The 144,179-nt window shown below is 44.2% G+C and overlaps 2 protein-coding genes across 11 annotated transcripts; one reads left to right on the forward strand and one right to left on the reverse strand.

Moving 5' to 3' along the window:
* Positions 1-11,324: 11,324 nt before the first annotated feature.
* On the reverse strand, positions 11,325-91,814 carry NAALADL1 (N-acetylated alpha-linked acidic dipeptidase like 1). 4 transcript variants are annotated; one of them, XM_056528477.1, is made up of 19 exons: positions 91,603-91,814; positions 79,903-80,075; positions 56,755-56,876; positions 54,900-55,019; positions 48,510-48,699; positions 48,252-48,345; positions 39,125-39,226; positions 38,591-38,676; positions 37,687-37,806; positions 34,829-34,914; positions 25,672-25,735; positions 23,903-23,970; positions 23,303-23,397; positions 21,879-21,969; positions 19,185-19,266; positions 16,365-16,538; positions 15,070-15,154; positions 12,184-12,276; positions 11,325-11,536 (listed from the first exon to the last, which is right to left on the reverse strand). In XM_056528477.1, the coding sequence occupies exons 1-19, from the start codon at positions 91,797-91,799 to the stop codon at positions 11,353-11,355; spliced, it is 2,226 nt and encodes a 741-aa protein (XP_056384452.1). In that variant the 5' UTR covers positions 91,800-91,814; the 3' UTR covers positions 11,325-11,352. The 4 variants fall into 4 exon arrangements, with proteins under 4 accessions (XP_056384452.1, XP_056384455.1, XP_056384453.1 ...); XM_056528480.1 differs by lacking the exon at positions 91,603-91,814 and having other exon boundaries at positions 79,907-80,043; XM_056528478.1 differs by lacking the exons at positions 79,903-80,075; positions 91,603-91,814 and adding an exon at positions 78,841-78,960.
* Positions 91,815-101,621: 9,807 nt separating this feature from the next.
* On the forward strand, positions 101,622-142,527 carry SAC3D1 (SAC3 domain containing 1). Of its 7 annotated transcripts, none has more exons than XM_056527072.1 (3): positions 101,622-101,640; positions 138,932-139,555; positions 140,947-142,527. In XM_056527072.1, the coding sequence occupies exons 2-3, from the start codon at positions 138,958-138,960 to the stop codon at positions 141,438-141,440; spliced, it is 1,092 nt and encodes a 363-aa protein (XP_056383047.1). In that variant the 5' UTR covers positions 101,622-101,640; positions 138,932-138,957; the 3' UTR covers positions 141,441-142,527. The 7 variants fall into 7 exon arrangements, with proteins under 7 accessions (XP_056383047.1, XP_056383048.1, XP_056383046.1 ...); XM_056527073.1 differs by lacking the exon at positions 101,622-101,640 and adding an exon at positions 103,201-103,216; XM_056527071.1 differs by lacking the exon at positions 101,622-101,640 and adding an exon at positions 136,348-136,391.
* The last annotated feature ends 1,652 nt before the right edge of the window (positions 142,528-144,179 follow it).

The raw sequence follows: 144,179 nt of genomic DNA on the forward strand, positions 1-144,179 counted from the left end.
TTTTTAAATAAAATGTATTAAAAAAGTAGTAATTTTGGACTTTTTTTTTTTTCGTTCACGCCGTTCACCGTACGGGATCATTAACATTTAATTTTAATAGATCGGACATTTACGCACGCGGCAATACCAAATATGTGTATAAAAAATTATTTTTACGCTTTTTGGGGGTAAAATAGGAAAAAACGGACGTTTTACTTTTTTATTAGGGGAGGGGATTTTTCACTTTTTTTTACTTTTACATTTTTTTACATTTTTTTTTACACTTGAATAGTCCCCATAGTAAATGTACGTCCTGGTGAGGTGGTACTTAACGCACCAGGACGTACATTTACGTCCTGTGCATAACCGCGGGCATCGGAGCGATGCTCGTGTCATGCGCGGCTGATCCCGGCTGCTGATCGCAGCCAGGGACCCGCCGGCAATGGCCGACGCCCGCGATCTCGTGGGCGTCCGCCATTAACCCCTCAGGTGCCGGGATCAATACAGATCCCGGCATCTGCGGCAGTGCGCGATTTAAATGAACGATCGGATCGCCCGCAGCGCTGCTGCGGGGATCCGATCATTCATAACGCCGGACGGAGGTCCCCTCTCCTTCCTCCGTCCGGCTCCCGGCGTCTCCTGCTCTGGTCTGTGATCGAGCAGACCAGAGCAGAAGATGACCGATAATACTGATCTGTTCTATGTCCTATACATAGAACAGATCAGTATTAGCAATCATGGTATTGCTATGAATAGTCCCCTATGGGGACTATTCAAGTGTAAAAAAAAATGTAACAAAATGTAAAAGTAAAAGTAAAAAAAAAGTGAAAAATCCCCTCCCCCAATAAAAAAAGTAAAACGTCCGTTTTTTCCTATTTTACCCCCAAAAAGCGTAAAAAACATTTTTTATAGACATATTTGGTATCGCCGCGTGTGTAAATGTCCGAACTATTAAAATAAAATGATAATGATCCCGTACGGTGAACGGCGTGAACGAAAAAAAAAATAAATTAAAAGTTTTTTATATGCAAATGTGGTATCAAAAAAAAGTACAGATCATGGCGCAAAAAATTAGCCCCCATACCGCCGCTTATACGGAAAAATAAAAAGTTAGAGGTCATCAAAATAAAGGGATTATAAACGTACTAATTTGGTTAAAAAGTTTGTGATTTTTTTTAAGCGCAACAATAATATAAAAGTATGTAATAATGGGTATCATTTTAATCGTATTGACCCTCAGAAAAAAGAACACATGTCATTTTTACCATAAATTGTACGGCGTGAAAACGAAACCTTCCAAAATTAGCAAAATTGCGTTTTTCGTTTTAATTTCCCCACAAAAATAGTGTTTTTTGGTTGCGCCATACATTTTATGATATAATGAGTGATGTCATTACAAAGGACAACTGGTCGCGCAAAAAACAAGCCCTCATACTAGTCTGTGGATGAAAATATAAAAGAGTTATGATTTTTAGAAGGCGAGGAGGAAAAAATGAAAACGTAAAAATGAAATTGTCTGAGTCCTTAACCTCTTCAGGACATAGGGCGTATGGATACGCCCTGCATCCCGAGTCCTTAAGGACCGAGGGCATATCCATACGCCCGTGGGAATTCTGGCCCCCACCGCTAGCCGGTTGGGGACCGGAGCCGGATGCCTGCTGAAATCGTTCAGCAGGCATCCCGGCATATCGCCCAGGGGGGTCATTATGCCCCCCCATGTCGGCATAATTCAGTCCAGCGATCTGCGGCGATTCCGGGTCAATCGGGTCTCCAGTGACCCGATGACCCGGAATTACTGGCTGTTCGGGGCCGTCTCTGACGGCCCCGAACAGCCAGAGCCTGACGGGGTGAGGTGGCACTGGTGCCACCTCACGATCGCCCTGATTCGTCGGCCGGATTACCGGCCGACCAATCAGGGCACCTGCTGCGGGTGTCACTCCCGCACCCGCTCCGCCCCTCTTCCGGAGGACGTGAGCGGGTGCGGGACGTGCACCCCGGGTGCTGGGGACCCCGATCCCCCGCGTTAATGTTGGGATCGGGGCCCCAGGAGCAGCGGTGGCGGCGGGACTGACCTGCAGCGTCTGGATCGTTGGAGGTGAGTGACAGCCTCCTGCTGTTGCTTAGCAACAGCTCCCAGCATGCAAAAAGGGCATGCTGGGAGCTGTAGTTATGCAACAGCAGGAGGCAGATTACCACAACTCCCAGCATTCCCTTATGGGCATGCTGGGACTTATGGTTTTGCAACAGCTGGAGGCACATTCTTTCTATGGAAAAGTGTACCTTCAGCTGTTGTATAACTACAACTCCCAGCTTGCACAAACAGCTAAAGTGCATGCTGGGAGTTGTAGTGGTGCATCTGCTGGTTGCATAACTACAACTCCCAGCATGCCCGTTGGCTGTCGGTGACTGCTGAGAGTTGTAGTTTTGCAACAGCTGAAGGCACACTGGTTGTGAAACTCAGAGTTTTTTTTTACCTAACTCAGTGTTTCACGACCGGTGTGCCTCCAGCTGTTGCAAACTACAACTCTCAGCAGTCACCGTACACCATGCACCGTACATGCTGGGAGTTGTAGTTTTGCAACAGCTGGAGGCACACTGGTTGTGAAACACTGAGTTAGGTCACAAACTCAGTGATACATAACCAGTGTGCCTACAGTTGTTGCAAAACTACAACTCTCAGCAGTCACCGACAGCCAACGGGCATGCTGGGAGTTGTAGTTATGCAACAGCTGGATGTCCCCCCCAATGTGAACGTACAGGGTACACTCACATGGGCGGAGGATTACAGTAAGTATCTGGCTGCAAGTTTGAGCTGCCGCAAACTTTCTGCTGCAGCTCAAACTGCCAGCGAGAAATTACTGTGAACCCCCGCCCGTGCGACTGTACCCTAAAAACACTACACTACACTACCACAAAAAATAAAATAAAAAGTAAAAAACACTACATATACACATACCCCTACACAGCCCCCCTCCCCTCCCCAATAAAAATGAAAAATGTCTGGTACGCCACTGTTTCCAGAACGGAGCCTCCCGCTGTTGCAAAACAACTCCCAGTATTGTCGGACAGCCGTTGACTGTCCAGGCATGCTGGGAGTTTTGCAACAGCTGGAGGCACCCTGTTTGGGAATCACTGGCGTAGAATACCCCTATGTCCACCCCTATGCAAGTCCCTAATTTAGGCCTCAAATGCGCATGGCGCTCTCACTTTGGAGCCCTGTCGTATTTCAAGGCAACAGTTTAGGGCCACATATGGGGTATCGCGGTACTCGGGAGAAATTGTGTTACAAATTTTGGGGGGTATTTTCTGCTTTTACCCTTTTTAAAAATGTAAAATTTTTGGGAAAACAAGCATTTTAGGTAAAAATTTTTTTTTTTTTTACATATGCAAAAGTCGTGAAACACCTGTGGGGTATAAAGGTTCACTTAACCCCTTGTTACGTTCCCCGAGGGGTCTAGTTTCCAAAATGGTATACCATGTGTTTTTTTTTTTGCTGTCCTGGCACCATAGGCGCTTCCTAAATGCGGCATGCCCCCAGAGCAAAATTTGCTTTCAAAAAGCCAAATGTGACTCCTTCTCTTCCGAGACCTGTAGTGCGCCAGCAGAGCACTTTTCACCCCCATATGGGGTGATTTCTGAATCGGGAGAAATTGGGCTTCAAATTTTTAGGGGTATTTTCTGCTATTACCCTTTCTAAAAATAAAAATTTTTGGGGAAAACAAGCATTTTAGTTAACATTTTTTTTTCTTTTTTACATTTGCAAAAGTCGTGAAACACCTGTGGGGTATTAAGGTTCACTTTATCCCATGTTACATTCCCCGAGGGGTCTAGTTTCCAAAATGGTATGCCATGTGTTTTTTTTTTTGCTGTTCTGGCACCATAAGGGCTTCCTAAAGGTAACATGCCCCCCAAAAACCATTTCAGAAAAACGTACTCTCCAAAATCCCCTTGTCGCTCCTTCCCTTCTGAGCCCTCTACTGCGCCCGCCGAACACTTTACATAGACATTAGTGTTGCTCGCGAATATTCGCAATTCGAATATTATTCGCGAATATCGCATATTCGCGAATTCGCGAATTTCGCGAATATAGCGCTATATATTCGTAATTACGAATATTCGTTTTTTTTTTTTCTTCACAGTACACAATTCGCATATGCGAATTTTCATCTATGCGAATTTTCGTATATGCGAATTTTACCTTATGCTAATTTTGTATATACTAATTTTCACATCTGAAAATTTTCGCATACGCGAATTTTCGCATATGCGAAAATAAAACGAGGATATAACGAATATGCGAATATTCGCGAATATATGACGAATATTCGTCCATATATTCGCGAATATTCGCGAATTCGAATATGGCCTATGCCGCTCAACACTAATAGACATATGAGGTATGTGCTTACTCGAGAGAAATTGGGCTACAAATACAAGTAAAAATTTTGTCCTTTTACCCCTTGTAAAAATTCAAAAATTGGGTCTACAAGAACATGTAAGTGTAAAAAATGAAGATTGTGAATTTTCTCCTTCCCTTTGCTGCTATTCGTGTGAAACACCTAAAGGGTTAAAACGCTAACTGAATGTCATTTTGAATACTTTGGGGGGTGTAGTTTTTATAATGGGGTCATTTATGGGTTATTTCTAATATGAAGACCCTTCAAATCCACTTCAAACCTGAACTGGTCCCTGAAAAATACTGAGTTTGAAAATTTGTGAAAAATCGGAAAATTGCTGCTGACAGTTGAAGCACTCTGGTGTCTTCCAAAAGTAAAAACTCGTCAATTTTATGATGCAAACATAAAGTAGACATATTGGAAATGTGAACCAAAAAAAAATTTATTCGTAATATCCATTTTCCCTACAAGCAGAGAGCTTCAAAGTTAGAAAAATGCAAAATTTTCAAATTTTTCATCAAATTTACAGATTTTTCACCAAGAAAGGATGCAAGTATCGACAAAAATTTACCACTATTTTAAAGTAGAATATGTCACGAAAAAACAATCACGGAATCAGAATGATAACTAAAAGCATTCCAGAGTTATTAATGTTTAAAGTGACAGTGGTCAGATGAGCAAAAAACGCTCCGGTCCTTAAGGCCAAAATGGGCTCCGTCCTGAAGGAGTTAAGGCCAAAATGGGCTGAGTCCTTAAGGGGTTAATGGGTTAAAGGGGTATTCCAGGCAAAAACTTTTTTTTATATATCAACTGGCTCCGGAAAGTTTAACAGATTTGTAAATTACTTCTACTAAAAAATCTTAATCCTTCCAATAGTTATTAGCTTCTGAAGTTGAGTCGCGGGAGCTGTCCAGCTCCTATGGGCATATTCTCCCATCATGCAAGGGATATTCTCCCATCATGCACAGCTCCCGGGACGTGACATCATCATTGAGCAGTTAGACGGAAAGCTTCAGAAGCTAATAACTAGTGGAAGGATTAAGATTTTTTAATAGAAGTAATTTACAGATCTGTTTAACTTTCCGGAGCCAGTTGATATATATAAATAAAAGTTTTTGCCTGGAATACCCCTTTAAAACTTGCATTCTCAGTATTTGAACTATATTCCAGGATCTGCTTGTCTTCAGGTGAGACTGGAGAACTTGTAAAGAGACTATTCATGAAGGTCTAAATGTTATTTCCTTTGAATACCATGTTATAAACATATTATTTATCATTATAAAAGAAAATATACTATTTTTTTTTCTTTTTTTTTTTTCTGGGTCTTCCCATTCCTGACTGGGAGGTTTGAGGGTAGAGGGAGGAGCAGTCTCTCTAATCCTAAGGAGATTTATCAAAAACTTTGCAAAGGAAAAGATGCCCATAACAACCAATCAGATCGCTTCTTACATTTTGCAGAGGCCTTGTTAAAAATGAAAAAAGTGATCTGATTGGTTGCTATGGGCAACTGGGCAATTTTTCCTCTGCATAGGTTTTGATAAATCTTCCCCCTTGTGACTTGCAAGACATAGCACAGCCTGTGAGTGACAGCAAATGCCTTGCTGCCTCTAAAAAGGTTTGTTGGGAAAAGTATTGCCCTGGACTGAGTGATGTTTTTACCTACAAGCCCCAACCCAGCTCCTTCTAGAAAAAACTTAAAAAGTTATGGCTTTTGGAGTGTTGCAACACCTTTTTTTTCCCTTTTTTTTAATGAAAGGTCATACTATTGTGCCAATGTAGTAAAACATAAGGAATAAAGTTATAATGATATTTTATAGCAGGGTGAGCTACGTCAATTTAAAACACATAATAAATAAAAACAAATTTACATTTATTTTTTCTTTTAGAAAATATGGTTTGATGACAGGTATTTTTTAAATGGAAATCTTATAGACAGTAAATAGATTAGGATCTGCGAATGTGCAATGTGTTCTATTCGCTCAGGAGAGATAGATGACCTACATTTTAGTGATTTTAAGGGGGGTTCCAGCGGTTGGACCCCCACTTATCAGCTAGTTATTACTTATCCTGTGTATAGGCTAGATGTTTTCATTTAGAGACAACCCCTTTACTGATCAGTGTAACAGGTTTCCATTGAGTGGACATGATCCCTTTATCTTGAATATGGGCACTGTTTAAAATATATATACCAGGAAATGTTCATAACATGTACAGTATATATCATGTATCCATAGACTGTACGAAGTGGCATATATGTGAGTCATATCGCCATAAGTGCTCAGCTGGAAATCGAGCAAATCGAATATGACGTATCCAAATTTGTTATGAATTTCATGAAAAATTTGATTCGCAAGGAATGCGAATATCTCCGTGATTCTATTGTGGGAATCGCTTCATTAAACTCCATTTAGTGCGGTCCAGGCTCCAGGGCATCTAAAATGGCGGATCGACATGTGAGGACATGGGGCTAGGAGTCCTGGGAAGGCGGGAACAAGGGTAGGCGGGATGACCCTGAATCACATGCAGGATGCAGCCTATCAGCAGCCAGTCACCCCTGTGATGTCACAGCCCTATATAATCGGCAGCCATATTCAGGCTAGTCATTTCAGCCTTTCACTGCAGAAAGATAGGACAGAAGGCTGTGTGGTACACAGAAAAGCTTTTTCCAGCAGCGTTTCACCTCCTAGTCACATCAGCATTCTGGTGGACAGGGAGCAGTGCGTTTTTCACTGAAAAAGGATTTTTACTGCAGCCATTAACCTTCCAGTCACTTTCTGCAGCATTGTATTACAGAGAGGGGCAGAGAGCTGTGTGTTGCCTCATACATTTCAACAAGCTATCTCAGCTGGAGAAACCTTAGCAGAGGATGGAGGAATAATTTTTCAGTGCAACTCTGTGTCTTTGTTCCACAACAAATGGTCTGCTGGTTATACTAGTCTGTAGACGGTATAATACCCAGCAGTCAATTCCTAATAGTCTTTAAGAGTGTGCAATTTTGGGTTTAGTACACAGCGACTGTGTGCTGCAGCACTGTTGTGTACTGCTGGTGTTGGGCAAAAATATGTTTTTTAAGCGTACTGTAGCGCATTTTTCTGCCCTCATAAGTGCATACTACTTACCTACATCTAAGTTGTGTACTTTTTTGCACCTGTTAAACTCTCAATGGCCTAGATACTGTGAAAGGCCAGCCAAAAGTACACACCTGCTGCTGTTCTAGACAAATACTGTTTGCGTATTGAAGCGTATTGTACTTCCCTCATATACGCACTAAGTATGTCAGGCAGAGAAGTGCGAGGAGTGGCAGAGGCCTAAACTCATCAGGCGCAGGAGTTGTGGCGAGAGGCCTGAGCTCCCAGTATCAGCTAGCGGTCGTGTCTCGACCAGCAACCCATCTACCGTCATCGATTGGTTAACACGGTCATCCACTTCATCACAAGTGACATCTGATACCCCCAGTCAACAGTTGGTAGGTTCCTCAGACACAACCCTCAGTTGGCATGGCCCGGGAACAGTCCCTGTCCTCCCATTGCCTCTGCAGTGGTAGCTCATACATGACACCTACCATTTGCTTAGGTCCTTTGAGGAAGCCACATTATTAGCCAGGATTGTGGGATGAACAACGTCATTCCACTGCTTCATTTCCTACAACACGTATTGGAAACGATGGCTGGTCAGGGCAATGGAGACGTGGTGCTTACATCTCACGACCACATGAGCCCTGTGGGGACTGAACTGGATGAGGAGGAGGAGGGGGAGGGGCACAGTGGAGCACAGTTTAGGTTTTGTGAAATGGGCGGTTTTTCGAATCATCTGACAGGAGAGGAGGAGCAGGGGCAGCCAGAGGAGCTAGAGGGTTATGAGGAAGGTGAGACAGAGGACCCAGAAACACCGTGGCAGTATGCAGTGGAGATGGAGGAAGGGAGTCCCTCCGAGTCACTTGCACAAACGGCACGATGCATGCTCTCTTGCTTGCGTAATGACCGCTGAATTGTCACCATTCGGCAGCGGGATGACTTCTGGATCTCCACCTTATTGGACCCTCGCTACCGACACAAAATGGGGGCCTTTTTCACACCCACAGAGGGAGGACAAATTGACCTACTAAAGAGACATCCTACGTAGTCAGTTGGCCGATGCCTATCCGCGCCATCGTCCATCCTCTGGCAGGTCTTACTCGGGGGGCCCTCTGTGCTCACCTTCCACTGCCATGGCTGCTGGGGAGGGGTGGGGTGGCAGGAGCAGTACCAGATCCATCAGTTGCAGCCTGAGTCTACAGTTGCTGATGAGTACCATTCTTAACCCGCATAGTGAAGCAACTCATCAGCAGCAGGTAGGCCTGGAGCAGGACCTGAACCAGCAGGTGATGACATACCTTGACATGTCCATGCAAACACACCTTGAAAATCCGCTGGACTTCTGGGCAGCCAAACTTGATTTGTGGCCGCAACTAGCAGAGTTTGCCCTGGAAAAGCTGTCCTGTCCAGCCAGTAGTGTGCCATCAGAAGGGGTGTTTAGTGTGGTGGGGGCCATAGTCACCCCAAGGAGAACTCATCTGTCCACGAAAAATGTGGAGAGACTGACCTTTGAGAAGATGAATCAGGGATGGATCAGCCAGGATTTCCAACCCCCAATGCCTGATGGATCAGAGTAGATTGACCATGCTGCTACACCAACACTTCACAAATATGTATAGTGCCAAACAGATTTAAGGTGCTGCTGCCCAGTTACAAACATTCCTCCTCATCAGACCTTCTTTCACCCACATTCATCACCGGGTACTGGTATTGCCACCCACCGCACCACTCTGTCACCAGGTCACTTTCAGGACACCTGATGCTGATGCTGTCACCTCCAGGCTGTCTCATTCTTCCACCATATACCCTATTAGAGACAGGTGCATGGAGGGTGGATTATTGAACCACTAACTTATAGATTGCACGTAGGCCTTGTTTTCCCATACACCCGAATAAAAGTGCAATCTTTATTTTTTATATATATTCGCACAAAAGAAGGTTTAAAACTTATCATATGCTAATACTGTCCTGATTTGAAAACAGTTACACTGACCTATCGGTCTAATGATATATCCACATCAGATATCTGCGGTGCCTGCAGTAACACCTGCGCTGATGCGATTTACAGGACAAGGCATATGTATTAAAATTTAAACAGCCCCCTCAACATGTTTCACTACCTAAGTAGCGTTGTCAAGAGGCAAATGGGCTTCCTCTTTTTCAATTGCAATTGAAAAAGAGGGAGAATACTCTCGAAACGAGTCTTGCTGTTTTCCATGTACTTGTTTCATGTATGATTAAAATACACAATACTTGTACCCATACTCGACTTTGCATATGAATCCACCAAGGCAGCACCATGTCAGAGATTTTTTCTGAAATCTCATGCTTAACTCCAGGCTGTGCCATTCAGCCACTATATGGTCTCCTCATGCTTCTGCCAACTCCAGGCTGTGCCATTCAGTCACTATATGTTCTACTCATGCTGGCGCCAACTCCAGGCTGTGCCATTCAGCCACTTTATGTTCTACTCATGCTGCCGCCAACTCCAGGCTGTGCCATTTAGCCACTATATGGTTTACTGATGCTGCTGGGCCTGGGACATTACCTAAACATTTTTATGGTAGCACTAGCTACCATAAATCTTCAATTTAAATTTGAAAATGAATCTTTTAATCTTAGGGTTTGTGAAGCCCTATTGTCTCCTCATCCTGCCGCCAGCTCCAGGCTATGTCATTCAGCCAATATATGGTTTACTGATGCTGCTGGGCCTGGGACATTACCTAAAAAAATGTATGGTAGCACTAGCTACCATAAATCTTCAATTTAAATTTAAAAATTCATCTGTTAATCTTAGGGATTGTGAGGCCCTATGGTCTCTTCATTCTGCCGCCAACTCCAGGCTGTGTCATTCAGCCACTATACGGTCTCCTCTTGCTGCTGCCAATTCCAGGCTGTGTCATTCTGCCAGATTATGGTCTCCTCGTGCTGCTGCCACCTCTAGGCTCTGTCATTGTGCTGCCATGTGACTCCTTGTTAGTTTTTGGTTTGTGGTTATACAGTATTAGTTCAAAGTAAACACCGGGACATTAAACTTTGGAATCTAATATAAATCTTAATTTAAAAAAATTCATGTAATCTTTTCAAGACTGAGGCCCCATGGTCGTCGACGTCATATTACCTGTGGAATTATCACAAGAATCCAATGAAACAGCTTGGAACGATAACAATGAACCATAAGTGATTAAATAAAACATTCTCACTTTCACAGTCAGTGGGGCACTGAGAGGCAGGGGCTGGAACAGGTGGTATCTCGCCTGGCAGAGGACCGCCAGCTCGCTTTTAAGATACAAGTACGAGCTTTTTCACTGCAGCCACTTCTAGCTTTATGCACCCACTTATCCAATGGCACAGAGGCTGAATGTGCTTCTGTCCAAGTTGCTGGTACTGCAGTACCTCCCTTTTCAAGTGGACACTCCCTTTTCAAGTGCGCTGAGAGGCAGGGGCTTGAACAGGGGGTAGCTCACTTCACGGCGGACTGCCAGCTTGATGCTCACCAGAATGGGTAATCAAAAAATTCAAATTAATTCAAATTAAATAAAATAAAAATTACATAAAAAATCTGCCACATCCAGACGCTCTGCGGCAGGGATTCTAATAGTGATGCCTGTAATCTGCATGTCATACTGAATAACAGTATTATTTCACTAACAAAGCACACTCTCTATGCGTGTTAGGACAAGGCAAAGTGTTCTACACCCCTATTGAGCCTCTCTGTAGGCCAGAAATAGCCATTTTATAGCGATTTGCCACAAATAAATTTTGACCGAACCAAATTTTTCCCGAAAATTCGGTGAATCAGCCAAATCGAATTTTTCAAAAATTCGCTGATCTTTAATTAGGACTTTAAGAAAAAAATACACAGCAGTTTGGTAAAGATGGTTTTAATTTTAGCCTTATTTTTAAATAGATGCAGCAGTTTGCAGAGTTGATGCAGCGTTGTCCACAGCTGTCACAACCACAGTGATATGATGGTGGACTTGGTCCCAGTCTTCTTTCAACCCGGTGGAAATTGCTCTGGCGTAGGCATCTGCAATGCCTGGGAAGGTGGCAACACTGGAACTCCGGGATGCCCAGATCACATGGCTGCAGGGATGAAGGATAGAGATGTAAACAGAGGCAACAGTAAAAGTCCCATCCAGACCTATGTCCCCCCATACACATTAGTAAGTGATCTGTACAAAGAGATGTGTCCACTAAGCTAACTGGCAAGAATGCAAAACTGCAATATTTCAGGATTATTTTATAATATAGAATGTAAAACAGAAAATTAGAAACTTGATTTAAACAAGAGGACATTTTTTGATGACGATAAAGTAAAGCAGAGCGCATCGTAGGGCATTACTGGGTACTAGGAGAATAGGGGGTTAGGTCTATTGTTATTAAAGATGAGAAAACATCCCGAGTTTTTTTTCAGGACTATTTACTGCAAATTGTCTGTAAAATAAATTCTGATTTGATGTCCGATCCAGAGCACCTGGCCCAGCAAATGTACTAGCGTGCATGGAGCATCACCACTTACCCTTGGGACTCCAGCCTTTCTACTCTTGTACTGATTCATCCAAAGCAAATCCCCCAAAAAACGGATGAACGTGATTTGTTTATTAATATAGTTTTTATTTTTTGCAAAATTCTAAACAAATTTGTTTTGAATTGATTATTTTGTCTCTTATCATTATACAATTATTTGTTCCATAAGATCTGAATCCCTATAGGTCAATGAAAATCAGTACCTGTAATAAAGTTTATTCGGGAAGGCAAAGTGATTGATGAAGGCCCGCTCCACCAGCATTAGTTGGTCATTGATCATACGAACTCTTAGTGGCCTAGACGGAGAGAGTGAAACATTGTTATAAGAAATCTGTCATCTGCAATTCACGTTACAAACTGCTGACAGTGTTGGATGCTGTTAGGACAGGGAGACACAATGTACCTTGCATATATGTGTCTGTGCTTCTATAACATAGAAAAATGTTTTATGTTCCAGCCCCTGAAGTGGCTGGAACACCTCCACGATCCCCTTCCAAATCCTATGCCCGCTTGATTTATAGCCAGCTGGAAGCCGAGCCCTGTTTTCCAAATTTGCTAATTCTGCACAGGTGTGATGCTTGGAAACAGGGTTTTGCTGCAAGCTGGCTGTCAATCAAGCAGTGACATGGATGGGAGGGGGAGTGTGGAGGTCTTCCAACCCTCAATACTTCGGAGGCTTGGAAATACCTTTTTAATGTGTTATGGAAGCACAGACATGATATATGAAAGGTACCATATGTCTCTTTGTACCAACAGCATCTAACAGTGTCAGCATTTGGTAATGTGAATTGCAGTAGACAGGTTCCCTGTAAAGAGGACCTCTGCTGATGTGAATGCATACCTGAAAGCTTATATTCCCAATTATACAATTCAGGAGAAGATTTAATAGCATTCTTTTATGTTTCATTCCTAGGAAAGTATGGTTAAATTGACATTCAGGTGTTACTTTTCCCCTTGTCCGACAGTATGGGAGGGGGTAGTGACATTTTAAAATCCTCAGCGAGCCATCAGGTCTTCTGTTATTTATGTTTGGTGGGGGATAATTTGCATTGTACTGTAGTTTTGTCTGCTGTGTGTGCACATCATGGAAACGGAATCCTGACACATTGCATCAGAGCACTACAACTAAATGGCCCTCATTTACCTAGAAAATTGGGTTGGGTTTCTGGTTGTATTTTAACCCGACACATTTCTTTCCTCACTGATTTACTATTGTGTCTCAATCACTGTCGCACGCAATTTTTTTTGTGTCGCACGCTCGTATTTGTGTCGCACATTTTTTTAACAGTTAAAAAAACAACAACCCGCGTAGTAACCCGGGAAGGCTCGGAGGTGAAAGGCAGACTCCATTTTGGCTGCTATGTCCCACCGCAGAGGCAAAATTTCGGCTGCCTTTCAGGGATTCCTGAACAGACAGTTTCCACAGGATGATGGTCCTATCATGGAATGTGTAAGTCAGCCGTCCTGCTGCTCCGAACGCATCCCTGAACCTCGTTCCAGACCTGACAGGAATGTCTGTGAGGCCGAGGTTGGACCTACACAGACTGAACATTAATTTGGACTTACTGCACTTATAGTTGTTAGAGTGCGATTGTTGTGGGGGAAGGGGGGGGGGGGCGAGTGGGGTGGTTGGAGGGAGGGCGTTTGCTGGGTGAGTGATTTTGTGTGTGGGGGGGTGGGTGTTTGATGGGTGGCCCTAATTTTTTTTTTCTTCTACTTTTCATTTTAGTTTGCTTTACTCAATTGGAGTGTTACCCGGCCTGTAGTCTGCTCCTTTTTTCCCCCCTGGACCTTATTTATTTTTTGCGCAAAATTAAAATGGTTGCTTGGAAGGCTTTCCCAGCAAAGAATGCTTTTTGGCCCTGGGTGCAGTGGTTTAGGACTATCAAAGCATGTAGTGAAATGTTTTAACTTACACTTAAAGGGGTTCTCTTGGGCTAAAACAACTTATCTCCCTGCTTCAGTATAGGGGATAAGATGGATGATCGTGGGGGTTCCGCTGCTGGCAACCCCGCGATCTCTGGCGTGGTGCCCCTCTCCTTTTCAGCACGTCACTGCAAACAGCTCTGAGGGACTGATTGGCGAGCAATTTGGCATGCGGGTGGTGACCTTATTGCTCCGCCCCCAGTGTCGTCACGCCCCGCAACTGGAATGCAAGTCTATGGGAGGGTGCGTTTCTTTGGTTAGGCTCCCCCCCATACACTTGCAGTACGGGGTAGGGGCGTGAGGTCACAGGGGGCTGAGCTAAACATGCACGATTAACGTTAAGAAATGCATCACACACACCCAAAAAAACTAAAAAATCAGCTTTCCATAGGTAGGATAGGGCTGTTTGCAACAGGTCAGAGCTGTGGGGAAAAAAAAAAAAAACATTTCGGGTGGTTTACATTGTTAAATATGTGGGAATCGGCCTTTTTTGTCGGGTCACGCCCACCCGAGTCGGATAACTCGGGAAAAACTGTTGCGCACTGGCGCATGATGTCTGCGACATGTGGCAGGAAGAAGGCGACAAAAAAACCCGACGAAAACAGTCGGGTTGAGCTTAGTAAATGAGGGCCAATGTCTTGTAACCGGGGCAGTTTTCCATCTTGGCTCAGGAGACTTAGAACTTTTACTGTACTCTGCAAACTGCTGAACTATTGCAGCACAGTGATGTGAGGGATTACATCTTCACTCGCACGTACAGGCCTGCATTATACTCCAGACTCTTTTTTGCATCCATATGGCAGCCACAAGTTCTGGCCTGACTGCAGGTCTAATGACTTGAACTAAAGGCATCTTAATTCTCCATGATGCTATCAGTTCAGGACCTGAGACTGGGCCAGGACCAAAATTATTATATTTGTCGGAAACTGTCTTTAAAAGGTTTATCAAGATTACAAGTTGTACAATATCCATAGGATAAGAAATGGCTGACCAATGCTCATCCTACCACCAATCACAAAAACTGTATGTGAACGGAGAATAACTTTTAATCTTGGGATAACTCCTTTAATGATTTACACTTCATATGAAATATTCCTGACTAAAGTCAAATAGAACATGATCCATAACTTGGATTTTGGGTGTATATTGTTAATCAAACTTACGTCTCTGTACTTTTTAGCTCTGAAATTGTCTTGCTGAGCTCCTCAGAAAATGTCTTGTATCTTGTAATTGCATCCTTCAGTGGCACTGAAACACAGAAAGACGTCTCAGAATTTAATGTACTGTATGACAAAAGAAGAGGTAAGAGGGGAAGCAGAGCGGTAGTGAGTGACAATGTATACAGAATAACCGGTAATATTGGGAAAATGTTCTACATTCGCTTGGTTAGGTACAAGAGCACCTTGTAAATGTAGTGAGTGGCAATGCCCGCAGAACAGTGTCATCAACATTCAGTGCCCAGCGCAGGGAATGCAGTTAGAGGTGATGCATGCTTGTAAAGCCAATCACATGCACTTGTCTAGATTGCGTCCGTCCTGCTCCGTCGGTGCCATGTGGAGTAAAGGGCACATTGGGATGCTGTGGTACCTAGATGTTGTAGTCATCACTGTCAACATGAGTTTAGTGGCACATTTGTATATTGGCTTTTTAAACAGAATGAGATGACTCAAGGGATATATTATAAAATTATAGGACGAAATTATAGTATTCCCGTCTGAGACTCTCAAAAAAAATTAGTGCACTTTGCTCTACACTCAAGAGTTAAAAAGACATGTTGACTGCACATGCATGTAGCTATCTCCATTGTAGTTTATGGAAGTTAGGGAAAGCTGTGTATCTCATAACTCCTATAAGCCACAATAGAGTGAGACGCATGCACTCCACCCCCCCACCCCCACCCCAGTACTGCTGGGTGTCAAACTTATTAGACATTTATAATATTTTTTCAGATATTAAGCAGACAAGCATAACTATGCCCTGTGGGGCTGCATAGAGTGACCCCAGAAATTCCTAGATAAAACAAGGTAAAGTATAAATGTTTCCTATGGGTTGTAGAGGGTTGTGGTGTATGGCACCAATAGATTTCTATGATGCCCCCTTGCATCTCTATATACTTCTGATTATATACTGAGGCATACAAATTCCATATAATTCCTTATGGCTGTGTAGTATGGAGCCACAGGAACTCTTGCACACAATTCTGCCATGTATATCAGGGAGTTAGGGGGAATTTACGTACATCTGTCTAACATCTATACCCAGGTTTAGCTTTGCAGAATGGCTAGAAGGACTTCTGGAGATTAAGAACACGGATGGCAAGACATTTCCAAGAACTTTGAGAGTTTAATATATAGTACAATGCATAGTATTGTTGCTCTCACTACTTTAGCCATTTAAGGCCTAAGTAAAATTAATAGAGATGTTAATTTTTATGTAAATAGCATTTTGCTCTTATTACCTAGAGATATGCCTTTGGCTGTAAGCTGGGCAGAAAACTCCCTTTCAGCAGTATTGTAGTAGTTTTCCAGTGTTTCTGTGTAATCTCGTGGCCCAAGTGGAAGGATGAGACTGTCTGCAAGTCGCAACAGAACATTACCCGCTGTGCGTGCCACTGTCTGATGACTGGTAAATCCTAAAAGAGAACATAGTCTGAGTCAAAGCAGAAGGCTACTTCGAAGATATTAATTTACATAATACAGAGATTAAGCCACTAAAATGAAGAAAGAAAACTTCTCTTTTTTGTCTTACTGGGTCTTTTCCAGGCAGATGTTACATCTCTCTTGTGATATACTCACTGATTTTAGGTAGCGGACTGCAGCAAATGGATTCCACAAGGTGGGAAACATCTTCCATATTCAACTCATGCCCACTGCAGCAGCTCCATCAGTCGGTGCACATTTTCCAGAGGAATGGGGGCAGATCTCACAGCCGTTTTTAATTTAGCGTTTTTAATAAGACTTTAGGAACCAAGGCATTTGGAAAATTCATTGTTATATTTCTCCAACCACCCCCTAGTGATCTGAGCCTGAAGACAGCATCTTGTCCAGTTGAAAATGGCCTTTTGATCAGGGAAGACCTCCTGGAGATATGGGTGCAGATAGCTAGCTAACAGGTCCCTATAGCACTCAACACTAAAGGATTGTAGTATGATGACCAATGGCCCTAGGTCAGGCCAGCAAAATGCTCTGCTAACAATGACACCTCCATCACAGGGCCTGTTGGCCCCTAACAGTGCACCCACAGGATAGTGCTTCATGTGGACCCGGCCATCCAAATGGTTTAGCAGAAAGCGGGAATTGTCACTTCAGTCAACCTTCTAAAATGTGGACCAAAGATACATCAATGGACTTTGGACATACAAGGCATTTTTGTGATGATGCGGGGTCATCGAGGGCACTCTTCAGCTATTTAACTACAGCTGATGCAAGGTATGCCACATGGTTATTGTAGAAACTTGTCCTACGTGCCTGCTGGTCTACTTATTGTGGTATGTCATTGCTGAGATACCAATGTGCCACCTGATGTTCACATCTGATGCTCAACCACACAGGTATTTTCCACTGAGTGATTTTTTTCTTTGATGTCTGTCCATGGTTTTTGCAGTTTTCAAACACAGTCTTGATACCATGGTTGGGGTACAACCTATAAGTGTGGCTGTTTTAGAAATACTGGCACCACACCTTGGGGCCCCAATAATATGTCTGCGATCAAATTCATAAAGTCACCACATTTAGCCATAACTAGCAAATGTCACATTCTGCTGTACAGAGGAGAGGTCAGCACATTATCTGAGAGACGATTACAACGCAGCCACCATTTTGTACTGTGTTATTGGTTACAACATGTCAGCTGTAAACTCACAGAAAGCAAAACAGCGTACAGAGATCAAATGTAAAACAAAGCTTTATTGACATAAATGCATCTGCCTTTCGTCTCCCTTAGGCTAGGATTCCACTTGTTTTTTTTCCGGCAGTTTTTGGAAAACTGCCACTGCAGTTTTTGAGCCAAAGACAGAAGTGTATTCAAAAGGAATAGGACATATAAAAGGAAGGACTTATACTTTTCCTCCCTTATGGATCCACTTCTGACTTTGGCTCAAAAACTGCAGTGGCAGTTTTCCAAAAACTGCCAGAAAAAAAAACAAGTGGAATCATAGCCTTAGATGCATATTTACAATTATCACGTGTCTGCTATCTAATGTGTGCACTGTTTACATTCACACAGGTCCCTCAGCGTCTTGTTGCCATGGACACGTGCCCCGATCTTCTCCCTCTCTGATGCATTACGCACCAGTGGTTGGAGTTAGATCGAGGACGGGCTGTGATATCATTGTTGGCTGTGTTCTGCTCCTCTCTTCCTGTGACGCGTAGCCACGCCGCTGGTGGAAGGTACCGGAATGTGCTGGCTGGCATTTTATGTTTAGCTCTCCTTTCTGTTTACGCACCAGTGCGCGTCACAGGCGGGAGGGTCCGGAGCTTCGTTGCTTACATCCTTAGCTGCTATTGCTAGCATAGAGCAGTAAGTCAACATGACGCCATCTCTGGGTAGGCATCACATGACCTATACTGATGTATAGCGCACAGACCAGCTGACTGTTAAACTGGACATGATTGGTTACTTAGACATATATATATAGTAGGGCTTTTGAGGTTATGATCACGCCCCGGAAGAAGCCTTTGAGCGAAACGCTGGGTGTTGGAGGCCTGCACCTTGCACTTTGTCCTTACCACTTGGTAATTATTGCTGTATATGTATATTTATATTGTTGCACCTTTCTCTCCCTTAGTGTTGGTTGGTCTATTTACCTACCTGGATGCACTTTGTTGCCATATTCTGCTATGCTTTTAGTACTCTTTACAAGGGAGGGTAATAGTGTTTTTCATGTCTTTTATGCATGCATTGCTTGATTACTAGTTATGTGCAGAGCGCCATTTCTGTTCAGATTTCGCCAGTAGCACTTTCCATTTTTATGTTTGATTTTACCCTTTGTCTTAGGTATTGTTTTTGCATTCATGTCAATAAAGCTTTGTTTTACATTTGATCTCTGTACGCTGTTTTGCCTTTTGCGAGTTTATATGTATTAGCGTAGATCAGTTACGCATGGGAAGTTCTTTTGTAACATGTCAGCAGTAAGAGTGTAGTATATTACCAATTTTTTTAAACATGTAAAAACAGTGGACCCATTCACAAAGTGTACATAGCCAAAATAACCATGTGAACAAGTCTTTATATGATGGTTATCTGCCTCTGTGCTGTTATATGGAAATGGCATTATTACCTGGATCAATATGTCGATCTGTATAGTCAAAGGTGTCAAAAGCAGTGTGATAAGCTGGATAGATACGGGCCGATGACTTGCTCTGTGAAGTGAGGAAAAGAGATATTACTACATATGACAATCTCGCATACAGGCTATTATTGAAATACTATGGCATACTTATTTATTTTTATTTTTACAGCATACAGCCATGAACCCTAAACTTATGTAGCCCATGTAGCAGATGTGCAGTGTACTGATACTAGTGCACCTTCAGTCCAATCTGTCCATTGTGTGTATTTAACCCATTTCAGGTAAATGTGGAATCTCAATGTGCATGCCGAATTACATTTGTAGGGCTACGTGAAGGAGACACGCGAGTAAGTAGCATTTAAGGATGACCTGTCAGCTCTCCAGATTTATCTGATTTAGCAAAAACTTGTATTTCCATATAAAGTAACAATTCCGGAGCATCTTTCCTAAAGTGTCAATGAGTTTTCAAAACAGTTTTGACATGTCTTTGAATGAGGCGAGAGAAGACTGCTAAGCATGGTACCAAAGACTGCCTTATAATTGAAATGTATGGAGCAGTCTCAAAGGGGTACTCCATGGACGAATGCAGAGAGAGCAGGGAGAAACAGGGCTCAGCTGTCCTGCTTGTTCTAGTGATCGGACAGGGTCTGAACAGACTCCAACTGATTCAAACTTTTGACATGTGCCTAGTACTAGTCCCTAGAGTTGCTAAACCACAACTCCCATCATTTCCAGACAGGCAAATTATATCTGGGAATGATGGGGGTTGTAGTTTAGTAACATAAGAGGCTTCATTTGGAATCACTGTTTTTATGGGTTTCTTTTCTTCTCGTTTTTCTTTTCTTCTCGTTTCAGATGCGTGTATGCGGAGGAATACTTCATATTCGGTGGACTACATCGATGACCAGTGTTTAAAAAAAAAAAAAAAAGTTTTAATAAAATGGTTAACCAATCGCGGGAAAAAAAGACGGGTATTGCAGTAATCTTTCTCTGCTATTCTCCTAATGGGCATCACACTGCTGTGTTATGACGGCAGTGTGAAAGTTACGGTTTGTGAGTGTAGCTTACCTCCATCGTCTTTTAGAGTCTACGGCTACTTCCACACTGCCGTTATAACACAGCAATGTGACGCCCCTTAGGAGAATAGTGGAGAAGGATTACTGCAATAGCCGTCTTTTTCTCCCGCTATTTCCTGCCAAAAATAATGGTGCCTGACGGACCCCATTATAGTCAATCGGATCCGTCGGGAACCGTTGTTACCCTTTGTGCTCCAGTCTTGCTAACGGCCTTCAAAGGCTAAAAAACAAACAAACAAAAAAACAATGCGAGCATGAAGGCCGTTAGTGACTGAGCACAACGGCAGTGTAAAAATGGCCTAACTATGATGTGATGGAGAAGAGCTGCAGTGTAAAGCAGTCGGAGGAGGCAGAACAATAGTTTGAGCTTCTGATGGGACAGCAAGTGGATTTCAGACTACACCATTGTTTCCCAACAGGGGGCCTCCAACTGTTGCAAAACTAAAACTTCCAGCATGTCCGGACAGTTTAAGGCCATCTAGGCATGCTGGGAGTTGTAGTTTTGTCACAGCTGGAGAGACAGTTTGGAAAACACTATTGCATGTTTACTACAATAAACAACGCTGGTACCGCTATGATGAAGCTGCGGGCTTCTGCGCCTGCACTCAACATATTACAGCAGTGGTTTCCAAACAGTGTACCTCCAGCCGTGGCAAAACTACAACTCCCAGCATGCCTTGACAGCCAATGTCCAATGTTCTTTATGGTAGTATAACATGTAATAGTGTTTTCAAAACTGTGAGTGTCCAGCAGTAGCAGAACTACAACTTCCAGCATGTCTGTCAGATAGTTAGTTATTTTTTTTTTTTTGTATCAGTGCTGCATCTATTTTAAAGGGGTACTCCAGTGGAATTTTTTTTTTCTATCAACTGGTGCCAGAAAGTTAAACAGATATGTAAATTACTTCTATTAAAAAAATCTTAATCCTTCCAGTACTTATTAGCTGCTGAATACTACAGAGGAAATTCTTTTCTTTTTGGAACCCAGAGCTCTCTGCTGACATCGCGAGCACAGTGCTCTCTGCTGGCATCTCTGTCCATTTTAGGAACTGTCCAGAGTAGGAGAAAATCCCCATAGCAAACTTATGCTGCCCTGGACAGTTCCTAAAATGTCAGCAGAGAGCACTGATGTCAGCAGAGAGCAAAGAGAAAAGAATTTCCTCTGTAGTATTCAGCAGCTTATAAGTACTGGAAGGATTAAGATTTTTTTAATACAAGTAATTAACAAATCTAACTTTCTGGCACCAGTTAATAAAAAAAAAAAATATGTTTTCCACCGGAGTACCCCTTTAAGGCAGCTAGGAATGCTAAGAGTTTTCAATTCTGTGGGTAAAATACACAATGTGGTGGCATTGCAGTTAGCCATATGCAGTAAGTGATACTTTGTAAGTTTTTTTTCTTTCTTTCTACAGTAAATGCTATTAATTTTTGGACAAAAATACTTTGTGTGAACATGGCCTTAGATTTATGGAATAGATATCCTCTTGTGCTGTAAATCTATTATACCCAAATACAAACTATAACTTTGGAAAGAATGTAATGCAATACATGTTCATTTTTCCATAGATTGATTTGATTGTTCTTTATAATAGGTTTATGTCAGTTACCCTGTCATAGGTGTACGCAAGATCCATGCAACTAATGCCCAAATAATGAAGGAATGGAGCATAGTCACTGCCTGCACCAAGTGTACCCAACCTGTAAGGAAAAATAGAGATAATATAATGAACACATGTAACATAGAGTAGTTCACACTAGTATTTATAGTGATCACATGACATCTATGCCACCTCCTTTTTCAAATAAATACTGAAAGTTATGATGGATTTTACCTCTCTCTCCAATGCAGCAATTTTTCTTAACAACATTTTTTTGTAGCTTTTTTATTTTTCTGTCAAAACAGATGTATAAAAGCTTGTTTTTTTTAGCTGGACAAGTATTTTTTATGTACAATATAATGTATTAAGTAACAAATCTACTGTGTGGTATAACTGACACGTTAGTTTTATTCTGTTTGTCAGTGTGATTACAGCAATACCAGATCTATATCGTTTTTTATATGGTTTTGATATGTACTACATTTAAAAAACAAAGTTTTAAGTTGCCTTGTGTCGCCATATTTAAACAGAGGTGTCAGCAGAGACTGTGGTCAGACAGAAAAAAAATCAAAAAAGACCCCCGCGATCTCCGGGCCGGCAGCTTCCGCGATCATGACGTCGTTCCACGCCCCCTCTATTCATGTCTATGGGAGGGGGCATGGAGGCTAGTACATAGCTGTCACGCCTTCTCCCATAGAAGTGAATGGAGTGGGCATGGATGCTAGTACATAGCCGTCACGCCTTCTCCCATAGAAGTGAATGGAGGGGGCATGGATGCTAGTACATAGCCGTCACGCCTTCTCCCATAGAAGTGAATGGAGGGGGCATGGATGCTAGTACATAGCCGTCATGCCTTCTCCCATAGAAGTGAATGGAGGGGGCATGGATGCTAGTACATAGCCGTCACGCCTTCTCCCATAGAAGTGAATGGAGGGGGCGTGGCGGCTTGCATCACCAGTCATTGGGCACTGAATGACAGAGATGCCGCAGCAGAGATCGCGGGGTCCCCAGTGGTGGTACCCCCGCAATCTAACATCTTATCCCCTATCCTTTGGATAGGGGATAAGATGTTTTCAATGGAATACCCCTTTAACCACTTGTCACCTTGCAATCACTGCAATGACTTTGGCAAGTAGGGAGTTAAATGGCTGGGATAAGAGTTATCTCCAATCCTGGATGCTGACAGAAACTGTCGCTGCAGCTGAAAACCAGCAACAGCCGTGTAAGGACCCTGCACCCTACTCCCTGTCCTGACACCTTGACATAATTGTATTTCAAATGTTAGGCTGGGGGTGACGGATTCGTTTGAGGTTACAGTGAAAATTCTCCACCCCTGTATGAATTTAAATCAGATTAGATTTCCGATTGTTTGTCTCTAGAAAAGAACAAAAGGATAAATAGATTTGCTGAGTAGACACATGTATCGCACTTACTGAGGTACTAATCCTCCATAGAGTGAACTGGTTCGATTGAAGTAACGGATCCAGTTATCATAGACACTAAGGGAAGCACTGACAGGTGTTTTTACCTATGAAGATGGGAAGAAAAGTTAGTTAGCATTTTAAAATCGTCCTTGTATGAAGCATCTTAAACAGCAATGGAGCAGCTGTGGTGAGTATAGTGCATCTTTTAGTCATGGCTAACTATCTGCGAAGGCATGCAGCGCTACCTAATGGCATGGAAATACCACGTACACTGGATTTCTTTTTCTATGCCGAAGCAGCAGCACCCACATCTATCCTATACCAAAAGTTGACATTATAGTTGTGCGTTACCTGAATAGGTATGTACAATCCTTACTTTATTTTTAACGATTATATATCAGCTCTCACCCTATGGTGTGCAGGTCTTTTTGATTGAGAAATGTCCTAATATTTAACAAAATGATATGCATCTCTATAGTACTGAGGGAAACATTTGTGGATTTTGCTTAATTTTCAGGAGTAATAACAGGAATGACACAAAACAGATAAAAAAAAAAGATGCTCTAGCATTTTTATTTCATAATTCTAAGACAGATTATAAAACTTTACCTGTTTTGCAGCAGTGAAAATAACATTCTGAACAACTGGTGTCCCTTGAGCTCTTAGTGTTGCATTTGCTGGGTAGAGACAAAGATGTTGTTATACTGTTAGTAATCTGAACTGAAATCCATGTTTTTCTGCAATGAATATTCCGTTTTTTTTTGTTTGTTTTGTTTTTTAAAGCTTTGGCTGCCCTGTGCACCTCTATGAAATCTATTCTAGTTTTGTGCTGGTGTAGATTTCAGATATAAGTATCATATATACTCGAGTATAAGCCGACCCGAATATAAGCCGAGGCCCCTAATTTCACCCCAAAAACCCAGGAAAAGTTATTCACTCAACTATAAGCCTAGGGTGGGAAATACATCATCCCCCCTGTCATCATCCAGACCCCTGTCATTAACACCCTCGTCATCATCACCCCCCCTTCATCATCATCACCCCCCGCTCTTCATCATCACCGCCTGTCATCATCACCCCCCGCCCTTCATCATCACCGCCTGTCAATCCCTTCATCAGTGGTCTTCAACCTGCGGACCTCCAGATGTTGCAAAACTACAACTCCCAGCATGCCATCGACTGTCCGGGCATGCTGGGAGTTGTAGTTTTGAAACATCTGGAGGTCCGCAGGTTGAAGACCACTGCGGGCCTCAGTCATCATCTAGACCCCCCCTTTAGTTTTCTACTCACCACCCCTCGGTGGGAAATAAGTGTGAGCTGTTCCGGGCTAGCTATGCTGCAGGGACCATCCGGTGGGGAGGGTTAGTCGTTCCGGGCTGTCCATCTTCACCGGGAGGCCCTCTTTTCCGGCCCCGGACTAGTGACGTTACCTTGACGACGACGCACAGGGACGTTCATGCGTTGGGACGGACGTCCCTGTGCGTCGTCGTCAAGGCAACTTCACTAGTCCAGGGCCGGCCCAGAGCGGAGAAAAGGGCCTCCCGGTGAAGATGGACAGCCCGGAATGACTAACCCTCCCTACCGGACGGTCCCTGCAGCATAGATGGCCCGGACCAGCTCACCCTTCCTTCCCACCGAGGGGAGGTGAGTAGAAAACTAAAGGGGGGTTCTGGATGATGACGAAGGCTCGAAATGGTCTTCAACCTGCGGACCTCCAGATGTTTCAAAACTACAACTCCCAGCATGCCTGGACAGCCGATGGCTGTCCGGGCATGCTGTGAGTTGTAGTTTGGCAACATCTGGAGGTCCGTGGGTTGAAGACCACTGAAGGGATTGACAGGCGGAGAGTTCACTCGAGTATAAGCCGAGGGGGGGCATTTTCAGCACGAAAAATGGTTCTGAAAAACTTGTCTTATACTTGAGTATATACGGTAATAGCTGTGTGCAGGCATAGGTTTTTAGCTAATCCAGCGGGTGTGCAAGGCACTTCCCCCATTTCATTAAGCCCTTCCTGCAGTATAAAAAAATTATAAAACTTTTCTATGCCTGAAGCCAGGTGTAAATGTATACTTATTCCCGCTATAGTGTACAGTATAATTTTTTGCCAACCTTAAGAATATAGTGACATGCATTACTATATACATACAGTAGCATGCATTGCAGCTTTCTTACAGAGGTATACGATAGGAAATGTTCTTGAACTATACCTTATACATGAACAGAACTGTCATTTTTTTATTTTTTTAATATACACCTATATATATTTTTAATGGTCAAATACAATCATATATGAAAGATACATACATACATAAGTATATTTCCCTAAACTATAGTGTAATAATGAAACTATTTATAACTGTTTCTTTATTGGATCTTACCAAACACCGAAATGTCCACATTGATATATGCTGCAGTTCTGTCTCTTAGTTTACTATAGTAGTCCTATACAGAAAAGGAGGGAAAATGATCAAATGTGCAAATTGTTTTTAACATCTGATACAATCTTAATGGATGACACACACACTGTATTCATAGTAATAACTAGACTTCCACCCACAACAAAAATTCAACAGATTCAGGTTGCTGACGAAATCCAATATCAAAGTAACCAGGCCAAGGTTTAGCGGCTTGTTGCACTCATCCCGCCCCCACATGCACATGTTCATAGCTATACAACATAAAAATGGCTATAAGGCTTTATGCATAAGGGAGTATTTTGTGCATTTTTTGGGGGCATCTTAAAACGACATAAAATAACATAAAACCACGCTGAAACACCATTGCCTTTTAAAGGACAACTGTAGTGGAACACTTTTATATATGCCCGGGCCTCAAAAATAAACAAAATAAACTCATACATACCTTCCTACGAGCCCCTGTTGGTCCGGCACAGGCCTCACGGTCCGGCAGTGCTAACATCATTCCACTTCCTGGGGACGGGGACGCCGCAGAGCCGTCGGTGTATCACCGGCCATATCGATGTCCCGCCCCGGCTGGTGATAGGCTGAGCCGACTGTCATGTAAGAAGCCGGCCAGAGCTCCATACATGACAGTGGGCTCAGCCTATCACCAGCCAGGGCGGGACATCGCTATGGCCGGTGATACGCCGACGGCTCTGCGGCGTCCCCATCTCCAGGAAGTGGAATGACGTCAGCACTGCCGGACCGTGAGGCCTGTGCCGGACCAACAGGGGCTTGTAGAAAGGTGTGTATGAGTTTATTTTGTTTATTTTTGAGGAACGGCATATATAAAAGTGTTCCACTACATTTGTCCTTTAAGCTTATTCCAGCTCTTAATCATGGCAACCATGGCATAATAAACGGGACAGGGATAGGGTAGCAGACTGAATCTTTCCCCCGTGTAAAGGAAAGTATAGTTGCTACTGTGAGAATGGTTTATGAGGTATAAGGACTTCACCAAGTTACATTGCTGCCTTTCTACTTGAACAATGGATTGTAAAGTTTAATTCATAATTAGAGATTAGTGTTTAGCGTGAATATTCGAATAGCACATTTTTCACGATTTCGAATACAAATTTTTTGCACTTCGCGATTTCGCGAATATTTGGAATATTGCAAATTTTATTGGATATCACGATTATTTTTTATTTTTTCACAGCCACATCACAATGATGTGTACTGTATAAATAAAACGTGACCATCCCTCCCTGCTTCCAGCTTGTGGTCCAAAGAAGGCGAATATGCGAAAATGATGCGAATATCGGCACTTCCAGAGGACACTGATCCCTCCCTTCTTTTAGCTTGTGGGCCGATGAGAAGGATGCAAATATAGTTGGTTAGCAACATCCCTAGCAACCAATAGGAAAGCAATTTCTTGCAAGATATCATTGCACATGCGCATTTTACAAATTTTATTACGAATTTCGCATGGAAAAATGTGAACGAATATGCGAAAGTCGTGAATATAGAACAAATATTCGTCCAAATATTTGCGAAATATCGCAAATTCGAATATGGCCTATGCTGCTCTTCACTTTTAGAGATAAGCAAGCCGAATCCAGCAAAGCCCGATTCAACCCGAACGTTAGGATTTTTCCGGCACAGCAAACACTTGAGCGTTTACCAGTAAATAGCGCTTAAAAACAGAAAGCATGTGTTTTTTTGGTGGACGGAAGAAGCAGGGTGGGCTAGGGGCAGTAAATGACGTAGGGAAAGCAGCAGATCACATGATTTGTGATCATGTGATTTGCTGCTTACTGTGTCAATCAAGCACAAAGACCAATAGAACACAGACAAGGACACAGATAAAAGGGCATTGACATCAGCCACACGGTTCAGAGCGCTGGGAACTTGTTCAGAGAGCAGACAGAGAGAGAGAGACAGACATGGGGAAGAATAAAGACTGAGATACAGATTACAAAGAGAGGAGAAATAGGGACAATTAGTGATTAGAAAGAGAGAGATAATTCATCCGAATACTCTTCTTTGGAGGGAGTATCTCCCCTCCTTCCACCTCCTTAGGTCCCCTCTGGGCTCCCATGTTTTTTACTCGCTATGTGTGGGGGTATTGTTTTAGGAAGTTTAGGCTATTTTCCTCTCCTTTACAACCTTTTCTTTATCACCCTGATTTTCCTTCTGGACTGACTTCAGGTATGGTACGGGAATGGGGTTCCAGGGATCTTTTCTGTTGAGCTGATGTGGTTGATCCCCTCTCTCGCACTATTTTGTCTTTTGAACAGCTTGTTTCTCGGAGTGGCCTTCACTCCTCCGAGCGGCTTCATTACTTGCAGTTTAGCCACTATTTCGTCCTCTATGGGTCAGCGGTTTTATCTCTACCCATAGGTTTTGATCAACTGTGCCACAGACGAAGGGGCTGCTTTCTGATATCTATTCCATGCTTAATATCCCCCCCCCCCCCCCGATGGTGCGGCCCGGTCCCATCATTATTTGCACCACTGGAAGAAGGTATTGAACGCTACATTGACTCTCCCTCAGTGGAGGGTAATCTGGAAAAGGGCTTCTAGGGCTTCCATCTGCACTGCTTATAAGAAGACTCAGTTCAAACTGTGTATGGGTTGGTACCATATGCCAGAGTTGCTAAATAGGCTTAACCCAGATATACCTCCTCAATGCTGGCATTTTGGGGTGGGTCTGGGTTCTGTCTTTGACATCTTTTGGTCCTGCCCACTCATTGTAGACTATTGGCGGAAGGTGCAGCATTTGTTATGTGATGTATTGTGTGTGACTGTTCCCTTGAATCCCTTGATTTATCTCCTTCACCTTTCCCACGGGTTTTTGTCTAAGCAGCCTTTTGAGCTTTTTATACATATTGTATTGGCTGCCAAGACCCTCATTGCAAAATGCTGGAAGAGCATGGTGAGTGGCAGGCTGGGATTCGCATGCGGGCATGTCCCGTGATGCGAATCCCAGCCCCGCTGGCAGACTGGGACACAGGGACACTGCGCTCACTGCTGGAGCTTGCAGCCGGAGTGCAGAATGTAACAGAACCCTACCTCTTTCAGAGGCTGACCTTATTGCTCGCATACGTGAGATACACTCTCTCTTGAGTCTCTCACTGCCTCCTTAAATAACTCTGAGCCTTGTTTCTATCTGTCTGGGAACCGTGGGATTGCTTCTCTGTTCACCAACCTCATTGAGCCCTTTTCTGCTCCTATCTCTTTTCCTCTTCTCTCTTTCCCCTCTTGCCTCTCTTGCCTCCTTTTTCTTCCCTTTCCCCTTCCCCTTGTCCTTTGTTGTTTCTTGTGTGGTGTCCCGGTACCGGATTGCATCCGTTACCTTGTGGTGAGGTCCCCAAAGTCAGAGTCCCTAGGTACAGGTGGGGTCCTCATCTATAGTTAGCCCCTAGTCACCCCTTTAATAGTTAAAACTATTCAGATTCTAAGTGTATATATGTATATAAAGTGTACTTACCTTGTTGTGGTGTCGCAGGACCTGCAGGTCACATGATGTGTTCCAAAACTCTATGGTTTATGGTTCAGGGACCTTTGGAGGATGTCAGGTGATCGCCTACCATGCATTGTAACGGTGAGTGACAGCTGACTCGGACCAATCCAAAATGGCCCTGCCCATATAAGGGAGCGGCGGCCATTAATCGCTCTCTTTCCTCGTGGGCTGCTGATAGAGGACGATCTGCGCAGCTGTCATCAGCAGTGACTAGGCCCGAGCCTTGCGGCAACGGCCATCTTACAAAACTGTGAGTTACCTCAATCCCTGTTAAGTCTGCAAGATCACCGGACCTAAACAGACCCCTAAATACGGACAGATCTCTGCATCAATCCTAATTCTACTAGTCCTTTGGATAAGCTCATGGTCCGGCATCTGTCAATCACTGCCGTACTACATAGAGACTGTATTGCTAAGACTGTTGCTGTTAATTGGATGTACCGCAAGTACCTCAGTAAAGTTTATACAAGTTCAAGGTCATCTCTATTCTGGACCTTCATTCATTTAAGCACGCACCTATCGTTTCTGGGAAGGGTGGCGATAGGCCGAAGATTTACCTCAGCGTATTAACCCTCACCCTGGCGTCAAGAGTGACAGGGGTCAAGTTAACCCCTCATATACCGAAGCAACACCCCAACTATACTACACCCCCAAGGCCCTACCACACTTGTTTCAATGTGTCTGTACTTTGTGATGTTCCCTGATGGTTTTATGTTTGCCCGGTTAGGCTTTATACCCTTATCCTTGTCCGAGCTGACTAAGTTTATTACCTGAGGGCTACTGTTTCTGGCTCTTTTCCTCTGCTTACATGATTTTTCTTGTGATTTGCTGGTTCTTTTATCTTGTTATTTTCTTTTTCTTGCGACCTTTGGACCCCGATTGACATTTGCATTGTTGTCCTTAGCTTTGTATTGATAAATTATTTAATAAAAATTTACAGCAAAAAAAAAAAAAAAAAAAAAGAAAGAGATAAAGATTAGAAAGAGAGACCATCAGTGTGTGTGTGTGTGTGTGAACAGGATTTAATCCCCACACAAGAATCCTATAGGGACTCTTATACACTAAAACAGCATATATGTAATGTCCGTTTTTGTATTTTTTTGTCTTGGGGTCTGTTCAGACATTAGTTTTTATGTCTGAGCAGTTTCTGTTCTAATTCTTCCTGTGCTTGAAATAGTTAAGGTTCTCATCCTATTGCAGCTCGGGTGTGGCTTTAAAACCCTAGCTCTGCTGCACACTGGTTGCTGGTGATTTGTGCAATTCTGTCCATGTCTGCTTTATCATGCACCTTGTATTTATCTTTATCTTGTAATATTTCTTTACCATGTTTAATACCATTTTTACCATGGTTAATAGTCCTGATTATTATAGATTTTTAGTCTGTAGTACATTTGTCGGGTTTTAGGATTATTGTATGTCCGGATCGCTTTAGCCTTGTTTCTTAGTCCATGTTCACACTGTGAGAATCCTGACCTGTTTCCCTCCACATTGTGGAGTTTGAGTTTGAATATATATTGTCTTGTATCTTGAAAAATATCCTGTCTAGTATCCTGACCTGTGTTCCCTCATGTTGCGGAGTTTGGTTTTCTTGTATCCGTTTTTATAGAGTTCATGATTGCTAATTTTTAGAGGTTATAGTACATGCACTGATCATAGAGTACATGATCACTGGTGTAGTGTGTCCTCTGTGCTTTACCATTGGTCTATAGTGTCCTCTGTGCTTACTCACTGATCTGTGTCCTCCTGAACTAGTATCCATTTCTGTTAGTTTTCTGTGTATTATATTTCTGTTTCCTTCTAGGCCAGTATCCTGATCACACGCTGGAGTGTGCCTGCTGGCTAGAAGTCTATTTGGAGTTATTATTGCTGTCTACTCCTTTTGTGGAGTGGGGTGTCCAGTTCGTTTTTGTTCTGTGTCCCAGTGTGAACAGTGTTATATGTTCCTGATCAGTTTAGTGTTTAACATTCAGTTCTTCTGTTCATCCCATGGATTTCCTGGTTTCTGCTGTTTATTCATTCTTTACCTTGTCTAGTTCATTTATTCATATTTGCCATTTATCTGGATTCCGGTTTCTGAACTGTTTGTTAGTACAATATATTCTGCCCTGTTTGTATGTTTATATTCTGTCTGGTATATCTGGTTGTTTGGCAGTTTTTCCATTATGTTTCTGGCTTTTGACCGGCCTTTGTTTTTTATGCCCATTGAACTTTAGCACAGGTAGGGACTGGCACCGTGGTTGTCAATCTGCCGTTTAGGGCGGATGGGCAAGTAGGCAGGGAGAGTGTTATAAGGGACAGCTTAGGGCTCACTCTCCGGTCCACCCCCAGTCATGACAATATAAGAAGGGGACATCTTAATCACAGCCTCTGAATGGCTCATCTTTTGCTACCACAAATCTACAGCCTTTTTCAAGGCTCATACCTGCATATACCTGAATTGAACCAGCTCAAGTGAGATGCATTGATCTATATATCACCTATAATATAGGAAAAGTGAACTAGTTGCCTATAGCAACCAATCAGATTGCTTCTTTTATTTTTGAAAAGGCCTTTGCAAAATAAAAGAAGCGATCTGATTGGTTACTATGGGCAACTGGTCAACTTTTTCTCAGCACAGCTCTTGATGAATCTCCCCCTACGACTCTACGCAGGCATTTGAAGTGTCACCACAAGGTCACGGGGGACAGTCGAGATGCCCCACAACATGAGGAAAACGCTGCTGCTGCTACCGAAGATCCCCCAGACCCCTCCCAACAGCCAGGCCTCTTCCACAGGCAGCACATTTTTGAGATTTGCCTCATCTGTGTTGTGTCCTCCTCCTCCCTGATCCCGTCAGTTATCCATTAGAAAACCATGTCCTCCAGACAACAGTATTCTTCCAGTCACCCTGTTGTAGTGCACCTCTATTACTACCTGGCCAAGTTGTTGGTGGTGCAGGCCCTCCCATACCATCTTGTGGACTCCATGGCCTTTAGGCAACTAACGCCAAGCCCAGGTGGCGCATACCTAGTCGCCATTATTTTGCAAAGAAAGCCTTACCAGTTTTACACAATCATGTGATGGAGAGGTTGGGCCACTCCATGAACTTGTCTGTGTGCAGAACAGTGCATGCCACGGTTGATATGTGGAGTAATAACTACAGCCAGGGGCAACACATGTTCGAAGAAAAGTTTTACTCCATTGCTGTGGTCTCAGTGTGATTCCCCAGCCAGGTCTGGGCCGCCTGGCTGGCTGGGGCAAAATTAAAATTTATTGTGCTTGCTTTTGCAAACACCCTGCGGCTAGCCAGGGCTGCTGGCCAAATTAAAATAGATTTCTTTTTCTGAAAACCTGCTACTTCTAGCCAGGCCTGGGCTGCCTGGGGCAAAATTCAAATTGATTTTAGAAGTTTCCCAACCTGCTGCTGTAAGCTGGATACTACAACATCTTTCAGAAAACCACTGTGACATGCTGAAGGTTGCTATTGCAACCCCCTCCCTCCGGCCAGCCAGGTCTGGGTCACTTGGCTGGCCAAATGTGAATTCATTTTAAAGGTGTCTCAACCTGCTGCTTTATGCAAACTACAACAACATCCTCTAGTAAGCCACTATGGTAGTTTCAGCCAGGTCTACACATAGACAACCCATGCATTTCAGCCTCACAAGTCTGAACTGGTTAAATACCGTGATCTATACAGATCACGACATTTAAACACTAAATTACGCTATTCTCTGGTGTCTAGTGGGTTGCTAGGGAAGCCCGAGGTCTTACCTGCTCCTCGGTGTCTTCCCTGGCTCTGTGATTGCTTAGGGCTCACTTAGGCAGCCCTTAGCAATCAAGCACAGATTTCATAGATCAATGTAATGCAATAGCATTACATTGATCTATGTAAGCCATCTGATGATGGCTTGTGATGGGCCCTTAGGGGGCCCAAAAAATATGTATAAAAAAAAGTTTAAAAAAAAGTTTTTAAAAATAGAAAAAAAATCTCTCCCCTAATAAAAATTCTAATCATCGCCCCCCCCCCTTTTCCCATTTTCTAAATAAAACACTGTACAAACAAAGTAATGCACATATTTGGTATCGCCGCGTGCGTAATTGTCTCAACTATTAAATTATTATGTTTCTGAACGGTGAACAGCGTAAATGCAAAAAAATTCCAAACGCTAAAATTGATGATTTTTGGTTACATTACATCCTATAAAAATGTAATAAAAAGTGTTAAAAAAAACAGAACTACAAAAAAGTGGTACCGTTAAAAACTACAGTTCATGGCACAAAAAGCAAACCCTAAAACAGCTCTGTAGGGGGAAAAAGGGTAATGAACGAAGTTTTTTTTTTATATTTTACATTTTTTTTTTTTTTTTTTTTTAGCAATAAAACAAAACAAAAATTATTCAAGTTTGGTATCATTGGAATCATACTGACCCATAAAATAAATATGGAATGTCAGATGAACTCTGAAAAAAATTATTGCCCTACAAAATTGTGCAATTTCTTTTTTCCCTGCATATCATTTTTTTCTGGCTTTGTAATACATTGTATGGTAAAAAAAAAAAAAGTGAATCATTGGAAAGTCCAACTTGTCACACAGAAAATAAGCCCTGCTACAACTCTGTCAGTCGAAAAACAATAAAGTTATGTGTCTTAGAGTGTAGGAGGAAAAAAACGTGAGTCAGAAATCAAAATTTGCTGGGTCATGAAGCAGTTAAAACTGCTTGAATACACTCCTAACAGTGTTAGACAGGGCTTTAGGGCTGTTAGGCAGTGTTATCAATCTGTTTACCGGCTTATTTCATTAACGTTCCAGCCCAACTGAGCCGAACCGGCGATTTCCAACAGTTCAGCTAGTCTGGCGAACCGAACTTTTCAAACGTTCGCTCAACTCTACTCATAATAATAATAAAAAAAAATTAATTTTGTGAGCTTGTATGCAGTTAAAGGGAATATGTCACCAGATGGCAGTATAGACTGAATAACCGTTTCCCCAATTTAAAACTTTAATCCCACCATGCACCACATGCAAATGAGCGCACAAGAGTCATTGAGGTGGTGCCTACATATCCCAGAGTCAGGGAACCTGCGCTGTGTATCTGCACAGCACCGCTCCAACCACGCCTCCTGCTCTGTAATTCGCACCCAGCCTGGTGCACACAAATCCAAACGCAAGAACGGCAATCCAGAGTGGGTAAGTAGAAAATCCAGACTTTATTAGCTCACGGTAAAAACGGTACAAGCAGCCAGCAGAACAGACGTGTTTCAGGTGCATGCTGGTTGCTTGTACCGTTTTTACCGTGAGCTAATAAAGTCTGGATTTTCTACTTACCCACGCTGGATTGCCGTTCTTGCGTTTAGAATAGTTATTCAGTCTGCACTGCCAATGACGCTATATGTCTAATAAATTTCACCCTCTTCTCAACAAAAGGATTACAGCCTCACAGCTTGCACAAAATATGCAACTTTTTTTTACACAAGAATAATAAATTCCCCCTTAGAGGAGACAGTCTAAGAATGTGACAGATTCATCATACGTCCTGAGCCACTGTGAGAAATCTGGCACATTCTAAGACTGTCTAGCCTAAATTTATGCCACCTAAAAACAGTTTGACTAAATCTGGGTTAATGTTTTTACCTCTGCAAATTCTGTAGATCCAATTAAACCAAATTCTTCTGCTCCCCAGCTTCCAAAAATTATAGTTCGTCGTGGACGCCATTTGCCTATTAACAACAAATATCATGAGATTTTTTATTTTTTTTTATAATCTCTCCGGCTACTTTCACACTATAGATTTAACCTCCGTTACAAACAGACATTAAAGAGTACCTGTCACCAAACTAAGCTTTTAATATATTGTTCCTTAATTATAAGACACTTGCTGTTAAAATTCTTAATCTTTATATTAGGGATCGACCGATATCGGTTTTTTAGGGCCGATACCGATAATCGGTGGAGGTTAGGGCCGATAGCCGATAACTTATACCGATATTCCGGTATAAGTTATCGGCTATTTATCCCCCCTCGACACCGCTGCAGAGCATTGATTTAAAGCAGGCGCTTTAAATCAATGCACTGCGTTGGCTTTTGCGGTGCCATAGGCCGCCGCCACCACCACCACCACCACCCGCTTCTCTCCCCTACCTGTCAGGGTGGTCCGGGCCATCCATCCTGTAGTGTCCGGCGGCATTCCGGGTGGAGGGTGAACCGGTCCGGGCTGTCCTTCTTCTCCGGGGGTCCTCTTCTCCACTCCGGGCAGGCTCCGGCCTAGTACGCTGCATAGACGCCGCTGCGCAGTGACGCCCGTGCGCAGCGACGCACCTGACGTCACGGCGTAGCGGCGTCTATGCAGCGTACTAGGCCGGAGCCTGCCCGGAGTGGAGAAGAGGACCCCCGGAGAAGAAGGACAGCCCGGACCGGTTCACCCTCCACCCGGAATGCCGCTGGACACTACAGGATGGATGGCCCGGACCACCCCCATTACGGGTAAGTTTAATTTTTTTTTATTGACTCGGAGGGTGGGGGAGGGGCCCGACCGGTATAGCGGTATGGGCAAAAATCCATACCGGTATACCGCCCAGCACTACGGGGGGCGGTCGCGGTGCAGTGTGGGGCAGCGGATCGGGGTGGGGGGGGGGGGGGTGATCGCAGTGCGGTGGGGGCGGTGGTAATTGCCGATACCGATAATGCCCAAAATCGTGATTATCGGCCAATAATATCGGCCATACCGATAATCGGTCGATCCCTACTTTATATATTTTAACGTGATTGAAAAAACGTCCACTAGGTGGCTGTGTTCTGTTCCCTGCGCAAGTCAAAAAGTTAGTTTGGTCTCCTCCTGGCCTGGGAGGAGACCAAACTCATGAAGTGCGTGCGGGGCATGGCGAGGCACAGCTTTTGCAGGCTTCAATGACGTTGTGCCTGCTGGGGAACGCCCACTTTCTCCTGCTGGGAATGTGAGCAAGGGAAAAGGTATGATACACAGCTTTTTAAAGCTCGGAACATTTTTTTAAGGGTAGGAGAGGTGTTAGAAGTAGTTAGGGAATATAATTTGAGTTAGTTTAGAAAATTTATTTGGCCTTTAACGTCCATTATTGTAACGGAGCCTAACGGGAGGCATAACGGGCACAGAGGATCCCATTCACTTGAATGGGATTCTCTAACGTCCGTTATTTGCGCCCGCTATTCCGCCGGAGATAGTGGGAGAAAAATGGATTTAGTTTCATTAATGTTGCAATATAAAACACTTATCAGCAGTGGCATTGCTAGAGGTTGGTGTCACCCAGTGCGCTAGAAAATTGTGTCACCCCCACGCCTCCCCCTCGCGGAATATTATTTCCAGTATTATAATAAAATATACCAATTGCCACATAAGGGTAAAGATTTTGCCATGTGAATGATAGCTTCCTGTATGATGTAAGCTGTGGTTAGGGCATGCTGGGAGTTGTAGTTTTGCAACAGCTGGAGGCATCCTAGTTGGGAAACACTGACATAGATAGATAATTAGATAGATAGGATATAGATATAGGACATAGATCAATGTTTCCTAACCATGGTGATGCCAGCTGTTGCAAAACTACAACTCTAAGCATTCCCTTTTCTTTTCTTTTTTTTGCAACCGCTGGAGGCACCCTGTTCAGGAAGCATTGATCTATGTTATATCTATGTCAGTGTTTCCCAACCAGGGTGCCTCCAGCTGTTACAAAACTACAAGTCTCAGCATTCCTGGCTGAACATGCTGAGAGCTTTAGTTTTGTAGTTTTGCTAGAGCTGGAGACACCCTGGTTGGGAAACACTTATCTATCTTTCAGTGTTTCCCAACCCTTTAGCTGTTGCAAAACTACAACTCCCAGCATGCCTTTGGCTGTATGGGCATGCTGGGAGTTGTAGTTTTGCCCCAGCTAGAGGCACCCTGGTAAGGGGGGGGGGGGGGTGGATGAGCAGGTGCCCCCCCCAGGTTACCTGCCTCAGAAGGCTTCCTGCACTGCTCAGCTCCTGTATCCTCATACTTATCAGGAGCTCTTCCTGCTTGGGGGTCATGTGATGTTATGATGTCACATGACCCATGCAGTGCAGGGAAAGCTGCTGATCAGCAGAGGAGGAAGAGGAGCTGAGTAAGTCCCCTGCAAGTGCTTTATCCTCCACAGGCCTCCGACCATCCCTGTCACTGGCTGTTTCAGTATGTGCTCGCTCTGCAATGCACTCGGCACAAAAGCAGCCAGTGACAGGGATGGTCGGGAGGCACCTGCTTATCAACCATACTTGACATGGTTATGACTAGATATCATATCAGAAAAGATCCCTCAAAGTCCACCCCATATCATGCACTTCTTGGTATTAAAATATAATAAAATTCAGTTATCAGATTAAACTGACATGATCAACCAATAGGTGAAGTCAAGTTATCTGCAGTAAAATGTAGTTCTAGTTATTGATAACCATACATGTGAGGAATACAACAATGAAGCTTTAGACCATGATAAGAGGTCATTTACCTTCTTTGACCTTGCGCCCAAGAACCTTTGTAATTTCCAGCATGACTGCGGTACCGCTGCTGGGGTCTATCGCTCCATGGACCCAGCTGTCTCTGTGATTGCCGTATATTATATACCTATCTGGAATGAAGACAAAATCTGCACTGTGACATTTTGTGATGTGTTCATTTTTACACAGATCAATAATTATGTATAATAATTTCTAAGCCACCTGCCACAATATAGTTTATTTCTTTGTTAGTAAATACGTGAAGAAATTATGTCAATTGTGACCGAGCAGCCCAATGGCTTAGCACATGGCATATACTAGGAGATGCCATAGTCCATACAGTCCACAATAGTGCCTAGCTACGTCATGACCCCTGAAACGTTGCTGGGCACTGATTGTGCTTATATGCCAGCTCCCTCTGATGAACACCGTCCGGTGTACTGACATGCTCCAGTTTATTACCACTACTGTGCCATTTAGGAACGGAAGAAACCAAGCAAAAAGTGGTCTAGGAGGCGCTGCTCAGTGTAAAGGCAATTACGACCACATGCAGGCACAGGACTACATGTCGTTTTAATTTGTACAATCAGGACAACATGTTTTGACACTGTACCGTGCCTTCCTCAGGTCCACCAGATATACCCCAGAGGACTGTAAAAATAAGCCGGGGTGCTGGTATAACGATCCTGTCGACATTCTGTGCTGTCGAGGTCTGAATATTATGGAGAGTGATTACTTACCTTGTGTGGGCGTGAATTTATATGTATAGTAAATACATGTAGTCCACATAAAAAGTTTCTAGAACTTTCCATTGTGATTATACACTCTAATATTCATACATTTTCAAATAATAATAATATATATATAAATATATATATATATATGTGTGTGTCTAGTAACTGTTATTTCTCTTACCAGGCTCCACGCTTCCTCTTATAATGCCCATCACATTTGCTGAAGACTTAATTTCTGCATAATTATATACACTGACTTGGACGTCACTGATGGAAAAGGGAAAGATTGACATGTTAATGCTAACATTATATATGTATTTACTGTGCAGATAACGACTCACATGTACAATACCAGTTGCACCAACCAAACTGAAACAGAGAGAAACAATACCACTTATAGTAAAAGAAAATATATTGTTCACCTGCATAAATAATGAGACATAAACTAAAAGTGTTGCCCCCATTAGAAATAATGTGGGTGTAATGGCAGAAGAGCATGATACAAATGCCAATCTATTAAAGTATATCATTGATGCTTTCACAAAAGTAAAACTAAAGACAGATGGCAGAGTGGCATTACTGAGGAAAGTTTTACCAGGGCTACCATCAGAAATTTTGGGGCCCCTTACAGCTCAAGGTCTTTGAATGGTGACAATATCTAAAATAAACAAGTAAATTCAAAGTATTATTATGAAGTAAACAAAGAATATCTCACCTGCCACTAAAACGTCCATTTGCACGAAAACCAGGCCCTATGTTGTATTTGCATGCCAAACTACCTTGCCAGGAAACATCAGCTTCTGGACCATCCAGTTCACTGAGAGAGTAGAAATTACACATACGTTAGAAATAATTGGTTACTTGTGTAAATGAGTGCACATTTCTCTTAAAGGGGTTGTCCAGGAATAGAAAACCAGAGCTAATTTCTTTTAACCCCTTAAGGACCAGGCCCATTATGGCCCTAAGGACCCGACCAATTTTATTTTAGCATTTTTGTTTTTTCCTCCTCGCCTTCTAAAAATCATAACTCTCTTATATTTCCATCCACAGACCCATATGAGGGCTTGTTTTTTGCGTCACCAATTGTACTTTCTAATTACATCACTTATTTAACCATAAAATGTATGGCGCAACCAAACAAATATTATTTATGTTGGAAAATTGAAAAGAAAACCCCAATTTAGCAAATTTTGGAAGGTTTTGTTTTCACGCTGTACACTTTACGGTAAAAATGACATGTTTACTTTATTCTGTGGGTCAATATGATTAAAATGATACCCATGTTATATGCTTTTCTATAATTGTACCGCTTAAAAAAAATCACAAACCATTTTAACAAAATTAGTATGTTTGAAATTGCCCTATTTTGACCACCTATAACTTTCTAATTTTTTCCGTATGTGGTGTGAGTGCTAATTTTTTGCGCCATGATCTGCAGTTTTTTATCAGGTTTCATTTTTAGAATATATATATATTTTTAAATAAAATGTGACAAAAAAGCAGCAATTTTGGACTTTCTTTTATTTTTTTAAGTTTACGCCATTCACCATATGGGATAATTAACAATATATTTTAATAGTTCAGACTTTTACGCACGCGGCAATACCAAATATGTGTAATAATTATATTTTTTACGCTTTTTGGGGGGTAAAATGGACATTGGAAAAACGGACATTTTACCTTTTTATTGGGGGAGGGGACTATTTATAGCAATCATTTGATTGCTAATACTGGTTAGTGCTATGTATAGGACATAGCACTGATCAGTATTATCGGTGATCTCCTGCTCTGGTCTGCTCGACCTCAGACCAGAGCAGAAGACACCGGGAGACAGCCGGAGCCAGGTGAGGGGACCTCCGGCTGCCATGCTGGATGACCGGATGCCGGCGGCAGCGCTGCGGGTGATCCGATCAACCATTTAAAGTACCGCACAGCCGCAGATGCCGTGATCTGTATTGATCACGGCATCTGAGGGGTTAATGGCGGACATCCGTGCATGACGCGAGCATCGGTCTGGTGCTCGTGGTTATGGCGGTGCGTAAATGTATGTCATGGTCAAGGGTAAACAGGCTGACATGTCAAGGACAGAGCATGTAGGACCCCTTAATAATGATAATGGGGAGGTTGTCACGGGCGATCAAAGCGGAGCTACTGAATGGGTTCTTTAGTTCTGTATATACTAGGGAAGAAGGAGGAGCTGACATTGGACAGGTCAGTGCTGGTAACAAATCATGTAATGTACTGAACTGGCTTAATGTAGAAATGGTACAAGGTAAGTTAAGTGATATAAATGTAAGCAAATCTCCAGGGCCAGATGGATTGCACCCAAGAGTTCTTAGAGAGGTAAGTTCAGTAATATCTGTACTCCTGTTCATGATATTTAGAGATTCACTGGTGTCTGGTATTGTGCCAAGGGACTGGCGCAAGGCGAATGTGGTGGCAATCTTCAAAAAGGGCTCTAGGTCTTCCCCAGGAAACTATAGACCGGTAAGTTTAACGTGCATTGTGGGTAAATTGTTTGAAGGACTTATAAGGGATTACATACAGGAATACATAGGGGATAATTGTATTATAAGTGATAGCCAGCATGGGTTTACTAAGGATAGAAGTTGTCAAACCAATCTAATTTGCTTTTATGAAGAGGTGAGTAGAAGCCTTGAAAGAGGAATGGCTGTGGATATAGTGTTTCTGGATTTTGCTAAAGCATTTGATACTGTCCCTCATAGACGTCTGACAGGTAAGTTAAGGTCTTTGGGTTTGGAAATTTTAGTTTGTAACTGGATTGAACACTGGCTCATGGATCGTACCCAGAGAGTGGTGGTCAATGATTCGTACTCTGATTGGTCCCCGGTAATTAGTGGTGTACCCCAAGGTTCAGTACTGGGCCCGCTGTTGTTTAATTTATTTATCAATGATATAGAGGATGGTATTAACAGCTCTGTTTCTATCTTTGCAGATGACACCAAGCTTTGTAGCACGGTACAGTCTACAGAGGATGTGCATAAGTTACAAGATGACTTGGATAGACTAAGTGTCTGGGCATCCACTTGGCAAATGAGGTTCAATGTGGATAAATGTAAAGTTATGCATCTGGGTACTAATAACCTGCATGCATCGTATGTCTTAGGGGGGATTAAACTGTCAGAGTCACTGGTAGAGAAGGATCTGGGTGTACTTGTAGATCACAGACTACAGAATAGCATGCAATGTCAGGCTGCTGCTTCCAAAGCCGGCAGGATATTGTCATGTATCAAAAGAGGCATGGACTCAAGGGACAGGGACATAATACTCCCCCTTTATAAAGCATTGGTACGGCCTCACCTGGAATATGCTGTTCAGTTTTGGTCGCCTGTACATAAAAGGGACACTGTGGAGCTGGAAAGGGTGCAGAGACGCGCGACTAAACTAATATGGGGCATGGAACATCTTAGCTATGAGGAGCGATTAAAGGAGTTACAATTGTTTAGTCTTGAGAAGAGACGTTTAAGGGGGGATATGATAAACGTATATAAGTATATTAATGGCCCATACAAAAAATATGGATAAAGACTGTTCCAGGTCAAACCCCCCCAAAGGACGAGGGGGCACTCCCTCCGTCTGGAGAAGAAAAGGTTTAGTCTCAAGGGGCGACACGCCTTCTTTACCATAAGAACTGTGAATTTTTCCTGCTGTGACCAGTTCCTGAGGTAGACTGTTCCATAAGTTAACAGCTTTAAAACATAGTTAGATACATTCCTGGAACAAAATAACATTAATGCTTATGAAGAAATATAAAATCCCATCCCTTCCCCAATATCGCGCCACACCCCTACCCTTCAATACCCTGGTTGAACTTGTCTTTTTTCAACCGTACTAACTATGTAACTATGTAACTAAGCCTATGAGAAAGTGATGGTCAGTGCACACATTATAAAAATAAATCCATAAAAATAAGTGACATGTCACAGCAGCTCACATCTCTGTTTATTGGAACCCTGTATTACTTGGTTCAAAGAGAAGGAAATGGATATTAAATGGTATTTTTTTTTTTTAGCATCTACTGGAGGTGTGCATTAAAGTGGTACTAAAAGCAAACTTTTAGTTTAACCCCTTAACCTGTTGGGGACGAAGGGCGTATTCATACGCCCTTGCGTCCTGGTACTTAAGGACGAAGGGCGTATCCATACGCCCGTGGGAATTTCGGTCCCCGCCGCGCGCCGGGTGGGGACCGGACCAGGGTGACTGCTGATATCTATCAGCAGGCACCCCGTGCAAATGCCCAGGGGGGTCATTAGACCCCGCCATGTCGGCGATCGGCGCAAAATGCAAATGAATTCACACTTGCGATTTGTGCCGATTCCGGGTCATTACGGGTCTATGGTGACCCGGTGACCCGGAATATAAGGGGGATCGCGGGTGTCTAAGACACCCACGATCCCCCTAAAGCGATAGGAGTGAGGTGGCACGGGTACCACCCCTCCTATCCCTGCTATTGGTGGTCTAGACGCGACCACCAATAGCAGATCTGGGGCGGTGGGGTTTACTTTCATTTTCCCTGTCCTGCCCACCCACAATAGGCGGGCCAGAACGGGGAAAATGAAGAGGAACGGCGGCGAAGATCACTTACCCGTCTGGAGGCAGTGGAGCGACGGCGATCGGCAGGCGGCGACGGAGATCTGCGGGCGGCGTGCGGCAGAAGAGGACGGCTTCCTGGATGCGACAGAAGCCGGGGAGTTGCCTAGCAACATCTAGAGGGCTACAGTCTGAGACCACCATAGTGGTCTCTAGACTGTAGCCCTCCAGATGTTGCAAAACTACAACTCCCAGCATGCCCAGACAGCTGTTTGCTGTGTGGGGATGCTGGAATTTGTAGTTTTGCAACAGCTGGAGGTCTACAGTTAAGAGACCACTGCACAGTAATCTCTATACTGCCCTCTAGATCTTGCAAAACTACAACTCCTAGCATGCCCACACAGCTGTTTGCTGTCTGGGCATGCTGGGAGTTGTAGTTTTGCAACATCTGGAGGTCCACAGTTTGGAGATCACTATTCAGTGGTCTCTAAATTGTAGCACTCCAAATGTTGCAAAACTACAAATTCCAGCATGCCTACACAGCAAACAGCTGTCTTGGCATGCTGGGAGTTGTAGTTGCGTACCTCCAGCTGTTGCATAACTACATCTCCCAGCATGCCCTTCTGTGATCAGTACATGCTGGGAATTGTAGTTTTGCAACAGCTGGAGGCACACTGGTTGGAAAATACTGAGTTAGGTAACAGAACCTAACTGAAGGTTTTCCAACCATTGTGCCTCCAGCTGTTGCAAAACTACAACTCCCAGCATGCAAGGTCTGTCAGTACATGCTGGGAGTTGTAGTTTGGCAACAGCTGGAGGCACACTGGTTGGAAAATACTGAGTTAGGTAACAGAACCTAACTGAAGGTTTTCCAACCAGTGTGCCTACAGCTGTTGCAAATCTACAACTCACAGCATGCACGGTCTGTCAGTACATGCTGGGAGTTGTAGTTTTGAAACAGCTGGAGGTTTCCCCCACCCCCCCATGTGAACGTACAGGGTACATTCACACGGGCAGGTTTACAGTACGTTTCCTGCTTCAAGTATGAGCTGCGGCAAATTTTTCGCCGCAGCGCAAATTCCTAGCGGGAAACTCACCGTAACCCACCAGCGTGAATGTACCCTAAAAAAACTACACTACACTAACACATAATAAATAGTAAAACACTACATATACACTGCCTTACACTGTCCCCCCCCAATAAAAATGAAAAACGTATTGTACGGCAGTGTTTCCAAAACGGAGCCTCCAGCTGTTGCAAAACAACAACTCCCAGCATTTCCGGACAGCCACTGACTGTCCAGGCATGCTGGGAGTTTAGCAACAGCTGGAGGCACCCTGTTTGGGAATCACTGGCGTAGAATACCCCTATGTCCACCCCTATGCAATCCTTAATTTAGTCCTCAAATGCGTATGGCGTTCTCTCACTTCGGAGCCCTGTCGTATTTCAAGGAAACAGTTTAGGGCCACACATGGGGTATTTCCGTACTCGAGAGAAATTGCAATACAAATTTTGGGGACTTTTTCTTTTACCCCTTATGAAAAGGAAAAGTTGGGGTCTACACCAGCCTGTTAGTGTAAAAAAAAAAAATTTTTACACTACCATGCTGGTGTTGCCCTTTACTTTTTATTTTCACAAGAGGTAAAAGGAAAAAAAGACCCCCAAAATTTGTAACGCAATTTCTCCTGAGTACGGAAATATCCCATATGTGGACGTAAAATGCTCTGCGGGTGCACAACATGGCTCAGGAGTGAGAGCGCACTACTATGTACATTTGAGGCCTAAATTGGTGATTTGCACAGGGGTGGCTGATTTTACAGCGGTTCTGACATAAACCCAAAAAAATAAATACCCACATGTGACCCCATTTTGGAAACTACACCCTTCACGGAATGTAACAAGTGGTACAGTGAGCATTTCGCCCCACAAGTGTCTGACAGATTTTTGGAACAGTAGTCAGTGAAAATGAAAAATTTATTTTTTTTGTTTGCACAGCCCACTGTTCCAAAGATCTGTCAAACCCCAGTAGGGTGTAAATGCTCCCTGTACCCCTAATTACATTCCGTGAGGGGTGTATTTTCCAAAATGGGGTCACATGTGGGGGGGGGGGGGGGGTCCACTGTTCTGGCACCACGGGGGGCTTTGTAAATGCACATGGCCCCCGACTTCCATTCCAAACAAATTATCTCTCTAAAAGCTCAATGGCGCTCCTTCTCTTCTGAGCATTGTAGTTCGCTCGCAGTGCACTTGATGTCCAAACATGAGGTATTTTCATACTCAGAAGAAATGGGGTAACAAATTTTGGGGGCATTTTCTCTTATTACCCCTTGTAAAAAAAGTTAAATTTGGGGAAAAACCAGCATTTTAGTGAAAAAATTTTTTTTTTTTCATTTACACATCCGACTTTAACAAAAAGTTGTCATACACCTGTGGGGTGTTAAGGCTCATCGTACCCCTTGTTACGTTCCTTGAGGGATGTAGTTTCCATAATAGTGTGCGATGTGGGGGGGGGGGGGGGTTGCTGTCCTGGCACCATAGGGGCTTCCTAATGTGACATGCCCCCCAAAAACCATTTCAGAAAAACTCACTCTCCTAAATCCCATTGTCATTGTTCGCTTCTGAGCCCTCTAGTGCACCCGTCGAACACCTGACATATACATATGAGGTATTTTCTTACTCGAGAGAAATTGGGTTACAAATTTTGAGAGGATTTTTTTCCTTTTACCAATTCAAAAACTGGGTCTACAAGAACATGCGAGTGTAAAAAATGAAGATTTAGAATTTTCTCCTTCACTTTGCTGCTATTCCTGTGAAACACCTAAAGGGTTAACACACTTACTGAATGTCATTTTGAATACTTTGAGGGGTGCTGTTTTTATAATGGGGTCATTTATGTGGTATTTCTAACCAGAAGACCCTTCAAATCCACTTCAAACCTGAACTGGTCCCTGAAAAATTCCGATTTTGAACATTTTGCGAAAAATTGGAAAATTGCTGCTGAACTTTGAAGCCCTCTGGTGTCTTCCAAAAGTAAAAACATGTCAATTTTATGATGCAAACATATTGTATATGTGAATCAATATATAATTTATTTGGAATATCGATATTCCTTATAAGCAGAGAGCTTAAAAGTTAGAAAAATGCAAAATTTTCCAATTTTTCATGAAATTTTTGCATTTTTCACCAAGAAATGATGCAAAGTATCGATGAAAATTTACCACTAACATAAAGTAGAATATGTCACGAAAAAACAATCTCGGAATCAAATTTATAAGTAAAAGCATCCCAGAGTTATTAATGCTTAAAGTGACAGTGGTCAGATTTGCAAAAAATGCTCCCGTCCTTAGGGTCATAATGGGCTCCGTCCCAAAGGGGTTATCCCATTAACGACCATGGACGTCTATGCTCGTCCATGTGCCGTTAACGGGGTATGACACGGGCTCCCGACTCGAGCCCGCGTCATACCTGCCGGCCCCCAGGTTATTCTTGTAGCTGGGGGCCGGCGTTAATAGCCGACATGAGGTGATCGCTGTGGCCAGCTATTAACCCTTTAGATCGCTGCTGTCAAAGCTGACAGCGGCATCTAAAGGTGCCTTTATCCGATCCCTGGTGGTCCAGTGGGGGGCGATCCACAGTGGATGTAGCCTGAGGGCTTCCCTCTCCTCCTGTGCCACCGCCAGTGCTCAGAATGATAAAGCCTGGCAGGACCAGGCTTTATCAAACGAGCGCAGAGCACACAGATCAATGTGGTTCTATGGAACCACATTGATCTGTATGAGGAATCAAATGATTCCTGATGAAAGTCCCCTAAAGGGACTAAAAGTGTAAAAAAAAAAAAAAGTTTAAAAACCATTTAAAAACACACACTTTAACCACTTCCTTATTAAAAGTTTAAATCACCCCCCTTTTCCCAAATTCCATATAAAAATATATAAACACAATAAAAATAAACATATGTGGTATCGCTGCATGCGTAAATGTCTGAAATTAAAAAAATATCATCAATTAAACCGTACGGTCAAAGGCGTATGCGCAAAAAAATCCCAAAGGCCAAAATAGCGTATTTTTGGTCACTTTTTATACCATAAAAATAGGAATAAAAAGCGATCAAAAAGTCAGCTCAAAACACAACTGGTACCGATTTACACTTCAGATCACAGTGAAAAAAATTAGCCCTCATACCACCCCATACGTGGAAAAATAAAAAAGTTATAGGGGTCAGAAAAGGACAATTTTATGATTTTTTCCAAAAGCATGACAAAATCAAACCTATATAAGTAGGGTATCATTTTAATTGTATGGACCTACAGAATAAAGATAAGGTATCATTTTTACCAAAAAATGTATTGCGTAGAAACGGAAGCCACCAAAAATTTTTATGTCGTTTTGCCATAGATTTTTGGGTAAAATGACTGATGTCATTACAAATTAGAATTGGTGGCGCAAAAAACGAAAGTGCAAAAACAGAAAAACTCTTGGTCCTTAATGGGTTAAGGATGCAGGAATTTTTCATTTTGGCACTTTCGTTTTTTCATCCTTGCCTTCTAATAGCCATAAAGCTTTACATTTTCGGCCTACTAAAGGGCTTGTTTTTAGTGCCACCAATTGTACTTTGTAATGACATCACTCATTTTACCACGAAATCTCTCGGGAAACAAAAACATATACAAAATTGAAAACAAAAGTGCCATTTTGCAACTTTTGGGACTTCCGTTTCTAAGCAGTGCACTATTCATTAACAATGACACATTTATTTTTATTCTGTAGGGCCATATGATTACATATTACCCAATTTACATAGGTTTTATTTTATTTTACTACTTTTAAAAATGTATAACTTTTTGTAGGAAAATTTTGTGCCATGACCTGCAGGTTTTATCTGTACCACTTTTTCGTATATGTGACTTTTGAACATTTTTTATTACATTTTTTTCTGGGATGTGATTTCATTTTTTTTTTCAATTAATTTTTATAGTCCCACAGGGGACTATTTATGGGGATTTTTCAATTGCTATTACTGTTCAGTGCTATCTGATGGCATAGCACTGATCAGTAATATCAGCAATCCACATTGCACAGTCTGCCTGATGGTGACCAATCAGTACACAGCACCACACCTGTCTTCAGGTTGTGTGTGGTATTACAATTCACTTCCATTCACTTCAAAGGAACGAAGCTGCAACACCACACACAAACTGAGGACAAGAAGATAGAGGCTATGTTTTTTTTTATCCTTGATAACAGGGGTGTAAGCAAAATTCCATTTTTATGTTTATTTGCTGCCTCTTACCATATAAGTGTCTCTGCATCCTCAAATCCTATTGGTTGAGTTGGGATTGGGGGAAGTCCTTTAATGTCACTCTCATCTATTCTGTAGGTAAAACCTTAAAAAAAACATTTTCATAGTAACTGCTATGGAATAGTGAGGATGACCAAATAATAGAAAAAATAAACCATTCAAAGAATCCTCAATACAAGGAAAATAAGCACTGAGGTCAATGCCAAACAAAAATAAATTAAAAAAAGAAATATGATGAGTGCTACTTACTTTTAGCAGGATAATATGGAGTGCGTAGATCTCCAAAGTCTTCAGTATAGCTTCCTCGCTCTACCCCAGATGGGGGCATGTACCACGAATTTGGATATGTCTGTGACTCACCAGCATTACCATCATTGATATCTTTGGGGTCTGTATACACAATGAGGCCAATCACTCCAAATTTGGCAGCATTTATTGCCTAAGTAATGTGAAAACCATTAGAATTTGTGTCTTTTTTTTTTAAAGTGTTTATTTGGTTTTGCATTTTAATTAACAAACATTACCAACAAGGTAAGCATAAACACTAGCCTCCGTAGGTCCCAGAGACCGACTCCACCATAATGACAGGGAGCAATACATATAAAAACATCCATCAGCAGTAAGGAAGGGTACATCTGAGTCCCAACTGGAGAAAGCCCAGCACAGACAGACAAACACACACTCACACATGCACACTTCCCGGTAACCCCAAAGCCCTCGCCCCCATCCCAGTCCCCTCCCTGAAAGAACAGTAGCACACTGTAGGAGACCTACTGGGACAATCAAGCCAGGGGGTCAGCCGACACATCTAGGAGAAGCTAGGGGGTCCACATCCTGTCAAATTTCTTAGCGCACTTGCGACTCATATACAATGCCTGGTACAACTGGACTTATTGGTTTACCAGATTCAGCCATCTACACCGAGGGGGAAGAGAGGTATCCTTCCAGGACATCACTACCACCTTACGGGCACAGAATAGAAGAAAGTGAATCAGCAGGCGTCTGTGTGAACTAGAGACAACTTCATTGATAACTCCCAACAGGCGTGAGTAGAAAAGGGAAGTCTAGATTGTCTGCCAAAAACCCCATCACCTCCCTCCAGAAGAGAGCAATGATGCATGATGCACAGCATGCAAAAAGGTACCGATTTCAGAAGAACAGCGGAAAAACAGATCAGACAGAGAAACACCAATGTGTCGTTTCAACTTAGCAGGGGTATAATACAATCTCAAAACATATCTAGATTGGTAAAATGGACAGGTGAGATCGGCACTACTCAGTCTGTAAACGTGGGACAGGTGGAAAAAGGATAACTGGTTGGGCTGCTTCTGTGAAACTTTGGTGGTGCTCTGACCGAATAATAAGCAGTAGTCTTATAACAGTAGAACGAGAAAGAAGTCGGCGACTCACCGGAGCTGATTTTCAAGCAGTTTCTTCTTTATTAATACTCACATACATGGGGAGAGAAAGACGTACAGGGGGTACAGCTGTCTGGCAACGGGACCGTTTCACATGTTACACATGCTTCGTCTGGCCAGACGAAGCATGTGTAACATGTGAAACGGTCCCGTTGCCAGACAGCTGTACCCCCTGTACGTCTTTCTCTCCCCATGTATGTGAGTATTAATAAAGAAGAAACTGCTAGAAAATCAGCTCCGGTGAGTCGCCGACTTCTTTCTCGTTCTACATATCTAGATTGGATCAGCATATCTCTACTACTGATTACTGTGGAATAAAAAGAGCTTTCAACTTCCGTACACTGACTTTCAGACAAATCCGGGATATCAGTCTCCCATTTATGAAATGCTAGTGAGAAAGGGCTAGGCCCCAGTGTCTGGAGGAGAGCATAATCCTGAGTTAGGGGTTTAGAAAGATCTGTGGTGTTGAGGAGAAGCTCCACTTCAGAAAATGCAGGAGTAAATGTCAGGGAGCCAACCTGCGCCTCAATCGTGAGCCTAAGCTGAAGATACCTATAAAAGGCATTTCCACGGATGCTATGACGTTCCTTCATGTCCGAAAAGGATAAGAAAACCTGATCCTCTTCAAACAAGTGGAACTCAAATATAACTCCATGGGAACCCCAAATGCCGGCCCCCTGTAACCCATGCAGGTGAGAAAAATGTCCATTCCCCCACAAGGGTGCTCTAGGAGATACCAGAGGCTGTGGAAATTTGCTCAACAACACGGACCACACTTTAGCTATAGTTTGCAGGGGAAGAAAAAAAGAGGAGTGAGAGTGATACCTATAAAGTGAGTTAGTGAGAGCTTCATATGAACCCATAAGTGCTCCAGCCAGGACAGTTCAAGAGTTCGACAGATCCAGGTTAATCCACCATGCTGCGTAGACCAGTTGGGAGGCAAGAAAATAGTTATATGCATCAGGGGCGGCTAAGCTGCCATGTCGCTTGGAAGCCTGGAGAAGAGCCTGACCAAGTCTGGGAGGCTTTCCCTACCAATAGAAGGATCCCAGAGCACCACATGGAATACAACAATATTTCTTTGGGGGAATCAGAGGGGCTAAATTAAAAAGGTACTGGAATTTAGGAAGGTGAATCATTTTGAACATATTGATCCTGCCAGCTAGGGACAGAGGGAGAGAGGACCAGGCAGTTGACCACTTCACAGTGGAGCATAAGAGCGGATCCAAATTAAGGAAGAGATAGTCCGTCAGGGATGCAGTAACCTCCACCCCCAGGTATCTAAAACGGTAGACCAGTTGCACCCAGGCCGGAAGAGAGGAGGGGAGAAGAACCCCAGATGAAAGCGCCAGTAAAGAGGACTTAGCCCAGTTTACCCGTAAGCCTGAAATCAAACCAAACCGGTCCAGTAGGTCAATTACAGGAGAGAACCTTCCACATCCGCCAAGTACACAACATGTCATCCGCATAAAGTTACATTAAAAGCAAGCACATCATTGTTTTTCTTGTGAAATTCCCAATAAGTTTGATGTGTCACATGACCCTCTTCCTATTGAAAAAAACAAAGTTGGATTCAAAATGGCCGACTTCAAAATGGCCGCCATGGTCACCACCCATCTTGAAAAGTTTCCCCCCTCACATATACTAATGTGCCACAAACAGGAAGTTAATATCACCAACCATTCCCATTTTATTAAGGTGTATCTATATAAATGGCCCACCCTGTATATGTAGCTCCAAAGTAATAAAAACAATATACTTTTGCTTGGTCATGAGTTCCCTATACTCTTTACACAGTCCAAAATATATATTGAAAATTATTTGACTTCTCAGTACATAAGAGTGTGTATGATGGGAGTTGTAGTTTTATAGCAACTGATGATTCATAGTTTGGAGAATTCTCTGTGAAGCAATATAATGGAAGCTCTATTGGGACTTGCCAACCAATAAGCATTGGGACTTGCCAACCAATAAGCATTCTCTGCCCATAAAGCAGCAACGTTCTAGTAACACAGATAATTTGTGTACGTTTAAAAGCATCTCCAGGTAGAAAATACTATAAAAGATTTATACGTGGTAAAAAGATACTGTAAATAGGTTTTAGCTTTACCTGTCAGTTGCAGTTTCCATTTATTAAGAGCTAATGCTTCCAGGGTTATATTGGGGAGTATTTTTTTTATAATTGCTCAGACAGGTTCTCAAAAGAAGATTCATAAGTGTGAACCGTAAGGGGCATATTTTGCTGCCGATCGTTTGAAGCTCAGTTTACTACCCATTGATTTCAATAGGTTGCAGAATCCGCTGCAGAAAATCTGCAACAGAATATGCATGTGTAAACGTTCCCTTAAAGAGGACATGTCTATAACAACCGCAAATTCCCTGATTCCAACTGTGTTTTTTCTTTCTTGCTGCGCCTTATGGTTCCTGAGATATAAGGGTTTTACTACTTGGCTGATCTGCACATAGTACAGTTAAAGGAGTAGTCCAATCCTGAAAAACTTATCCCCTATCCTAAGGATAGGGGATAAGTTTCAGATAGCGTATTGCGTACGGAGCCCCAGCAGCCCGTGGGAAGGGGGCGTGTCGACCACCGCACAAAGCGGTGGCTGACACGCCCCCTCAATACAACTCTATGGCAGAGCGCTGCCTTGGGCAATCTCCGACTGCCATAGCGCTGTATTGAAGGTGCGTATCGACCACTGCTTTGTGTGTTGTTCGACACAAGCTATCGGGCCAGATAGCCAAGGCCCCGTACAAGAGATTGCGGGGGGTCTCAGCAGTCGCCCCCCCCCCCGCTATCTGAAACGGACTACTTTAATAAAAGGAAGATGTCTATCATGTTTGAGCAAGGAGCTAAAGGGAACGAGTCTATGTGGATGAAGGGAAGGGGGATGTAATTCTATATTTCTGCATATGCATTAATGATATTGTTATTGTGTATCTAAGCCTGTTTTGAAGCCCTCAACCTTTCCTCCTGTGACCAGTTCCTCGGGAAGATTATTCTTACTGTAAAGGCTTGTCGCCCCTTGAGACTGAAGAGTGAATCTCCTCATGACACCCCATGAGCCCAGTACTTCATTTCATGGAGATCTTTATTATGTTATTGATGACAATTCAGTACTTATCCTGGTGACTTATCAGCAGAACACAGGCTGCCAATAATGTAGATGAAAACTTGTATCCTGTACATCAGGGGTCTCAAACTCAAATTATCCGGGGGCCACTGGAGGTAGCAGCTGGGTGAGGCTGGGCCGCATGCATCCCTTGCATATAATGCCCCCATCTTGCACCCCTCACGTATAATTACCCCATCATGCGCCCCTCACATATAATGACCCCATCATGCGCCCCTCACATACAATGACCCCATCATGCGCCCCTCACATATAATGCCCCCATCATGCGCCCCTCATCATCCACAAGCAACACCCCCATCATCCACCAGCAACCCCCCATTCCCCCTACCCCCGTGTGGTAATAGCATGAGCTGATGGATGATGGGGGTGCTACTTCTGGGGGTTCCCCACATTAGGTAGGCAGCAGGTTCCCCACATTAGATAGGCAGCAGGTTCCCCACATTAGATAGGCAGCAGGTTCCCCACATAAGGTAGTAGCAGGTTCCCCACATTAGGCAGTAGCAGGTTCCCCACATTAGGTAGCATTGTCGTTGACCCCCCCCAGACTCACACACACAGACACCCACAGATGCACACACACAGACACCCACACATGCACACACAGACAGACACCCACACATGCACACACACACAGACACCCACACATGCACACACACACAGACACCCACACATGCACACACACACAGACACCCACACATGCACACACACAGACACCCACACATGCACACACACAGACACCCACACATGCACACACACAGACACCCACACATGCACACACACAGACACCCACACATGCACACACAGACAGACACCCACACATGCACACACACACAGACACCCACACATGCACACACACACAGACACCCACACATGCACACACACAGACACCCACATGTGCACACACACAGACAGACACCCACACATGCACACACAGACAGACACCCACACGTGCACACACACAGACAGACACCCACACATGCACACACAGACAGACACCCACACGTGTGCACACACACACACAGACACCCACACATGCACACACACACAGACACCCACACATGCACACACACAGACACCCACACATGCACACACAGACAGACACCCACACATGCACACAGACACCCACACATGCACACACACACAGACACCCACACATGCACACACACAGACACCCACACGTGCACACACACAGACACCCACACATGCACACACAGACAGACACCCACACATGCACACACCCACACATACACACAGACAGACACCCACACATGCACACACACAGACAGACACCCACACCTGCACACACAGACAGACACCCACACGTGCACACACACAGACAGACACCCACACATGCACACACAGACAGACACCCACACGTGCACACACACAGACAGACACCCACGCAGCACACAGACAGACAACTACACATGCACACACAGACAGACACCCACACATGTACACACACAGACAGACACCCACACATGCACACAGAGAGACACCCACACATACATACAAACGGACAGACACCCACACATGCACACACACACACACACACAGACAGACACCCACACATGCACACACACAGACAGACACCCACACATGCACACACACAGACAGACACCCACACATGCACACACACACACACACACACAGACAGACACCCACACATGCACACAGACAGACAGACAGACACACACACACAGAAAAACACACACATGCACACACACATAGACACACTTACCTGTCCTGCGCTGCGCTTCTCTCCGGCGGGTCTATGGAGGGACGTCACATGCGCGACGTCCCTCATCAGACTCGGGCCGGCCCACGGGCCGGGAGTTTGGGACCCCTGTTGTACATGGACTGTAGACTTGGACTAAAACCCATCAACATATGCAGCCAGTGTCTGCAGTCTATTTACACAATGACCTACATCATAAACTACTAATACGTTGGCAAGACAGCAAATTCCAATTCCAAAATGTTGTACATCTGTCTACAAATATATTTTAGCAAATAAAACATCCTTGGCTTCCTATATGAAGAATTTCCTGACACTTAATAAATTGCCTATTGAGCTAGTTTACCTTAGCAGATCTGCCAGCTCCTCCATAGCGCACAATAGCAATGGTCCCAGTTAGATCAATGGTTTTATTGAGAGTTTCAAAGTCACTCAGTTTACCTTGGTTGGCGTACACCAGCTTACCCTACAGGGCGAGAAAATAATCAGACATGTTGGGCAGGTTCAGTCTCTTATTAAAGAATATATATATATATATATATATATATATATATATATATATATATAAAGGGGTTGAGTATTTGCCTCAGGGCGAGGCCACCACTCCTGGTGTAACGGAGCTTCAGAAGGCCATTAAGCACTCCGCGGGCATTCTGGGTAGGGGAATATGCAAAGCAGCTCATTACATCACCTTTTCAGGTAATGTTCCCTTGTATCAGCTTAGCTCCTGTTAAGGAATATAAAAAGCTGATTGGGATTTTATGCCAAGCCAGACTACTCCCCAAAAGGGAAGTTTCTACCCATCTGCAAATACTCATCCCCTTTAGCTGCTCTCAGGCCTCTTACCCCAGCCAAGCCAGATCACCCTGCTCTGTACTGACGAGTGGCAAAAACCACGAAACAGCTGTCTGCAGATGGGTAGAAACTTCCCTTTTGGGGAGTAGTCTGGCTTGGCATAAAATCCCGATCAGCTTTTTATATTCCTTAACAGGAGCTAAGCTGATACCAGGGAACATTACCTGAAAAGATGATGTAATGAGCTGCTTTGCATATTCCTATATATATATATATATATATATATATATATATATATATATATATATATATATATATATATCCCTCAACCGCAAGCTCAGACCTTGCCATCTGATGAAGAGGTAGGGAAACAAAAGATTACTCTGACTTTAAAGGGGTACTCCAGTGGAAAACATTTTTTTTTTTAAATCAACTGGTGCCAGAAAGTTAAACAGATTTGTAAATGACTTCTATTAAGAAATCTTTACCATTCCACTACTTTTTAGCAGCTGTATGCTATAGAGGAAATTCTTTTCTTTTTGAATCTCTTTTTTGTCTTGTCCACAGTGCTCTCTGCTGACACCTCTGTCCGTGTCAGGAACTGTCCAGAGTAGCATAGGTTTGCAATGGGGATTTTCTCCTGCTCTGGACAGTTCCTGATACAGGCATCAGGTGTCAGCAGAGAGCACTGTGGACAAGACAAAAAAGAAATTCAAAAGGAAAAGAATTTCCTCTGTAGCATACAGCTGCTAAAAAGTACTGAAAGGGTAAAGATTATTTTTTTTTTATAGAAATAATTTACAAATCTGTTTAACTTTCTGGCACCAATTATTAAAAAAAAAAAAAAAGGTTTTAATTACTCTGATACCTTATGTCAGTGTTTCCCAACCAGGGTGCCTCCAGCTGTTGCAAAACTACAACTCCCAGCATGCCCGGACAGCCGTTGGCTGTCCAGGCATGCTGGGAGTTGTAGTTTTGCAACAGATGGGGGCACCCTGGTTGGGAAACACTGCCTTTTGTAGTAATAATATATGGCGTACACTCTTGTTTCTTGCAGTAGCATTGGCCCTTTTGATCCTGTACCTGATCATGCCCTTATTCCCACTTGCATTCGAGATTAGACCATAATACTCTTACTGTAAAGAAGCCTTCCTCAACCAACAATGAAATACAGATCTCTAATTTCTATTATAAATTTAGTTTCCCCTCTTTGAACTTACGGTATATACTTACTGCAATATATTATCCCAACTAAATCCCATATTTTATATAATATTATACAATAGCTACTGTATGTTGGGTATACAACTGTACCAGCATTTCAAGTGGTCAGATAATATTGAGTAGTCTAGTGTCTAGTTTCTGTCTAAAAGTCAAGTATCACTGTTAGGAATCTCTGTGCATACCTTTGGATTTCCACTGGGAGCATATGCAGCATATGGCTTTACCACTTCCGGGTCCTTCTGGTCATCAGTTAGGAAACTTTCAGTGAGTCGAGATGTAAATCGCATTTCCCCATTTGCTGATACTAATGTGTGAAATGAAGATGGAAAAGAATTCATTGGAAATACTTGATTACTGAAAAGCAACAAGGTACAATGTACAGTGAATAGCAACCCAGATGGTGTAGAACAGTGGTCTCCAAGCCACTGTTACAATTCCCAGCATGGGGATGTCCAGACATGCTGGTAGTTGTAGTTTTTTTTAACATCTGAAGGTCCACAGTTTGGAGACCAATGGTGTAAAGGAACAAAAAGGTTCAAATGCTTTCATGTTTTAACACCAGTGCTGTGGAGTCGAGGAGTCGGAGTCAGACGAAATTTTGGGTACCTGGAGTCGGAGTCGGCAAACAATGCACCGACTCCGACTCCTACTAAATTTAGATTGGAATGGAAAAAAAAAGCAAGTTTAAATGTCCCAATTCACAAAAGTTATAATTAATGACTTCTCTACTATAAGAATAAAGACCAATGCATGCAGTGCCTCACGTAACCGCAAAACGAACACATTAAGTGACCGTGAAGAAGCATGCTTTTTATGTGCTTCACTATATGGCACGCAACGCACAATTAGGAGCGGCAATACTTATACTTTCCATAGTGTTGTGTTTTGCTGTTACAGGTAAACCACAGGTATCCTAGCCTCTCACTGATAAGGGATTAAGTAAATATGTTTTTTTGCAGGACTAGAGACACTTGTATAAGTGAAGGGAATGGAGGGTCAATAGTTCAAGACTGAAGCTGTAAACCATTGGAAAAACTGCTGTAATTCAGCTAAGGCTATAACAACGTGTAAACTCCGATTGTTAGCGTAAACTTTAATACATTTGCATATTAATACAGAGGAGTCGGGGAGTCGGAGCTGGAAGTACAAAAAATTGCGGAGTCGGAACATTTATCTCCCGACTCAACAGCCCTGTTTAAGAGTACAATTACTGGTCCCCTATAGAGGCGACACATGAGTGCAGCTGTAGATATGTAAACCAGGAATGATTCCCCTTTAGCAGGAGTCCTTAAAGGGGTATGCCAGGATTTTTTTTATTTGACTATGCTACGGGGGCTGTAAAGTTAGGGTAGTCCATGAAGGCCATAGTGTACCTGTGTGTGACGGTTTTCTCACAATTCTTCTGTGATTTTAGCCACAATATTTATTTTTAACAGCATACAAAATGACTGTTGTCTCGGGATTTCCCAGGTTGCAATGCGTTGAGACCTGACATTGCTCGTTTGGTGATCAGAGGGAGTCTGTCCTGCTATAATGGGTGGAGCGACTGCTGGGTGGAAGAGAGATAATTTTGCAACAGCTGTAGGCACCGTGATGAGGAAACACTGGGCTTTGAATGGATGCAGCTTAAATGCAAAAAAAAAAAAAAAAAAAGAACACTACTTACCTTCCTCGATCCCTCCTCCCCACAGCCTCCGGTATTGCACCTTCACTTCCCAGAGCTATGTCATATCACTACACAATAAATCACTGGCTGAGGCAGGACATCGATGCTAATGTGACACCAAATTTTAATGTAACCTAATGTTAGAAGCTCCAGAAAGCACCAATAAGAAGGCTGCAGGGAGATCAAAGAAGGTAAATAGAGGCTTTTTTTTTTATTTATTTATTTTTAAACACAACCTGGAGACATTAGTTAAAATAAAAACAAAATAAAGTTTTTTTTGTTGGATAACCACTTTAAGCCTACAAATAATAGACATTGTGACCTGAGGTCTAGAGGGGCCCTATGCTATTTTAATAATGGCACAGTTTGTAATTATATACAGAAATCTGAGGAGCAGATCTATCTTAATGGCATTAATCCTGCCAAACCAAAATACATATCTGAAGTAAAAATCTTTTAGGTCTTTTTAAAAGGGGGTGCAGGGATAGCAGTCACACTAGGGCCCTGGAGCCTAAGGGGGCCCCAGGGCAAATCTGTCCCATAACAGACCAGTATTATAATTTTAAACACAATACCAAACCCCTCGCCTGGAAGCAACTCCAGGTGCGGGTGCAAAACCCTGTGTGGAGCAACCACCCTTAAAACTTTACTTTTATAATGTGTTGTCAATAATAAAACTTATAGGAACTTATAGTTAAAAACCCAGCAATTTAGCCAAGCTATTTCTATCTGCACTCTCAGCCGAGAGCGTGTCTGTGCCCTGTGCCTGCAGTGCTACAGGGCCTCATTAGTGGATATATTGCTGATATTAAAGCTATAACAGCACAGCCTCCCCTACATGTTTCGTGACCACAGGGTCATCAGGGGTGTCTGAGGCTTATGACATGGGGGGGGGGGGGCACACTGGTGGGACCTCCTCCCTCCAAGTCCTCCAATAATCAACACTTTAGAAAGTGGGTAAATTCGATTCTCCAATAATTTACCACGTTCTAAGAGGTCATTCCTTACTTCATTCATGCGCCGGCCCTTTAGTATGCCATCCTTCCTGTATCTCCTGTGATGTTATACACCGTACTTTCTGATAAGTCACATGATGTAGCGGTCATGTGACATAACCTATGATGTCTTGTAAGATAAGTGGATGGTATCGTCACATGATCGCCAGCATGACATTTCTTTGCACTATTGGCTATATTTGCATTTAAAAAATACATGTGACTGCATACCACTGACAGCGCACGGGAGGCACAGTGACTTCTCTTCTCTATTAGAATTTATACATTTGTATGTGTATTCTATGCATCCTATGCATAGAATATACTGGACCATGGATGTAAATTCCTACCGAAAACAAAGGAATTTAGAAATCCTGTTGATGGTCACATTTGTTTTTGGTAGGAATTTACAAAATTCACAACATCCATATGGGAAAGAACCTACTGTTTTACTTCCAATATCTCGACTGATCTCACTACAGGAGGTAAAGTGGCTCCGCACCAGAAGGTCCCTCAAATTGGGACCAGGTCTAAATGTTATCATTGGTCTATTGCCTACAACTTCACAAATGTCATGATCTGCTTGGAGAATGGGCCAGAATCTACGCATTATTTTGGTCACCTTTGTGGCACAGCCATCAAATGTACCAACACATCTGATGTATTTCTGTGGGGATGACTTCCCCTCAGAGGAAAGAAGAGCCGTTCTATCACTCCTACTGGCTCTACACTGAGCCTTACTCACATGAGCCTTAGGATAACCATGAGCTGTAAATCTCCTATACAGTTAGTTACATTCATCTTTAAATTTCCTATCTTTTGAGCAATTCCTTTTTGCTCTTAAAAACTGCCCGACAGGGATGCTCTTTTTAACAGCATTTGGGTGCCAGCTTTGCCAGTGTAATAATCCATTGGTAGAAGTTGGTTTACGAAAAACCCGAGTCTGAATCTTGCTCTCCATATCAATATAAATTGATGTATCTAGAAAAGTAATGTGCCTACCCCCGATTTCATAGGTTGCAGTGCATACCAATCATGTTATCATTGAGGGCCTTCATAAATGATGTGAAAGTAGTGTTATCCCCATCCCATTTAAAACATCGTCTATAAATCTCCTCCAAAATAAAACACGTTCAGTGTATTTGTGAAACTCTTCCGAAAAAACTAAAGTGTCTTTCCACCACCCTAAAAAAAGATTTGCATAATTTGGTGCACATGTGTACCCCATAGCAGTGCCCTTTGTCTGAAAGTAAAAAGTGCCATTAAATAAAAATAATTGTGTTAACACGAATAGCAAAAGATCAGTGACAAATTTAGTGTGTTTCTTAAAGTAAATACTATGTGTGTCCAAAAAATTTTTTGCTGCTCTGATCCCAAGCTCGTGCCTAATTTTTGAGTAAAGACTTTCAACGTCTATACTCATAAGCATAGTGGTGTTAGTGACAGTTATATCCTGGAGTTTCTTGACAGCATCTTTCGTATCCTTAAGATACGAAGGCAAAGCTGAATCCAACGGTGCAGGAATTGATCTACATAAATACTGGCACCCTGTGTAACATCGTTCCCTGATACAATCGTCCGCCCCTTGAGGGGCCGATTGCTCTTATGTGTCTTCGGTAGCAAGTAAAAGGTTGCTATGGTTGGATTCTCATTGTAAATTAATCTGAATTCCTCATTGGAGATTAAGTTCTTATCTCTTGCATTTGTTAGAAGCTCTTTCAGCTCATTTAGAAAGGACTTCATAGGATCTGTTCTATGTCTTTATTATTTCTCTGTATCCTCCAATAGGGTCAAGGTCATTCTAATGTAATCCTCCGTATCCATAATGAAGATATTCGTCCTTTGTCTGAGAGCTTGATAATCATATCAGCCCTCAGACTGGTTGATGAATAGCCGATTTTGCCAACAGCCAAGCCTATACATACAGGGGTAATAAGAAAGGTAGTTTCACAGTCTATAATCAGCAGAATTTATATTGACATGGAGATAAGATTCAGACTCAGGTTTTTCGTAAACCAACTTCTACCAACGGATTAGTACACTGGCAAAGCTGGCACCCAAATGCTCTTAAAAAGAGCATCCCTGTCGAGCAGTTTTTAAGGGTAAAAAGGAATTGCTCAGAAGAAAGGACATTTGAAAATGAATGTAACGAACTGTATAGGAGATTTACAGCTCGTGTACATCCTAAGGTTCATGTGAGTAAGGCTCAGTGTAGAGCCAGTAGGAGTGATAGAAGGGCTCTTCTTTCCTCCGAGGGGAAGTAATCCCCACAAAAATACAGATGTGTTGGTACATTTGATGGCTGTGCCACAAAGGTGACCAACATAATGCGTAGATTCTGGCCCATTCTCCAAGCAGATTGTGTCCTTTGTGAGGTTGTAGACAATAGACCGACGATAACATTTAGACCTGGTCCCAATTTGAGGGACCTCCTGGTGCAGAGCCACTTTTCCTCATGTAATGAGATCAGTCGAGATATCGGAAGTAAAACAGTAGGTTCTTTCCCATGTGGATGTTGTGAATTTTGTAAATTCCTACCAAAAACAAAGGAATTTAGAAATCCTGTTGATGATCACATATACCAGATAAGACAGTTTTTTAAGTGTTCCACAAAAAATATCGTCTATGCGGCCCAGTGTGGGTGCCCAAAAATGTATACTGGCAAAACTACTCAGGAGTTTAGGAGGCGGGTGTCCAAACGCCTGAGTACTATTCACACAAATAGTGATACGCCAATATCCAGACATATGAGGTCAGTCCATAAAGACCACATGTTTAACATAAAGTTCTGGGGCATATGCCAAAAGACTTTGAGTCCACACTGGAGAAACATTTATTACAAGAGGAATCTAGGTGGATTTTCAGATTGGGGTGCAAAAGTCCTTTAGGCCTGAAGGAAGATTTTTCTTTTTCAGCATTTTTGTAAATTGTTCCTCTTTACTATTTAGGTTCATAGGGCTAGATATTTAAACTAATCTCAGGGAACCATTTTTTGAGGGGTCTATAATATTATGTTTCTGGAATGATTTGATGTTCTATGATTAATTCTAATACGTACGTAATTGGGTCACCCAATTCAGATACAATAGGTCCTTTGTGTTTCCTTTCTATATACTAAGAGACACAGAGAATTAATTTGTTAATAGTGGTTATTGTAATCATATAGGTAGGAGACATGTTGATAGACATGTTGTCACATTAACATTAGAGATATGATAGACGTGTAAAGAGACATCTGAGACTTGATATACATGCTGGGAGACATAGTGTCATCAGAGTTATGATAAATTATATTTAATGTGAATTAATAACATTAGTATCCAATTAATAATAATATGATCCATGGCCCAGCGTATTCTATGCCTAGGATGCAGAGAATACACATACAAATGTATTTATTCTAAAGGTACAAGAAATCCTATATGCATTGGATACAGAATTAAATTCAATACAATGCACCCCCCCCCCCCCCCCCCACCTGGAGTTGCTATTTGGTATTGTGTTTTGTTTAAGGTTTCAACCCCTGCACCATCTCTTGGGCATTTGTTTTTTTATACAGTATTATAATTGGCATACGGGGCCCTGATACAGATTTAGCATTAGGTGTTCCAGAAGCTACAAGTTACGCCTTTGGGTATTCAGTGACATACATTAATAGGTTGTCTGCAGATATGGATACGGACGGGGGCCTACTTAAATGCGCTCCTTGTGTCAATAATATTATGAAAAGGATCTGTCAATATATTAATCTAAAGTATGCTACTGGGTCACCCAATCATTAGGAATTGTATTTCTTTATTGTAAGTTAATAATGGAAGTGAGGCCCAAGGTAATAAATGTAGTAAATATAATATCTACATTAATTAAAGAAATTTGATAATATTTGGTGCTATTACCTGGATATTTTAGAAGTAAAAAATGTGAGCCTCCAGAGAAGCAAAGAGACATACTTTAAGTGAGTACTCTAGTCAAAAAATTAGTTAACTGTTACCCAAATAGTTTATTATAGTAATTGATGGATGCTTTTCTAGTCCGTCTGACGGCTTGTGCTGCATAAATGCTGCAGGAGAGGAAGACTGAGGTACGGCTCTGAGGCTGCATCTCTGAGCCAGGAGCTATGGGTGCAGTGCTGGAAGTAAGACACCACAGGTGAAGGGGAATCATGCACACTGCAAGGTGTGTGGGCTCAACACGAGGCCTGAAGTGGCAGAGGCTCAGAATTTGAAGGAGATGAGCCCTGGAGTGGAGGAGACAGCGAAAGATCTCCATGGGGTGGAGTGCACTGGGGGAGTGAAGACTTTCAGCAGTAGACTCCAGGCTTCCCCTCTGTGCAGATTTATTGAAGACTGGTGAAACTGTTCTAATCCCCACTGGGGCTGTGTTGTACTGCGTGTGTAGAACCTTTGCTATATTATGTCTTAAAGGGGTACTCCGGTGGAAAACAATTTTTTTTTCTAATCAACTGGTGCCAGAAAGGAACTGTCCAGAGAAGCAGAGGTTTGCTATGGGGATTTGTTCCTGCTCTACACAGTTCCTGACATGGACAGAGGTGTCAGCAGAGAGTACTATACAACCTCCTCTGTAGTATACAGCAGCTGATGAGTACTGGAAGGATTAATATTTTTTTTATAGAAGTAATTTACAAATCTGTTTAACTTTTTGGCACCAGTTGATTTAACCCCTTCCCGCTCTTGGACGTATGCATACGTCCAGGCGAACTACACGTTCGCGCAAATGGACGTATGCATACGTCCAAGCAATCTCCTGCTCTGCCGCGGGCAGCGCAGGAGATCGCGGGTGGGACTCAGCTGTCAATCACAGCTGGAGTCCCACTGCAGCTGCAGGGGCCGCGATCGCGCCGGTCCCGGCAGCATTAACCCCATAGATGCCGTGATCAGTTCTGATCACGGCATCTATGGTGTTTTCAGGGGTAGTGCTCTCCCCCTGCCCATCAACGGCGGCGCCGCGATAAAATAAGGGGGATCGAGGGTGTCCAAGACACCCTCGATCCCCCTTGAAGAGATAGGAGTGAGGTGGCAGGGTTGCCACCCCTCCTATCCCTGCTATTGATCGGCGGAGCGACCGACCAATAGCAGACTGGGGGCGGGGGGGTTAAAGTTCGGTCCCCCCCCCGCTATGCCTACCCATCGGTGTCCGGGCACAGCGGGGGGAACCGTGTAGTAGCGGCGGCGGCAGCGGCGGTCACTTACCCGGCGGCGGAGCTCCAGATGACGGCGGCGGCTGTGATCATGGCGGCGGTGGAGGTGAGTATGGCGCCGCGTGTCCGGGAGTCTGTTGCCTAGCAACATCTGCAGGGCGACAGTTTGGAGAGTGGTCTCTAAACTGTGGCCCTCCAGATGTTGCAAAACTACAACTCCCACCATGCCTTGACAGCTGTTTGCTGTGTTGGCATGCTGGGAGTTGTAGTTTTGCAAGATTTAGAGTGGTTCAGGCTAGAGATCACTGACAGTGGTCTCTAAACTGTAGCCCTCCAGATGTTACAAAACTACAACTCCCAGCATGCCCAGGCAGCAGTTTGCTGTCTTAGCATGCTGAGATTGGTAGTTTTGCAACATCTGAAGGGCCACAGTTTAGAGACCACTGTTAGTGATCTCCAGCCTAAATCTTGCAAAACTACAACTCCCAGCATTCAGGAACAGCAAATGGCTGTCTCGGCATGCTGGGAGTTGTAGTTTCGTGCCTCCAGCTGTTGCTTAACTACATCTCCCAGCATTCCCTTTGGCAATCAGTACATGCTGAGAGTTGTAGTTCTGCAAAAGCTGGAGGCACACTGATTGGGAAATACCGAGTTAGGTAATAGGTTCTATTACCTAACTCAGCATTTTCCAACCAGTGTGCCTCCAGCTGTTGCAAAACTACAACTCTCAGCATGCACGTTCTGTCAGTGCATGCTGGGAGTTGTAGTTTTGCCCCCCTCCTATGTGAATGTACAGGTTACATTCACACTGGCGGCGGATTACAGTGAGTTCCCTGCTTCAAGTTTGAGCTGGAGCCGCAGCTCAAACTCCTAGCGGGAGACTCAGTGTAATCCGCCGTCAGTGTGAATGTAACCTAAAAACACTACACTACACTAACATAAAATAAAGAGTAAAACACTACATATACACACGTACACTGCCCCCCCCCCCCTTCCCCCCCAATAAAAATGAAAAACGTATCCTACAGCAGTGTTTCCAAAACGGAGCCTCCAGCTGTTGCAAAACAAAAACTCCCAGCATTTCCGGACAGCCATTGACTGTCCAAGCATGCTGGGAGTTTAGCAACAGCTGGAGGCACCCTGTTTGGGAATCACTGGTGTAGAATACCCCTATGTCCACCCCTATGCAAATCCCTAATTTAGGCCTCAAATGCGCATGGCGCTCTCACTTTGGAGCCCTGTCGTATTTCAAGGCAACAGTTTAGGGCCACATATGGGGTATCGCCGTACTCGAAAGAAATTGCTTAACAAATTTTGGGGGGCTTTTTCTCCTTTTACCTCTTATGAAAAGGTAAAGTTGGGGTCTACACCAGCATGTTAGTGTAAAAAAAAAACATTTTTGTACACTAACATACTGGTGTTGCCCCATACTTTAAAATTTCACAAGCGGTAAAAGAAAAAAAGCCTCCAAAATTTGTAACGCAATTTCTCCTGAGTACGGAGATACCCCATATGTGGGCGCAAAGTGTTCTGGGGACGCACAACAAGGCTCAGAAGGGAGAGTGCACCATGTAAATTTCAGGTCTAAATTGGTGATTTGCACAGGGGTGGCTGATTTTACAGCGGTTCTGACATAAGTGCAAAACAATAAATACCCACATGTGACCCCATTTTGGAAACTATACCCCTCACGGAATGTAATAAGGGGTACAGTGAGCATTTACACCCCACAGGTGTCTGACAGATCTTTGAAACAGGGGTCTGTGAAAATGAAAAATACAATTTTTAATTTGCACAGCCCACTGTTCCAAAGATCCGTCAAATGCCAATGGGGTGTAAATTCTCCCTGCACCCCTTATTACCTTCCCTGAGGGGTGTAGTTTTAAAAATGGGGTCAAATGTGGGGGGGTCCACTGTTCTGACACCACGGGGGGCTTTGGAAATGCACATGGCCAAATTCTCTCTCCAATAGCTCAATGATGCTCCTTCTCTTCTGAGCATTGTAGTTCGCCCCAGTGCACTTCACGTCCACTTATGGGGTATTTCCATACTCAGAAGAGATGGGGTTACAAATTTTGGGGGGTATTTTCTGCTATTATCCCTTGTAAAAATGTAAAATTTGGGGGAAAACAAGCATTTTAGTGTAAAAAAAAAAAATTTTTTTTTACATATGCTAAAGTCGTGAAACACCTGTGGGGTATTAAGGTTCACTTTACCCCTTGTTACGTTCCCCAAGGGGTCTAGTTTCCATAATGGTATGCCATGTGTTTTTTTTTTGCTGTCCTGGCACCATAAGGGCTTCCTAAATGCGGCATGCCCCCAGAGCAAAATTTGCTTCCAAAAAGCCAAATGTGACTCCTTCTCTTCTGAGACCTGTAGTGCGCCAGCAGAGCACTTTTCATCCCCATATTGGGTGTTTTCTGAATCGGGAGAAATTGGGCTTCAAATTTTGGGGGGTATTTTCTGCTATTACCTTTTTTAAAAATGTAAAATTTTTGCTAAACCAAGCATTTTTGGTAAAACATTTTTTTTTTCTTTACATATGCAAAAGTCGTGAAACACCTGTGGGGTATTAAGGTTCACTTTATCCCTTATTACGTTCCTCAAGGGGTCTAGTTTCCAAAATGGTATGCCATGTGTTTTTTTTTTTTGCTGTCCTGGCACCATAGGGGCTTCCTAAATGCGACATGCCCGCCGAGCAAAATTTGCTCTCAAAAAGCCAAATATGACACCTTCTTTTCTGAGCATTGTAGTTCGCCCGTAGTGCACTTCAGGTCAATTTATGGGGTACCTCCATACTCATAAGAGATGGGGTTACACATTTTGGGGGTATTTTCTGCTATTAACCCTTGCAAAAATGTGAAATTTGGGGGGAAACACACATTTTAGTGAGAATTATTATTTTTTTTTTTTACATATGCAAAAGTCATGAAACACCTGTGGGTATTAAGGCTCACTTAATTCCTTGTTACGTTCCTCAAGGGGTCTAGTTTCCAAAATGGTATGCCATGTGTTTTTTTTTTGCTGTTTTGGCACCATAGGGGATTCCTAAATGCAACATGCCCCCCAAAAACTATTTCAGAAAAACGTACTCTCCAAAATCCCTTTGTCGCTCCTTCGCTTCTGAGCCCTCTACTGCGCCCGCCGAACAATTTACATAGACATATGAGGTATGTGCTTACTCGAGAGAAATTGGGCTACAAATTCAAGCATAAATTTTATCCTTTTACCCCTTGTAAAAATTCAAAAATTGGGTCTACAAGAACATGCAAGTGTAAAAAATGAAGATTTTGAATTTTCTCCTTCACTTTGCTGCTTTTCCTGTGAAACACCTAAAGGGTTAAAACACTTACTGAATGTCATTTTGAATACTTTGGGGGGTGCAGTTTTTGTAATGGGGTCATTTATGGGGTATTTCTAATATGAAGACCCTTCAAATCCACTTCAAACCTGAACTGGTCCCGGAAAAATAGCGAGTTTGAAAATTTTGTGAAAAATTGTAAAATTGCTGCTGAACTTTGAAGCCCTCTTGTGTCTTCCAAAAGTAAAAACACGTCAATTTTATGATGAAAATATAATGAAGACATATTGTATATGTGAATCCAAAAAATATATATTTGGAATATCCATTTTCCTTACAAGCAGAGAGCTTCAAAGTTAGAAAAATGCAAAATTTTCAATTTTTTCATCAAATTTGGGGATTTTTCACCAAGAAAGGATGCAAGTTACCACAAAAATTTACCACTATGTTAAAGTAGAATATGTCACGAAAAAACAATCTTCGAATCAGAATGATAACTAAAAGCATTCCAGAGTTATTAATGTTTAAAGTAACAGTGGTCAGATGTGCAAAAAAGGGCTGCATCCTAGAGGTGAAAATGGGCTGTGTCCTTAAGGGGTTAAAGGAGTACTTGATTTAAAGGGAAACTATTTATTTATTTTTTTAATCAACTGGTGCGAGAAAGTTAAACAGATTTGTAAATTACTTTTGTTAAAAAAATCTGATTCCTTCCAGTACTTACCTTTCTTTTTTTTAAATAATTTTTCTTTTAATACATAATTATAAAAGGTAAACATACAACAAATCCTTATTTAAATTATTCTAGTCCTCCCCCCCCCCCCCCCACCTAACTCCTCCACAGGCAGCACAAACCTTCTTTTTTTAGATAATGGGAAATGGGGGATCTGACCAGTAACTATTTCCTATTCTCTAATAATATATATTAAAAAAAAATTTAATTTGGGGATTTCCAATTCCTAACAATCATTAATCTGGCATAAAAAATCATTCTCATACACACTTTCTTTTTTTCCCCGAGGTCCTCCTTAATGGCCCCCAATATGGCTACTTTTGGTGAAAAATCAATTAGAACCCCCATCTCTCTGTCAATAAACTCATAAACTTCTCTCCAAAATTTGGACAGTTCAGGGCAATCCCATAACATATCAAGCTGTCCGGCCCCACTCTGTTTACACCGACTGCAGTTACTATGATTTCTTAGTCCTATTGTTTTTTTTTTTTTTTAAATAAGGGCGTATAATATAATCTATGAACTATGTTAAATTGTATTAACTTATGGTTTAAGTTTATTATGCCTTGTCCTATGTTTTTTTTACACTATTTCCCACTCTATCTTATCAATATAACCAATCTCCTCCTGCCATTCCTTGTAAGACCTATGAACCTTAAGTCCCTTATTTGTACTCATTATCAGTTTGTATATATTAGATATATGATTTTTTTTTATCCTGTGAGTTAATATCTTTTCCAATAGAATAGGGTAAGTGGAGTATATCTTTCCCCCATTCCTTTTATATTCCCTGAAAATGTATTTGAGACCCTTATAATTCAACCACCTTCCAGTACTTATCAGCTACTTTATACAACAGAGGAAGTTCTTTTCTTTTTGAATTTCTTTTCTGTCTGACCACAATGCTCTCTGCTGACACCTCTGTCCATGTCAGGAACTGTCCAGAGCAGGAGAGGTTTGCTATGGGGATTTGCTCCTGCTCTGGACAGTTCCTGACACGGACAGAGGTGTCAGCAGAGAGCACTGTGGACAGACTGAAAATAACTACTCAACTTCCTCTGGAGCATCCAGCAACTGATAAGTACTGGAAGGATTAAGATTTACAAATCTGTTTAACTTTCTGGCACCAGTTGATAAAAAAAAAAAAAAATGTTTCCTCTGGATTAACGCTTTAAACAATTTCCTTGTTCATCCTAACTCTGGTGCTGTATTTTAGTCAAATATTTTACCTGGTGGGGGTTCAATGTAGCAGATGTTAAAGTCCTTCACATGCATGTGTTTTCCTGGTACTGTCCTGCTCAGGTGCAGTCCTTTACTTAGATGATATGCTATTGTTATACCGGTACTACTCCAAACACTGATGCTGGCAGCAGTACAGACAGGGAATCTTAAAGGGGTACTCCGGTGGAATTTTTTTTAACCCCTTAAGGACGCAGGACGTAAATGTACGTCCTGATGAGGTGGTACTTAACGCACCAGGACGTACATTTACGTCCTGAGCATAACCGCGGGCATCGGAGCGATGCCCGTGTCATGCGCTGCTGATCCCGGCTGCTGATCGCAGCCAGGGACCCGCCGGCAATGGTCGACGCCCGCGATCTCGCGGGCGTCCGCCATTAACCCCTCAGGTGCCGGGATCAATACAGATCCCGGCATCTGCGGCAGTTCGCGATTAAAATGAACGATCGGATCGCCCGCAGCGCTGCTGCGGGGATCCGATCATTCATAACGCCGCACGGAGGTCCCCTCACCTTCCTCCGTGCGGCTCCCGGCGTCTCCTGCTCTGGTCTGTGATCGAGCAGACCAGAGCAGGAGATGACCGATAATACTGATCTGTTCTATGTCCTATACATAGATCAGATCAGTATTAGCAATCATGGTATTGCTATGAATAGTCCCCTATGGGGACTATTCAAGTGTAAAAAAAAATGTAAAAAAATGTAAAAGTAAAAGTAAAAAAAAAGTGAAAAATCCCCTCCCCCAATAAAAAAGTAAAACGTCCGTTTTTTCCTATTTTACCCCCAAAAAGCGTAAAAAACATTTTTTATAGACATATTTGGTATCGCCGCGTGCGTAAATGTCCGAACTATTAAAATAAAATGTTAATGATCCCGTACGGTGAACGGCGTGAACGAAAAAAAATGAAAAAAGTCCAAAATTCCTACTTTTTTAATACATTTTATTAAAAAACAAATTTTAAAAAATGTATTAAAAGTTTTTTATATGCAAATGTGGTATCAAAAAAAAGTACAGATCATGGCGCAAAAAATGAGCCCCCATACCGCCACTTATACGGAAAAATAAAAAAGTTATAGGTCATCAAAATAAAGGGATTATAAACGTACTGTCACGATGCCGGCTGGCAGGTAGTGGATCCTCTGTGCCAGAGAGGGATTGGCGTGGACCGTGCTAGTGGATCGGTTCTAAGTCACTACTGGTTTTCACCAGAGCCCGCCGCAAAGCGGGATGGTCTTGCTGCGGCGGTAGTGACCAGGTCGTATCCACTAGCAACGGCTCAACCTCTCTGACTGCTGAAGATAGGCGCGGTACAAGGGAGTAGACAGAAGCAAGGTCGGACGTAGCAGAAGGTCGGGGCAGGCAGCAAGGATCGTAGTCGGGGGCAACGGCAGGAGGTCTGGAACACAGGCTAGGAACACACAAGGAAACGCTTTCACTGGCACAATGGCAACAAGATCCGGCGAGGGAGTGAAGGGGAAGTGAGGTATAAATAGGGAGTGCACAGGTGAACACACTAATTGGAACCACTGCGCCAATCAGCGGCGCAGTGGCCCTTTAAATCGCAGAGACCCGGCGCGCGCGCGCCCTAGGGAGCGGGGCCGCGCGCGCCGGGACAGGACAGACGGGGAGCAAGTCAGGTACGGGAGCCGGGATGCGCATCGCGAGCGGGCGCTACCCGCATCGCGAATCGCATCCCGGCTGGAGACGGTATCGCAGCGCACCGGGTCAGTGGAGCTGCCCGGAGCGCTGCGGTAGCGAGAGAGAAGCGAGCGCTCCGGGGAGGAGCGGGGACCCGGAGCGCTCGGCGTAACAGTACCCCCCCCCCTTGGGTCTCCCCCTCTTCTTAGAGCCTGAGAACCTGAGGAGCAGACTTTTGTCTAGGATGTTGTCCTCAGGTTCCCAGGATCTCTCTTCAGGTCCCTCCCAATCCACCAAAAAGAACCTTTTTCCTCTGACCGTCTTGGAGGCCAGTATCTCTTTCACTGAGAAGACGTCAGAAGAACCGGAGACAGGAGTGGGAGAAACTAATTTGGGAGAGAAACGGTTGATGATGAGTGGTTTAAGAAGAGAGACATGAAAGGCATTAGGAATACGGAGAGAAGGAGGAAGAAGAAGTTTGTAAGAGACGGGATTAATTTGGCACAAGACTTTGAAAGGACCAAGATAGCGTGGACCCAGTTTGTAACTGGGGACACGAAAGCGGACATATTTAGCGGAGAGCCATACCTTGTCTCCGGGAGCAAAAATGGGGGGAGCTCTTCTTTTCTTATCGGCAAACTTTTTCATGCGAGATGAAGCCTGTAAAAGAGAATCTTGGGTCTCTTTCCATATGGTGGAAAGATCACGAGTCACTTCATCTACAGCGGGCAAACCAGAGGGCAAGGGAGTAGGGAGGGGGGGAAGAGGGTGACGGCCGTACACCACGAAAAATGGGGATTTGGAGGAAGATTCAGAGACTCTAAAGTTATACGAGAATTCGGCCCATGGTAGAAGATCTGCCCAATCATCCTGGCGGGAGGAAACAAAATGTCGTAAATAATCACCCAAGACCTGGTTAATTCTTTCTACTTGTCCATTGGATTGAGGATGATATGCAGAAGAAAAGTTTAATTTAATCTTGAGTTGTTTACAGGGAGCCCTCCAGAATTTTGACACGAATTGGACGCCTCTATCCGAGACTATCTGTGTGGGCAACCCGTGAAGACGAAAAATGTGTACAAAAAATTGTTTAGCCAACTGAGGCGCTGAAGGAAGACCAGGAAGAGGGATGAAATGTGCCATCTTGGAGAATCGATCAACGACCACCCAAACAACAGTGTTGCCACGGGATGGGGGTAGGTCTGTAATAAAATCCATACCAATCAGAGACCAAGGCTGTTCAGGGACAGGCAGAGGATGAAGAAAACCAGCGGGCTTCTGGCGAGGAGTCTTATCCCGGGCACAGACAGTGCAGGCTCGCACAAAGTCCACGACATCCGTCTCCAGAGTCGGCCACCAATAGAAGCGAGAGATGAGTTGCACAGATTTCTTGATGCCTGCATGACCTGCGAGATGGGAGGAGTGACCCCATTTGAGGATTCCGAGGCGTTGGCGTGGAGAGACGAAGGTCTTTCCTGGAGGAGTTTGCCTGATGGAGGCTGGAGAAGTGGAAATCAGGCAGTCAGGAGGAATGATGTGTTGCGGAGAGAGTTCAACTTCCGAGGCATCCGAGGAACGAGAGAGAGCATCGGCCCTAATGTTCTTATCGGCAGGCCGAAAGTGAATTTCAAAGTTAAATCGGGCAAAGAACAGAGACCACCTGGCCTGGCGAGGATTCAGCCGTTGGGCAGACTGGAGATAGGAGAGGTTCTTGTGATCGGTGTAAATAATAACTGGAAATCTTGATCCCTCCAGCAGATGCCTCCATTCCTCAAGTGCTAATTTAATGGCTAGAAGCTCTCGATCCCCGATGGAGTAGTTCCTCTCCGCCGGAGAGAAGGTCCTAGAAAAAAAACCACAAGTAACAGCATGCCCGGAAGAATTTTTTTGTAGAAGGACCGCTCCAGCTCCTACAGAGGAGGCATCAACCTGCAATAAGAAGGGTTTAGATGGGTCAGGTCTGGAGAGCACGGGAGCCGAAGAAAAGGCAGACTTGAGCCGTTTAAAGGCGTCTTCCGCTTGAGGAGGCCAAGACTTGGGATTGGCATTTTTTTTGGTTAAAGCCACGATAGGGGCCACAACGGTAGAAAAATGTGGAATAAATTGCCTGTAATAATTGGCGAACCCCAAAAAACGTTGGATAGCACGGAGTCCGGAGGGGCGTGGCCAATCTAAGACGGCAGAGAGTTTGTCTGGATCCATTTGTAGTCCCTGGCCAGAGACCAAGTATCCTAGGAAAGGAAGAGATTGGCATTCAAACAGACATTTCTCTATCTTGGCATAAAGTTGATTGTCACGAAGTCTCTGAAGAACCATACGGACATGCTGGCGGTGTTCTTCTAGATTGGCAGAAAAAATCAGGATATCGTCCAGATATACAACAACACAGGAGTATAAGAGATCACGAAAAATTTCATTAACAAAGTCTTGGAAGACGGCAGGGGCGTTGCACAGGCCAAAGGGCATGACCAGATACTCAAAGTGTCCATCTCTAGTGTTAAATGCCGTTTTCCATTCATCCCCCTCTCTGATGCGGATGAGATTATAAGCACCTCTTAAGTCCAGTTTGGTAAAGATGTGGGCACCTTGGAGGCGATCAAAGAGTTCAGAGATGAGGGGTAGGGGGTAGCGGTTCTTTACCGTGATTTTATTAAGACCGCGGTAGTCAATGCAAGGACGTAGAGAGCCATCTTTTTTGGACACAAAGAAAAATCCGGCTCCGGCAGGAGAGGAGGATTTACGGATAAAGCCTTTTTTTAAATTTTCCTGGATGTACTCCGACATAGCAAGAGTCTCTGGGGCGGACAGAGGATAGATTCTGCCCCGGGGTGGAGTAGTGCCCGGGAGGAGGTCAATAGGACAATCATAAGGCCTGTGAGGAGGTAGAGTCTCAGCTTGTTTTTTGCAAAAAACATCCGCAAAGTCCATATAGGCCTTAGGGAGACCGGTTACAGGGGGAACCACAGAGTCACGGCAAGGGGTACTGGGAACCGGTTTTAGGCAGTCCTTGAAACAAGAGGGCCCCCAACTCTTGATCTCCCCAGTGGACCAATCCAGGGTTGGGGAATGGAGTTGAAGCCAGGGTAGTCCAAGGAGGATTTCGGAAGTGCAATTGGGGAGGACCAAAAATTCAATCTTCTCGTGATGAGGTCCGATGCACATTAGAAGGGGCTCCGTGCGGAAACGTATGGTACAGTCCAATCTTTCATTGTTTACACAATTGATGTAGAGGGGTCTGGCGAGACTGGTCACTGGGATGTTGAACCTGTTGACGAGAGAGGCTAAAATAAAATTTCCTGCAGATCCGGAATCCAAGAAGGCCATAGTAGAGAAGGAGAAGGTAGAGGCAGATATCCGCACAGGCACAGTAAGACGTGGAGAAGCAGAGTAGACATCAAGGACTGTCTCACCTTTGTGCGGAGTCAGCGTACGTCTTTCCAGGCGGGGAGGACGGATAGGACAATCCTTCAGGAAGTGTTCGGTACTGGCACAGTACAGGCAGAGATTCTCCATGCGGCGTCGTGTCCTCTCTTGAGGTGTCAGGCGAGACCGGTCGACCTGCATAGCCTCCACGGCGGGAGGCACAGGAACGAATTGCAGGGGACCAGAGGAGAGAGGAGCCGGGGAGAAAAAACGCCTTGTGCGAACAAAGTCCATATCCTGGCGGAGCTCCTGACGCCTTTCGGAAAAACGCATGTCAATGCGAGTGGCAAGATGGATGAGTTCATGTAGGTTAGCAGGGATTTCTCGTGCGGCCAGAACATCTTTAATGTTGCTGGATAGGCCTTTTTTAAAGGTCGCGCAGAGGGCCTCATTATTCCAGGATAATTCTGAAGCAAGAGTACGGAATTGTACGGCGTACTCGCCAACGGACGAATTACCCTGGACCAGGTTCAACAGGGCAGTCTCAGCAGAAGAGGCTCGGGCAGGTTCCTCAAAGACACTTCGAATTTCCGAGAAGAAGGAGTGTATAGAGGCAGTGACGGGGTCATTGTGGTCCCAGAGCGGTGTGGCCCATGACAGAGCTTTTCCAGACAGAAGGCTGACTACGAAAGCCACCTTAGACCTTTCAGTAGGGAACTGGTCCGACATCATCTCCAAGTGCAGGGAACATTGGGAAAGAAAGCCACGGCAGAATTTAGAGTCCCCATCAAATTTATCCGGCAAGGATAGTCGTAGACCAGAAGCGGCCACTCGCTGCGGAGGAGGTGCAGGAGCTGGCGGAGGAGATGATTGCTGAAGCTGTGGTAGTAGCTGCTGTAGCATCACGGTCAGTTGAGACAGCTGTTGGCCTTGTTGCGCTATCTGTTGTGACTGCTGGGCGACCACCGTGGTGAGGTCGGCGACAACTGGCAGAGGAACTTCAGCGGGATCCATGGCCGGATCTACTGTCACGATGCCGGCTGGCAGGTAGTGGATCCTCTGTGCCAGAGAGGGATTGGCGTGGACCGTGCTAGTGGATCGGTTCTAAGTCACTACTGGTTTTCACCAGAGCCCGCCGCAAAGCGGGATGGTCTTGCTGCGGCGGTAGTGACCAGGTCGTATCCACTAGCAACGGCTCAACCTCTCTGACTGCTGAAGATAGGCGCGGTACAAGGGAGTAGACAGAAGCAAGGTCGGACGTAGCAGAAGGTCGGGGCAGGCAGCAAGGATCGTAGTCGGGGGCAACGGCAGGAGGTCTGGAACACAGGCTAGGAACACACAAGGAAACGCTTTCACTGGCACAATGGCAACAAGATCCGGCGAGGGAGTGAAGGGGAAGTGAGGTATAAATAGGGAGTGCACAGGTGAACACACTAATTGGAACCACTGCGCCAATCAGCGGCGCAGTGGCCCTTTAAATCGCAGAGACCCGGCGCGCGCGCGCCCTAGGGAGCGGGGCCGCGCGTGCCGGGACAGGACAGACGGGGAGCGAGTCAGGTACGGGAGCCGGGATGCGCATCGCGAGCGGGCGCTACCCGCATCGCGAATCGCATCCCGGCTGGAGACGGTATCGCAGCGCACCGGGTCAGTGGAGCTGCCCGGAGCGCTGCGGTAGCGAGAGAGAAGCGAGCGCTCCGGGGAGGAGCGGGGACCCGGAGCGCTCGGCGTAACACGTACTAATTTGGTTAAAAAGTTTGTGATTTTTTTTAAGTGCAACAATAATATAAAAGTATATAATAATGGGTATCATTTTAATCGTATTGACCCTCAGAATAAAGAACATATGTCATTTTTACCAGAAATTGTACGGCGTGAAAACAAAACCTTCCAAAATTAGCAAAATTGCGTTTTTCGTTTTAATTTCCCCACAAAAATAGTGTTTTTTGGTTGCGCCATACATTTTATGATATAATGAGTGATGTCATTACAAAGGACAACTGGTCGCGCAAAAAACAAGCCCTCATACTAGTCTGTGGATGTAAATATAAAAGAGTTATGATTTTTAGAAGGCGAGGAGGAAAAAATGAAAACGTAAAAATTAAATTGTCTGAGTCCTTAAGGCCAAAATGGGCTGAGTCCTTAAGGGGTTAAAGGGGTACACCGCTGGAAAAAAAATTAACTCAGTTAAATCAACTGGTGCCAGAAAGTTAAACAGATTTGTAAATTTCTTCTATTAAAAAATCTTAAACCTTCCAGTACTTATAAGCTTCTGTATGCTCCACGGAAAGTTCTTTTCTTTTTGAATTTCCTTTCTGTCTGACCACAGTGCTCTCTGCTGACACCTGTTACGCCGAGCGCTCCGGGTCCCCGCTCCTCCCCGGAGCGCTCACGGCGTCTCTCTACCTGCAGCGCCCCGGTCAGTCCCGCTGACCGGGAGCGCTGCTCTGACATGGCCGTCAGGGATGCGATTCGCACAGCGGGACGCGCCCGCTCGCGAATCGCATCCCAAGTCACTTACCCGTCCCGGTCCCCTGCTGTCATGTGCTGGCGCGCGCGGCTCCGCTCTCTAGGGCGCGCGCGCGCCAGCTCTCTGAGACTTAAAGGGCCAGTGCACCAATGATTGGTGCCTGGCCCAATTAGCTTAATTGGCTTCCATCTGCTCCCAGACTATATCTGTTCACTTCCCCTTCACTCCCTCGCCGGATCTTGTTGCCTTAGTGCCTAGAGAAAGCGTTTACTGTGTTTGTCCATACTGTGTACTTGACCTCCTGCTATTGCCATATTGACTACGATCCTTGCTGCCTGCCCCGACCTTCTGCTACGTCCGACCTTGCTCCTGTCTACTCCCTTGTACCGCGCTTATCTTCAGCAGTCAGAGAGGTTGAGCCGTTGCTAGTGGATACGACCTGGTTGCTACCGCCGCTGCAAGACCATCCCGCTTTGCGGCGGGCTCTGGTGAAAACCAGTAGCAGCTTAGAACCGGTCCACTAGCACGGTCCACGCCAATCCCTCTCTGGCACAGAGGATCCACCTCCTGCCAGCCGAATCGTGACAACACCCTTTTAGGAACTGTCCAGAGTAGGAGCAAATCCCCATAGCAAACCTATACTGCTCTGGACAGTTCCTGACATGGACAGAGGTGTCAGCAGAGAGAACTGTGGTCAGACAGGAAGGAAATTAAAAAAAGAACTTCCTGTGGAGAAAGCAGAACCTATAAATACTACAAGGATTAAGATTTTTTAATAGAAGTAATTTACAAACCTATTTAAATTTTTGTCATTAGTTGATTTCAATTTTTTTTTCCAGTGGAGTACCCCTTTAAAGTCATTTATAAACCTGTTGACTTGGACTTCCACCTCAGTATCAAAAAGAGTAGCATTGTGGGAGCATTTGGAGAGGTCTAGTTGGTTGCAAATGTCAAGGGCCCTTAGGAGAGTTAAGTTTAGGCAAAAATGCAGTGTTCATTCTGGGTAGTGAGCCAATGGAGAGCCACACACGTTATAAAGAAATACTGTGTGCAGTCCTCATATAAGACTGATCAAGAGAACTAAGACAATCTCTTGCAGTTACTGAGACATGTGGGGAATAAGAATGTTTATGACTAACCTCTAGCCCTTTCTCTCTCTCCAATCTGATGTTGAGTCAGTACAACCCTAAGGGTACGTTCCCACACGGCGTATTTTGCTGCGTATTTGCTGCGTATTTGCTGCGTATTTGCTGCGTATTTGGTGCTGCGTATTTTCCTACCCATTGACTTCAACAGAGAAAATAAAATATGCAGCAGCAAATACGCAGCAAATACGCCGTGTGGGAATGTACCCTAAGGGTGCTTTCACACGTGCGTATTTTCTGCTGCAGATCAGCTACAGATTTGCTTCAGCAGATTTTGCTGCCCATTGAAGTCAATGGGCAGCAAAATCTGCAGCAGCAGATCTGCAGTAAAAATATGCATGTGTTTTAATCTACCGTATATACTCGAGTATAAGCCGAGTTTTTCAGCACGATTTTTCGTGCTCAAAACACCCCCCTCGGTTTATACTCGAGTGAACTCTCCACCTGTCAATCCCTTCATCAGTGGTCTTCAACCTGCGGACCTCCAGATGTTGCAAAACTACAACTCCCAGCATGCCCTGACAGCCTTCGTCATCATCCAGACCCCCCTTTAGTTTTCTACTCACCTCCCCTCCGTGGGAAGGAAGGGTGAGCTGGTCTGGGCCATCTATGCTGCAGGGACCGTCTGATGGGGAGGGTTAGTCGTTCCGGGCTGTACATTTTCACCGGGAGGCCCTCTTCTCCGCTTCGTGCCGGCCCCGGACTAGAGACATTGCCTTGACGACGACGCACAGGGACGTTCATGCGCAGGGACATCTGCTGCGCATGAACGTCCCTGTGCATCGTTGTCAAGGTAACGTCACCAGTCCGGGGCCGTCCCGGAGCGAGCGGAGAAGAGGGCCTCCCAGTGAAAATGTACAGCCCGGAACGACTAACTCTCCCCACCGGACGGTCCCTGCAGCATAGATGGCCCAGACCAGCTCACCCTTCCTTCCCACTGAGGGGTGGTGAGTAGAAAACTAAAGGCGGGGTCTGGATGATGATGCCGATGGCTGTCCGGGCATGCTGGGAGTTGTAGTTTTGTAACATCTGGAGGTCTGCAGGTTGAAGACCACTGAGGGGATAGACAGGCGGTGATGATGAAGGGGGGGGGGGATGATGACAGGGTGATGATGACAGGGTGATGATGAAGGGGGGGTGATGATGACGGGGGTGAAAATGACAGGGTGATGATGACAGGGGTGATAATGACAGGGTGTTGATGATGGGAGTGATAATGGCAGGGTGATGATGACGGGAGTGATAATGACAGGGTGATGATGACGTGGGTGTTAATGACGGGGGTCTGGATGATGACAGGGTGGATGATGACAGGCGGGGGATGATGTATTTCCCACCCTAGGATGATAGTCAAGTCAATAACTTTTCCTGGGTTTTTGGGGTGAAATTAAGGGCCTCGGCTTATATTCGGGTCGGCTTATACTCGAGTATATACTAGAAAAAAGCATAATCACTAATAATATGCTCTTGAATATATTTCTACCAACTATTAAACTAATGTTCTGTTTTTTTTTTTTTACTTACATAGGAAACAACAGGAGGCATTATATAATTTCCATTGGCTGCAGGATTCTCACGTGGTAATAAACACTTTTCTTCTTTTTTTGTGCCATGTGGCTCTTACATACCTACTTGAACATTGTTGGGAGTGTCTGCTCTAGGGAAGGATAGGTAGACATCATATCTTTCCTCCTTAGCATCATCAAGCCCAATTTTTGGGTCTTTCCATTGATTGAGGACCAACTTCACAGTATCTTCATCCCCCTTAGTTGTGGCCATATGAGGATGTTGACTAAGTTTCCTGTACAAATGGGAGATAGCTTTGTTATACGTGTGGATCACACAGAGAAATGACCTTAGAAATCCTCCAAAGTAATCAGAATGGGTGAATTGTAACCATCTGATCCTTTCTCCTAAGATAAGATAAGATGACTTCCAACCACTTTCTCCCTTCATAGATATAACTGGGCTGTTCAGCTGAGCAAAATTGGTATATTAACCCCTGCATGAAAATGAGAAAGCAAATTCCGCAGAAATTAATTGCCCTTTCACTTCAATGGAATTCCTGCAGCGGAAATTCTGCTGTGTGAATGGGACAGAGGAATCCCATTGAAGTACCTCACTTTTTCCCTTTTTCATTTTTTGCATTATACCTTTATAGCATTTCATGTTTTATCTGTATCTTTGTGCTAGCAGTGCGCTGCTGTATTCTCCTGTTTATGTATATTCAGCCTAGCAGCGTGCACCTGTATGCCAGGTCCATGCAGTAGTTTCGGTATCAGTATGTGCTGGCCAACTTTTCCTTGAAGTGTATGGCTATAAATTCATGCAGAATTCTATGCAGACATACTGGCATGTGAACATAGCATTAAATTTGCCCATATTGCCCAAACAGTTCCACTTATTTTTATAATTGTCACATTCCAAGAGCTATAACTTTTTATTTTCCGTCAACATGTGTTTTTTTTGTTTTTTTTTAAAGACAGGTTGTATTTTTTTATGTCACCTTTTTGGGGTTGATATAACTTTTTGATTACATTTCATTCATTTCATTCATTTGTCTTAAATTTACTCACTGTCCGTAAAAAATTACATTATAATTATTTTCTCTATGTCAGCATGATTACCGTGAAATATATCTTAGATAGTTTTTTACATTGTACTATTTTGCCATAATAGAATAAATGTTTATTAAAAATTAAAAGTTTGCTGCCACATTCCAAGACCCATACCTTTTGAATTTTTTTTCTTGACAGAGCTGGATTGGGTCTTTTTTTGTGTGTAAAAAAACCCGTAGTCTATTTGTATCATTTAGGCAGAAATAATAACAACATTTTTTCCATTTTTTTACAATGTTCACCTGTTACGCCGAGCGCTCCGGGTCCCTGCTCCTCCCCGGAGCGCTCGCGGCGTTTCTCTCTCTGCAGCGCTCAGGTCAGACCCGCTGACCCGGAGCGCTGCACTGACATTGCCGGCGGGGATGCATCCCAAGTCACTCACCTGTCCCGGTCCCCGGCTGTCTCGTCCTGGCGTGCGCGGCTCCGCTCCTTAGGGCGCGCGCGCCAGCTCTCTAAGATTTAAAGAGCCAGTGCACCAATGATTGGTGCCTGGCCCAATCAGTCTAATTAGCTTCCACCTGCTCCCTGTCTATTTAAACTCACTTCCCGTTCACTTCCTTGCCGGATCTTTGCCATTGTGCCTGGAGAAAGCGTTTATTGTGTTTGCCATTACTGCGTTCCTGACCTCTTGCTATATCCATTGACTACGAACCTTGCCGCCTGCCCCGACCTTCTGCTACGTCTGACCTTGCCTCTGTCTAGTCCTTCTGTCCCACACCTTCTCAGCAGTCAGCGAGGTTGAGCCGTTGCCGGTGTATACGACCTGGTTGCTACCGCCGCAGCAAGCCCATCCCGCTTTGCGGCTGGCTCTGTTGAATACCAGTAGCAACCTAGAACCGGTCCACCGACACGGTCCACGCCAATCCCTCGCTGACACAGAGGATCCACATCCAGCCTGCCGAATCCTAACAGTAGATCCGGCCATGGATCCCGCTGAGGTCCCGCTGCCAGTTGTCGCTGACCTTACCACGGTGGTCGCCCAGCAGTCGCAACAGATTGAGCAACTTGGACAACAGTTCGCCCAACAAGGACAGCAGCTGTCGCAGTTGACCGCCATGCTACAGCAACTTCTGCCACAGCTACAGCAGCAACCATCTCCTCCGCCAGCTCCTGCACCTCCTCCGCAGCGAGTGTCCGCTCCTGGCCTCCGCTTGTCCCTGCCGGACAAATTTGATGGGGACTCTAGACTTTGCCGTGGTTTCCTGTCACAATGTTCCCTACATTTGGAGATGTTGTCGGACCATTTTCCTACAGAACGCTCGAAGGTGGCTTTCGTGGTCAGTCTCCTGTCTGGGACTGCCTCCGTACAGTCCTTTTTCACTGAGATTCGAAGTGTCTATGAGGAACCAGCCCGAGCTTCCTCTGCCGAGACTGCCCTGCTGAACCTGGTCCAGGGTAATTCTTCAGTAGGCGAGTATGCCATCCAATTTCATACTCTCGCCTCCGAATTATCTTGGAATAACGAGGCCCTCTGCGCGACCTTTAAAAAAGGCCTATCCAGTAACATCAAAGATGTGCTGGCCGCACGAGAAATTCCTGCCAACCTGCATGAACTTATCCATTTGGCCACCCGCATTGACATGCATTTTTCTGAAAGACACCAGGAGCTCCGCCAGGAAAAAGACCTTGATCTCTGGGCACCTCTCTCACAGTATCCTATGCAATCTTCCCCTGTGCCTCCCGCCAAGGAGGCTATGCAAGTGGATCGGTCTCGCCTGACCCATGAAGAGAGGACTCGCCGCAGAGATAAAAATCTATGTTTGTACTGCGCTAGTACCGAACATTTCTTGGTGGATTGCCCTATTCGTCCTCCACGTCTGGGAAACGCACGCACCCAGCTCAAGTGGGAGTGGCGTCTCTTGGTCTGAAGTCTGCTTCTCCACGTCTCACTGTGCCCGTACGGATTTCTCCTTCTGCCAACTCCTCCTTCTCAGCTGTGGCCTTCTTGGACTCTGGTTCTGCGGGAAATTTCATTTTGGCCTCTTTTGTTAATAAGTTCAATATCCCTGTGACCCGTCTCGCCAAGCTGCTCTACATTTCCTCGGTCAACGGAGTGAAATTGGACTGCACTGTGCGTTATCGCACAGAACCCCTGCTCAATTGAACTTTTTGTTTTGCCCAACTGCACCTCTGAAGTCCTCCTTGGTCTGCCATGGCTCCAACGCCACTCTCCTACCCTTGATTGGACCACCGGGGAGATCAAGAGCTGGGGTGCTTCTTGCCACAAAAAATGCATCACATCTGCTTTCAGTCCTGCCAGTCAAACCCCTATGTCTCCTCCTATACCTGGTCTCCCCAATGCCTCTCAGGACTATGCCGTGCCTCCTCATAGCACCCGTCCTGGTAACACTCTGCCCCGTGCCAAGCCTCACCCTCTGCCCCCCCTCCCTATTCCCACTCCTTCTGAACTGTCTGCCGTTCATGAGCATACCCAGGACTTCACTGTCCCCCAGAATGAGACTCTACAATCGCTCCCAATGTCCTCGTCCCATGTGGAGTGACATCCGGACAAAAAGAGGGGGATACCTAAGTGGGAGGTACTGTTACGCGGCATTTCTCTCTCTGCAGCACCCCGGTAAGACCCGCTGACCCGGAGCGCTGCACTGACATTGCCAGCGAGGATGCGATTCGCATATCGGCACGCGCCCGCTCGCGAATCGCATCCCAAGTCACTCACCTGTCCTGGTCCCCGGCTGTCTCGTCCTGGCCGCTCCTTAGGGCGCGCGCGCGCCAGCTCGCTAAGATTTAAAGGGCCAGTGCACCAATGATTGGTGCCTTGCCCAATCAGTCTAATTAGCTTACCTGTCTATTTAAACTCACTTCCCCTTCACTTCCCTGCTGGATCTTGTTGCCATTGTGCCTGGAGAAAGCGTTTATTGTGTTTTCCATTACTGTGTTCCTGACCTCTTGCTATATCCATTGACTACGAACCTTGCCGCCTGCCCTGACCTTCTGCTATGTCTGACCTTGCCTCTGTCTAGTCCTTCAGTCCCACGCCTTCTCAGCAGTCAGCGAGGTTGAGCCGTTGCCGGGGGATACGACCTGGTTGCTACCGCCGCAGCAAGACCATCCCGCTTTGCGGCGGGCTCTGGTGAATACCAGTAGCAACCTAGAACCGGTCCACCGACACGGTCCACGCCAATCCCTCGCTGACACAGAGGATCCACATCCAGCCTGCCGAATCCTAACATCACCATTATAAATAATGATATGCTTTTTTTTTTTTTTTTTTTTATAGTTCGGGTCGTTACAAACATGACAACAAAAAATATGTATTGGTTTTTAAATTCCATTATGTTTTATTAGAAAAATATATATATTTTTACAAGACCGATTAGGAGACTTTAACACTGCACATTATACTGACAGCCAATGTATACAGCCGGGCCTCAGAGGTATATATACATGACAGGTCTAGGGGGCCTTCATTAGGCCCCCAGATGCTTTGGAAGCCCATTGGCACCTGGCAACCATGTTGGGATGATAGAGCCCCCCAAATTCCTTACATGCCTTGGTCATTATTTGACCATGGCATGAAAGTGGTTAAACTGCTAGCATTGGCGGTTTCTCCAGGTGCCAGGTAGCTAGGCTGCCAACGTGAAAAGACCTTTTAGCTACCGACATACATACCTGTATGTGCGGTCACTAGAGTGTTACGAACTAAATAAATCCAATCTATTATTGGAAAGTTGGGATCCATATTAATTCAATAAATCAAAACTTAGCCTTTATTGTAGACCAATTAAAAAATCAATACCAATTTTTTTTTATTGGTCTATAATAAAGGCTACGTTTAAATTTATTGAATTAATATGGATCCCAGTTTTTCAATAATGGATTGTGCTTTACGGTGGGATAGTAGTCAGTACCCAGACTGGGCTATCTGTTTTGTATAATTTACTAAAAAAAAATCCAAGTGCAAACTTTCCAAAGCCGCCAACAACAGATCACCCCTTAACCCCTGAAGGACCCAGCCCATTTTCACCTAAAGGACCCGGGCATTTTGGAAACTACACCCCTCAAGGAACGTAACAAGGGGTACAGTGAGCCATAACAGCCCACAGGTGTTTGATGACTTTTCGATAAAGTTGGATGTGTAAATGAATTTTTTTTTCACTAAAGTGCTGGTTTTCCCCCAAATTTTACCAGGGGTAATAGGAGAAAATCCCCCCCCCCCCCCCCAAAAAAAAAATAATTGTAACCCCATTTCTTCTGAGTATGGAAATACCCCATGTGTGGACGTCAAGTGCTCTGCTGGCGCACCACAATGCTCAGAAGAGGAGTCACATTTGGCTTTTGGAAAGCAAATTTTGCTGAAATGGTTTTTGGGGGGCATGTCGCATTTAGGAAGCCCCTATGCCAGAACAGCAAAAAAAAAATAAAAAATCCACATGGCATACTATTTTGGAGCCTCAAAGGAGTACTCTAGTCCAGAGTATTCCTGCTCCGTTCTGCCCGGGCTACAAAATAAATGAAAATGAACCCTCACTCACCTCCCTGGGTTCCCGCCGAGCGCCACTACAGCTGTTCGGTCCTCCGGTCCATCCTCTTCATACTTCCTGGTGTAACGAAGCGTCACATGGCTCTCAGCCTATCGGCCGAGGCTGAACATCGCGGTGGCCGGCGATAGGCTGAGCGCCATGTGACGCTTCGTTACACCCGGAAGAATGAAGAGGATGGACCGGAGGATCGAACAGCTGTAGTGGCGCTCTGCGGGAACCCAGGGAGGTGTGTGAGGGTTCATTTTCATTTATTTTGCAGCCCGGGCAGAACGGAGCAGGAATACTCTGGACTAGAGTACTCCTTTAACACCCCACAGGTGTTTGACAAATTTCCGCTAAAGTTGGATGTGAAAATGAAAATTTTTATTTTTATCACTAAAATACTGGTGTTACCCCAAATTTTGTTACCCCAAAAAGGGGTAATAGGAGAAAAAGCCTCCCAAAATTTGTAAATACGGAAATACCCACATGTGGATGAAAAGTGCTCTGCGGGCGTACAACAATGCTCAAAAGTGAAGGATCACAATTGAGCTTTTGGAGAGCCAGAACAGCGGACCCCCCCCCCCCCCCACACACACACATGTGACCCCATTTTGGAAACTACACTCCTCACAGAATTTACTAAGGGGTGCAGTGAGCATTTACACCCCACTGGTATCTGACAGATCTTTGGAACAGGCTTCAATTAAAAAAATAATAATTTGGGCGGGGGGGGGGGGTCCACTGTTCTGGCACTATGGGAGCTTTGTAAACACACATGGCCTTCAATTTCGGACACATTCTCTCTCCAAAAGCCCAATAGCGCTCCATCTCTTCTGAGCATTGTAGTGCCCCAGCAGAGCACTTTTCATCTACAAATGGGGTATGTTCTTACTCAGTGGAAATGGGGCTACAAATTTTAGGGGGATTTTTTCCTATTCTCCCTTGTGAAAATAAAAAATTTAGGGTCACCAGCATTTTAGCGAATAAAATTGCTTTTTTTCATTTTCACATCCAACTTAACACCTGTGGGGTGTTAAGGCTCACTATACCCCTTGTTACATTCTGTGAGGGGTGTAGTTTCCAAAATGGGGTCACGTCACATGTGGATATTTATTGTTTTGAGTTCATGTCAGAACTGCTGAAAAATCAGCCACCCCTGTGCAAATCACCAATTTAGACCTCAAATGTACATGGTGCGCTCTCACTTCTGAGCCATGTTGTGTGCCTGCAGAGCATTTTACGCCCACATATGGGATATTTGCGTACTCAGGAGAAATTGCATTTTGGGGTCTTTTTTTCCTTTTAAATTAAAAGTATAGGGCAACACCAGTATGTTAGTTAAATTTTTTTAATTTTTTACACTAACATGCTGGTGTAGACCCCCAACTTTACCTTTTCATAAGGGGTAAAAGGGGAAACAGCCCCCCAAAATTTGTAGTATAATTTTTCTCCAATACTGGAGTTGTTTTTCAACAGCTGGAGGCTCCGTTTTGGAAACACTGCCATACAAGTCTTTTTTATTTATTTATTGAGGGGGGGGGGGCACTGTGTAAGGGTATATGTAGTGTTTTACTTTTTATTTTGTGTAGTGTAGTGTAGTGTTTTTAGGGTACATTCACACAGGCGGGGATTTATAGTGAGTTTCTCGCTGGGAGTTTGAGCTGTGGCGGAAAATTTGCTGCATCTCAAACTTGCTGCGGAAAACTCGATGTAAACCCCCTCCCGTGTGAGTGTATCCTGTACATTCACATATGGGGGGGGCAGACCTCCAGCTATTGCAAAACTACAACTACTAGCATGCACTGACAGACCATACATGCTGGGAGTTGTAGTTATGCAGCAGCTGGAGGCACATTGGTTGCGAAACACAGAGTTTGTTACTTAACTCAGTGTTTGGCAACCAGTGTGCCTCCAGCTGTTGCAAAGCTAGAACTCCCAGCATGTACAGTCTCTCAGTGCATGCTGGCAGTTTTTGTTTGGCAACATCTGGAGGCACACTGGTTAGGACACTTATAATCACCAGCTAATTGATTTTTAGAGATGCATAATGTAGGGACTCATTGTTTAGAGATGTATTGGGAGAGCATTTAAAAGGTCAGGCTGTCAACACATACCTATGAAGATGTTTTTGTTAACCCCTATGGGTTAAATTGTTGCTTATATTAATATCCCAGTCCTTACTCCCAAAACAATAAACCATCCCTGTTACGCCTAGCGCTCCGGGTCCCCGCTCCTCCCCGGAGCGCTCACGGCGTCTTTCTCCCTGCAGCGCCAGAGCGCTGCACTGTCATGGCCGTCGGGGATGCGATTCGCACAGCGGGACGCGCCCGCTCGCGAATCGCATCCCAGGTCACTTACCCGTCCCGGTCCCCTGCTGTCATGTGCTGGCGCGCGCGGCTCCGCTCTCTAGGGCGCGCGCGCGCCAGCTCTCTGAGACTTAAAGGGCCAGTGCACCAATGATTGGTGCCTGGCCCAATTAGCTTAATTGGCTTCCACCTGCTCCCTGGCTATATCTGATCTCCTCCCATGCACTCCCTTGCCGGATCTTGTTGCCTTGTGCCAGTGAAAGCGTTTAGTGTGTCCAAAGCCAGTGTACCTGAACTTCTGCTATCCATCCTGACTACGAACCTTGCCGCCTGCCCCCGACCTTCTGCTACTTCTGACCTTGCCTCTGCCTAGTCCTTCTGTCCCACGCCTTCTCAGCAGTCAGTGAGGTTGAGCCGTTGCTAGTGGATACGACCTGGTTGCTACTGCCGCAGCAAGACCATCCCGCTTTGCGGCGGGCTCTGGTGAAAACCAGTAGCCTCTTAGAACCGGTCCACTAGCACGGTCCACGCCAATCCCTCGCTGACACAGCGGATCCACAACCCGTAGCCGAATCGTGACAGTAGATCCGGCCATGGATCCCGCTGAGGTGCCGCTGCCAAGTCTCGCTGATCTTCCCACGGTGGTCGCTCAGCAATCGCAGCAGATTGCCCAACAAGGACAGCAGCTGTCGCAGTTGACCACCATGTTACAGCAACTTCTGCCTCTGCTACAGCAGCAACCATCTCCTCCGCCAGCTCCTGCACCTCCTCCGCAGCGAGTGGCCGCTCCTAACCTACGCTTGTCCCTGCCGGACAAATTTGATGGGGACTCTAAACTCTGCCGTGGATTTTTGTCTCAGTGTTCCCTGCATATGGAGATGTTGTCGGACTTGTTTCCTACAGAACGGTCTAAGGTGGCGTTCGTAGTGAGCCTTCTTTCAGGAAAGGCCTTGTCTTGGGCCACACCGCTCTGGGACCGCAATGATCCTGCCACAGCCACAGTCCAGTCCTTCTTCGCTGAAGTCCGGAGTGTCTTCGAGGAGCCAGCCCGAGCTTCTTCTGCCGAGACTGCCCTGTTGAACCTGGTCCAGGGTAATTCTTCAGTGGGCGAGTACGCCATCCAATTCCGTACTCTTGCTTCCGAGTTATCATGGAATAACGAGGCTCTCTGCGCGACCTTTAAAAAAGGCCTATCCAGTCGCATCAAGGATGTGCTGGCCGCACGAGAGATTCCTGCCAACCTCCAAGAACTCATCCATTTGGCTACCCGCATTGACATGCGTTTTTCTGAGCGACAGCAAGAGCTCCGCCAGGAAAAAGACTTAGATCTCTGGGCACCTCTCCCACAGCATCCTTTGCAGTCTACGCCTGGGCCTCCCGCCGAGGAGGCCATGCAAGTGGATCGGTCTCGCCTGACCCAGGAAGAGAGGAAGCGCCGTAGAGAAGAAAATCTCTGTCTGTACTGTGCCAGTACCGAGCATTTCTTGGTGGATTGCCCTATCCGTCCTCCACGTCTGGGAAACGCACGCACGCACCCAGCTCACGTGGGTGTGGCGTCTCTTGGTTCTAAGTCTGCTTCTCCACGTCTCACGGTGCCCGTGCGGATTTCTCCTTCAGCCAACTCCTCCCTCTCAGCCGTGGCCTGCTTGGACTCTGGTGCCTCTGGAAATTTTATATTGGAGTCCTTTGTGAATAAATTCAGCATCCCGGTGACCCGTCTCGTCAAGCCGCTCTACATTTCCGCGGTCAACGGAGCCAGATTGGACTGCACCGTGCGTTACCGCACAGAACCCCTCCTCATGTCTATTGGACCCCACCTCGAGAGGATTGAGCTCTTCGTTCTCCCCGGCTGTACCTCTGAGGTTCTCCTCGGTCTGCCATGGCTCCGGCTTCATTCTCCCACCCTTGATTGGACCACCGGGAAGATCAGGAACTGGGACTCTGCCTGCCATAAGAAGTGCCTCTCCCCCCCTCCCAGTCCCGTCAAGCAAACCTCAGTGCCTCCTCAGGGCTCCCGTCCTTGTGTCTCCCTGCCCCGTGCCAAGCTTCACCCTCTGCCCTCCCTCCCCATTCCAACTCCTGCTGTACTGCCTGCCGTTGAGGAAACCCTCCATTCTTTCCCGGTGTCCTCATCCCAGGGGAGGCAGTCACCGGACAAAAAAAAGGGAGACCTAAGGGGGGGGGTACTGTTACGCCTAGCGCTCCGGGTCCCCGCTCCTCCCCGGAGCGCTCACGGCGTCTTTCTCCCTGCAGCGCCCCGGTCAGTCCCGCTGACCGGGAGCGCTGCACTGTCATGGCCGTTGGGGATGCGATTCGCACAGCGGGACGCGCCCGCTCGCGAATCGCATCCCAGGTCACTTACCCGTCCCGGTCCCCTGCTGTCATGTGCTGGCGCGCGCGGCTCCGCTCTCTAGGGCGCGCGCGCGCCAGCTCTCTGAGACTTAAAGGGCCAGTGCACCAATGATTGGTGCCTGGCCCAATTAGCTTAATTGGCTTCCACCTGCTCCCTGGCTATATCTGATCTCCTCCCATGCACTCCCTTGCCGGATCTTGTTGCCTTGTGCCAGTGAAAGCGTTTAGTGTGTCCAAAGCCAGTGTACCTGAACTTCTGCTATCCATCCTGACTACGAACCTTGCCGCCTGCCCCCGACCTTCTGCTACGTCTGACCTTGCCTCTGCCTAGTCCTTCTGTCCCACGCCTTCTCAGCAGTCAGTGAGGTTGAGCCGTTGCTAGTGGATACGACCTGGTTGCTACTGCCGCAGCAAGACCATCCCGCTTTGCGGCGGGCTCTGGTGAAAACCAGTAGCCTCTTAGAACCGGTCCACTAGCACGGTCCACGCCAATCCCTCGCTGACACAGCGGATCCACAACCCGTAGCCGAATCGTGACAATCCCTACCAAAATATAACCAAAATACCAAAATTGCATTGAAAAGTGGTCTTCTATGGGGCTGATCTTCTCAAAAAAGATGGCAAGTATGTATAATATAACTAAAGATCTGTCACAGAATATCTGATCTGGATAAGGCAAGGTCTTTTCTTTTCAAAAAGGCAGTGTTTTGGAGAGGTTTTAGGGTAGTACAAAAATTCCTGCATATTATAATATACACCACCCCTAAAACTGTTGGAGGGGGTGGGTTTATAATAACCCCATGTGTATTGCCACTAATTGTAGCGTTCTTAGGGGAATCCCTAAGTTAGGGTCCATTCACATCTTGTTTTGCGTATCCAGTTGTACCCCATACATTTCAATGAGCCATCCGGAGTCAGCAAGTGTCACCAGTCTGCTCATTTTCAGACCATATCTGTTTTTTGAACAAGACAGAAAACCACAGCAGACCAGGGTTTTTAGCTCAAGACCAACCAAAAAAGCTAAAATTTTACATTTTTAGTCTGGTTCAAAAACCGAATATGGTCAGAAAATGTGTGGTCCGGTGACACTCGCTGACTCTGGTCGGCTCATTGAAATAATTGGGATACAGCAGAAGGGGGTTTTGAAATATCTCTAACAGATGATCAATTCCCCTGACTGGGGAGACAATTTAAATATTTGCTCTTATTATAACATTCTAAACATTAGATGTACCCCATTCTGCCTATTCAGAATTGTATGACAGCTAGATGAAAATCCTAGTTTTCTAGTAATTCGTTCTTCATTGTTATAAAATAATAGCATTTTACAGTCCACATACATACACAGTTTACATGGAACTAAACTGAAAATGAATGTCCATTATTTGCCCAACATTACAAACTATACATAACAATGTTTAGCAAATGTATTACATTTTCTAGTGGACAAAAATTCTATAAGGCCTTCTACCATCTTGGAAGACCAAATTATTTGCACATCTACCTAATATCACAGGATCTATTATAACTGATATGTGCATCATTATGCAAAAATGTTTTTCACTCACCTGAGATTTTCCCTGATGCTACTGGCATCTACTTCTTTCATAAACTCCTGAATGAACTGTTCATCGACATCTTTAGTTTGGTCTGTAGCCAATGGTGTTGTGGAGTTCTTTGAGATGCCAAAGTGTCCAATGAGTAGTCCAATGGCTAATATCACCAATCCCCCAAAAATACCACCAACTATTTTCCATACATTCATTGTGACTTCCGACACTCAAAAGAAGAAAATGGCTCTCGTCTGTCAACTTTTTATAAAACGATTATCTCATTATGACCTTGGTTTAGATTTGTTTCGAGATAAAAAAGTGAGATGTTCTTACACCATATATGACAGTGCAAGTAACATATTACCATTTTACAGCTTTACCGCTTTTTTTGTAAGTCAAAGTGACCAAAATCTGTCCTTTGTCCCTTGGTGAACTTAGCAGAATACAATTATGATGGTATTTATTGTAGGGCAATGGTAATTTATATTATTGAATAACATTTGAAATGAGTTCATACAGTGCAGTACTCACTAAAGATGTATGTCATTCAGTAACATGGTACTAAGTTTTATAACTACCTATTAAACTATCTGTACATCTTTTAAACATTAAAGTTTATTTCACATGCAAAACAAGACAATCTACCTTTGGCCCAAAAGATTATTATTTAACCAGACTGTGAATAGGTGTGAATAGCTGTGAATAGTGTCGGATGAGACTGTGTTGCAGAAGGAAGCTGTGTGTGGTGCCAGTATGGCAGCAAACGACTTCCTCTATTGGTCTGTATGTATTTTATGTGCCGCTGTAAGGTATTACTATATCTTCTTGTAAGTTTAGTGGCATAGAGATTTTTTTCTTCCCCATTAATGTTCCACACACAGTGCCCTGGATTAGTAGGCATCCTGTGTCCCACCATTTAGTAATTCCATGTGTCGCCCATATGCTCATGCCTTTGGCTCGTGTCATCAGTGGAAGTGGGTGATTGTCCTCCCATCTCTGAGGGAGAGAACAGAAAAATGTCAAAGTAAGGCTAGGTTTCCATTTGGTCTTTTTTGCAAAAAACGCCAATAAAAATGCCCATTCTGCCACACTGCGTTTTGTCAGTGAAAAAATGCTGCAGCCAGATGTTAGCTGCAAGTTAATAGGGAACTGCAAAATGCCATATCCACTTGGCGTTTTTCAGTTTGGCGTTTTTTTTTCTTTCAATTTTGGGCTCCCTGGCAGTTTTTGAAAGAAGATAATTGGGGCCCAGAGTCTTGAATATTGGATTAAATTAAAACGTTTATTAAATATGATATAAAATTGGACATACCCTGTATAGGTATAATATACTGCGGATCACAGGGCCCTTGTGATCCCACAGTAAAATTGGTAAATGTTTAATCCTTGGCAATTTAATATATGATGTTAAAATATAATAATTATAATAAACAAATAAAAATGTACAATAATAAGTGTCCACATATCTATAAGGATGATCGGAATTGGTGATTTGTGAATAGCGGTGATATAACAGTTTGAGTTGCTATTTTCACAAATATTTGTATCCAGTTGGAAGAGAACGTGGTTAGTCTTGAATAGAATACAGCAAAATGAATGGTAATTGTATCAATTTGTATATACTTTTGTATCAGGTTCCAATCCTCTGTGCAGAGGGCTCGCAGCTGGAGACACTGCCGTCTCCTGATTTATGCAGCGGCAATGTGACAAATGAATAATAAAATCGCAGTGTTTTGTAATAAGTTCTAATCCTCTGTGTCGAGGATTCGCTGCTGGAGAGACTGCCATCTCCTATATATGCAGCGGCAATTTTGAATGTAAAACAGCACTTATGAGATGTTCCGATCCTCTATGCAGAGGGCTCGCTGCTGGAGACACTGCCGTCTCCTAGTATGCAGCGGCAGTACGATGTGAGGTACAATGCTTATGTCTTATAATCAAAGTGGGTACCTTATGTGGTTAGCGCTGGTCATCAGACGGGTCCTGGTCCCTGAATGGAGGGTGTGCTGCCGAGCCTCCAGCAGGCCACCCTCCATTCAGAGATCAGGACCCGTCTGACAACCAGCGCTAACCACATAAGGTACCCACTTTGATTATAAGACAGAAGACCTCTTTGCGTTTTTTGTCCCATAGAAGTCAATGGGGTGAAAAAAGTTGTGTAGGTTTTAACATTGGCGTTTTTGCAGGCTGTTTTTATTCTTTTTTTTTTACATTACCAACCCAAAAAAGGGATGGAGTTAGCTTTTTTTAATTAAATTTCATAGGTTACCATAAAAAAAAACACTAAAGATACAGTAGGGATGGAAAAATTAGTGGGGAACAATTTTTTTTTTTTTTTTATAAATTTTCAATCAGGGACCAATTTATATGAGCAGGCAGGGACATAAAAATGTAGCCGGAAATATTAAAGGGGCCATGTAATTGTAAAAATAATATATTTTTTAAATTAATTATGTGAAACTTTTATTAATAATGTATTTTAATTATGTGATTTATATAGTGTGTGTGATTTTTACTACTTTCCAACTTTATTTTCTTTTTTTCCCCCGACATTATTTAGGCACTACTACTACTCCCAGCATGGAACGGACTGTTCCAAGCTGGGAGCTGTAGTACCTGCACTAATAGACAGATCGCAGTGGGTGTCACTCGGGACACCTGTTATGATCGTCCTTTATAATCTGGAGAAGTGGGCTGCCAGGCGCACTTCTCCGCTCCCCTGCCCGACACTGTACTGTGCTGTGATGTGAAACTCTCTTCACATCACAGATTCATATTTGGTGCTAGCCAATCACAACTCGCAGCGGCATATATATGAATTTGTGATGTGAACTTCACATCACAGCGCAGTACAGTGCAGGGGAGTGGAGAAGTGCGGCCGGGAGCACAGCTGATGCTGAGCAGTAGATATATGTCATACAGTCATGGCCGTAAGTGTTGGCATCCCTGAAATTTTTCAAGGAAATGTATTTCTCACAGAAAAGGATTGCAGTAACACATGTTCTGCTATACATGTTTATTCCCTTTGTGTGTTTTGGAACTAAACCAAAAAAAGGGAGGAAAAAAAGCAAATTGGACATAATGTCACACCAAACTCCAAAAATGGTCTGGACAAAATTATTGGCACTCTTTCAAAATTGTGGTAAAATAAGATTGTTTCAAGCATGGGATGCTCGTTTAAACTCACCTGGGGCAAGTAACAGGTGTGGGCAATATAAAAATCACACCTGAAACTAGATAAAAAGGAGAGAAGTTCACTTAGTCTTTGCATTGTGTGTCTGTGTGTGCCACACTAAGCATGGACAACAGAAAGAGGAGAAGAGAACTGTCTGAGGACTTGAGAGCCAAAATTGTAGAAAAATATCAACAATCTTAAGGTTACAAGTCCATCTCCAGAGATCTAGATTTGCCTTTGTCCACAGTGTGCAACATTAAAGGGGTACTCCGGTGGAAAACTTTTTTTTTTTAAATCAACTGGTGCCAGAAAGTTAAACAGATAAGTAAATTACTTCTATAAAAAAAAATCTTTATCCTTCCAGTACTTTATCCTTCCAGTACGTAGCTGCTGCATACTAGAGGAAATTCTTTTCATTTTGGAACACAGAGCTCTCTGCTGACATCATGACCACAGTGCTTTCTGCTGACATCTCTGTCCATTTTAGGAACTGTCCAGAGCAGCATATGTTTTCTATGGGGATTTTCTCCTACTCTGGACAGTTCTTAAAATGGACGGAGATGTCAGCAGAGAGCAATGTGGTCATGATGTCAGCAGTGAGCTTTGTGTTCCAAAAATAAATGAATTTCCTCTGTAGTATTCAGCAGCTAATAAGTACTGGAAGGATTCAGATTTTTTCATATAAGTAACTTACAAATCTGTTTACTTTTCTGGCACCAGTTGATTAAAAAAAGGTTTTCCACAGGAGGACCCCTTTAAGTTTGCAACCCACTGTAGCTAATCTCCCTGGGTGTGGACGGAAGAGAAACATTTATGAAATGTGTCAACGCAGGACAGTCCGGATGGTGGATAAGCAGCCCCAAAAAGTTCCAAAGATATTCAAGCTGACCTGCAGGATCAGGGAGCATCAGTGTCGGCGCAAACTATTCATCAACATTTAAATTAAATGAAACGCTATGGCAGGAGACCCAGGAGGACCCCACTGCTGACACAGACATAAAAAAGTAAGACTACATTTTGCCTAAATGAACTTGAGTAAGCCAAAATCCTTCTGGGAAAATGTCTTGTGGACAGATGAGACCAAGATAGAGCTATTTGGTAAAGCACATCATTCTACTGCAGTGATTCCCAACCTTTTTCGGCTATGGGAACCCCTTGGGGAAAAGAAAAAGAGGGGGGGGAACAGCCGCAATGCCCAACGTCAATTTATCTGTTGGCTATGTAGATAACAGTGCTGCTTTATACAGCAACTCACAAGTGACATCTTCTAAAATCATTGTCGTTCTCTTTTCCGGGCCATCATGACGGTTTCTTCCAGCCACAATTCTTCCCCGTTAAACCTGCAAAACAAACCTATTATGCTCCGCACTTTTCCTGTATCAACCTCCAGATTCCCCTTTTACAAGTGAAGAGGAATACAGGGGCGTGTAGGTGTAAAGGGGTAACAGAGGGGTGTAGAATAGTGTACATGGGTGACAGGGGTGTAGAGGGGTGTACATGGGTGTAGAAGATTGTACATGGGTGACAGGGGGGCGTAGGGTGTGACAGAGGGGTGTACATGGCTAACGGGTGTTGGGGGTGTAGATAAATGTACATAGGTGACAAAGGGGTGTACATTGGTGACAGATGGGTGTAGAAGAGTGTACATGGGTGACAGGGGGTGACAGAGGAGTGTATGTGGGTGTGGAAGAGTGTACATGGGTGAAAGGGGAGAGTAGGGGGTGACAGAGGGGTGTACTTGAGTAACAGGGGTGTTGGGGGTGTAGAGGAGTGTACATGGGTGACAGAGGGGTGTTGAGGGGTGTACATGGGTGACAGATGAAATTAGCGATGTTTTACAGCGTGGCGATTTGCCTGATGACGTGAAAATTAAACGATACACAGATATACTGCAACGATACTTGGTTCTTGCTAAACAGGATGCAAAAGAGTTAGTGTCTTTAAACCTTATTACAACAACTGCTCCTGCTCCTCAACAATTGACAAACTCCACTACTGATGAAAGTGATGATGTGAATGAGATTGTGAATAATGTCAATCCCAGGTTTAAAAGAAATGCAGAGCTATTGTTAAGCAGAATGATCCAGAACAGGGACGTTACGGTGTGGAGTGATAAAGGTGATTTTATTTACAAGGGTGATGTGGTTCCTGGATCTAATATGGTGGATTTGGTGCAAAACATAACACAAAGTCACGGCCTGCTCAAAAACAAAATCCCTGGATGGGAAACATTTATCCGTGCCATGGCTGAATTAAACATACCGTCTAGTGTTGTGGGTAATTCAAGCACTAGAGAGATTCTGGATGGAATAAAAATGGCGTTAAATGCCCCTTCACGAACAGCAACCCCTAAACGACAAATACATCTTACACCTTCTACTCCGCCGACGCTAACACAGGGAAGCCTGCTTTCTAAAAAAAGGACATCTTTACAAATTGCCTGGTTTAAGGAAAACTGTAGTGCTAGACTTTTATATATCCCTGTGCCTTTAACTCACCTTCCTACAAGCCCCTGTTGGTCCGGCACAGGCCTCACGGTTCAGCGGTGCAAACCTTATTCAATTTCCTGGGGACAGGGATGCCGCAGAGCCGTCGGCGTATCACCGGCCACAGCGATGTCCCGCTGATCGGCCGGTGATAGGCTGAGCCCACTGTCATGTAGGAAGCCGGCCAGAGCTCCTTACATGACAGTGGGCTCAGCCTATCACCGGCCGGGGCGGAACATCGCTGCGGCCATTGATACGCTGGCTCAGCGGCGTCCCCGTCCCCAGGAAGTTGAACGAGGTTCGCACCGCTTTACCGTGAGGCCTGTGCCGGTCCAACGGGGGCTCGTAGGAAGGTGAGTTAAAGTTTATTTTGTTTATTTTTGAGGCCCGGGCACAGGGATATATAAAAGTCTAGCACTACAGTTAAAAAGACAAGAGAGAGTGCTCCATAGCGTGATACCGCAGGTGCAGGGTCCAAAAGGTAAAATGGAGAATGCCCTTACGGAATGCGGTTGTGTGGACTCACACACAACAATGGTCAGCGTGGGTGAGGAATAGAATCCGGCCTGCAGCCTTCCCATCCAAACAAGACAATAGCGACAAGAAGACTTCTAGAGGTGGTGGGATTCAGCGGCGCTGGTCAGAAGTGGACACGTCAGGTAGGTAAAAGGATGATATTTATTTAAAAAATGCAACGCGTTTCCCCGCAGGTGCGGCTTCATCAGGCAACAGGCAACTGTCAATGACTGATTTACTTTGGTATAAATAAAAATGTGATATAAAGGGCGCTCATAACTAAATAAGCAAACTATGGGTTCTGTATTTTCCTGATAGTTAATGTGATTGTGTGTGTGTGATAAGCTGGGGAGGGAGCTGGGACGTAGCTGCCACAGCAGCATGATGTCAGTTGTTAGAGGTGGGGGTCGTGGGAGGGCTGGGGCCAACATATAGGCATAGTTGGGACACGTGGTGAGGGGCGTGGTATCTGTCAAACACCACCGGAAGGGGCTGGCTGACGTGTTGGGATTTGGGACTAAGGGGGCGTGGCACCTGTCAACCAACTTGCGGTGACTGTTTGATGAGTAATATGAATGCTTCACTACTCAGCACCCCTGTGAAGGGTATCTCTGAATGACTGCAATGAAATTGCTGGGGATTCATTATTATTTATCTCATGTAGCTAGAGATAAACCTTTTGTTAATTGTTAACTATATCCTACTATTCTGGTAATGTATAGTCAGGTTTATAGTATATCATTTTGAATAATGATCACTAAATAGTGTATTATAGGTCACAGCATTTTGTAACCACTTTTATATCTCTTACTTCTTACATACACTGGATTCACACAGTGCAGTTTTTCCCTATTTTGGCAAAATCAATGAACAAATGTCTTTATTTTACAGTACTAGCTTTCACTTCCAGAGTTAGCACATGAAATCGCCCATTCAGCTTTTTAAAATGCATGGGGGGGGGGGACATATAATCAGCAACGGATTGGCTGAGTGGGCAATTCCATGCGCTGACCTCAAAAAATCTGGGTGGTGGGACTAGAGGTCTGTGAGAACAGCTGTAGGCAGGGACTCGAGTAAGTATTTTCTATTTTTTTTATTGAGCACCTGTCTTCCAATAATTTAAAAAAATCCCTATTATATCCCTTTAAATGATAGCTAAACTTTGAACAAACCTTTCAGGATAAGCTGTCATATGTGTGTGTACAACTTTTTTTGTTGCTGGCTCCTTTTCTAGTTCTCAGTTGTCCCTAACTTAGTGGGTGGAGACTGTCTGCTGTGATGTCTCCCATAGATTGCACACATGAGGAGATGCTGCTCCCCAATATCTTTATTGCACAAGCTTTAGAAGCAGCAGCATGGGGAACATTATAAAACTGCGCAGAGATGTGTAAACTGTAACTCCTGCAAAGAGGTGAGATGTAACACTTACTGGATATTTTAGCAGGTTCCCTGTTTGCCTATGTCTCCCTCTGCAGCCAACTCCTCATCAACATAGCTATTTATGGTCAGCTGTGACCTGATCCCTTGTGAGCTGACAGTCAATCTTTTTTCTCAATATGCCCTTTTTTTTTTTTGTTTTTGTTGTTGTAATTGGCTCTATTGTTGGCCAATTTAGTAATACTTTTATTTAACAGTAAATAGAAAAATCCAGCCCACACACGTGCACAGATCTCCACTGACCATCCACAAGAAAATGATTATTGACTTAGCACTTACCAAAGACTTTGAAACTTTATTTAATCCACAGATAAGGCCGTAAAACTCCCTTATACTAGCGTCTAATCGGCCTTGGAAAGACACTAGCTTGTGGAGAGATTATGCCTTTATCTGTCTTTTTTGTCACGTGCTGGATCAAATATTTCTCCGATTAGTCACTACCCTAGTTTTGTGTACAAAAGCTTAATGTACTTCAGTATTGATACTTTTTTTTTTTTTTGTTCCCTGATGCATCAAGACTTCTTTTGTTGATAATTTTTTCTGGACACACTAAGGTCTATTTTATCACTATAGAGGGCTGCCCTGTGGACAAGTATTTATAACAATATAGTAACATAGTTCATAAGGTTGAAAAAAGACCAGAGTCCATCAAGTTCAACCTGTAACCCTAATGAGTCCCTACTGAGTTAATCCAGGGGAAGGCAAAAAAAACCTCATACTAGAGGTAAAAATTCCTTCCCGACTCCAAATATGGCATCAGAATAAATCCCTGGATCAACGTTCTGTCCCTATAAATCTAGTATCCATAACCAGCGATGGTATTACTCTCCAAAAATCCATTAGGACCCCTATTAAATAATTTTACAGAGTTCACCATGACCACCTCCTCAGGCAGAGAATTCCACAGTCTCACTGCTCTTACAGTAAAGAACCCCCCGTCTGTGCTGGTGTAGAAACCTTCTTTCCTCTAAACGTAGAGGATGCCCCCTTGTTATCGATACAGTCCTGGGTATAAATAGATCATGGGAGAGATCTCTGTACTGTCCCCTGATATATTTGTACATAGTTATTAGGTCTCCCCTAAGCCTTATAGGGTCATCTGTAACATCGGTTACTAACTTTCCTGATCCTGAATGTATTTGACTGTACTGTTACACAGTTATGTTTATCTGTACCATGGGCCCCATATCACTATATATAGGGGGAGATTTATCAAAACCTGTGCAGAGGAAAAGTTGCCCAGTTGCCCATAGCAACCAATCATATCGCTTCTTTCATTTTTACCAATGCCTCTGCAAAATGAAAAAAGCGATCTGATTGGTTGCTATGGGCAACAGTGCAACTTTTCCTCTTCACAGGTTTTGATAACTGTTACGCCTAGCGCTCCGGGTCCCCGCTCCTCCCCGGAGCGCTCACGGCGTCTCTCTTCCCGCAGCGCCCCGGTCAGTCGCGCTGACCGGGAGCGCTGCACTGTCATGGCCCGTCCCGGTCCCCTGCTGTCATGTGCTGGCGCGCGCGGCTCCGCTCTCTAGGGCGCGCGCGCGCCAGCTCTCTGAGACTTAAAGGGCCAGTGCACCAATGATTGGTGCCTGGCCCAATTAGCTTAATTGGCTCCCACCGGCTCCCAGACTATATCTGATCACTGCCCCTGCACTCCCCTGCCGGATCTTGTTGCCTTAGTGCCTAGAGAAAGCGTTTACTGTGTTTGTCCATACTGTGTACTTGACCTCCTGCTATTGCCATATTGACTACGATCCTTGCTGCCTGCCCCGACCTTCTGCTACGTCCGACCTTGCTCCTGTCTACTTCCTTGTATCGCGCCTATCTTCAGCAGTCAGAGAGGTTGAGTCGTTGCTAGTGGATACGACCTGGTTGCTACTGCCGCTGCAAGACCATCCCGCTTTGCGGCGGGCTCTGGTGAAAACCAGTAGCAGCTTAGAACCGGTCCACTAGCACGGTCCACGCCAATCCCTCTCTGGCACAGAGGATCCACCTCCTGCCAGCCGAATCGTGACAATAACTCTCCCCCTATATGTAAGATGTATATGTATGATGTATATGTATGATGTATATGTATGATGTATATGTAAGATGTATATGTAAGATGTATATGTATGATGTATATGTATGATGTATATGTAAGATGTATATGTAAGATGTATATGTATGATGTATATGTAAGATGTATATGTAAGATGTATATGTAAGATGTATATGTATGATGTATATGTATGATGTTTATGTATGATGTTTATGTAAGATGTATATGTAAGATGTATATGTATGATGTATATGTATGATGTATATGTATGATGTATATGTATGATGTTTTAATAGACTTGCGATACTTTGATACTATTAAGTCTGGTCACAGATTAGTTATCAGTTATTTCAGATAGCACAAATCGGAGACACTTCCTGTTCATCCTTCCTATCCAGGTACTAAGTGTTATTATTTAACGTTCAATGTCAACAGTGTGATAACAATGAGCCTGTACACGTGATGGGATGAAAAGTCTCTTTATCTTTTTTTTTTTTTTTTATTGCATGAGTAATCAATTTATTGTAACAATCCTAGAGTGTTGTCCTATAGATAAAAAAGTGCTGAAATGATGTGAATATTTGTTGACTCTTTATGAGTTTCACAAGGAGGGAGGAAGAAAGGAAGGAAGTTTTAATTGATTTTAATCTGTGACATAGCAGGTGTTAAAGGTAATCTTTCATCAGTGTCACCCAAACTAACCTGTTGTTACAGGCGTGTAGTGCAGGTGAAGCTGATGATAATAATACTTATCTATCCTCAATCTGTGGTCCCGTACATCTGTTATCTTCCTCGTTTGAGAGGCATGCATGGTGCACGGGTGAAGCTCCAGGAGCACACTGATTTCATTGCTGCTGCTGCTTCACTTGGCTCGGAGGATAAGGGCAAAAGGGACCACAGATCGGGGATAGGTAAGTATTATCATCAGTGTGACCCGTACTACACGCCTGTAACAACAGGTTAGTGCAGGTGAAACTCATAACAGATTCCCTTTAACAAAAAATGCAGCTTAGTATATATTAGTCAGAAATAATGGATGGCTTATGCATTTTGGGGCCTTCTGTTTTTCAGGCTCCACCTCAGTTTTAAAATGAAACACCCCCAAAATGCCCCATTTTGTAATATATATAATTCACATGGGATTTATCAAGGAGTGTAATGAGCATGAAAAGAATGGGATATAGTGAGCATGTTGACCCAACACACATTTTATCAAATGTATTAGTATTGGAATATTTGATGAAGAAAAATTGGTATTTTTGTTTTTTTACTTGACATTTTTTCTTAAGCTTTGTCTTTGTTCACCTAAAGGACTTGAAGATGAAATCATTTTATAGCTGCTATAATACAATACATACTTAATACTGTATGGCAGTGTATTATACCCACCAGTATTGCACTGACAGGCAGCCTATTAAAACCTACCTCTAAAGGCATCCATACATGGTATTCTTGGACGCCACTGCTACATTTCTGACTGCCATAAAAACCAAAGTCACCAGGTGTAAGCAGGTGTAGGTTACAGAAGAGCTCCCCCCCCCCTTCCACTGTCAACCACCTAGTTACCACAGTCACTATTAACTGCATCATCTAGTGGGTTGAACACCCAAGGGGATCTGATCTTGGCTGTTGTAGCATTAACCCCTTAAGGACTAGGCGTTTTTCGGTTTTTGCTCTTTCGTTTTTTCCTCCTTACCTTTAAAAAATCATAACTCTTAAAATTTTGCACCTAAAAATCTGTATTATGGCTTATTTTTTGCACCACCAATTCTACTTTGTAATGATATCAGTCATTTTACCCAAAAATCTATGGCGAAACGGGAAAAAAAATCATTGTGCGACAAAATTGAAAAAATACAGCCATTTTGTAACTTTTGGGGGCTTCTGTTTCTACCTAGTACGTTTTTCGTTAAAAATGACACCTTATTTCTTTCTCTAGGTCCATACGGTTAAAATGATACCCTACTTGTATAGGTTTGTATTACTTCAGAAAAAAATTATAACTACATGCAGGAAAATGTATACGTTTAAAATTGTCATCTTCTGACCCCTATAACTTTTTTATTTTTCCGTGTTCAGGGCACTATGAGGGTTAATTTTTTGCGCCGTGATCTGAAGTTTTTGTTGGTACCATTTTTGCATTGATGACTTTTTGATCTCTATAACATTGCATTTACTGATCTTTAACTGTGTTCAATGCATCTCCATAGGGATGCATTGATCAGGGTTTTTGGCGATTGATTGCTCAAGCCTGGATCTCAGGCTTGAAGCATTCAATCTGCGATCGGGCTGCAGGAAGGAAGGTAAGAGACCTTCCTCCTGTAGTACAGCTGTTCAGGATGCCGCGATTTCACCGCGGCGATCCCGTACAGCTCCCTGAGCTAACCGGCACTTTTTACTTTCACTTTTAGCCGCGTGGCTCAAGGGTTAATAGCGCGCGGTACCGCGATCAGTGCAGCGCGCTATTAGAGGCGGGTCCCGGCTTCACTATGACGCCAGGCCCGCCGCGAATATGATGCGGGGTCACTGTGGGACCCCGCGTTATATCACGGGAGCGGGACCAAGGACGTACTCATACGTCCTTGGTCCGGGTACTCCAGTGAAAACCTTTTTTTTTTTTAAATCAACTGGTGCCAGAAAGTAGAACAGATTCGTAAATTACTTCTATTAAAAAATCTTAATCCTTCCTGTACTTATTAGCTGCTGAATACTACAGTGGAAATTATTTTCCGTTTGAAACATAGAGCTGTCTGTTGAAATCATGAGCACATTGCTCTCTGCTGACATCTCTGTCCATTTTAGGAAGTGTCCAGAGTAAAAGGAAATCCCCATAGCAAACATATGCTGTTCTGGACAGTTCCTAATAATTTACAAATCTGTTTAACTTTCTGGCACCAGTTGATAAAAAAAAAAAAAAAAAAGGTTTTCACCGGAGTACCCCTTTAAATAATTGCTTAGATATACTGATAGAATTCCTACTCGCCAAACTAAGTGTTATAAGTATATTTCCCACACAGGAAACTTGTTTCTAGTTCCTCCTCCTAAAATAAAGTCTAGCGAGATGATAAAACTCTGCTATTTGTCTTAATGTCTTACCAAGATCATGTTTAGAAAATAGTCCAGAATAGGGTGGAAGTTTATACATTTCTTCCATGTTTATATCCTTAGATGTATTTGCTCATTCATGGAGTCATGTGATGTAGTTGGTTAGAAGGGGGCGGGGAGTGTATTTAGCATTCCATATTGATATGTCTATGATTAGATATTGCCCATCTTGATATCATACAGTTTCCTCTGGACACAGTGATATTTAACCTTTTTCTTATATGATATCCTAACCTAGTAGCTTTTGTTTTATTGTAACAAGTTACTTACTACTCACATGTATTGTTCTACTATATGTAGTCAATTAACAAGCTTGTAATGTTTACTAATATATCTAATTGATATTCATTTGCATTTATCATTGTGTTTGTTACTCATTTATGTTTATAATCTTATACCCAAAAAATCTGCATACTTTTATAATACCTGTGTATTATTGTATATTACAAAACTACATCCTTAAGCATTAATGTCATCCCGTCATAAAAAGAACTTGTTGATTTCTGAGGAAATAGTCGGACTCAGATGTGAATTGTATTGATTGGCGTTGTTTACAATTCACCAGGTCATAATGTTAATATTTTGAATACGTTTCAATTTTTTTTATTTTTCATAATTAACATTTTTATTACCATAATTTAATAATTCATAATTGAGTTATTACCGCACAACATAACTATGGTCAGGGACAATACATGTCCTTTACGGCTCACTGGGTGAATGTGGTTCCTGCACAGCCACAACACCAACTTGGACAGGTCACGCTGCTTCCCCCTCCGTTCTCTCAGACCGTTGGTCCTGTGACAGTGTGCGACTCCGCCTCCTCATCCTGCACCGTGTCCTCAGCCTCCACTGCCCAGACAAATCTCAGTGCCCCTTCAGCATACCATGTGTGTAGGGCACGGCGGTGTCATGCTGTTCTTCCCATGGTTTGCCTTGGCGAACGGAGTCATACAGGGGAGGAACTGCTAAAAGTCATTGGTAAAGAAATAGGGGGAATGGCTTACTCCATGAAAACTGGAAATGGGGTGACTGACAACGGGAAGAACATCTTGTCTGCGCTGCGACTGGGAAGGCTGAGCCATGTGCCCTGCATGGCACACGTGTTCAATCTGGTTGTCAAGCAGTTCCTGAAGTGTTCCCCCCATTTGCAAGACATCCTAACAATGGGAAGGAAACTTTGCATGCACTTAAGCCACTTGTACACCGAAAAGCACACCCTCCTTGAGCTGCAGCGTCAGAACGGTATTCCCCAACATAGTCTGATTTGTGACGTTGCCACACGTTGGAATTCCACCCTCCATATGTTAGACCGACTGTACGAACAGAGAAAAGCAATCACCGATTTCTTGATAATCCAAGCGGATAGGTGTACTCCCCTGTGTAACTTCAATGTGAACCAGTGGCAGCTCATATGTGACACCTGCCGTTTGCTCAGGCCCTTTGAGGAAGCCACATTATTAGTAAGTCGACAAGATTACGGGATGAATGACGTAATTCCACTGCTTCATTTCTTACAAGACATGTTGGAAACGATAGCTGGTCAGGGCTCTGGAGGCGTGGCACCTACATCTCACGGCCACATGAGCCCTGTGGGAGTTGAACTGAAGGAGGGGGAGGGGCAAAGTGGAGCACAGTTTAGGTTTCGCCAAATTGGTGGTTTTTCTAGTAATATGACAGGGGAGGAGGAGCAGGAGCAGCCAGAGGAACTAGAGGGTTATGAAGAAAGAAAGACAGAGGACCCAGACACAACATGGCAGTATGCATTGGAGATGGAGGCAGGGAGTCCCTCCGAGTCACTTGCACTAATGGCACGATGCATGCTCACTTGCTTGCGTAGTGACAGCCGAATTGTTGCCATTCGGCAGCGGGATGACTTCTGGCTCTCCACCTTATTGGATCCTCGCTATGCCACAAAATAGGGGCCTTTTTTACACTCACTTAGAGGGAGGACAAACTGACCTACTACAGAGGCATCCTATGTAGTCAGTTGGCCGATGCCTATTGGTGCCATTGTCCATCCTCTCGCAGGTCTGAATCGAGGGCCCCCTGTGCTCACCTTCCACTGCTGTGGCTGCTTGGGAGGGGAGGGGTGGCAGGAGCAGTACCAGCTCCATCAGCAGCAGCCTGAGTCTACAGTCGCTGATGAGTACCTTTTTTCACTCGCATAGTGAAGCAACTCATCAGCAGCAGGTAGACCTGGAGCAGGACCTGAACCAGCAGGTGGTGGCATACCTTGACATGCCCGTGCCAACACACCTTGAATATCCGCTGGACTTCTGGGCAGCCAAACTTGATTTGTGGCCGCAACTAGCAGAGTTTGCCCTGGAAAAGCTGTCCTGCCCGGCCAGTAGTGTGCCATCAGAGCGGGTGTTTAGTGTGGCAGAGAACTCGCCTGTCCACAAAAAATGTGGCTGACCTTTGTGAAGATGAATCAGGCATGGATCAGCCAGGATTTCTACCTACCAATGCCTGATGCATCAAAGTGCAGGGTGGGCCATTTATATGGATATACCTTAATAAAATTTGACGTGATGGACGTATGTCTTTTTTCAACCGTACTAACTATGTAACTATGTAAAATGGGAATGGTTGGTGATATTAACTTCCTGTTTGTGGCACATTAGTATATGTGAGGGGGGGAACTTTTCAAGATGGGTGGTGACCATGGCAGCCATTTTAAAGTTGGCCATTTTGAATCCAACTTTTGTTTTTTCAATAGGAAGAGGGTCATGTGACACATCACACTTATTGGGAATTTCACAAGAAAAACAATGATGTGCTTGGTTTTAACGTAACTTTATTCTTTCATGAGTTATTTACAAGTTTCTGACCACTTATAAAATGTGTTCAATGTGCTGCCCATTGTGTTGGATTGTCAATGCAACCCTCTTCTCCCACTCTTCACACACTGATAGCAACACAGCAGGAGAAATGCTAGTGCAGGCTTCGATTATCCATACTTTAAGGTTCTGCAGAATGGGCAAAACAAAAATTGGAACAGGACCCTCAGTTTACGCAGAAGATTTTGTTCAGTGATGAGGCACACTTCTATGTGAAAGGTGAAGTTAACAAACAAAACCACCGCTATTGGTCTGATACTAACCCACATTGGATAGATCCCTCCAAGACTGTTGGAACACAAACATTTATGGTATCATGTGGTATATGGGGTACAAAGATAGTGGGGCCATTCTTCATCAATGGAAACCTCAAGGCCACTGGATATGCGAAATTGCTACATGATGATGTGTTTCCCTCTTTATGCACTGAAGCTGGCACGTTCCCTGAGTTTTTCCAGCAAGATGGTGCACCACCACATTATTGGTGTCAGGTCCGAGCATTGCTAGATGAACAGTTTCCTGGAAAGTGGATTGGTCGTCGTGGGCCAGTTGAATGGCCCCAAGGTCTCCTGATCTGACCCGCTTAGACTTTTATTATCTTTGGGGTCATCTGAAGGCAATTGTCTATGCTGTGAAGATACGAGATGTGCAGCACCTGAAACTACGGATACTGGAAACCTGTGCTAGCATTTCTCCGGCGGTGTTGCTATCAGTGTGTGAAGAGTGGGAGAAGAGGGTTGTATTGACAATCCAACACAATGGGAAGCACATTGAACACATTTTATAAGTGATCAGAAACTTGTAAATTACTCATGAAAGAATAAAGTTACGTTAAAACCAAGCACATCATTGTTTTTCTTGTTAAATTCCCAATAAGTTTGTTGTGTCACATGACCCTCTTCCTATTGAAAAAACAAAAGTTGGATTAAAAATGGCCGACTTCAAAATGGCCGCCATGGTCACCACCCATCTTGAAATGTTTCCCCACTCACATATACTAATGTGCCACAAACAGGAAGTTAATATCACCAACCATTCCCATTTTATTAAGGTATATCCATTTAAATGGCCCACCCTGTAGATTGACCATGGTGCCACACCAACACTACACAAATATGGATAGTGCCAAACAGATTTAAGGCACTGCTCCCCAGTTACAAACACTCCTCCGCATCAGACCTTTTTTCACCCACCTTCATCACCGCGTACTGGTATTGCCACCTACAACACCACTCTATCTCCGGGTCACTTTCACGACTCCTGATGCTGCTGCTGCCACATCCAGGCTGAGCCATTCAGCCACTATATGGTCTCTTCATGCTTCACCACCTCCAGGCTGTGCCATTCAGACACTATACGGTCTCCTCATGCTTCAGCCACCTCCAGGCTGTGCCATTCAGACACTATATCGTCTCCTCATGCTTCAGCCACCTCCAGGCTGTGCCATTCAGACACTATAAGGTCTCCTCATGCTGCCACAAACTCCAGGCTGTGCCAATCATCCACTATATGTTCTACTCATACTGCCGCCAACTCCACGCTGTGCCATTCAGCCACTATATGGTCTCCTCATGCTGTCCACAAACTCCAGGCGGTCATTCAGCCACTATATGGTCTCCTCACACTGATGCCGCCGCCATGTGACTCCTTGTTAGATTCGGTCCTTTGTAACCACACGCCGGGGCCCGGGACATTAAAACTTGGGAGTGTAATCTTCAATTTCAAAATTTATCTTTTAACGCCTTAAGGACCAGGGGGTTTTCCGTTTTTGCACTTTCGTTTTTTCCTCCTTACCTTTAAAAAATCATAACCCTTTCAATTTAGCACCTAAAAATCCATATGGTGGCTTATTTTTTGCGCCACTTTTCTACTTTGTAATAACATCAGTCATTTTACCCAAAAATCTACGGCGAAACGGGAAAAAAAATCATTGTGAGACAAAATTGGAAAAAAACGCCATTTTGCAATTTTGGGGGCTTCTGTTTCTACGCAGTAAATTTTTCAGTAAAAATGACACATTCTCTTTATTCTGTAGGTCCATACGATTAAATTGATATCCCACTTATATCCATTTAATTTTGTTGTACTTCTGAAAAAAATCATAACCACATGCAGCAAAATGTATACGTTTAAAATTGTCATCTTCTGACCCCTATAACTTTTTTATTTTACTGCGTATGGGTCGGTATGAGGGCTCATTTTTTGCGCCGTGATCTGAAGTTTTGATCGGTACTCTTTTTGTATTGATCGGACTTGATCCCTTTTTTACCATTTTTTCATGATATAAAAAGTGACCAAAAATACACTATTTTGGACTTTGGAATTTTTTTTGCGCGTACGCCATTGAACGTGCGGTTTAATTAACAATATATTTTTATAATTCGGACATTTCCGCACGCGGCGATACCATATATATTTATTTTTATTTACACTGTTTTTTTTTTTAAATGGGAAAACTTTTAATATGGGAGGTGTTAAATGATCTTTATTCACTTTTTTTTCACTTTTTTTTTTTGCAATGTTATAGCTCCCATAGGGACACACACTGATCTTTTACATTGATCACTGGTTTCTCATAGGAAACCAGTGATCGATGATTCTGCCGCTTGACTGCTCATGCCTGGTTCTCAGGCACTGAGCAGTCATTCGGCGATCGAACACCAGGAGGCAAGGTAGGAGACCCTCCTCGTGTCTAACAGCTGTTCGGGACGCCGCAATTTCGCCGCGGCGATCCCGAACAGCTCCCTGAGCTAGCCGGCATGGTTTTACTTTCACTTTAGACGCAGCCTTCAACTTTGAACGCCGCGTCTAAAGGGTTAATAGCGTGCAGCACTGCCGCGCGCTTTAAGCCACGGGTCCCGGCCGTTGTTAGAGGCCGGGCCCGACCGCGTTATAGGAAGGGAAAGGACTCAGGACGTACCTGTACATCCTTGGTCCTTAAGGGGTTAATCTTAGGGATTGTGAAGCTCTATTTTCTACTCATGATGCCACCAGCTCCAGGCTGTGCCATTCAGCCACTATATGGTTTACTGATGCTGCTGGACCTGGGAAATTACCTAAAAATATTTTTAGGCATAGCACTAGCTACCATAAATCTTCTATTTCAATTTTAAAATTAATCTTTTAATCTTAGGGATTGTGACGCCCTATTGTTTACTCATGCTGCCGCCAGCTCCAGGCTGTGTCATTGTGCCACCATATGGTCTCCTTATGCTGTTGGCACCTTAAATTAAACTTTTAAACTTTTTATATAAAATCTTCAATTTAAAATTCCAAAAATATCTTTAATCTTCTCTATTGTGAGGCCCTATGGTCTTGTCAGGCTGTTGCCACCTCCAGACTGGGTCATTCTGCCACTATATGGTCTCCTCGTACTGCCGCCAATTCCAGGCTGTGTCATTCTGCCAGATTATGGTCTCCTCATACTGCTGCCACCTCTAGGCTCTGTCATTGTGCCGCCATGTGGCTCCTTGTTTGATGAGTTTTAGGACAAGGCAAAGTGCTCTATACACCTATTGAGTCTCTCCTTAGGCCAGAAATAGCCATTTTTAATAGCAATCCGCCACAAATAAATTCGGTCCGAAACAAATTTTTTAGCAAATTGCAACTAATCGGCCAAATCTAATTTTTCAAAAGTTCGCTCATCTCTAGATACAGTAGTGATGGAAAAAATTGTATTTAATGAAATGTATCTTTTTTATAACTACATTTTTTATTTATGTGTGTGGGCAGGGCACTAAAAATGTAGCCGACAATAGTAAAAATTTAGTGTGTTTGTGTTTTTTTTTAGGTAGTACTACTACTCCCAGCATGGAACACACTGTTCCATGATGGGAGTAGTAGTACCTGTACTAATTGACAGATTGCCCTGGGTCTGTTGCGATCCTTCCGTATAATTTATAGATTCGGCCGGCCGCTCTTCTGTGGTCCCCTGCACAGCCGTATATGCACACCTATTCATATTTCCCACAGATGGTCCCAGCCAATCACAACTCTATGTGGGAAATATGAATAGGTATATATATATATATGTCAGTGCAGGGGACCATAGAAGAGCAGTCGGCCCCATCTATACATTATACAGGAATCAGGAGTGACATCCGCTTTGATCTTTCCTTAACTGCAGGTACTACTGCTGCTAACATTGAGCACACTTTAACCCCTTAAGGACGCAGCCCATTTGGGCCTTAAGGACACAGAAAATTTTATTTTTACGTTTTCATTTTTTCCTCCTCGCCTTCAAAAAATCATAACTATTTTATATTTTCATCCACAGACTAGTATCAGGGCTTGTTTTTTGTGCGACCAGTTGTCCGTTGTAATGCCATCACTCTCTTTACCATAAAATGTATGGCACAACCAAAAAAATACTATTTGTGTGGGGAAATTAAAAAGAAAACCGCAATTTTGCTAATTTTGGAAGGTTTTGTTTTCACACCGTACAATTTACAGTAAAAGTGACATGTGTTCTTTATTCTTTGGGTCAATACGATTAAACTGATACCCATGATAACATACTTTTCTATTACTGTTGCGCTTAAAAAAATCACAAACTTTTTAGCCAAATTAGTACGTTTAAGATCCCCCTATTTTGAAGACCTATAACTTTTTCATTTTTCCGTATAAGTGGTGGTATGAGGGCTCATTTTTTGTGCCGTGATCTGTACTTTTTATTGATATCATATTTGCTTATATAAAACTTTTAATACATTTTTATAAATTTTTTTTGGAATAAAATTTTATAAAAAAGCAGCTATTTTGGACTTTTTTTTTTTTACGTTCACGCCGTTCACCGTACGGTATCATTAACATTTTAATATTTCAGATATTTACGCACGCGGTGATACCAAATATGTATAAAAAATATTTTTTTAACACTTTTTGGGGGTGAAATAGGGAATATGGGGCAATTTACGTTTTTATTGGGGGAGGGGGTTTTTCACATTTTTTTTACTTTATTTTTTTTCTTTTATTTTTACACTCTAATAGTCCACTTTAATAGTCGATTGCTAATCCTGTTCAGTGCCATGCATAGGACATGAAATAAAAAGGATGGAAAAGCACTCCACTGTGAAGGACAATAAGTAAAAGGAGGTGAGCCCATAACAATGGAGAGAGTCACCGGATGGTGTTGTGCTATAGAGGCACAACACTCTAGCATGCTCGTAATCCTTTCGGAAGGTTGTGATGGAAACTCCGCCTGGGCATCCACCTAGGACTGCAGCTTATACCGCCCTCAGCTAGGCATAGGGAACGTGAAATGAAGATTGTGCACTTTTCTGGTGCACAGGTGATATTTCAGGGATATTTCAGCGCTGTCCACAACCAGGGTAAGTAGTTAAAAGTATTGTTTTTTACATGTATGGAACTGTATACATATGCGGTTCCCATTGACGTACATGTTAAAAAAAAATGTATGTGGTTGCAGTACTGTTTTTAAACTGGAGTCAAAACCGTGGTTGACCACGTTTTTGTCTCCGGTTTAAAAACCGTACTGCAACCGCATACGTTTTTTTTAACATGGACGTCAATGGGAAATGCACATGTATACAGTTCCATACGGGAAACCGTATACGGTTTTTACTTTGCACATGCGCATTTGCATCCTAAAGTCCCCACCCAAGACCCCTCCCATTAAAAATAGACCAAATTATCAAGAACTTATGTTTTTTTTTATAAAAACGGACGGAACTGTATGCACTTTTAAAAACAGTATATGATTTAAAAACGCATATGGTTTACTTTTTCCCATACTGTTCAGTTTTTTTGCCATAATTTTCTTTCGAAAAACGGATTGAAAACAGTATGGCAAAAACGTGATGTAAACCCAGCCTTAGGCTGGGTTCACATCACGTTTTTGCCATACTGTTTTCAATCCGTTTTTCGAAAGAAAATTATGGCAAAAAAACTGATGGAACAGGTTCCAGTACGGTTTTTAAACCGGCGACAAAACCGTGGTCAATTACGGTTTTGAGTATGGGAGAAAACTGTATTGCAAGCAAACCGTATGCAACCAGAGGCATCCGGGTGCATACGGTTTTCAATTATTTGTCTACGTTTACGGTTTTTTTTTTAAGCAGGTGCCCTGGGAGGGGTCCTGGTGGAAACTTTCCCTGTTTGTGCAGTGGCCTTTTGGCCTGTTTTAAAGGGGTACTCCGCCCCTAGACATCTTATCCCCTATCCAAAGGATAGGGGATAAGATGTCAGATCGCCGGGGTCCCTCTGCTGGGGACCATGGGGATCGCTGCTGCAGCACCCCGCTATCATTACTGCGCAGAGCGAGATCGCTCTGCACTTAATGACGGGCAATACAGGGTCCAGAGCATCGTTACGTCACGGCTCTGCCCCTCGTGACATCACGGCCCGACTGCCGTCAATACAAGTCTATGGGAGGGGGCGTGGCTATTGTCACGCCCCCTGCCATAGACTTACATTAAGGGGACGGGCGGTGATGTCATGAGGGGCGGAGCCATGATGTCACGCTGCTCCGGCCCCTGTATCGCCCGTCATTACGCACAGAGTGAACTCGCTCTGTGCAGTAATGATGGCGGGGTGCCGCAGCAGGGATCCCTGGGTCCCCAGCAGCGGGACAGCGGCGATCTAACATCTTATCCCCTATCCTTTGGATAGGGGATAAGATGCCAGGGGCGGAGTACCCCTTTAAGTGATTTTAAGTGTCTCTGTCTGAATTTTGTACATGGAATGTTTAATAAACTTTGATATACATACTTTTTGGGTGGGAGCTGGATTGTGTATCTTCTTTTCTGTTTGGTTTAGTGTTTATGTATTGATGCACACAGTAGCACCCCTGTTATAGACTTAGTAGGATTATAATGCTGAGCCCACTTGCTTTAGTATTTAGGTGTCAGCAGGTGTCACTCCTGACACTCAATGTGATCGTCCTATCTATTGCAGAGATGCGGAGCGGCTCTCTACAGTGCTCGCATCTCTGCACTATACTCTGGCCAGTGATGTGAATAGAACATCACTCCTTTATATTTCCCTCTGAGAGCGATGATTGTCTGCAACCATCCAGCCAATCCCCTCTCTGGGCGAAAAATATGAATGAATGAATTTCTATTCACATCACTGGCCGGCCGTAGTATAGTGCAGAGATGCGAGCGCTGTATAGAGCCGCTCAGCATCTCTGCTATATTATACATGACTGCATCGGGTGTCAGGAGTGACACCCAGGGCGATATGTCTATTAGTACAGGTACTACTACTCCCATCATGGAACAGTATGTTCCATGCTGGGAGTAGTAGCACTACCTAAAAAATAAAAAATAAATTGAGGAAAAAAAAAAAAAGGAAACACACACACTTTATTAAAAATTTATTAAAATTTCGTAATAAAAAATCAAAATTTTTCCCATCCCTACTGCATTTTTTTTTTTTGGTACCCAACAAATTTTTTTAAAAACGCCAAAGGGGCCAAAAAATTCGATTTCCACTCAAATGCAAAAACACCAGAAAAAAACGTCAGACGCAGGAAACTGCACTGGTGTTTTTACTGGCGTTTTTTTCTGTGAAAAAAAAATGCAGGGAAAAAAAAAAAAAAGTGAAATCCTAGCCTTATGAGTCTAAGGAGCCATACATAGTGCTACAATATGATTATTTTTGTGCAACTGAAACAGGTGGGCTGAAAAAAGCTAATGATACATTTACCCTTTAGGCTAGGGTTAGACTACGTAATTCCGCTTGCAAATTCCGGAGTTCCATTGCTGTCAATAGGATTCCGCTGCACTGTGCATACTACAGAATTTAAGCGGTGGAGCTTCCACCACTAAAATTGCTCATTCTTTCGGACTACAGTGTGAAATACATTGTGGTCTATGGGGACCAGCAATGTCCGCGCACTTCTAGCACTGGCTGATTCAGTCGGCACCGACCACCCTTTGAATCTTCAACGCGGCAGTGATTGGAACGAGATGCCTCACTGCCATCTGGTCTTCCCCAATCTTCTTTTGGGCGCAGACCTTTTTTCTGCTAACATTGTGGCTGGACCCTCTTAGCTATTAAAGAGCGTCCGGCCACTGTTAGCGAATGGCCCATCCCACTGCTGATCAGTGCAGTCCCTAATAAGCATTTTATTCAGGGTGCAGGCAAGGTGCTTTTTAGGGGATTATTGCGTCCCCCCTCCAGAAGTAAAAACAAAGGCATACGCTATGATGATCTCAGACACTAAACATGTCAGTGAGGACGAGGAAGACCCCACTTTTCTGTTGTCTTCCTCACCATCTAGCGATGATGAGCCCCCTAGCAGGCGGCGGTGCCGCTGCCGTGCGAGGCCTCAAACCGCCCCATGCAAGTGACCCAGTGCCCCATACTGGCCTGAGCAACCCTAGTGCCTGTACTAGTTATTCCAATGGTGCCTGTATTCAGTTATTCTAATGGTGGAGCAGACAAACCTGTACGCCCAACAGTTTGTCGCCCATCACTCAGAATCCCTTTTGGCTAGGCCCAATGGAAGGACCCCCATCAGTGCAGCCGACATGAGGACGTGCGCCTCGTGCTGCACATGGGCTAAGTCAAGAAACCCAGTGTCAGGCAATACTGGAGTGGGGACATCCTCTACCAGACCCCACTCTACAGTATGAACATGACACAGGGACATTTTGAGGCCATATGGAAATGCTTGCATTACGCTGATAATGCAGCATGTCTCCTGCTGGATAAGGGTTACCACCTTTAAGTGGATAACTTTTATACCAGTATCCCCCTTTTCAAATCCTTCGTCCCAAGATCCACGGTCGTTTGTCGTACAGTGCAGAAAAAGAGGCCTCCTGATTTATCCCCTCCAGACACCTATTACCAGAGGTGAGACCAGGGCCCTTACCAGTTCTTATGTTGACCACAATTCATGGTAATGGCAGGACCCCTGTCCCTGTGCTAGGGACCACGACATCGGTCTTCAAACCTGATTGTATTCTGGACTACAAGTGGTATATGGGAGGAGTTGACCTCTCTGATCAAGTCCTCAAGCCATATAACGCCATGCGGAAAACCCGTGCATGGTACAAAAAAGTTGCGGTCTACATAATCCAGGCTGCCATGTGCAACTCTTTTGTACTGTCCCAGTATGCTTGCAACACAGGGACATACCTTCAGTTTCAAGAGGAAGTCCTCAAAGCCCTGATCTTTGGCAACCGGGTCGTGGTCGGGAGTACTTCTGGAACTGTAAATGCCCAGAACGTTCTGGCCAACACTTTCCAGGTGAGGTCCCACACACTGGAAAAGAGGGACCGGAAAAATGCAGTGTGTCGCAGAAGGGGGATAAGTAAGGACACCACTCAGTGTGACACATGCCCTGATCATCTGGGCCTCTGCAATAACAATTGCTTTAGGGAGTACACTTTCATGGAGTACTAAACTTATATTCCTCTTACCCTATTTTAATTTCCCAGTCCAGGGTACATTGTCTTCCAAATTTTAAACCCTAAAAACCCCTTCACATAATACCCCTGATAACACCTTTTGGGGTATTTTTTCCAAAAATGAGTCATGGTTCACTGAGTCAATTGCACCGGGGGTTTTTAAGTTGCCTCAACAGTTTAGCATTAAACATTCTTAAAATGATGAAGCAGAGCAGAGGGTTTGGGTCGGGCATAATTTTTACTTTTGGCTATGCTCTGGGTAATCATTCTGGGTAACTCATTGGCATATCAGTAGAAAAACTGCAATTTGCATTTTTCCCAAATTACACGTCATCCATTCCTGGAAAATAAATATAGGAAACACCCGTCCGTTCCAAATATCCACTTCACCTCTATACACCTTCCTCTGGAGTGTACTTTCTGTAATGTTTATTTTCTTCTGAGTGTATGTAACCGTCAGCTACTGAAATATCAGTAAGAAACATAGGCCTCAAATACGAACAGTGTTCTTTCTCATGGACCCCGTGATATTTCCAGGCAACAATTTGGGGTCACATGTTGCTTGTTCCTAGAATGATGATTCAGAGCATAGGGTTTGGGGCAGGCACAAATTTTACTTTTGGCAATGCCCTGGGTCATGATTCTGGGTACATAATTGGGAATTTGGGGTAACACCAGCATTTTAGTGTAAAAAAAATTTTTTGTCATTTTTACGGCCCACTGTTCCAAACACCTGTGAGATGTAAAAACACTCACTGTATCCCTTGTTAGGTTCCTTGAGGGGTGTAGTTTCCAAAATGATGGCACATGTAGGGGGGTTCCGCTGTTCTGGCACCATGGGAGCTTTCTAAACGCACATGGCCCCTGACTTCAGTTCCAGCCAAATTCTCGCTCCAAAAGCCCAATGGTGCTCCTTATCTTCTGAGCCATGTTGTGTGCCTGCAGAGCACCTAACGTCCACATATGAGGTATGTCCTCACTCAGAAAAAATGGGGTACAAATTATGAAGGGCATTTTCTCCTTGTGAAAATGAAAAATTTGGGGTAACACCAGCATTTTTGTGAAAAAAAATCACGTCTCAGAAGAAAAATGATAGGTACAAGCATCCCAGAGTTATAAACCCATTAGAGGGGTACTCCGCCCCAAGACATCTTATCCCCTATCCAAAGGATAGGGGATAAGATGTCAGATCGTGGGGGTCCCACTGCTGGGGACCCCCGGGATCTCGGCTGCAGCACACCGCTGTCTTTTACTGCACAGAGCAAACTCGCTCTGTGCGTAATGACGGGCAACAGGGGATGGAGCATCATGACATCACGTCTCCGCCCCATCGTGACATCACGGCCCGCCGCCTCAATACAAGTCTATGGGAGGGGCGTGGCGGCCGTCACGCCAACTACAGCCGAGATCCCGGGATTCCCCAGCGCGGGACCCCGCTATCTGACATCTTATCCCCTATCCTTTAGATAGGGGGATAAGATGTCTAGGGCAGAGTACCCCTTTAAGCACTCAGGGTTTTCCCGTTTTTGCATTTTCATTTTTTCCTCATCACCTTCTAAAAATCATAAAGCTTTAAATTTTGCACCTAAAATTCCATATTATGGCTTATTTTTTGCGCCACTAATTCTGCTTTGCAGTGACATTATTCATTTTACCAAAATATCCACGGCGAAACGGAAATAAATATTCATTGTGTGACAAAATTGAAGACAAAATGCCATTTTGTAAGGTTTGGGGGCTTCCGTTTGTACACAGTGCATTTTTTGGTAAAAATGACACCTTATCTTAATTCTGTAGGTCCTTACAGTTAAAATAATACCCTACTTATGAAGGTTTGATTTTGTATTACTTCTGAAAAAAATTCATAACTACATGCAGGAAAATGTATACGTTTAAAATTGTCATCTTCTGACCGTTTCTATTGGTACCATTTTGTTTTGATCTGACTTTTTGATCGCTTTTTATTCATTTTTTTCATGATATAGTGATCAAAGATACGCTACTTTGGACTTTGGAATTTTTCGCACGTACGCCATTGACCGTGTGGTTTAATTAACAATATATTTTTATAGTTCGGAAATTTCTGCACGCGGCGATACCACATATGTTTATTTTTATGTACACAGTTTTTTTTTTTATGGGAAAAGGGGGGTGATTCTTACTTTTATTAGGGAAGGGGTTAAATGATCTTTATTAACCCCTTAAGGACCACGGGCATATTGGTACGCCCTTGCTCGCTGGTACTTAAGGACCAAGGGCGTACCTGTACGCCCGTGGGAGTTTCCGTCCCCGCCGCGTGCCGACCGGACGGGGATGACTGCTGATATCTATCAGCAGGCATCCCGTCCCAATGCCCAGGGGGTGCCAAGACTTCACACCGGCGATTTGCGGCGATTCAGGGTCATACGGGTCTCCGGTGACCCAGAAAATAAGGGGGATAGGGGGTGTCCAAGACACCCCCGGTCCCCCTGAAGGGAAAGGAGTTAGGTGGCAGGGGTGCCACCCCTCCTATCCCTGCTATTGGTCGGTCAGAAGCGACCAACCAGGGGGGCGTGTCCTGCATGGGGAGCTGAGCGGACGTGTGCTGCCAAGCTCATGCTTTCCCTTTTCTATTACCCTGCTATATCTCCCCCTGACCCACGGTACCACTGAACGGGGGATACATCTGACAGCTGGGGACACTCTGGACTGCGATTCACCGCTTTGTTCCTCGCTCCGGGGCCGGCGGTGACTTGCAGCATCTGAGGCCGGGCTGCGGCGGTGACTCAGCGGTGAGAGTGCCGGGACGCGGACGGTCTGTGGCAGCCTGTCGGGGCTCGGAGGTGACAGTGAAGTGCCCAGGGGTCTCTCCATCTGTCTCCTGTGGGTCTGGGAGGTCCTGAAGATTGTTAGTGGAAGGGCCACCATTACTGGCCTTCGTGGGCAGGGCCTGTACTGGTCCAGTCACCTAGGAGACCCCCGCTCCTTCAGCTGCAGTGAGAGGGCCCTGGGTCTCCGGTTACTGGCTGTGACTGAGAGTGGGGACTGAAGGCTGGCATCTCTCCTGGAAGCCACTGTGAGTACTTCTGCTATAATATAGGACACCTGGCCCTGTGCTTCTCATCCCTCCTCAGAGCTTGCTGGACCTTGTAGTGGGCTGCATGGGGGTCTCTGGCTCTGCTGCTCGGCCCCTCTCTGTACTGGACTGTCTCCTGCTCCACTAGTCCTATACCACCCCTTTGGGACTCCTCACACTGCTGCTACCCTCTGTACTGTGGGACTTTTTGCTATCTTAAAAGAAGGGGTGTGTTTGGGGGCCGCAAGCTGGTTTACCTGCGCTTTGTCCTTTCCTTTGCTCATACTCCTCCGGTGGGTGTCAGTGTCCCCCCATGGGTGGCTCCTGGGGCAAGTCCAAGCGCAATAAGTCGGGTGTTGGTGTGTTCCTTCCCAAAATAGATGATGATGCTTCTTCTGATGGAGGCCATTCTGAGGCTAGTGGCTACTCTTTAAGGGACTCTGTGGCACAGACTCCTCTATCTACTAAAGTGGCAGCCAACGCAGCCAGGTCCTTGAGCCAGTTTTCCAGGTCGCAGGAGCCGTCGGGCAATACCTTGTCTGTCCAGGATGGGCATGGGGCAGGCCGTCCCGATGATCCGTCACTTCAATCCTCTCCTGCCCAGATGCCATATGATGGGACTCTTCTGGACCTCTGTTTTACTGAAATTCTGTCCACCATAACTTCCTGTCACACTTCTATGATCACTAAAGTGGACGAGCTTAGACAGGAGTTTGTCATTTTGCGGCATGAAACTCAAAAATTGAGAGATCGCAACATGGAGGTGGAGAACAGATTCTCTGCAGTAGAAGACACACTCCGTCCTATCCCTCAGCAAATATCTGACCTGCAGCGACAGTTTCGGGGTGTGGTGGATAGAGCAGATGACTTTGAAAACCGACTGAGGTGCAACAATGTCAGGCTGGTGGGCCTCCCTGAGAAAGCAGAGGGCGCTGATCCGGTGGTGTTTTTGGAGTCCTAACTGAGAGAGTTGCTTCCTGCAGATACCTTCTCTCCCTTCTTCTCGGTGGAGAGGGCCCATAGGGTTCCTGCCAGACCTCCTGTGCCTGGGAGGCCTCCTCAACCTTTTCTGGCTAAAATACTTCACTTTAAAGGCAGAGAAGCTATCCTGAGAGCGGTGAGGATCAAGGGAGAAGTGATATTTGGTGACAGCAGAGTTTCCTTCTACCTGGACTTTTCTGTGGAATTGCGGAAACAGCGAATCCAATTCACGGAAGTCAGAGCCAAGCTTCGCTCCAAGGGATATCGCTATGCCATGTTGTACCTGGCTCAGCTGAGAGTGGTGGATGGCCGCACTACTAAATTGTTTACCTCACCTGTGGAGGCGCTGCAGTGGGCAGAGGCTGCCCCAAGACCTGCTCAACCGCCGGACTGATGTTCCTGTGGGGCTGCCTGCTATTTTAGTTAGTGGTAGGCTGTGAGAGTTAGGTGTCCGAGGTTTGAGATCCCTTAGGAATTCCCGGGTTAGGGGGCTTGACCCTAGATTATTGGGGGGGGCGGGAGTCGGTGGTTGGTGGTTTACGTAGCTCCTGCACTCGCCTGTTACGACTTTTAGTTTTGGGTATAGGTCTGCACTGGTTAATTATTGTTAGACAGGGATCTGTTTTGGGGTTGTTTTATTGCTTGCATTTGTTCATGCTGTTTGGTGTTGTTTTGTCCTTGTTGTCTGTACGTTTTGTTTGTCTGTATGTGGTATGCATGGGAGCTCCTATAGTGGTTGGATTCTTGTATGAGGAGGTAGGTCCTGCTGGAAGTAAGTCTTGGTTTCATGATGGGGTCCCTTAGGGTATTGAGCTGGAATGTCCGTGGCCTGAATTCCAAGTTCAAGAGAGCGTTGTGCCTAGACTTTGTCAAGAGACATTCCCCGCATATTGTATGTCTGCAGGAAACTCACCTTACTGGTCAAAAGGTCTTAGCCCTCAAAAGGACGTGGGTGGCGAAGGGTTACCATTCCTCCTACTCGTTTTTGGCCAGAGGGGTGTCAGTCCTTGTTGCTAAGTCCCTCCCCTTGGTAATTTCCCGAGTTTCCTGTGACCACTTTGGTAGGTATGTGATCCTGCACTGTGCGTTAGCCTCCTTTAGCTTTAATCTTGTCTCTTGGTATGTCCCCCCCTCCCTTTCATGTGACCCTCTTGGAAGTGATTGTAGATAAGTTGACTTCTTTCCCTACTGACCCTGTTCTTTTTATAGGTGACTTCAATGTTTTTCCTGACCCCCGGCTCGATCGCACCAGTGCTGTGGACTCCGGATCATCAGCATTTGTTTCTTGGTGTCTGGGGTTGGGCCTTACTGACCTTTGGAGATGGAAGTACCCGCATGATTCTGTCTTCTCCTACTATTCTCCAGTGCATCGTACCTTCTCCCGAATTGACCTCGCTTTTGCTTCCGCTGACCTGCTGCTGGCGGTGAGTGAGGTGAGCTATACTAATAGGGGGATCTCAGATCATTCTGCCCTCATAGTCACCCTATCCCTAGGCCCTAGACCATCCTCCCGTTTGTGGAGAATGCATCCTGGATGGCTCCAGGTGGAGGAAATTTCCTCCACCTTGGAGGCCGCCCACTCCGATTATTGGACCCATAATGCCTCTCATCCGGATGTTCTTATCCAGTGGGATGCTTATAAAGCCACGGTTATGGGAGCGTTTGCAGCGGGGGTGGCAGGCAGGAGAGCGTTACTGGGAGCCCGGGAGCGGGCGTTGCAGTCCAAAATAGGGGTTCTTGAGGCGGCGGTGGTGAGGGAGCCTACCCCGGAGGCCGAGAGGGAGTGGGCTAGAGCTCAGAGGTCTCTTCTAATTATCCAGAAAGATAGGGTTCATTTGAAACTAGCAGCGAGGGAGGCAGGATATTTGAATTTGGGGATAAGAATGGGAGACTTTTAGCCTATTTGTCCCAGGAAAGCCATCCTGTGGCTTTTATACCTTGTGTTCGTGGCCGGGATCGGATACTTAGCTCTGACCCGTTAGTCATTAATGAGGTGTTCCGCTCCTTCTATAGCTCATTGTATTCCTCCTCCTCTGGGGTTGATCCTGGGGATATATTATCCTTCCTGAGGGGCCTCCGTTGACTTCGCTCCAGTCCTCTGGCCTGGAGGAACCATTCACAGCTGAAGAGGTGTCCAGGGTTATTAAAGATTTACCCTCTGGGAAGACTCCGGGGTTGGATGGGTTGGTGGGAGACTGGTACAGGCTGAATGAGGAGAAATTGATTCCCATCTTGCTTAAGTTGTATTTGGCAGCCTTGGAGTCTGGGGCACTGCCCGAGAGAGGCCCTGATTGTAGTCCTGCCAAAGCCTGGTAAGGATCTTGCCTTGCCAGACTCTTATCACCCTATTTCTCTCCTCAATGTGGATATCAAAATTCTAGCAAAGATCCTGGCAAACAGGCTCCGGGGAGTAATTTCCTCTATAGTTCATCCTGACCAGACTGGGTTCATGCCAGGGAGGGCCACTGATATCAATGTGAAGAGACTCCAGCTTAACATTTCTGCGGCGGAGGAGGATGTATCCCATGGTTATGTGGTCAGCCTTGATATATACATGGCTTTTGATTCAGTTGAGTGGCATTATATCTGGTGCCTGATGCGAATCCTCCGCTTCGGACCTGTTTTTCGGCAATGGGTTAGGTTGTTGTACGATTCCCCTAGGGCCCGAGTACGAACCAACCTAGAGATATCCGAGTCGTTCCAGTTGGGAAGGGGCACTAGGCAAGGGTGCCTCCTATCACCCTTTCTGTTTGCCTTAGCTGTAGAGCCCCTGGTGGCGGTGGTTCGCTCATCTGCCTCCATCAAGGGGATCCCTAGGGGTTCCCTGATCGTGAAGATATCTCTGTATGCTGACAATACCTTAGTGTACTTGGATTATGTTGGGGATTCCCTGGATGCTTTGTTCCATCTATTGGAGAGGTTTGGGGTAGCCTCGGGGTTGCGAGTTAACTGGGCTAAATCTTCCATTATGTCCTTGTCCCGTGCGAGGGTTCTGCCCTCTATACTTCCTAATGGGTTGCAGGCAGTGCCCCGGTTCAAATATTTAGGTGTGGAGGTGTCCCCTACCAACTCTGAGTTTATGACTCTTAACTTGAACCCCCTTCTTAACACTACACTTACTCGTTTGCAAGCGTGGGACTCCTTGCCCCTGTCCTTAGCTGGTAGGGTTAACATTTTCAAAATGATCTCTCTCCCCAAGTTCCTCTACCTCTTTCACTTATCCTCTATTATCCCACCCAGGGTTTTTTTTGTTAAACTTAACTGAGCTCTGAGATCCTTCTATTGGCAGAGTAGACCTCCGAGGTTGGGACAGGCTCTGCTCCAGGCGCCTCTAATATGCATAATTATTTTCTAGCCTCACAGCTGGTGTACACAGCCTGGTGGATCGACCTGGACCTTTACAATGCCTGCACAGCTTTGGTGGGGGCAAACTTGTGCTCTTATGTGACGCTGACTACGCTGACTACGTTATACAGGTATGTTCCCTCACTTTCCCTTCCGACCCCTCTTAAGACGGTGGCTGCGGCCTGGTCAGTGGTTACTGGACGTTTCCCCCAGCCGGTTGTTTCTCCGAGAGCACCCCTGTGGGGTAACCCACATTAAGAACACCTATGGGAGTTGGAGGCGGACGGATTCTGGAGCTCCCGGGGACTCAAATTTGCCATGCACTAGTTTGGAGATGACTGTTTCTTTCCTTCATTTGCTGAGGTCAGAGAACGTTTCAATGTCCCTCAGGATGCCCATTTTCGGTATCTTCAGTTGCGACATGCCGTCTCTGCGCAGTTTGGCTCCCTGGAGGTTACACCTGTCTTTAATGAGTTGGAGCTGCTCCTGGGGACCACCCACCTGGCCAAGCCTCTCACCCAGAGTCATGCTTTATTGCAGTCAGTGGGCCCAGACCCGTTTGCGGTGGCGCAGCAGAAGTGGGTTGCGGACATTCCGGGTCTTTCTGAAAAGATGTGGAAGGAGGTTGTTACTACGTATTATCCATCTGTAGTTAGTGTCCGGGACATGCTTATTCAATCCAGGTTTGTCCTCCGTTTGTATTGTACCCCGGAGAGACTATATCGGATGGGGGTTTCGGGATCGGAGTTGTGTTTTAGATGTGGGACTGAGAGGGGACCTTCCTTCATGCGGTTTGGTCCTGCTCCTGTGTTGAACCCTTTTGGAGGGAGGTTATGAGGTTCCTGTCGGATCACTTGGAATTACCCTTTGTTTTAACGCCGGAAGTGTGTTTGCTGGGGGTTATTAATGGATTGGTATCGGGCTCTTATAGACACATTTTGATCCGGTTCCTCTTGTTTTGTGCCCGCAAGGTAATAGTGATGGTGTGGAAGGATGTATCTCTGCCCCCTCTGACCCGGTGGATAGTTCTTGTTAATAAGTATGTCCCTTTGTATCACGCACTCTATGTCAGTAGGAAATGCCCTTAAAAATTTGATAAGGTCTGGGTGCCCTGGTTGTTGCTGGATGTCTCTGCTGACCACCCAGTTAGGGGAGCCTCGCAGTCTTACTACTTGGACTAATTTAGTAGCTCCGAGGATGTGTGTGTGTCTGTGTGTATGGACTTGTCTGTCGTGTGGTATTCATGTGCGGTTGTTTTCAGCGGGCCTACCTGTCCCCCTCTAATTTATATGCTTCAGCTTTTATGGCGATTTTGGTCCTATACTCATGTCGGGATGTGGTGGGTAGTGGTCTGCTGGAATGGTTTTCTTGTTGGTACTTGTTGTTTTGTTGATAAAAATCAATAAAAATACATAAAAAAAAAAAAAGCAACCAACTAATAGCAGATCGGGGGTGGGGGGTTAAAGTTCGGTTCCCCCACTCTGCCCACCCACTGTTGTTCGGGCAGAGCAGGGGAACCGTCAGTGACCGGCGGCGGAGGTCACTTACCATCGGAGGCGGCAGCAGCGAGTGGCGATGACGTGTGGCTGGCTCCCTGGTGCAGACTACGGAAGCCGGTGAGTTGCCTAGCAACATCTGGAGGGTTGCAGTTTGAGACCACTATACAGTGGTCTCTAAACTGTAGCTCTCCAGATGTTGCTAAACTACAACTTCCAGCATGCCCAGACTGCTAAATTTGCTTTCCAAAAGCCAAATGTGACTCCTTCTCTTCTGAGCATTGTAGTTCACCCGCAGAGTATTTTACGTCCTAAGAAATGGGGTTACAAATTTTGGGGGGCATTTTCTCCCATTAACCTTTGGAAAAATTGTAAATTTGGGGAAAAAAAACGGCACTTTAGTGAAAAAAATAATAATAATTAATTTACACATCGTACTTTAACAAAAAGTCGTCAAACACCTGTGGGGAGTGTTAAGGTTCACTGAACCCCTTGTTACATGCCTTGAGGGGTGTAGTTTCCAAAACAGTATGCCACGTGTTTTTTTTTTTTTTTTGCTGTTCTGGCCCAATAGGGGCTTCCTAAATGTGACATGCCCCACAAAAAAAAACATTTCAGAAAAATGTACTCTCCAAAATCCCATTGTTGCTCCTTCCCTTCTGAGCCCTCTACAGCGCCCGCAGAGCACTTTAAATCCACATATGAGGTATTTCCTTACTCAAGAGAAATTGGGTTACAAATTTTGGGAGGCTTTTTCTCCTATTATCCCTTGTAAAAATTCCAAAACTGGGTCTACAGGGGCATGCGAGTGTAAAAAATTAAGATTTTGAATTTTCCCCTTCACTCCTATTCCTATGAAACACCTAAAGGGTTAAGGCATTTTCTGAATGTTATTTTGAATACTTTGAGGGGTGCAGTTTTTTTATGGGGCTATTTATGGGGTATTTCTAATATGAAAGCCCTTCAAATCCACTTCAAAACTGAACTGGTCCCTGAATAATTCTGATTTTGAAAATTTCGTGAAAAATTTGAAAACTGCTGCTGAACTTTGAAGCCCTCTGATGTCTTCCAAAAGTAAAAACATGTCAACTTTATTATGCAAATATAAAGTAGACATATTGTATATGTGAATCAATATATAATTTATTTGGAATGTCTATTTTCCTTACAAGCAGAAAAAAATTTCAATTTTTTCTAGTGGCTATAGCACTGCACACACTGGTCAGCTACACAGATGATTGCCGTGCATTAACACGGCAATGATCAGTGTTATAGGCGGTTGATTGCTCAAGCCTGGATTTCAGGCTTGGAGCAATCAATCACTGATCGGACACGACGGAGGCAGGTAAGGCACCCTCCGCTCGTGTTCTAACTGATCGCGATTTCACCGTGATGGTCTCGATCAGCCCCAATGAGCTGCCAGAAGTGTATTTTTGTTACTTTAGACACAGCGGTCAACTTTGAACGCCGCGTCTAAAGGGTTAATAGAGCGCGGCACAACAATAGGTGCCGCACGCTATTAGCCCAGGGTCCCGGCTTTCATTAGCCGCCAGGACCGACCCGGTATAATGCCCCACTAGTGATCTATGAATAATGACCAGAGGTCGGTCTGATCAGTAATCTGTCTATCCAGCACAAAAAAGCGATTTCAGTGCGATGCCATTGGGTTATGGGTTTTAATAGTGTGGTATCATTTCTCACCCTATATATATTTTTTATTATAATTTCATTAAAAGTTATGTTTTATTAGAACACATACTTCTATAGAGGTTTTCTTGTTAACCCCTTTGGGGTTAAATTGTTGTTCATATACCGGGATCGGGCACAGTTAGGGCTTAACTAACTTTTAACTATCCTGCCCATAATGAAGAATTATGCTAGTTTTACATTTACTTGCTATGTCGTAGATCGTCTTCTTTTTCATCATTATATGGTCCCCCCAGGTCTAGCGCTTCCTTTAAGGTCCTGATGACGTTCGTCTCACAATCCTTTGCGGCTCAAGGCGGCAACTTTTATACGGGGGCTTGGCTATTTCTTGTATTTCCTCACAAGCCAGACCCCTAATGACATTTGCAGTCCATCTGTACGTCCTGACGTGCCAGCGTCCCGTGATCTCGGCAATGACGCAAGTAACGGCGGCACGTCAGGATGTACAGATGGACTGCAAACATCATCAGGGGGCTGGCTTGTGAGGAAATACAAGAAATAGCCAAGCTCCCTGATACTAGCTGCCGCCTCGAGCCGCAAAGGATTGTGAGACGAATGTCATCAGGACCTGAAAGGAAACACTAGACCTGGGGGGACCATATAATGATGAAAAAGAAGACGATCCACAGCAGAGCATGCAACAGCTGTAGGCACCCTGATTGAAAACCACAGGAATTTTGAATGGATGCAGCTCATTTATGTTTCAATGGGTGAGGTGGCTGATGTGTGGGAGGAAGGAAAATGGAATTCTGGAATTTGTAGGCAAAGAAGAAAACTCAAAAAGGAAATACCAGTTCACAAAAAGCTAGCCACAGTGTTATTGTAATCTCACAACATAGCCATTTAGCCCCAGTGCAAGCGCAGATCCTTCCTAAGCATGTACATGCTGGCAGGTACGTACTAAAATCACCTTATGGTGGATAACCCCTTTAAGGCCGGAATACCTCTTTAACGTCAAAATGGGCTGAGCCCTTAAAGAGGTACTCTGGTGGCAATTTTTTTTTTTTCAAATTAACTGTGCACAGAAAGTAAAACAGATTTGTAAATGACTTATATAAAAATCTTAATCCTTCCAGTACTTATCAGCTGCTGTATGCTCCACAGGAAGTTGTGAAGTTCTTTTTAGTCTGACCACAGTGCTCTCTGCTGACATCTCTGTCCGTGTCAGGAACGGTCCAGAGCAGGAGAGGTTTGCTATGGGGATTTGCTCCTACTCTGGACCGTTCCCGACACAGACATAGGTGGCAGCAGAGAACACTGTGGTCAGACAGAAAAGAACAAGTCAACTTCCTCTGTAGTATACAGCAGCTGTTAATTACTGGAATTTTTTTTTTAATAGAAGTAATTTACAAATTTGTTTAACTTTCTGGAGCCAGTTCATATGAAAGGAATTGTTCTCCAGGAGTACCGCTTTAAGGGGATACCGGGCTGATCGGGTATCTGGGACCCAATCGCCCGGTAATTTTGCATGAACCCGATTGTCACAGACAGCCAGGACCATGCTGGAGGCTAGGAGCGAGGTGGCAAGCCTGCCACCTCCTCCTATCCCCTGCGATTTTTCGGTTAGTTAACTGACCAATCACAGGGGGGGGGGGGGTGGCGGTTACTTCCTCCCGCCCTGCCCGGCCCCTGGAAGTCCGGAGAGGACGGGAGGAAGACCGGAGGACGCGGCGGGGGACGGGGAGTGCTGGGGACCGGCCCGGTACTGACCTCGTCCCTGAAGACCCGGATCCCGGCGGTGATGGCAGCGGTGGCGGCGACAGGTGAGTTCCTCATCAGCCGCGGTCGGGCCCTTTACAGCAATGCACGTCGCCGTAAAGCAACATGTAGAGATGGTGCAAGGTAAGTTAAGTGATATAAATGTAAGCAAATCCCCAGGACCGGATGGACTACACCCAAGAGTTCTTAGAGAGGTAAGTTCAGTAATATCTGTACCCCTGTTCATGATATTTAGAGATTCTCTGGTGTCTGGTATTGTGCCAAGGGACTGGCGCAAGGCGAATGTGGTGCCAATCTTCAAAAAGGGCTCTAGGTCTTCCCCAGGAAACTATAGACCGGTAAGTTTAACGTGCATTGTGGGTAAATTGTTTGAAGGACTTATAAGGGATTACATACAGGAATACATAGGGGATAATTGTATTATAAGTGATAGCCAGCATGGGTTTACTAAGGATAGAAGTTGTCAAACCAATCTAATTTGCTTTTATGAAGAGGTGAGTAGAAGCCTTGACAGAGGAATGGCTGTGGATATAGTGTTTCTGGATTTTGCTAAAGCATTTGATACTGTCCCTCATAGACGTCTGACAGGTAAGTTAAGGTCTTTGGGTTTGGAAATTTTAGTTTGTAACTGGATTGAACACTGGCTCATGGATCGTACCCAGAGAGTGGTGGTCAATGATTCGTACTCTGATTGGTCCCCGGTTATTAGTGGTGTACCCCAAGGTTCAGTACTGGGACCGCTGTTGTTTAATTTATTTATCAATGATATAGAGGATGGTATTAACAGCTCTGTTTCTATCTTTGCAGATGACACCAAGCTTTGTAGCACAGTACAGTCTATAGAGGATGTGCATAAGTTACAAGATGACTTGCATAGACTAAGTGTCTGGGCATCCACTTGGCAAATGAGGTTCAATGTGGATAAATGTAAAGTTATGCATCTGGGTACTAATAACCTGCATGCATCGTATGTCTTAGGGGGGATTAAACTGGCAGAGTCACTGGTAGAGAAGGATCTGGGTGTACTTGTAGATCACAGACTACAGAATAGCATGCAATGTCAGGCTGCTGCTTCCAAAGCCGGCAGGATATTGTCATGTATCAAAAGAGGCATGGACTCAAGGGACAGGGACATAATACTCCCCCTTTATAAAGCATTGGTACGGCCTCACCTGGAATATGCTGTTCAGTTTTGGGCACCAGTCCATAAAAGGGACACTGCGGAGTTGGAAAGGGTGCAGAGACGCGCGACTAAACTAATATGGGGCATGGAACATCTTAGCTATGAGGAGCGATTAAAGGAGTTACAATTGTTTAGTCTTGAGAAGAGACGTTTAAGGGGGGATATGATAAACGTATATAAGTATATTAATGGCCCATACAAAAAATATGGAGAAAAACTGTTCCAGGTTAAACCCCCCCAAAGGACGAGGGGGCACTCCCTCCGTCTGAAGAAAAAAAAGTTTAGTCTCAAGGGGCGACACGCCTTCTTTACCGTGAGGACTGTGAATTTATGGAACGGTCTACCTCAGGAACTGGTCACAGCAGGAACAATTAACAGCTTTAAAACAGGATTAGATACATTCCTGGAACAAAATAAGATTAATGCTTATGAAGAAATATAAAATCTCATCCCTTCCCCAATATCGCGCCACACCCCTACCCCTTAATTCCCTGGTTGAACTTGATGGACATATGTCTTTTTTCGACCGTACTAACTATGTAACTATGTAACATGCATTGCTGTAATGGGACCCTGTATACTGGAGTTGCCCAGCATGCCCAGACAGCCCTTGGTGTCTGGGCATGCTGGGAGTTGCAGTTTTGCAACATCTGGAGGTCCACAGTTTGGAGACCACTGTGCCCTTCCAGATGTTGCAAAACTACACTGTCCAGGCATGCTGGGAGTTGTAGTTCTGTAACATCTGGCCCTTCAGATGTTGCAGAACTACAACTCCCAGCATGCCTGGACAGTTTTGGCATACTGGGAGTTGTAGTTTTGCAACATCTGGAGGGCTACAGCTTGGACACCACTACACAGTGGTCCCCAAACTGTTCTCCTCCAGCTGTTGCGTAACCACTACTCCCAATATGCCCTTCGGCTGTCTGAGCATGCTGGGAGTTGTGGTTTTGCAACAACTGGAGGCATACTGGTTGGGAAACATTGTCTGTTTCCTAACTCAGTGTTTCCCAACCCGTGTGCCTCCAGCTGTTGCAAAACTATAACTACCAGCATGCACTGATAGACTGTGCATGCTGGGAGTTGTAGTTTTGCAACAGCTGGAGGTTCCCCCCCTGTGAATGTACAGGGTACATTCACATGGGCAGGGGGCTTACAGTGAGTATCAGGCTGCAAGTTTGCGATGCAGCAAATTTTGCGCGGCAGCTCAAACTCGCAGCGGGAAACTCGCTGTAATCCCCCGCTCGTGTGACTGTACCCTAAAAACACTACACTACACTACACTAACACAAAATAAAAAGTAAAAAACACTACATATACACATACCCCTACACAGCCCCCCTCCCCTCCCCAATAAAAATGAAAAACGTCTGGTACGCCACTGTTTCCAAAATGGAGCCTTCAGTTGTTGCAAAACAACAACTCCCAGTATTGCCAGACAGCCGTTGACTGTCCAAGCATGCTGGGAGTTTTGCAACAGCTGGAGGCACCCTGTTTGGGAATCACTGGCGTAGAATACCCCTATGTCCACCCCTATGCAAATCCCTAATTCAGGCCTTAAATGCACATGGCGCTCTCCCTTTGGAGCCCTGTCGTATTTCAAGGCAACAGTTTAGGGTCACATATGGGGTATCGCCGTACTCGGGAGAAATTGCCTAACAAATTTTGGGGGGCTTTTTCTCCTTTCACCCCTTATAAAAAGGTGAAATTGGGGTCTACACCAGCATGTTAGTGTAAAAATTTTTTTACACTAACATGCTGGTGTTGCCCTATACTTTTCATTTTGACAAGAGGTAAAAGGGGAAAAACGCCCCCCAAAATTTGTAATGCAATTTCTCCCGACTACGGAGATACCCCATATGTGGGCGCAAAGTGCTCTGGGGGCGCACAACAAGGCCCAGAAGGGAGAGTGAACCATGTACATTTGAGGTGATTTGCACAGGGGTGGCTGATTGTTACAGCGGTTTTGACAAACGCAAAAAAAAAAACCCACATGTGACCGCATTTCGGAAACTACACCCCTCACGGAATGTAATGAGGGGTGCAGTGAGAATTTATACCCCACTGGTGTCTGACAGATCTTTGGAACAGTGGGCTGTGCAAATTAAAAATTTTGTACAGCCCACTGTTCCAAAGATCTCACAGACACCAGTGGGGGGGGGGGGGGGGGGGGTAAATGCTCATTGTACCCCTTGTTACGTTCCTCAAGGGGTCTAGTTTCCAAAATGGTATGCCATGTGGGGGTTATTTTGCTGTCCTGGCACCATAGGGGCTTCCTAAATGCGATATGCCCCCCGAGCAAAATTTGCTCTCAAAAAGCCAAATATGACTCCTTCTCTTCTGAGCATTGTAGTTCGCCCGTAGTGCACTTCAGGTCAACTTATGGGGTACCTCCATACTCAGAAGAGATGGGGTTACAAATTTTGGGGGGTATTTTCTGCTATTAACCCTTGCAAAAATGTGAAATTTGGGGGGGAAACACATTTTAGTGAAAACATTTTTTTTTTTACGTATGCAAAAGTCGTGAAACCCCTGTGGGGTATTAAGGCTCACTTAATTCCTTGTTATGTTCCTCAAGGGGTCTAGTTTCCAAAATTGTATGCGATGTGTTTTTTTTTTTTTTGCTGTTCTGGCACCATACACCATCCTAAATGCAACATGCCCCCCAAAAACCATTTCAGAAAAACGTACTCTCCAAAATCCCCTTGTCGCTCCTTCCCTTCTGAGCCCTCTACTGCACCCGCCGAACACTTAACATAGACATATGAGGTATGTGCTTACTCGAGAGAAATTGGGCTACAAATATAAGTATACATTTTCTCCTTTTATCCCTTGTAAAAATTCAAAAATTGGGTCTACAAGAACATGCAAGTGTAAAAAATGAAGATTGTGAATTTTCTCCTTCACTTTGCTGCTATTCCTGTGAAACACCTAAAGGGTTAAAACGCTGACTGAATGTCATTTTGAATACTTTTGGGGGTGCAGTTTTTATAATGCTATCATTTGTGGGGTATTTCTAAGATGAAGACCCTTCAAATCCACTTCAAACCTGAACTGGTCCCTGAAAAATAGTGAGTTTGGAAATTTTGTGAAAAATTGGAAAATTGCTGCTGAACTTTGAAGCCCTCTGGTGTCTTCCAAAAGTAAAAACTCGTCAATTTAATAATGCAAACATAAAGTAGACATATTGTATATGTGAATAAAAAAAAATTATTTGGAATATCTATTTTCCTTAAAAGCAGAGAGCTTCAAAGTTAGAAAAATGCAAAATTTTCAAATTTTTCATCAAATTTGGGGATTTTTCACCAAGAAAGGATGCAAGTTACCATACAATTTTACCACTATGTTAAAGTAGAATATGTCACGAAAAAACAATCTCAGAATCAGAATGATAACTAAAAGCATTCCAGAGTTATTAATGTTTAAAGTGACAGTGGTCAGATGTGCAAAAAATGGCCGGGTCCTAAGGTGTAAAATGGCTGGGTCCTTAAGGGGTTAATATAAGGAGTGCAGTAGCAAAAATTAATTTTAACGACAGTGTCTATTTAAGTCAAGTGGAAGATAGTAGACAACATGAGATACAGGAGTTGGGTGGAAAATAGACAGTGGGAGACACGAGAAATGGGTGGGAGGTGGCAGTCATGGGAGTTGGTGGAAGACAAGAGACAGCGGGAGACACGGGAGTTGGTGGAAGATAAGAGACAGCGGGAGACACGGGAGTTGGTGGAAGATAAGAGACAGCGGGAGACACGGGAGTTGGTGGAAGATAAGAGACAGCGGGAGACACGGGAGTTGGTGGAAGACATGAGACAGCAGGAGACACGGGGGTTGGTGGAAGACAAGAGACAGCAGGAGACACGGGAGTTGGTGGAAGACATGAGACAGCAGGAGACACGGGGGTTGGTGGAAGATAAGAGACAGCAGGAGACACGGGGGTTGGTGGAAGACAAGAGACAGCAGGAGACACGGGGGTTGGTGGAAGACAAGAGACAGCAGGAGACACGGGGGTTGGTGGAAGACAAGAGACAGCAGGAGACACGGGAGTTGGTGGAAGACAAGAGACAGCAGGAGACACGGGCATTGGTGGAAGATAAGAGACAGCAGGAGACACGGGAGTTGGTGGAAGATAAGAGACAGCAGGAGACACGGGAGTTGGTGGAAGATAAGACACAGCAGGAGACACGGGGGTTGGTGGAAGATAAGAGACAGCAGGAGACATGGGAGTTGGTGGAAGATAAGAGACAGCAGGAGACATGGAGTTGGTGGAAGACAAGAGACAGCAGGAGACATGGGAGTTGGTGGAAGATAAGAGACAGCAGGAGACACGGGGGTAGGTGGAAGACAAGAGACAGCAGGAGACATGGGAGTTGGTGGAAGATAAGAGACAGCAGGAGACATGGGAGTTGGTGGAAGATAAGAGACAGCAGGAGACACGGGGGTTGGTGGAAGACAAGAGACAGCAGGAGACATGGGAGTTGGTGGAAGATAAGAGACAGCAGGAGACATGGGAGTTGGTGGAAGATAAGAGACAGCAGGAGACATGGGAGTTGGTGGAAGATAAGAGACAGCAGGAGACATGGGAGTTGGTAGAAGACAAGAGACAGCAGGAGACATGGAGTTGGTGGAAGATAAGAGACAGCAGGAGACACGGGAGTTGGTGGAAGACAAGAGACAGCAGGAGACACGGGAGTTGGTGGAAGATAAGAGACAGCAGGAGACATGGGAGTTGGCGGAAGACAAGAGACAGCAGGAGACATGGGAGTTGGTGGAAGATAAGAGACAGCAGGAGACACGGGGGTTGGTGGAAGACAAGAGACAGCAGGAGACATGGGAGTTGGTGGAAGATAAGAGACAGCAGGAGACATGGGAGTTGGTGGAAGATAAGAGACAGCAGGAGACATGGGAGTTGGTGGAAGATAAGAGACAGCAGGAGACATGGGAGTTGGTGGAAGATAAGAGACAGCAGGAGACATGGGAGTTGGTGGAAGATAAGAGACAGCAGGAGACACGGGGGTTGGTGGAAGACAAGAGACAGCAGGAGACATGGGAGTTGGTGGAAGATAAGAGACAGCAGGAGACATGGGAGTTGGTGGAAGATAAGAGACAGCAGGAGACATGGGAGTTGGTGGAAGATAAGAGACAGCAGGAGACATGGGAGTTGGTAGAAGACAAGAGACAGCAGGAGACATGGAGTTGGTGGAAGATAAGAGACAGCAGGAGACACGGGAGTTGGTGGAAGACAAGAGACAGCAGGAGACACGGGAGTTGGTGGAAGATAAGAGACAGCAGGAGACACGGGAGTTGGCGGAAGACAAGAGACAGCAGGAGACATGGGAGTTGGTGGAAGATAAGAGACAGCAGGAGACATGGGAGTTGGTGGAAGATAAGAGACAGCAGGAGACATGGGAGTTGGTGGAAGATAAGAGACAGCAGGAGACATGGGAGTTGGTGGAAGATAAGAGACAGCAGGAGACATGGGAGTTGGTGGAAGATAAGAGACAGCAGGAGACATGGGAGTTGGTGGAAGATAAGAGACAGCAGGAGACATGGGAGTTGGTGGAAGATAAGAGACAGCAGGAGACATGGGAGTTGGTGGAAGATAAGAGACAGCAGGAGACATGGGGGTTGGATCTGGGACCGAGATGCCGAAATCCAATTTCCAAGCGATAATGGCAGCATTCTGCGGCGCACGTCACATGACTAATATCACGATTCCGTTGCTTTTGTGATTAATCATGAAGCCCTAATTTCCATTGTAGTTTTTGAGCCAAACCCTAAGTGGAATTAAAAGGAACAAGAGATATAAAGGAGGAACCATTACTTGTCTTCCCTGCTGGACCCTGACGAGTATAAATCCAGCCTGGTCCACACTATTTATCAACAAAATGCCCCTAAAAACTGCATCATGGAGGGGAAAAAAGGGGCATTTAAAAAAAAAATTTTTCAGGACAAAAAAAACGCCCAAAAAAGTTCTTTCTGTTTGTAGCCTAAAAGTAAGATTAAGGCTCAGAAAAGAAGATACCTCCAAAAACGGAAAGAGCAATGAATGAATGCCAAAAACTATTTATCAATGGAATATTCTGTTGCAAAACTACAGCTCCCCGCATGCGCGGACTGCCGTTGGCATGCTGGGAGTTGTAGTTTTGCCACGGATGAAGGTTCACAGTTTAGAGGCCACTGTTCTAAACCTTGCAAGGGAAATAGTCATCTGAAGCAATATACGGGTTCTGCAATACTTAGGTGTTCTCTGTAGTTACAGAACAGCGCCATCTAGTGGCAGGACACGTCATTTACAGCCTCGCAATGACCTCTAGTAAACTGGATCATGACGTAACGACTAGGTAACAAATCAACCAAAGGTCCGAGTCTGCGCAGTGAGAACTGCGAGTCGGCTCTCGTGCACGTATCTTCTCCCTTTGTGCCGTAGTAGAGCGCTGAACGCAAAGCATGCTGGGCCTGCGCGACACGGGTGAGCAAGAGGCATGCTGGGAGTACGTAGACTCTGATGCGGTGGATGATGGGAGGGCGAGATGCATTGTGGGAGTTGTTTGTGGTGTGGGGAGTTATTTGAGCGGTGTATTTGGGGCTCCCTCCCCTCCTCCTCAGTGATATTAGAGGTCAGTCCTTATTCACTGCTGAGTGTCCCCAGCGCGGAGACCTCCACAGTTATAGGGGGCGCTGTCACGTTGTGAACTAGTGTCATAACTAATACTGGTGCAGCACAGCAGTGCTCTCCAGCCTGGGACTCTCTAACTACAACTCCCAGCATGGCCTGACTGCCTTGCTCTGCTGTACAGAGGTGTCCTGGGCACAGAATATGGCAGCAATGGAGACCCAGCCATAGCAAAACCGTGCCCCCCAACCCATTCCTCTACAACACTTCTGCCATTGTCCCCATTCACCTAGTGGGAGCAGAGCGTAATCCAGCAGGACATTACCCCTGTATATGTAAGAGCCACAATTATTGGGTGTCCTTCACCGATCAGATATTGATGGCCGATCCTGGGGATAAGTCATCGATAAATAAGTCCAGAAAGACCCCATAAGATGCCACATTGTCTCTTGATTTCTTTTGTCGTCACCATTGGATGTAATTGTGGGCATCTCTAAAGAGTATCATATATATATATATATATATATATATATATATATATATATATATATATATGGTGGGCATCTCTAAAGAGTATCATATATATATATATATATATATATATATATATATATAAAAATGGTGGGCATCTCTAAAGAGTATCATATATATATATATATATATATATATATATATAAATGGTGGGCATCTCTAAAGAGTATCATATATATATATATATATATATATATATATATATAAATGGTGGGCATCTCTAAAGAGTATCATATATATATATATATATATATATATATATATATATGGTGGGCATCTCTAAAGAGTATCATATATATATATATATATATATATATATATATATATAAATGGTGGGCATCTCTAAAGAGTATCATATATATATATATATATATATATATATATATATATATGGTGGGCATCTCTAAAGAGTATCATATATATATATATATATATATATATAAATGGTGGGCATCTCTAAAGAGTATCATATATATATATATATATATATATATATATATATATATATATGGTGGGCATCTCTAAAGAGTATCATACACATATATATATATATATATATATATATGGTGGGCATCTCTAAAGAGTATCATATATATATATATATATATATATATATATATATATATATATATATATAATGGTGGCCATCTCTAATGAGTATTATATATATATATATATATATATATATATATATATATATATATATATATATATATATAAATGGTGGGCATCTCTAAAGAGTATCATACATATATATATATGGTGGGCATCTCTAAAGAGTATCATATATATATATATTGTAAGCCGTCCTAACCTAGTATAAAGGTTATTTAACACAGCATAAAAGTTTTACACAGTTTTTTTCCATCCCGTGTATAATAGGTAACACCAGTGTAGAACATGAAAGTCTGCGTGTATAGGTCAAAAGCGATGTTCATGATCTGCTCTAGGGGGCGCTCTCTTGGGGGTTCTGACATCAAGGCTATGTGCACACAGTGTAAAATCTAATGGCGATCTCCAGATTATGCAAACCACAACTCCCAGCCAGAGGCTGTCTGGGCATACTGGAAGTTTTGCAACAGCTGGAGGTCCACAGTTTAATGACCACTGGTCTGTGTATGGTGCCTCCCCACATCATCTGTCGGTGGGGACAAACATCTGGCATGTTGGATTTTTACTACCAGACCCTTTTGTTCTGGGAGAGATGATCCACCAGAGCTGTCTGGCTGCGGCTTACCTCTTTCTGTAGAGAACGTTCATGTGTATGGAAAGATCAGGAGAGAGATGTCCGCCAAATGAACGGTTGGCTGACATTTATTAAAATTATATGGCAACTTTTAAATGTGCGCTGTCATTTAATACATTTTTTATTGAAAATGATTTAAAAAAATTCAAAATTCCCTGTGCAGGGTGAGGAAAAGGCATAAAAACCAAGGCTGCCTTATAATGCAACTTTATAAGACCGTCTCATATACACATAGAGCGGGGACGGGACCACCATACTTACATGAAACCAGGCAGAAGAGGTGTCTAAAAAGCATCTAAAACAAACAGTCAATGGGTCAGAATTCTGGAACATTTCCAGTAGTAAATCTGGGAGAGTATATTATATTGTGCAGTCAAGATAACAATATATATATATATATATATATATATATATATATATATATATATATATACATATCCTTCCAGTATTGGCTTTATAGATGGTTCTAAATGTTTTTGTTTTCTTTTTAGACCACTGTAATCTGCAATTAGGTATCATGGACTCTTCTCCTCCAGTTGGTGTATGCCATGATATGTGCCCGGAAAGAGAGAGACGAGACCGGGAAAGCCAAAGACGTCTGCATCAGTTTGAAATCCAGAAAGTTCAGTGTACAAATAAGGGCCGTAGAGGAAAAGGCCATCCTATCGCTGATCCCCAGAAGACTGTTAAGGAGTATAGACGACCTGCAGCAGGAAAAGACGTGTCCCGTCCTATAGACCTACGAACTCCTTCAACCCTAGCCAAAACTGTTCAGTATCTCTTGATGGACGTTTGGTCAAGTGTCAACTATAGGGATTTGTTGTGTTTGGCCAAAGCTTACGCTTTTGTATTCGACCGCCTACGTGCTGTTAGACAGGACTTGATAGTGCAGAGAATTAGGGGGAAGGGCGGGGCTCTTGTTCTAGAAGGAAGCCTTGGGTTTTTGCTTTGTGCCCCCTACTTGGTGCGGGATCTGCCAGTAGCCGACTACGATGAAGTGCTGCACTCCACACAGGTGCGGGAATGCTTTGCCGAACTGATAGATTGTTACAAAGGCGGTGGAGAATTCCCCAGACAGGCTGAATTTCAGTCTCTTCTACTCCTTTATGACTTGGGTAAGAGTTATTCGTAGTCTGTGGTGCAGCCGAGTCTATGTATTTACTTTAGAGCAATGATGGCCAAGAATTACATTGCTGCTGGTTGACCACTTAGTGGTGACTAGCAGATTGAAATGACCGGCGACTTCAGTATTATCTCCATTTCTTTTCATAAGCAGTGGCCACCACTTAAGGCCATCCTGAGGATATCTTCATAGTGTATATGCTGTGGACTTTATATTGATTTACACAGCATAAAATCTGCAGAATCCACAGCTTATACAGGACTTGTGAGTTTGCCCTAATATTAAAGCCATTGAGGCACCTAACCTGTCTCTATAAAAAAAAATAATGATATTGTGATCTTGTGGGAGCCGATGACATGATGAAGTACTTTCTGAGTGGCCCTTGGGTGACTGACTCGTACCCCTGATTATGGAGGTGTCCATGGTCTAAGCCAGTGTTATTCAACCAGTGTCCCTTCAGCTGTTGCAAAACTTCTACTCTAAGCATGCCCGGACAGCCAAATGTGCTGGGTGTTGTAGTTCTGCAAAAGCTGGAGTCACACTGATTGGGAAATGCTGGTCTAAGCAGTAGCAGTTCTGTGCACCAAGAAGGAGTTTATGGAATTTGGTGCAGATATTGGGGGGAGATTTATCAAAACCTGTCCAGAGGAAAAGTTGCTGAGTTGCCCATAGCAACCAATCAGATCACTTCTTTCAGTTTGCACAGGCCTTGTTAAAAATGAAAGAAGGGATCTGATTGGTTGCTATGGGCAACTCAGCAACTTTTCTTCTGGACAGGTTTTGATAAATCTCCCCCCAATATCTTTTTCCCTTTCCTGCTGCACTGATTTTCATTTGCTTACATTTTCCTGCTCTTTCTTAGAGGCATTTTTTCCATCAACAGTCCTATATAGTCAGATATATTTATTTTTTTGGTAGACAACTTTTACATTTTAATTTATAGTATAGGGATGTCTCAATACAATTTTCTTAAAACAGAAAATACTTTTTTATTTTTTTTCCAGTACTCGCGGATACCAATTACTGTTACTTTTATTTATTTATTTTTAAATGTCATGTGACAGCAAAGGTGACTCTAGACTTTGTGAAGCCTTAGGTGAAAGTCAAATATGAGAACTTCACTGACACTCCTAACTAAAATATAAGTCTAGTAATTATGTAGGGAATCTTTCCTATTAGGTAGAAGCCCCCAGTAGGCAGTTGGGTAGGGAACCCTCCCCTCTTTGGTAGGAGACCCCAGAAGAAATTATTATTATTATTATTTTTTTTTTACATGGGTCACTATTTGGGTTATACAAATTGCATAAACTTGGCATAAGGACTGTACCACTTTGTGTCTGGTCCAGTATTCTAATAACCTTTGTTTCCCTTTTCTCTATTCAGGTAATCTAGATACTATACACAGAGGCCTGCAGCTTCCCTGTAGTGTCCGGCAATCTCCACATGTCTGTTTAGCTCTTGCTATAAACAAAGCACATTTAGAAAATAACTGGGTACGACTCTTTCGCATGGTGCAACAACTGAACTGCCTTCAGGCTTGTGCTTTTTATCGCCACTTGGCAAGTATCCGCAACAAGGTACTTTGCACTCTAATACATGCATACAGCAGCCGAAACTGTCGCTTCCCTCTTGACCTCCTTACTACAATGACAGCACTGGACAGCCCTTCACTTACAATGGATATGTGCAACAAGCGAGGACAGACGGTAACATCTGGAGAACAGTCTTCAGTCCTCTTTCTGAAAACTACACTCAAGGATGTGAAGCCTGAAAGTCCAGGCAGAGAGATCAACTTGGTGGAACAAAAGAAAGGTAAAGCATCTTGGTCAGAAGTGATGATTGGATGGGACCAGGTCATCACAAAATTGCCTCAATAATATGACTAGATTGTGTTTTCGGAATATAAACGGACTGGTGACATAACATTTTGAACATTCTGCCGCTCTTCAGCAAAGCTCAGCTGCCCTTGGATTTGGCGCACCTTCTAATGAATCTGCCACTTGAGCAGTTGCCCATTTGCTTCACGTAGAAACCTATGCTAGCTGGGAGCTTATGTAGATTTCTGTTAGATTTACTATAGTTTTTGTAAATTATATCTAAAGCCACAGGTCACGGACTACTATTTCAAGCAGTTTCCTTGCTGTTTTTGCTCCATTGGGAATCTATTCCCCACCTTAAACTGAGATCTATACTGTTTGGGTTTAGTCTGCAGGACATTGATTTCCCTATGGCTGTTGTGATCTATTTTAAATAGTACGGTTAGGTTATCAGAATATGTTAGAGAACTGGGAATGACACAGATAACTTGTAATATTTTAGCCTGTTTTATTGGAGGTAAAATTTAAAGTACAAAATTGTTCAGTTCCAACTCCACTAGAGTGATGTAGAAGAATGCCCTGTTTTCAAGGCATCAGGAGTATTTTATCATGCTCCTGTTTTACCCATAGCTTAGGACAGTGTTTCCCAACCAGAGTGCCTCCAGCTGTTGAAAATGAACAACTCCCAGCATGCTCGGACAGCCTTCAGCTGTCCGAGCATGCTGGGAGTTGTAGTTTTGCAACAGCTGGAGGCCCCCTGGTTGGGAAACACTGGCTTAGGGTATCACATTAAAGGTTTTTCACACGGTAGTAGCTGCTTCTTGTTCATATCAAACTGATCCCACGATCAGCTGATCACTCATGATCTTTTCTGGGGAACTTGTTTGCAACCACTGCATAGTTTTAAAGGGGTACTCCGGTGGAAAACTTTTTTTTATTTTTTTTAAATCAACTGACACCAGAAAGTTAAAGATTTGTAAATTACTTCTATTAAAAAATCTTCATCCTTCCAGTACTTATTAGGGGCTGTATACCACAGAGGAAGTTCTTTTTGGATTTCTTTTCTGTCACGACCACAGTGCTCTCTGCTGACACCTCTGTCCATGTCAGGAACTGTCCAGAGCAGGAGAAAATCCCCATAGCAAACATATGCTACTCTGGACAGTTCCTAAAATGGACAGAGGTGTCAGCAGAGAGCACTGTGGTCGTGACAGAAAAGAAATCCAAAAAGAAAAGAAATTCCTCTCTAGTATATAGCCACTAATAAGTACTGGAACGATTAAGAATTTTTAATAGAGGACATCTGTTTAACTTTCTGGCATCAGTTGATTTAACCTGTTAAGGACGCAGGGCATACCTGTATGCCCTTCACCCGGTCCCGGTATATAACACGGGGTCGCACTGTGACCCTGCGTCATACCGGGTCGGTCCCGGCGGCTAATGACAGCAACGATCATTGTGCCGCGCGCTGCTAACCCTTTAGACGCGGTGTTCAAAGTTGGTCGCCGCGTCTAAAATGAAAGTAGAGCTTCCTAGCTGCTCAGTCGGGAATCGGGACCATCGTGGTGAAATGGTGATGTCCCGATCAGCTAGAACGCGAGCGGAGGTCCCCTTACCTGCCTCTGTCATGTCCGATCGGCGATTGATTGCTCCAAGCCTGAAATCCAGGCTTCAGCAATCAACCGCCGATAACACTGATCTTTTCCGTGTCAATGCACTGCAATGATCTGTGTAGCAGATCAGTGTGTGCAGTGTAATAGCCACTAGAGGGGGCTATAACACTGCAAATAAAAAGTGTGAAAAAAAGTTAATAAAGATCATTTTACTAATAAAAGTAAGAATCACCCCCTTTTTCCCATTTAAAAAAAACTAAAAAAAACAGTGTAAATAAACATGTGGTATCGCCGTGTGCGGAAATGTCCAAACTATAAAAATATATCATTAAACCGCACGGTCAATGGCGTACGCGCAAAAAAATTCCAAAGTCCAAAATAGCGTATTTTTGGTCACTTTTTATATCATCATGAAAAAATGAATAAAAAGCGATCAAAAAGACTGATCAGTATAAAAAATGCTAATGATAAAAATTTCACATCACAGTGCAAAAAATTAGCCCTCATACCGCCCTGTACGCGGAAAAATAAAAAAGTTATAGGGGTCAGAAAATGACAATTTTAAACGTATAAATTTTCCTGCATGAAGTTTTTAGAAGTGCGACAAAATCAACCTACATAAGTAGGGTATCATTTTAACCGTATGGACCTACAGAATAAAGATAAGATGTCATTTTTGCTGAAAAAAAATGCACTGCGTGGAAACGGAAGCCCCCAAAATTTACAAAATGGCATTTTTTTCTTACATTTTGTCGCACAATGAATTTTTTCCTGCTTCTCCGTGGATATTTTGGTAAAATTTCACTGCAAAGTAGAATTGGTGGCGCAAAAATAAGCCATAATATGGAATTTTAGGTGCAAAATTGAAAGCGTCATGATTTTTAGAAGATGATGAGGAAAAAATGAAAAAGCAAACACGGAAAAACCATCGGTCCTTAAGGGGTTAAAAAAAAAAGTTTTCCACTGGAGTACCCCTTTTAATTGCTGCCCAGTTTGATGCTTGTCTGTTTCCCCCAGAGTGAGTGCCTCTCTTTTCTAGGTAATAGAGGTGAATCATAAATCAGGGGGCCTTCCATATGACCTTTAATGACAAATCTACTTTTTTTTTTTTTTGCACTTTTGACAATTTGTAGTTCACTTTCACTTAAGAATAAAATTATAAATTATTCTGAATTGTGTAGATATG

This window comes from Hyla sarda, chromosome 6, assembly GCF_029499605.1.
Source record: "Hyla sarda isolate aHylSar1 chromosome 6, aHylSar1.hap1, whole genome shotgun sequence".
NCBI classification, from domain to species: domain Eukaryota; kingdom Metazoa; phylum Chordata; class Amphibia; order Anura; family Hylidae; genus Hyla; species Hyla sarda.

Bases quoted from the DNA above. Each gene is read 5' to 3' on its own strand.
- NAALADL1 (XM_056528477.1), bottom strand. From the start codon at position 91,799: ATGAATGTATGGAAAATAGTTGGTGGTATTTTTGGGGGATTGGTGATA. The intron at 48,346-48,509 runs GTAAGTAGCACT...GTTTTTTTTAAG, and splicing joins TCCATATTATCCTGCTAAAA to GTTTTACCTACAGAATAGAT. The intron at 38,677-39,124 runs GTGAGATATTCT...CTTTTCCATCAG, and splicing joins AATGGACGTTTTAGTGGCAG to TGACGTCCAAGTCAGTGTAT.
- SAC3D1 (XM_056527066.1), top strand. From the start codon at position 136,498: ATGCTGGGCCTGCGCGACACGG. The intron at 136,520-138,931 runs GTGAGCAAGAGG...TTTTCTTTTTAG, and splicing joins GCTGGGCCTGCGCGACACGG to ACCACTGTAATCTGCAATTA. The intron at 139,556-140,946 runs GTAAGAGTTATT...TTCTCTATTCAG, and splicing joins TCTACTCCTTTATGACTTGG to GTAATCTAGATACTATACAC.